Source organism: Arvicanthis niloticus, chromosome 10 (assembly GCF_011762505.2).
Source record: "Arvicanthis niloticus isolate mArvNil1 chromosome 10, mArvNil1.pat.X, whole genome shotgun sequence".
In the NCBI taxonomy this organism is placed as follows: Eukaryota; Metazoa; Chordata; class Mammalia; order Rodentia; family Muridae; genus Arvicanthis; species Arvicanthis niloticus.
The window spans coordinates 43,313,648-43,428,648 of NC_047667.1; the positions used below are offsets into that span (position 1 = coordinate 43,313,648).

The 115,001-nt window shown below is 42.5% G+C and overlaps 2 protein-coding genes across 4 annotated transcripts; one reads left to right on the top strand and one right to left on the bottom strand.

Moving 5' to 3' along the window:
* The first annotated feature begins 7,372 nt into the window (after nt 1-7,372).
* Nucleotides 7,373-22,961, top strand: Nphs2 (NPHS2 stomatin family member, podocin). Its single transcript, XM_034513088.2, has 8 exons — nt 7,373-7,707; nt 10,129-10,232; nt 13,536-13,608; nt 15,771-15,853; nt 17,270-17,473; nt 19,716-19,771; nt 21,095-21,173; nt 22,048-22,961. Exons 1-8 carry the CDS (start codon nt 7,434-7,436, stop codon nt 22,324-22,326), a joined length of 1,152 nt encoding a protein of 383 aa, XP_034368979.1. The 5' UTR covers nt 7,373-7,433; the 3' UTR covers nt 22,327-22,961.
* A 1,185-nt stretch (nt 22,962-24,146) lies between these two features.
* Axdnd1 (axonemal dynein light chain domain containing 1) lies at nt 24,147-108,576 on the bottom strand. 3 transcript variants are annotated; one of them, XM_076941393.1, is made up of 26 exons: nt 108,301-108,576; nt 107,757-107,949; nt 106,627-106,802; nt 105,868-105,974; nt 98,925-99,039; nt 94,533-94,615; nt 92,331-92,387; nt 91,433-91,535; nt 89,635-89,756; nt 87,680-87,820; nt 86,917-87,021; nt 82,859-82,979; nt 74,911-75,012; nt 73,482-73,645; nt 69,330-69,402; nt 66,897-67,131; nt 54,410-54,611; nt 49,154-49,247; nt 45,541-45,749; nt 43,484-43,580; nt 39,245-39,355; nt 34,024-34,401; nt 32,773-32,874; nt 29,339-29,421; nt 27,691-27,935; nt 24,147-26,860 (listed from the first exon to the last, which is right to left on the bottom strand). In XM_076941393.1, exons 2-26 carry the CDS (start codon nt 107,848-107,850, stop codon nt 26,793-26,795), a joined length of 3,387 nt encoding a protein of 1,128 aa, XP_076797508.1. In that variant the 5' UTR covers nt 107,851-107,949; nt 108,301-108,576; the 3' UTR covers nt 24,147-26,792. The 3 variants fall into 3 exon arrangements, with proteins under 3 accessions (XP_076797508.1, XP_076797510.1, XP_076797511.1); XM_076941395.1 differs by lacking the exon at nt 39,245-39,355 and having other exon boundaries at nt 26,568-26,860; nt 108,301-108,358; XM_076941396.1 differs by lacking the exons at nt 39,245-39,355; nt 43,484-43,580; nt 45,541-45,749 and having other exon boundaries at nt 26,568-26,860; nt 108,301-108,361.
* Nucleotides 108,577-115,001: the final 6,425 nt, after the last annotated feature.

Sequence of the window (115,001 nt, forward strand, 5' to 3'; positions counted from 1 at the left end):
TTCAAGTAACATCCACCCAGCTGAATCTGGTATCCTTTTACCTTGGCAGGCCAACATTAAGAGAGCGGAGTTAAAATGTTTTCAGAGAATATCTCACTGGATGACTCCCTCAAAAAAAGGATATCATCCCAGATTCTCATACCAAATGATCTGAAATTACAAAAGGTAACACAGCACCAAGAAGTTTGTATAGGTTAATTTTATATTTTATTCCTACTGAGAAAGTTAACTTTTTCTTTTTTTGAGTCTTTATTATGTAGCTCAGGCTGTCCTCAAACTTAATGCGATTCTCTTGCCACTGCTATGGACAGATGGTGTGGACCAACATGTCTGGCATCGGTGCAGGTTGTAATAGAATGATTGATGAATAATATTCTAGTTTTATTTCTGTTGCTCTGATAAAATAACCTGACAAAAGACCAACCAGGGTAAGAGGGGTTTATTTTAGCTCACAATTCCAAGTTACAATCGATCGCTGGGGAAGTCAAGGAAGGAACCTTATGCAGCTTGTAACATCTGCAGTCCAGAGCAGAGAGAAAATACATGCATGTTTAGTGATCAGCTCATTTTCTTTCTTCTTATATGAGCCAGGGGTCAAACCAGGGGTGGTTGTAGGGAAAAAATATGACTGGGGATCCCAGGGTTCCTCCCGCTATGCTGTGGGTAGTCGGCTGGGGAACGCTCTGGGTTCCTCCAGCTGGAAGTTGGGCCCAGCTGCTCATTAACTAAAAGCCTCTCCCTGGCTCCTCACGGTTCTTCAAGGCGTCGTGGCCCCAACACATGAGGAAGTCCTTGGGTTTCCAAAACCAGTTTATTGACATGGCGGATGGTGGATGGATCTGGATGCATACACCCTAAAAACCCAGGGTGGACCTGAGTTAAAAAGGGAGGGGAGGAGGGGGAAGGGGCTGGGGAGGAATGTTTAATCGGCTCCACCTCTGGCCTTCAGGTAGCTTATTAGTATGTAAATCTCTCTAGGGCCTGTTCACGCCCTCCACCTGTGTATGTGACTGAAGGGTGAAAGTGGAATGGAGATTAGACCTCGAGTTAGGCCCGACAGGTGGTGACATTCACATTCAGAATGGGTCACCCCAGCTAAGTTAACTAAATGAGTAAAATATTCCACAGGTTAACCGGATGTAGACAGTCTTCACTGAGATTCTCTTCCTACACAATTCTAGGTTGTGTGGAGTTGACAAACTAACCCTAACAGGTAGTAAAAAAACAAAATTCAAATTTTAAGAAGGTTATTGGAGAGGGGTAGGGAAGAGAGAGTGTGCAGTATGACACTGCCTCATTAAGGAGTAGCATCCTGTGTTTGGAGAGAGTTTAGCTGGGAACAGCATGAGAACCATCTTGTTGGTCCCTTTCCGTTGTGGTGATACCTCTGCACATCTGCAGGGATACTTTATCCACTTAAAGTTTCCTATCACAAAAATTACCTTACTCCATCCACAATTGAATGTGGCGATACAGGAATTCCATCCACTGCTAAACTTACTTATTCCAACAATTCACTCGGTAGCAAGACTCCTCAGTCCCACTAGCCCTATGCAAAGGCAAACCTGGGCCAAAGTGTCACTTTATCTCCCTAAGTCATAGAAGCTTAAAACAGTGAATGCAGTTGTTAATTTTGGACTTGACAAAAGGTGGTCACTGCAAAGTTTGAGTATTTCCTCTAACTTTGCTATCCATAAGAGGCCTCCAGGTCTGAGGAAAGCCCGAGATGAAGCTTTGCCATCATTGTGTGACAAAAGTTTTTCTCGGGAGATGCCACATACGCTGACTCCCTCACACAGGGAGCTCATCACAGACACGGTGTAGTTACCTCCCAAGTCCAGCTTGGTGAACCAATGAGTGTTATCGGGGTTACTTACAGGAGTAGAAAAGACTCAGATACAGCTACCTCATCACCCAAGCCCACCCCAACATGGGTGATACCTCACAAAAGCTGGGAACCTGGAACATAATACACAGCCTACAGGCAGCTCAACAGGTTGGAACCCATTCTTTTAAAGTGACTCAGTTGGTCTAAACCTCTTCCAGGCAGCTCTGCTGATTTCTGCTTCCTCCAGGCGGTAGGTCTGGTCTCAGAGTCTTAGCAGCTTGACTTAGTTAAGAGAGACACTCTCTCTCTCTCTCTCTCTCTCTCTCTCTCTCTCTCTCTCTCTCTTAATTAGTGTGAAATGAACAAAATATAGTCTCGGCTCTAACATTTACTTTCTGGAGCATGATAACTGGGGATCATGTTAGAGTTCAGCATGGCAAACAGGAACTCAGTAGTACTCTTTTACAGTAAGCATGAAAAAGAGGAAGCTATAGGTTGAAATGGCCTAGTTAGCTCCTACACTCAAAACTAACATGGAATTATAACTCAAAGAATAAAAATAGATCCATGTGCTGGATAGCTTTATGTCAACTTGATACTAGTTAGTCATCTGACAGGAGGAAACGTCAATTACATGTCTCTAAAGGATGAAGTGTAGCCAAGTCTGTAGAGTATCTTATTGTTAGTGATTGATGGACAGGGGCCACTTCATTGCAGGGGGTTCAACTCCTGGCTGGTGACCCTGAATTCTAAAAGGAAGCAGACTGACAATTAAGGAGGGCAGCAAGGACCACCCTTCCATGGCTTCTGCATTGGCTCCTGCATCCCTCCAACTTCCCGAACTGTTTGAATTTCTGTACTGATTTTTTCCAATAATGGACTAAAATATGGAAGTGTAAAGCAAATAAACCCCTTCCCCCTCCCTCCCCCCCAAAAAAGAGAGGCTTTCAGCCTTTATTGCTTACTCTGGCAGGGAGGGGCCTAGTGAATCTGGTCAGTTTCAGGTCTAGGAGCTGAGTTGTTTACCTTCGTGTTTAAAGAGCTTTGCCACAGGATGGAATGTTTCAATCTTGGAATTCACTTAAGGGCTGTGGCTCTGGACTCTGGATTTAGTACTTAGAACTATTCTAAGTCTTTGTAGGACTTAGGACAGGACAGGAGAGGTTTCTAGTCTCAAAACATAAAGCCTGTGTTTTGCTGGTTTGTTTTTGTTGCTACACACACACACACACACACACACACACACACACACACACACACACACACACGTCTAAGTGGGTTGTTTGTGGAGATCATTCCTTGGGTCCTACATTTATCACCAGAGAACTCTGTAGGTCAGGTCACCACTTGTTTTCCCTGTCTGTCATGATGGCCAATGATCTATCTGTTGTCTGGTAATTAACAGCCTCCACCTGGTCTCCTCACAGCAACAACCAGCTTGCAATCTGGGAGTGAATTTCAATTGCAGCTGCTCCTACACGAATTCTTGCCTTAGGAAGTCAGTCAAAGTTTCTGGAACTTTTTGACGTGTTGGGGATTGAGCTCAGGTCCTTTGTGCATGCTAGGCAAGCACAGGACTTGGAGCTGTTGTGGGTCCACTTAAAGCCAACATAATTCAAACATTGGGCTGATGCCGATGACAAAAATCTATTGTAATCAAGCTGATATGGATTGATCAGAGCTGAAGAACAGACTCAGGAGTTGAACCAGGACCCTGAAGAAACGCTGCATAGCATATTTAAAGGATAAAGCCAGGAAGTAAGGGGGATCAGGGTGGGCTGTAGCTTCTTCCAATCATATTTTGACATAAGAGGTTGAGCAGGGGAGTTTTCATCAATCAGAATAGGACCAGGTTTCTGGATCTGGGAACATGAATTTATTTTGACCCTACCAGCAAGATGGGGGGAAGTTGTCTTTGATATGTCTGGATTCAGACAACTGTTTCCTTACAAGTTACCCCTGAGATGTCTGAACTCTTATAATAGAAGCTGTTCAACTACTGGGAAGTCCCCAACTCCCCTTGGGCCTGAGACCTTGAATCTAGTTTCTCCTTATTACATGTAATGGTAGTACTTAGACTAAGTTTCTTTTGTTTGTTCCCAACAGAGCTACAGTCTCAGCCTTAGAGAACATTTTAAAGAGGAGAGTAAAGGTTATTAGAAGCCCATGATAGAATCAATATACATTATTCCTACTTTCCTAGGCTTTGAACATTAATGCCCAGTTTTGGCCATTTGGTATCAAGATTCAGGTCTGTTGACAGTTACTCCAAGGCTTCAACATACATCTTAGATACCTTAACCCACTATTACCCCACCACTGGAAGACAACTTTGCTCCAACCCTCATTAAAAATGCAAATTTTTAGCCAGGCAGTGGTGGTGTACGCCTTTAATCCCAACACTTGGGAGGCAGAAGCAGGCAGATTTCTGAGTTTCAGGCCAGCCTGGTCTACAGAGTGAGTTCCAGGACAGCCAGGGCTACACAGAGAAACCCTGTCTCAAAAAACAAAACAAAAAAATGTAAATTTTATATGTAAACTTCAGCTCCAGCCCAGGTCTCTGCCCTTGTTTCCCCACATCTTTTCTTTAAGGTCTCTCTGTATGTGTGTTGGAGTGAAGAGGGGCTCTCTGTGTGTATGTGTGTTGGAGTGAGGGGGTCTCTGTGTATGTATGTGTTGGAATGAGGGGGTCTGTATGTTGGAGTGAGGAGTCTCTGTGTATGTATGTGTTGGAGTGAGGGGTCTCTGTGTATGTATGTGTTGGAGTGAGGGGGTCTCTGTGTGTGTGTGTTGGAGTGAGGGATCTTTGTGTGTGTATGTGTTGGAATGAGGGGGTGTCTGTGTGTATGTGTGTTGGAGTGAGGGGTATCTGTGTGTATGTGTGTTGGAGTGAGGGGGTATCTGTGTGTATGTGTGTTGGAGTGAGGGGGTGTCTGTGTGTATGTGTGTTGGAGTGAGGGGTCTCTGTGTGTGTTGGAGTGAAGGGTCTGCTTTCCAGCCCCACAGCACCTGTAGGACCATGAGTGTATTGATCTTCTGTTATCATTTCTGTGTTTCCATCTCTTTATAGATTCCTATAACATAAGAGTATGTTCTGATTCATTTTATCTTGCATAGAAAGGGATAGCAAGCCAGGAAGGGGAGAAAACAACCAAAACAAAACAAACCCTCTTCCCTTGACCTGCATCCCTTTCTTGTGTCTCCTTTACAGCCCAGTCCTTGAATCAACAGCCACTTCAGATGTTTCTCTACCATTCCCTCCACCATCACCACCACCATCATCTAACACATACACAGAGACCCCCTCACGCCAACACACATATAAGGCATTCTGCCTTTTGCTCATCCAAGAACAAAACCAGACAGTGGTAGTACACAACTTTAATCCCAGCAGCTGGGAGGCAAAGGCAGGTAGATCTCTGAGTTCAAGGCCACCCTGGTCTACAGAGTGAGTTCCAGGATAGCCAGGGCTACAGAGAGAAACCCTGTCTCAAAAAAGAAAACACAGAATCTCAGACTCTACCCAACTGCACTGAATCAAAATCCACTCCAGTGGTGATTTAACAAACCCTCTTCTAAAAGGCTGGTCTTCCAGAGAAGCTGTAATTAAGGCCACCTGCTCAGCTCACTAAGTCTCTGGAAACCTTTACCAAGCTCCATGATATCAAGAGATTGCCAGGATGCCCTTGCCATCCATAATGGAACCAAATTGTTGTAAATAGGTGCTTCATGTAAATCCAGAAAACTGTCTCTCTTTCCTCAGAAATATTTTCTAAACCCACACCATCCCATTCTAAAGTCTTAGATCGGTTTTCCTCAGCCTCACATCCCAGGACCCCGCTGCTCTCCAATCGTTGATCAACCTGACATCTGAAAATTGAGAAAGTCGGACTTAACTTTGTAGCTGCCAGGTCCCAAATGGTAACATTTGAGCTTCTATCTAATGCTGATAAATTATGTTCTATGAATGGAATAATGTGTATAGTTGTATGTCCACTCCTCCTTTTACACAGATAGGATACCATATTTGAAGGCACCAAGTGGGAATGAGTGCCTGGCTCTTTCATCTTGCACACACGTCAACAGTGAGTTGTTCCTCCTCGTTGCCCTATTAACAGACATCAGTCTCAACAAATCCAAACAAGGAGTAAAGTATTAAAAGCTTATGAGTGTATAGAATCGTTTCAACAAAGGAATGAGTAACATTTTCAATTTAAAAGGAATCTGAAGGAAAACATCCTCACTGCTGTCAGAAAGGGGGCAGGCCAGGCCCTGCTGACGCTGTGCTGCCCTCCCCAGCTCCTCCGCCTTCCAGAACGCTGAATTAGCCATTCTATCATGGACCTTCATACTTTTCCTTCAGATGGGTTTCATCATCCGTAACCCCAACCAACTTGTAAGCAGGCACTTATGTTACTTTAGATATAGAGAAGAAAATCATAGTTCTTTTCTCTCTGTGAACCCAAGGCGGCTACAGAACTTTTCTCAGTATGCTGTTCTAGATGGGAAATACTAATTGAACCAGACTTCTTAACAGGTCGCCCTCTCATGTAGCATATGACAGTGTCAAGAGCTGAATAGATGTGACAGCAGTTGAGAGCATAGTTGCTGTTCCAGAAGGTCCATGTTTGACTCCCAGAATCCACATGGCGGTCTGTAACTTCTTTCCCAGGGAATCTAATGTCCCCTGGCCTCTATAGGCACCAGGTATGTACAAGGTACACAAACATATATGCAGGCAAAACACACCCATACATAAAATAATTTTTAAAAACTCAAAACTCAGGGTCAGAATTATATTTACTTTCAAGTTATTTGGTTACTAAGTTTTTATTGTATTCCCTTGGCTATCTAGAACACGTGAGAGAAAACAATAGTTTTCAAGTCAATTTATTTCAGGGTCTCATCACTAAAGTTTTCTAAATACGGTTTTTGAGAGGAAAGGTATGTGTGAAATCAATATCAAAAATAAAGAGTAAATGAACCTATTACCCTGGACTCTGACTATTGGAGTAAAATTGTGAACTCGGCTTTAAAAGTTATCTAGACACGCTTCTGTTTCAAACAGAAACAGTGGAGTACAAGAGAAAGCCATGGACTGTCAAGTTCTCCTAGAAAATGGGGAGGAAGCCCCTGGGTTTGCCACTGGAAGCAGCTCAGCTGGTGAGCTATGAAACCCCTGAGCTACAGCTTTCAAGAAAGCATGGGGACAGGATCTGGGAAAGAAAAGCGAACCTTTCTAACACAAATTAAAGCAGACCCCGTAGTACCTCGAGTCCTATTTCACACAGTTAGCTACCTAAGCAGAGCCTGCTGTGGTCCTTCTCAAAGCAACCAGGTGCACCAGGAATCCCCTACTCAGGTCCTCTGAGAGCATCACACCCTGTCTGTCTTAGGGGTCCGCTGGCTCCATCCAGACCCTCAAAGAAACAACAGTTGGGTTAGGTGTGGGTATGGCCACTTCAGGCCCCGCCCTCTGCGCCTCCCTCCCGGCAGCAAGGTCCTTAGAGTCCTGAGGTCTCTCCCAAACCCTCAGAAAGCTAGGACTCTGCCAGCAGCTGGCTCCGGGGTTGCGCTCTCTGTGGTCGCGCTCTCCGAGTTGAGAATGGAGAGCAGGGCGCGGAGCTCTTCCAAAGAGGCTCACGGGAAAGGTGGCAGGTCCTCTTCAAGGGATGACAAGAAGGCAAAGGCCAGGAGGGGCAGCAGAAGTCGCGCGCGCCCGGATGCTGGGGCAGAGCGGCAGAGCGCCGGGCGGACTGGGACGCGAGGGGAGCCCCGAGCTCCCGCCGCCACAGTAGTGGACGTGGACGAGGTTCGGGACCCGGGTGAGGAGGGCACGGAAGTGGTGGCGCTGCTGGAGAGCGAGCGACCCGAAGAAGGTATGGAAAGTAGACCCGTATGGAAAGTAGACCCGAAGCGAAGAAGGTAGAATAGGCGAGAGATGGCAGACAAATGCAATGAGTTGCCCCACTGTGACAAAGCCAGACAGATGAGCGCATGGGTCAGGGTGGGGATTGGGGAGGAGAAGGCGAGAGTTAGGCAGTTACTTAGTTATGGAGACCAAAGTGCATCAATAGCAACATCAGCTAATACTTTGTCCTTAGCCACCAATGAAGTTGGGAGAGACAGGTGTTCAGGACTGGATCCAGTCAACGTGCAATTGTGGTCATAGACCTGTGGTCATAGCATTTTATATGATGGCTCTGAGCAGCAACTGTGACCCTCCTCTTCCTGCATCCTCACCTATCAGTCTTAAGTCTAAGAGCATTTTAATATTTCTTTGGAATGACTTCCTCCAACATGGCCCGCAAACCTCAAAGGCAGCAGAGCCAAGTCAAAGAGCCAGACCTGAGTTTAAATTTGAGCTTAGCCACTTGCCAGCAGTGTGACCGCAGCAAGAGCCATCACTATCGACCACAGTGTATGTTTCACAGGGTAGATGTGGGACTAAAATAAGCCTTCCAATGCACTTTGCACAATCTCAGCTAAATCCTTGGAGCTAAAAAAGAGCACTCTTGTACACAGTGGAGGATGGGAAGGAAGGTGTCCCTTTCCCTCTGTGGGTGCCACTACACTTAGGGGGAAAGGTATCTACGTCCAGTCCTTTTCATAACAAATATAAGAAAAAAGTCATTATGCCCAAATTAAAGACTAGCAGATGTTTGGGAAAAGTAAAAAACAGCATATTATATTGCTGCCTGCTGGCTACGTGGAGAGTTAACATTTCCTAGTTACCAGCAATGCAATATATGCTGGATCATAGACAGCTACTATTTATGGACACCTGCAGTTGGGCTATTGTGTAAGTGTGCCCTGCTGCTCATACTTTTTTGCTGGATACCCCTCTGGTCCTTAGGAGAGGTCGTTGGGTCCAGTGCTATAGAAATGCAGGTTAGTATGTGCCAGATCACAACAGGCAAGTAGGCAAGGGAGGGCCCCCATTTGTGGAGCCCTTTCTATGTAGCAGGAACACACTTTGGTGCTTTGGTTTTGAGTTATTTAGTTACGTTATCACAGACCAGAGAAGACGCTTTGAAAGATGAAATAGCTTGCTTGTATTAGGCAGAACTAAAGGAACAGGATTGGCAAGGCTGGGGTACAACTTACATGATGGTCTGGGTAACGCTAGAAAGATAGAAAAGCAGGTTCCCAATCCAGACAGTGGGTCACCTTAACTGTCTCAACCCAGCCCTGAAAGCCTAGATGTTCTCTGAAGAGTCTGGTATTAAATTGAAGCATCAGGGATGTGAAGTGCCCCAGTTTCATGTCACCTTTTCACAGATACAACCTAATGTTATGCTAAACAGGTGATTCCCAAAGACTGTAGAACACCTTAACCCATTGAAGGGACTCTAAAGGAAGAAAGTCAGACATGGCAGGCAGTACCAGGAGCTTGCAGACACTGCACACAGTAAGAACTCAGACATGTCAAGCACGAGCTGGCATCTTTCCATGTATATGCCACTTTACCTTTGAACTGATGCATCAGATATAGCTCATGAGCTAGCTATTATGAGAGTGTAATCAGTCAAAATCCCATTGTATAGGTGAGGAAATTGTTTTAAAAAGGTCCTGAGCCCTGCCTAAAAGTCATCCATGGACTTTTGAAATGAGTGGAACTAGAACTGGAACCAACTGGTTTCCTTGGCCTTCCGGTCTCCCAGTTTCCCTTGCCTGTCCAGTTTATTCTGCCTCCCATTGGCCCTCACAACCCTTCACATGGACAATACCCCAGACCTGGGAACTATGATCATTTGAAAACCTGGCTCATTCTAGTTTTTCCAGACAGGTCTCCAAACAACTCTGACTCTAATACTGAGCACTGGACTCTGTTGGGAGCCGACTCCTAAGCAGAAAGCGGCTACCATCTTTGCAGCCATCTCAAGCCATATACCCTGACAAGAGACTTGTTTTCAACAGCCTACAACAGCTGAGCACACTCTGATAAACATCTTGTTTTTAAGCCCACATATCTTGTTTTGCTGTCTAGTGCCCCCAGCTACAAGGCGCATGTGGTATCCATGCCTGCAAGGCATGTGGCAAAGTATATAAATACCCCGGACTTCCCTTTAATGAACGAGACAATAAAGGAGGCTTGAGACTTGATCAGAACCTCTGTCTTGTCTCCATTCTTCACATCTCTTTCTCTTCATCCCCACTCTCTCTCTCTTGCTAGACCCTGACCCGCAGATGGAAGCAGCAGCTCGGCCCGGGCCATTTAGGCCCCCAAGCGTGGGGCAGAGTGGTCCAGGACAATGCTCAGTACATCTGGTGATGTTTTAATACAATTGCTTCCCTAGGGATCAAGCCCTCTGGATTAGGGGCCTGTGAGTGGCTTCTTGTCCTCACCTCCCTGGTCTTCATCATCATAACGTTCCCCTTTTCCGTCTGGTTCTGCATAAAGGTGAGTTCTTACATGAACCCATGAGGTTTTCTGTTGTCTCCATAGACCAAACCAGGCCATTCTCAGTCTGTGTCTGATACTTACCTACCTCCCAAGAGAGCTCTTTTCCCCTCAAGACCTGGCTCAATGTAACCATGAAGCCTTTTTCATTCTCCCAACCTGCCATTCCCTGCCATGCTCCTAGGCACTCTCTGCTTTCACTTTTACATTTCCCACAGGCAGAATGTTGGTGTAGGTCTTCTGTCATGGCTAGGACAATATGTTAGCAAATTGTGTGTGTGTGTGTGTGTGTGTGTGTGTGTGTGTGTACATGTGCGTGTTTCTTTTTCTCTGTCTCTGTGTGCACAGGGACACACACAACATCCCTGTTAGACTGAGAGAGCCTTCAGAAGCTTCTTAATTTATCCATGCTCAATGACACAAGAGCATCTTGGATTGGATCCTCTATTTTGACACTACAGGGAACCATCTCAGGCAGCTTCTACAAACCAGGAGAGACAAATATATTTGGTCTGCAAGTGTTTTACATATACTAATCCCAGTAGTGAATGAAGATCCGGGTCTGCTCAGGAAGCACATGTTGAGATGAAATTAGGAGCCCAAGGGATTTAGAGGATAGAGAACAAGAATTAAAGACAGGGGACATCTTTAATGACATAGTTTGACACTTGGGATAGAAGTGGAAGCATAGGAAAGAACCACTAGACTGTGTGGTACAGCTCTCAAATAGCCACGCCCTGATTAAAAAGGAACCCTAAAGCCAAGTTTGCTTCATAGGACCGCCATGGTGGGCAGCGATGGTCAGACCACAGCACTCCTGCCCTTCTTTCTACATGGCTAACGCTGCCAGGGAAGAGTGAAGGTATGGCCAGACACTACAGATGCAGTTAGGGCTGCTGCTGCTCAGATTCCTCACAGCATCCCGTGGCCTTGACAACCCTCTTCCCCTCCTTTCACCACTAGACTGCATTGGCTTGTATCACATGACTCCCACCCCCACCCCCACCCCCCACCCCCCGTCGATTGAATTTTTCATATGGTATCTGGCATTTATTCTATACTGATAGGATGTACTATGTTCATTTTAGGATGTTAAAAATCCAACTGGGGTGGGGGTGGGGCTTCTGTGAGAGGTCAGTTGCTCAAGTGCTTACTGCCCAAGTTTGCAGACCTGAGACTGATCCACAGAACCCACACTAAAAAAACAAACAGGCACCATAGTGCACACTTGTACTCCTCCCCGGCTCTAGGAAGTGTCTTAGTTGGGTTTTCTGTTGCTATGATGAGACATCATGACCAAAAGAAGGTGGGAGGAGAGAACTTAATCTTGCTTATCACAGTGCATCTTTGAAGGCAGTCAGGATAGTAACTCAAACCTGAAGGCAGGAGCTAATGCAGAGGACCATGGAGTCTGCTTTTTTTATAGCTCCCAAGACCACCAGTCCAGGGGTGGCCCTGCCCACAGTGATCTGGACCCTCCCACATCATCAAGAAAGGCTCATGTACAAGCCAGTCTACTAAGGGCATTTTCTCAGTTGAAATTTCCTTTTCCCAAATGACCCTAGCTTATGTCGAGTAGATATAAAACTAGCCAGCACAGACATGAAGACAGGTGGGTCCCTGGCACTCTCCAGCTGACTAGCCTAGCTTGGTGAGCTCAATGAGAAAGTATTAAAAACAAAATAGATAATGACTGAATAACAATAGCCAAGGTTGTCCTTCATCCTATGGCCTCTACATCCACACTTATTTCTCTCTCTCTCTCTCTCTCTCTCTCTCTCTCTCTCTCTCTCTCTCTCTCTCCCTCCCTCCCTCCCTCCCTCCCTCCCTTCCTCCCTCCCTTCCTCCCTCCCTCCTTCCCTCTCTATCTCTCTCAAACACACACACACCCCACTTGGTTGCAATGTAAACTTTTTATATGTTTTTGCATGTAGGCTACTGGCTTTGTTTAGGATTGTTTTGCACGTATACTCATAAGAGAGATGGTTGTACAGTTTTCTTACGGTATCTGCATCTTCACTTGGCTTATCTTGACTGTTGTTATAATACTGCAATGAACATGCAGCAGTGTATCTCATCAAGACAGTGACTTCCATCCCAGCTCTTGTTGGCAGAGATGGGAAGAGCTCTGTGAGTTCAAGGCCACTCTGGTCTATATAGCAAGTTCTGGACCAGCCAGGACTACATAGTGAGACTCTTATGTCTCAAAAAATAAAAATACTGACTTAATTTTCTTTATATATATTTTCTGATAGATTACTGGTGACAGGATTTTATTTTACTTTTTGAAGAGTACTCATACTGTTTTCTATAAGAAGGGGCCAATTTACATCCCTGGTAGCAGGAAGTTTAAATTAATGTAGGATTTGTATGTCTTCAGTTCTCCATCTCCTTGAGTAGTCTGGGTAGTTTGTGTCCCTCTAAGCTAATTTGTTGGCATACAATTGTTTCATATCACAGTTTCATTAACACAGCCAATGTCCTGTCTCACTGGTATCTATACTTAATGTGTGTAGATTTTAGATTGTTAAATAATAGAAATCTATTATTTGTGTCTATGTGTGTGTGAGTGGATGAGATGGGGGACCACTCACCTCAGTGAACAGGTGGAGGTCAGAGGAGAACCTCAGGTGTCCTTACTTTTCTCCTTGTTTGAGACCGGTCTCTTGCTGTTTGGCTGTGTACATCAGGTTAGCTGGCCCACAGGCTTCCTGGGCTTCATCGGTCTCTGCCTTCTGGCTCATTGTAGGAGCACTTGGGTTGTGAACATGCACTATCATGTCCAGCTTTACATGGGTTCTACATGTTGAAATTTGGGTTCTTACTACACTGTGCATTGGGCAGTCTCTACAACTCCCACCCCCTTTTTGAGACAAGGTCTGTGTAACACTGACTGTCCTAGAATCTGTGATGTAGACAATACCACACAGGTGTTCCTCCTGCTTCTGCCTCTGCCTCCACCAAGTGCTGAGATATTTGATATGAACCACCATGCTAGCCTTGGTCTTAGTTCTTAAAGGATGTTTTGTTTTTTGTTTTGTTTTGTTTTGTTTTGTTTTGTTTTGAGATAGGGTCTCTCTGTAGCCCTGGCTGTCCTGGAATTCACTATGAAGACTAGGCTAGCCTTGAACTCACAATGATCCGCCTGCCTCTGCCTCTGTCTCCCAAGTGCTGGCATTAAAAGCATGCACTACCATGCCTGGCTAACAAAAGATTTCTGTAACCTAGAATCACTCTCATGCAAAGGTCTTTTGAATCATTTCCCCCTTTGAAATCATTTGAAAGCATTGCATGTCCTTTTAGGTTGTGCAAGAGTATGAAAGAGTAATTATATTCCGACTGGGACATCTGCTTCCTGGAAGAGCCAAAGGTCCTGGTAAGAATTATCCTCTATGCTTTTTAAAATTTTATTCCATCCCATGAGTTGATGATTTTTTTAATCCATGCATAGTTATCATCTATATATTAGATTATATGAAATTATTCGATTCAACATATTTGTATTTTAATCTGTTAATTATAGGGCAGGTTGTCATGAAATGATAGAAAGCATTATTTATAGGTCACAGGTGGCTGAGAGAGATGACATATGGAGAGAATCCTATACCAGGGCTAGTCTACTTGGCACAGTAAGTCAGCTTCAGACCCATAGCTTGGGATTGGCCTGAGTGCAGTGTTGGTCTGAGTACAGTGCATGTAGAGTCAGAATCCTGTGACTTCTCAGGGAAAATTGGAGCTAGATTAAGTCATGGAGCCCAGAGCAAAATTCAGCATCTAGTAACAAATATATATGTAGTTGAGAGAAGAGGCACAGACTGAATCCTAGTGTCTCAGTGTGTTAACTACCAGGGACTAGAGAAATAAGGCATTCCTGATCTCTAGGATCTGAAAACCCACAGTAGGTTTGGCCGGACTTCAGGGCATATAGATAGAAGTATGGTTAGTCTGTGAAGTCTAGTAGTTTGCATTTGGAGATACAAGACAGCCAAGAGGGCATAAGAACGAGTGAAATCCCACCATACATATATTCAAAGGATATGAGTTCAGCCTGTGGTAACAAGTTGAAAATGGAGACCAGTCTAGGAAACACACACATTAGAGTTGCAAGATTCAGAACCCAATATACAAGCCCACACAAAATAAACCAGGCTCTAGAGTTCCAGAATGCATTCATCTTGCTATGGTCCTGGTTTTCAAGAACCTTCTCTTTTGGGGCTGAGAAAAGGTTCTAGCTGGCTGTTTCCCCATACATCCTTGGTACTGTGAGCTGGCACTAGTTTCCACAGAGCTGTGTCTCTTGAAGGGTCTCTGTCTTAGTCACTGTTTTGTTGCTGTGTTGTTGACCAAGGCAAGTCTCATAAAAGAAGACATTTAGTTGGGGCTTGCTTATAGTTTTGAGGCTGAGTCCATTATCACCATGATGGGGAGCACGGCAGGTGGGGAGCACGGCAGGCAGGCAGATTTTATTAAGCGTAGTAAAGAGTCAGGCATAGTGGTGCTTGCCTCTGGGAGAAGAGAAAGAGGGAGGAAAAGTAAGCATCCTTTAGAGGAAGCCATTTATATTCACCAAAAGAAAGACTAGGAGAGAACTTTAAACAAGGTAGGCAAGGTAACAAATAGTAACTGAGATACATCCTGATCTATAGTCAGAGAGAGAGAGAGAGAGAGAGAGAGAGAGAGAGAGAGAGAGAGAGAGAGAGAGAGAGAGAGAGAGAGAGAGAGACCTGGTTCTGCTATGGGCTTTTGAAACCTCAAAGTCCACCCCCAGTGACACGTTTCCTCCAAAGTACACACCTCTTAGTTCTTCTAATCAGTTCAAATAGCCACTCCCTACTGACAAAGAATTTAAATATATGCACCTATGAGGGGGCATTCTTATACAAACCACCACAGTCCTAAATCATCCAGTGGGCTTTAGGAAGCTTTCAATGAACCAATCTACAGATGCTGCATATGAAGTGTGTATACCATCCGGGGTAAGTCAGGACTAGCTCGCCAACACAAGCTGCTGCCATGATACTGCTACTCTGGTGATCCTGGGGCGTTCTCAGAAATAGCACATAGAGGTTGTCAGCTCTAAATTGATGCACCAGTACATTCACAGAGTACAACAATTTTATACAGTACCCAAAAGGCTCTAAGACACACTAAGATTAACACTCATGCATATGAATTTATAGACATTGAAACTATTGGAGAGACAGATATGTAAGAGATCTGGAAGGATCAAAATGATCCTAAAGTAACCAAGCAGTCTAATTTTCTGGAATAATCTCTGTTTATACCTGGTATGCTGCACTTACTTTTAACAATGTAACCCCCACCCCCTACCCGTACCCCACCTGCTTTACCTTCAGAACCCTCCCCCCCCCAGTTGAATAATGAATTACAGGACAATACTTTAGTTACAGTAAAGCTACCCAGTGGTCTCTGGGTAACATAGGCTAAGCCAGCAATGCAGCCTGGCTCTGAAAAGGTCCCCTCCAGCAGACTTCACACTCGCTGCTCACATGTTCCTTCCCTCACACCCTTCTGTAGGCCTGTTCTTTTTTTTACCCTGCCTGGACACCTATCACAAGGTTGACCTCCGTCTCCAGACCTTGGAAATACCTTTCCATGAGGTAAGCTAACACAGTTTATTTCTTTTCTCTTGACATTTCCATGGTCTACCATCCAAGTCAATCCCGAGGCAAAGTGACTGTGCTCAAAAGTAGAGATGGGGCTGTATCAGAGTTAAAAGCATAATTATCAAAGTAGACAGCCAGCAGAGGGAAAGGCAGCCCATGCAATGGGAAACCATATTCTCAAATAATTTATAAGAGCTTAATATATAGGATACAGAGGGAGTCCATTCAGATCAACACAAACAGCAAAAGCCACAATCTAACTTTAAAAAATGAACAAAGGAATTAATAATAGTTCATCTTGTGTAGCAACTAGGCTAAGCTAGGCCTCAGCTATTTGGCCTATACTTAAACAAATCTGAATTTTGTTAACAAAATTTAACAAATCAGTTAAACAAATCTGAATGTTGTGCAGGTATTTTGGGGGTGTTAGATTAATATTTATATCAGCAAAGTTTTAATAAATCAGCTTACCCTTGATAATGTGGGTGTGCTTCATTCAGTCAGTTGAAGGTTTTAAAGAACTGACTTTGGCTTGAAGTGGAGGCAATATAAATGCTTCCCTGGGTCTCTAGGCTCAAAATTTTGGCCTTACCAGTTTCTGTAATCACATGAGCTAATCCTTTAAAACTCATATAGCTCTACGTATACACACACTATTGGTTCTGTTGTTCTAGAGAACACAGGCTACCACAGGCTAGATTAGACAGCTCTCTGAAGAACGTATATCAAGAACTTGAAGATGGTCAACACATGAAAATGTGCTAGTTTTAAGTTTTGGGGGAATTGCTCTGTTGGGTAGTGGCATCCTACGGTGTAGCACCATCCCACACGCATCCAACGGTGAAGGATCCCAGCTTCTCTACACTCTCCTCAGAACCTGCCACTTTCTTTCCCCGTTTCTTTTATATTCTCCTGCATTTTGGTTGTGAGCCTAAGCTGTAAAGGCTGGGCCATCTCTCCAGCCCCTGTTACATTTTTCTTAAAAGGCCACCTTCCTAACAGGTATAAAATGATCGGCATATCCCTAATGGTTACAGATGTTGAACAACATCCACTGTCCTGTGTCAGAGAAAAGGATTCATAAGCCTTTCCCAAATTGTCTCTTACCTTGTTTAAAGTTCTCTCCTAGTCTTTCTTTTGGTGAATATAAATGGCTTCCTCTAAAGGATGCTTACTTTTCCTCCCTCTTTCTCTTCTCCCAGAGGCAAGCACCACTATGCCTGACTCTTTACTACGATTAATAAAATCTGCCTGCATTAAAAAAATATCTATTTTGAATAGAGTCAGTCTTCCATTACTTCTTTTTTTTAAAAAATAATATCTTACTCCTAGAAAATACACTTTAAATGCACTTAGTTCCCCCCTCCCACATAGGAATCCAGCCTGCATTCAAACTTTTTTTCCACTTAGGTGGTAACCAAAGATATGTTTATAATGGAGATAGACGCCGTCTGCTACTACCGCATGGAAAACGCCTCTCTTCTTCTAAGCAGTCTAGCTCATGTGTCCAAAGCCATCCAGTTCCTAGTGCAAACCACCATGAAGCGCCTCTTAGCACATCGATCCCTCACTGAAATTCTCCTGGAAAGGAAGAGCATTGCCCAAGATGTAAAGGTACCAAGATGAGTTTAATGATGAATGGTCATTTGTTAAATTTGCCATGTGCCAATCATTCCACCATTTGAGATGCCATTCCTTGGGGATTAGACAGCAATGACATCATTGGCCTGGGATATAGATCACTCCTCAGTGACCTTCAGAACACTGTGAAACACCAGCTTAGTACCGAGTGTTGGAAGCAGTCATGGGTGGGAGGGACAGGGCTGGCGGGGATGAATAGGATGGTTGATGGCAATGCATAGACACAATAGAGAAAGGCACTCAGCTTAGACCTTGAGCTTTCATACACACACACACACACACACACACACACACACACACACACACAAAGAAAAAGGAAAACCTCCTCTCTGCATAGCCTTACTGAGTCCCCAGGCAGTCAGCTCTGCAGTCTTATCTACAGCCTGGGTAGATGCCTCAATTACCCAGGCAAGAGATATTAAGACAAAGAGCCAAGTAGGGCTGCAGGCAGCTGGCCAGTCAGGTGGTAGTTACCACGAGGAACCCAGCCCAGCACTGAAGTCATGGGGACACCAAACTTGGGTTGGAAGGCAGCTAGGAAGAAGGATGTGACGTGGAGGAGCCACCAGGACCAATGGCACCAGCAATGACTTTATAGAACCTGAGAAGTCACTAACCGGAGAAAACAAAATGCAGTGTCCAAAATGTGTGGCTTGTCCGAGTGTGCTGGGGACGGGTGAAGGAGCTGGGAAGTACATAGAGGCTGGAAAGACACAAAGGTGAGTGGCAGGCAGGAGCCCCGCATGGACACGGAGCCATTTGGCATGCTCCCTCCCCACTGTCCCCTCCAGCCTCTTCCTCATTCATCCCTGGCCTCTGAGGAATAAAGGCCAGGCCAGTGGTGGCCAAGCTCAATTTTGTTGCAGTGAGTTATGATTTAAGCACTTACACATCTATCTCCCCAGACTATGTATTCCATGGACTTGGCATAGTACAGAATACTCGATGAATTGAGAAATGGCCCAACTGTTGTAGCCTCGCACCATACCACCCTTTCTTTATTGATTCTTTAACTCCCACCTACTTAGCATTCACCCAGCATGCATCAGTGCATTCTTTCCCTCCGATTTCCTCTTGAGCTATCTCCTTAGCCTGGAGTTCTTTCCTTCTCGCTCCAGGACAAATCTTAGTTGTGCTTTACCATGCCACCTCGTGTAGGATGTCAGTATTTCTTACTCACACCTGCTCCCTCAAACTGGATGGTCCTTCTTAAGATTTGCAGTACACTGAGATTAGAATTTAGCCACTAAGATAGTATTAGATGCATAGTTTGAAAGGAGTTTGGGCCGTCATGGGGGGCTCTAAGCCCGGCCCAGCCCTGCCCCGCCCCGCCCCGCCCCGCCCCGCCCCGCCCCGCCCCGCCCTGCCCTTCACCCATTTCAAGAACCTGCATAGTTTTTCTCTAGTTCCGTTTCCAACTTTAACTGTGTAGGGCATAGAAGGCTAAGAAGCACGAGGAACTTGATCCATCAGCATTAAGGAAGTGAGAGTACCCTAGAAATGATAGCCATGTGGCAGGGTCTGAGCCTGGGGTGCAGGTTATTTAGGGGGTGCATTTTAAAACAAACAGAAAAAATATACCATCTGTACTAATTCCCTATCACTCACGTAACAAACTCCCCCAAGCCTCATAACAGCACGGGCTTACTGTGCTCCCGTGTAGCCCTGAAGATCAGAGTGCAGAATCGTCTTTGCTGGGTTACGTCTAGGCATGAGCTTGGCAGATTCCTTGGAGGCTGAGATAGAATTTACAACCTTCTGGGCCTCTGGACACCTGCATCCCTCCTCTGCCTTCTTCGCCCCAGCCTTCACAGAGCAGCAGATCCATGCTCCCTCTGGCACATGGCCTTGTCTTCTGGAGTCTTACGATTATGTCCCTCAAGAGCCCTGGATCTAATCTCATCTGAAACCACATCCTAAAAGCTCTCCCAGAAGCAGTCACGGGTCCTAGGGACATAAGCGTCCTTGGGAGCTGTCATTCAGGTTCCTACTTCAGCTTTAGATCCTCGGTGGCTACTTAACAGCACTGCAAGTTAAGCGTCTCTGTCCCAGGCATTGTGACATTGAAAAGCAATGTCCTATGGAAGAGCATGTCCTGAGGACAGAACAACAGCCCTGAGGACAGAACAACGGCCCGTGGTGCACAGGGGTGGGAGGACCTCATATTCCCCCCTGGGGGAGACAGGTCTCACTGGCATCTCAACTCTTTCCACAGGTTGCCTTGGACTCAGTGACTTGTATTTGGGGCATCAAAGTGGAGAGAACTGAAATGTAGGTAGGAAAATAACCAGCAAAAATGATATTGAAAAATCATTTCAAATACTGTGGACACATTAATATGAGAGAAAAATGACCTATCATCTCATAGCTAAGATTCATCCGCTACAAGATCTAAGCAAACTATCCCGTGGTTTCTAATTATTCAGTAATGGGTCTCTTTACTGTAAAACTTAGCATTTTAACCATGTTTTTGTATTAGCTTAGTGATTTTATCCTGAGTGTCTAAGTTCACATTACACCATTCCAACTGGGTATTAGAGATAGTCCCCGCTCAGTCTGAGCTAAGTGACATTTCTTTTGTTTGTTTGTTTGTTTGTTTGTTTGTTTGTTTTCTTGAGACAGGGTTTCTCTGAGTAGCCCTGGCTGTCCTGGAACTCACTCTGTAGACCAGGCTGGCTTTGAACTCAGAAATCTACGTGCCTCTGCCTCCCAAGTGCTGGGATTAAAGGCGTGCACCACCACTGTCTGGCAAGCTTAAATTATCAAGGTTTGCCTGTGGTGTGGCATGCACCAGTATTTCATTCCATTTTATAGTCAAATATTATTCCAATGCATTATCATACAAAACTGTGTTTTTACATTCCTCAGTGTAAAAATACTTTTAGGGTTGTTATAGAAAGTACTGTAATGAAATTTTACTTCTATGTTTTTTATGCAGAATATTAGAATTGTTCTCATTTGTTCAATTCTTCTCTTGAAACCAATATTCTTTTATAAGCTTAGATGAATTCTTCTGATCTTTGTTTTTAATTGTATGGCTCATCAAAGCTTTTTCTCATTATCCAAATTTAATAGCTTGGATTTATGCAAGATCTTAAGTGAGAAAGATGATCACAAGTTTTGAACATAAAATATGGGCTGTGTAATTAGAATAGTGTAGCCCCATGCAGTCTCCGTAGTGGCCACAGCTGCACTTGGGCACCAACCCCAGATGTGCTCTTCCCTGATGACCTCCCATGTCAGAACAACAGGGACAGCTTTACCTGTTCATTCGGAATTTGCTATTCGGGACTGGAGAGGTCACTCAATGATTTAGAAAACTTGTCTGCTCTTCCAGAGGAACCTGGGTTCAATTTTTAGCCCCCATCAGTCAGCTCACAACCATCAATAACTCCAGTTGCCGTCTTCTGGCCTCTGAGGTGTTAGGCATGTATGTGGTGCACAGATATACATGCAGGCAAAGTACCCATGCACATAGATCTTTATATTAACAATTGCTATTTGTGAAACAGCTGTAGACAGGGGCAAGTCTGTGAGAATGCCCTGGCTGCTAAGGTCAGGGTGCATACCTAGATTATCTGTTTTCTTTTTCAGTAAGGATGTGAGGCTGCCAGCTGGGCTTCAGCACTCTCTGGCTGTGGAGGCTGAGGCACAAAGACAGGCCAAAGTGCGGGTGAGGCATTCCTGAGCACTCCATCCTCTGCCTAAGCCTTTGAAGAGCATCTGAGAACCCAGTGGTCCAGGAACTGGGTGGAATCTGGCTGTGTTCCCACCGCTGTTGATAATGTGTTCACAGGACTGACTGCAGTACCCCAACCTCTCCCCAGATTTTCTGCCAACATGCCCCTCCTCTTCTGCTTTTACCCTTTCTCCTTAAAAATCTCCCCTTGCTATCCTTCATCTCTGGTGCTGGGATTGTCCCTGGATAACCAAGACCCCTATCATCTCTAATAAAGGGATGGAGAGAGGCAGATTCCTCTCAAATAACTGAGTCGATGAAGAAAAAGACTGTAATCACATAGAAGAATCAATAACAAAAAACCTTTAAGAGGAAAGAAGAAAGGTGGTTTTCAAGGCACACTTACATCTAGATCTCTGATCCAGCTCTCTGCCCAGTGTTGAGTGACATCTGTGAGGGTGCCGAGATCCTTCTGCTCTGAAATGCTTCACCCATTCTTTTTGACCAAGTTATAATTCCATGTCTGTCCCTGGGACTCTGACACTTACCCTTCACTTGACAAGCAGGATCCCCTAAGTTTTCAAGCACACTACACATTAACAGTACCCCTAAACTCCATCTCTGCTCCTCAGGACCCATAACTAAACCCACCTTACATTTTGATTGCTAGTATAATCTGCTCCCCACTGCCTCACAATCCATCAGGGAGAGACTGAGTCTACCGCCCCAAATTTAACAAGGCCTGACGCCGAGTAGGTGTGTGGTACTTGCTTGCGGGGGCAGGGGGTGTCACTCTGAAAGTCCAGCACTTAAGCTGTGTAATGAAGCAGCATACTCAACGTTGCATTTCTTCATGTGCATTCTGTAGGTGATTGCTGCAGAAGGGGAGAAGGCTGCTTCTGAGTCCCTGAGGATGGCAGCTGAGATCCTGTCAGGCACCCCAGCTGCTGTCCAGCTTCGATACCTGCACACGCTTCAGTCATTGTCCACAGAGAAGCCGTCCACCGTGGTTTTGCCTTTGCCATTTGACATGCTAAACCTTTTGTCTTCTCCCAGCAGCAGAGCACAAGGAAGCATCAACTACCCGAATTCTTCCAAACCTGTTGAACCACTAAATCCCAAAAGGAAGGACTCTCCTATGTTGTAGGTGAATGGGAAAAAAGCAATGTGAATCTGCCATCTAAAGCCACATCTATGACTGAGGCATTTGGTCCCCACCCCTGCCCTGCACTTGTTTGGTTGCCAGATAGAATGCCCTTTGAATATATGATGTCACAAGATGGCCACATGCATGAGAACACAGTGACAGTGAAGACATCCAACCACACAAGTGGGTTGTCATATTAATTACAGGACAAAGATTTAGAATATTGAATTGACGGGTGGTCTAATTTTGATTTCTGAAGACTTAGTTCAGATACCCTCCACTGCATGTTTCCTGGCTCCTTCGGCAAGGCCTTTGCGGGTCCTACAGCCTTTTCTGTGAGTACCTATCAGTGTGCTTGTCACACTGACAGGAAAGCCCAGGCTTAAGATACAGGCCTCTCCCTATTGTGTATTCTTCCAAACTCCCACTGAAACAGCCCATCAAGCGCTACTGTTGGCTTAAACAACTTTTCCAGCCTAAAATTCCAGACTCTCTCAAAAAGTAGTCCAAAGGCGTAAGAGCCTCGTGGTCAGACATGCTGTGGCAACAACCCCACTTCCTCAGTAGCAATTCTGTTCCAGTTTCATTTCTGTTTTTATGATTAAAATATTCCAGCAACAAGAAGCTTAAAGGAGAAAGAGTTTATTTTAGGGAATGATTGCAGGTTACAGTTCATCACTGTAGAGCAGTTAAGGCAGGAACCTGAAGAAGTCGTGTCACAGTCAAGTGCAGAGAGCAATGAATAATGCTTCTTAGTTGTTTGAGTTCAGCTCAGTTTATCCACTCATCCAGCTCAGGGATTCCCTGCCTAGGGAGTGCTGCCACCTACCATAGGCTGGATCTTCCCACACTGATTAACTTAAAAATAGTCTCTTTACAGACATGCCCATGGGACAACCTAATGTAGATAATCCCTCATTAGTCTCTTCTGGGGTTATTCTAGGTTGTATCAAGTTGGCAAACAAAACTAACATCTACATAGCAATGCCCTGTCTCAAAGCCAACAACAAAAACTGAGTCACTTGTGTCGGTGTTCCAAAAAGTAAGTAAAGCCTAGTTCAGTGGTTCTCACACGTCCTGATGCTGCCACCCTTTGATACAGCTCCTCATGTGGCGACCCCAACCATAAACCTATTTTCATTGTGACTTCATAAATGTAATTTTGCAGAATTTTTCATACCAAGTCCTAAGTGCTTTCTGTCATGAACTACAATGTATACAACTAGGTGCCAGAGAATTCTCATACTGATAAGAAGTTATACTGATAATCAATCAGGGATATGTGTCTACATCATGTCCTGTATGTGATACAGATCTTGTGGATATAAGAGTTACTACTGACAGTAGGGAACGAGAGGCCACAGAAAGGAAAGATCTGTTATACTCTGTAATACAAAGACACATTTGTACTCAGTCTTGTCGAAAGGACTCGCCATATGCATATAGCGCTGATAACTTAGCATACACTGCTAATGGCTTGTTCCAAGTTAGCCACTTTCCACAGCCTAGGTGCTCCTGGGTGAGAACACTGCTGATACCAACAGAAACTAACTTGACCTAGAGTTTCAATAAGTATATGGGCCCAAACATCTACACAAAGAGGGGAAGATACAAGGAATGATAGGAAGAGAAGTCAAGTATCACCACATGCCTCAAAAACCGTGGCTGACCTCTTGACCAGAGGGACAAGAGTGAGTCTGGCATGACTGGCTGGCTGCCTCTCCCTGTATCATCTGTTGGAGATCGTGATGATGGTGGTCTGAGATGATAATCTGCTGTCATCTCGGGTTGCTTGCTCACTGAATAAAGTACATTTTTATGATTCATCGTGCTGCTGCATTTGGCTTCTGTGACAGGCAACACAAACCACCTTCCATTTCTACGGGGAAGTGGTGAACTAGGGAAGGTTAAGCCTAGCTTGAGGAAGTAGGTTGATGAGGTCATGCTTTTGAAGGGTTTATTTTGTCCCCGGCTCCTTCCAGTTACTCTCTGCTCCTTATTCACCACAGATGAAAAGTGTCTAGCATATGACCCCACCACCATGATAGTCTGCCTCACATTGAGCCCAGATAGATCGGCCAGCCTTCGATTGAAACTATGAGGCAATAAATAAATAAATAAATAAAATCTTCCTGATAAGTTGTTTTTCTCAATTATTGTCATAGCCACAAAGTAGCCAATCCGTTTCTTCTCTCCTAGAGATGAGGTCACATGGCTGTGTCTGCCCATCTGTCTTCCTTTACACAAGTGGCCTCAATAGCCTAATGCCAGAGATGGAAAACAAAGAGTTCTCTCAACGTTGTTTAAGAGATTCAAGAAAGTACAGTAATGTCTGAAAGACTAAAACATCCCACAAAAAATCTGTCATGTTAACTTTAGCTGTCAACTTTACACATCCTAGAGTTAGCTGAGAAGGCAGTCTGAACTGAGGGATTGCCCAGATCAGATTGGCCGGTGTGTGTGTCTGTGGGGGATTGACCTGATTGCCCTGTCTGCTGTGGGCCGCACTGTTCCCTGGGCAGGTGGCCCTTCACTATTTAGGAAAGCCAGCTGAGCACAATAAGCAATGAGTGAGCCACAAGCCACACTCCTCCATGTTCTCTGCTTCAAGCTCTTGCTTGGCTTACTGCCCTAATGTCTCTCAACGAAGGAGTGTAAGTTGAAATTAGCCTTACTCCACCAACCCCCACATAAGCTGCTTTTGGTCAGTGTTTTATCACAACAGAAAGGAAAACAGAACAGCATCCTTAGTATACCCATGTGTGACCTATGACCATGAGACAGACTTTCTGTCTCTTGGGACCCTGGGACCGTGGCAGAATAAGACAATGATGAAAGAAATGCTTGGATTTTGTTTCATAGTAGCACTGCAGTGATGTGGTAAAGCAATCATTACACTAAAGACCTTCCAAAGGTGCTTGGTCACTATCTAGTCCCAGCTTGGCTTTTAAAGATTTCTGTTCTTGGAGCACCCCCAAATTCTTCCAATAAATTATCCTGTAAAAGTGGGTTTCTGTGACTTACAACCAACTAATAAAATTCTGGATTCCAAACGTCATTATAGTCAGGGTAGCAGTAGACATGGAAGTTATAGACACTGCCTTCTACCTGATGTAGTTGATAATTATTTGACACATTCTGCAGGACAAGGCTCTTGGGCTCTCTGATGGGATATGCTAATTTGTATGAGAATGTCCACTCATTCCTATGGAGTAGAAAAATCTATTAAAAGTATTCTATAATTGTATGAAAATAAAAAGTGCCTAGGTTTGCCAGTGCCATTGAGGAATGTCTTTTGGAAGCAGGAAAGCAGGGCTATGACCCAGCAGGCAGGTGGAAGCTGTAAGCAAGAGCTTTAGCTGTGGCTGTGAGTTGGGCCATGAGCATAACCTAACTGCCTGAAGAATTTCCTGTTTTCTTTCCTATAAGCATAAAGTGTGATTGACTCTGTCCAGTTAGCATAGGTAACTCATAAGCAATGTTGAACCCATCCCTCAAGACTGCCCAGGGATTCAGCGTAAACAAAGCTGGGAACTCTGGAGTTAGTGGTTTACTGATCTGAAAGATCAGGCAAAGGTCTAAAGTCTAGGAGAGAAAGCCAAAGGAACACCAATCATATGGAAACAAAACAAATGTAGCCATGTTTCCAGTGACCACGGGAGCCAGAGAGATACACAAACCCAAGCAGGTCAGAAGCACTGAGTAGGGAGGAGCCCTGTAGAGTGACAGCCACAACATCCATTTGTCATTCTCAGCTTATTCTTATAGGACAGACCATCTTCCATGCCTGGACAGAGTCGGGGACATGAAAAAGACAGATGAATGAGGTCATCAAAGAAAGATTCTGGCAAGTCTCCAGCAACACACTGTTGTGCTGAGGAAGCCATGGGTACCATGGCTGGGAACACAGTATACACAAAATTCAGCCAGCTGGGGATTCTGACACCCATAGGGCCTATGGGCTCAGGAGGACTGATACCCCTTCTGGGCCTCAGTCTTATTTTCTAAGAAATGGGATTAATAGTGTTTCCCCTACCTAGTTAGAGGATTATCATGAAGGATTACCACAATCAGAAAACTCAGATCTGTGGCTGAAATGTAAGTAAAGGAACAGGATTCTCTGCCGAGTCGGGACCTAACGCTTCTTATTTCCTTCCTTCCTGAGCTGAGTCTACGGCATTGTTTTCTTCATAGAACGCTTTTAACAGAACTCTGAGGAAGGCAACTGAAGAGGCCAGCATACTTTCTCATAAGCTGTTTTTAATCTGGCAAGTAAACTCATATACTGACTTCCTATGGCCTCTGCCATGCTTCTAAAGAGAAAGGTTCTTGGCTTGATGGCATGGCCTTTCTATTGGCTGTTGCTAAGGGAGTCCACCCACGTACGCTGCGTGGCTAGTGCTACAGCTCAGCGATGCTTACGCATGTTCAGGGACACAGCCGCTGTGAACCTGTCTCTAGGGAGGCTATTTGGGTTTGGTCTTAGGTTTAATCCGACTTCCAGATGCTTCAGAACCATCCTTGGACTGTGCTTCTAAAAAGACAAAAACGATTAGAATATGTTAGTGACTGGTATCCTATACATACTGAAGGTTTTTAACTTAAAAAAAAAAAAAGTTTTTAAATGCCATTTGGCCTGAGTAAGTCCAGTCCACCTAATGACTAAATTGGTTATTCAGAATTATGTATGGTCAGTTAATTACTTGATTTCATGGTTCTGGGATAAAGGATTATGCAGCAAGTAACAAAGAAGAGACTATTCAAGCAGAGTTAGTCTTCAGTGTCCTAACTCATGTCTGTGCCCCTCTGCTGTCTCCTACCCCTTCTCTCTAGCCTCCCAAACACACAGGTTCTATGAGATGCACCCCTGGGATCAGGAAAGGAGACCTCTTGCCATCAAGCCTGCTCTCAAAGCAGGGACATTAAAAGGTAACTAAACATGAGGGGGAAGTGACAGAGGCTGTCTGAAGGATTCAGCTGTAGGAGCTGGGTATCATCTCTACATTGTCACCTTTGTTTGCCTGCTGTATTGCTTGTGTGTGTGTGTGTGTGTGTGTATGTGTAGTGTATGTGTATGTGCAATATATGTATGTGTGTGGTGCATGCCTTCTGGGAATGGTCACCTGTGCATGTGTAAAGGCCAGACGCTGATGTCAGGAGTCATCCTCTATCAATCTCCTTTTATCTTTTAAAACTTTGTGTGTGTGTGTGTATGTGTGTGCGTGGGGGGGGATGCACATACATGTATTTGTGCATGTGGAGCTTCTGTACAATATATAAGTAAATGTAAAATACTCATGCTCTTTTAAAAATATTTGTGGTGCAGTCAAGTTTTCTTCATAAAAATGCAAAAAAGAGTCTCACCTTTCTTGGCAGATTTTGGGGACTTTTTTATTTGTTGGTGTTCCCCTCCTTCATCCTCCTCGCCTCTATCCTCCTCATTGTCCTCCTTGGTGCCTTCTTTCTTTTTCTCTGACCTCTTTGTGGTTTTCTTCACCAATTCTTCTAGTTCCTTCTCCAGATCTCTGTTCTTTATGATGGTGTGATGGAGCTGCTCATTTACCTCGTCAAACCTCTCCTCAGCCTCTCTGGCCCTGGCATCCATCTCTCTGGTGTGGATGAAGTCCAGGGAAACAACAACAGAGAGTGGTGAGGAGGGATCCTTCCTTCCTACAGAAACCCATGTGAGAGCTTCATGAGAGAAGATGCACCTATCTGAAGTGCACAGACATGGGAAGCAGAGCATCAGCAACAAATGGAGCCCTGAGGCCTAGGAGCTACTCCACACCACATCGGAGTATACCACAGTTCTTATGTCTAAGTGAGACTGGACTTTGGTATATTTGAAATTCCCAGAGAATTCAATAGCCAGACATCCCTCATCAGTAGTTGATTTTAGCTTCAGATAACTAATAGAATTCAACAAACTAAACTCATTAATGTCGCTTCTTTTCTAACACCTCTAAAGCTGGAATTTATAATCAAGAAAACCAGTTGGAGATATACTTTCTACTTATGAGAGTACAAGGTAGGACTGGTGAGAGGGTTTAGTAACCTAAGGACTTGCTGCCAAGCATGACAACCTTGAGTTAATCCCACATGGCAGAAGAGAGAACTGACTTCTGGAAGCTATCCTTTGATCTCCACATGCAACACACACACACAGAGACACACATACAGATACATAGGCACAGACATACATATACACACAAACATATACATATAGATATACACATATACACATACACACATATACACACATGTACACATACATACACACATATATACATTACACACAGATACACACACCTACACAAACATACATACATATATATACATACACATGCAAATACATGCACATAAATACATATATACACACATGCACACATACATAGACACACAGATACACACACACAGACACACAGATACCAATACAGACACATAGACATACATATACACACACAAACATATATACACACATAGACATACATACACACAAACACACACACATACATAGACACACAGACACACATACATAAACATATACATACACATACATGCATACAAAGTAAATGTAACAAACATTAAGTGTAGGGAACATCATATTTGTAGGAAAGAGTCTTCTCAAACTTGCCAGCCATCTTGACTGTATTGTACTCCCAACTCTAGGTTATACAACATTCTTTCTCAAGCACATTACTCTCTCCCAGTTCCATTCTTTTCCTTAAGTCATCTCCCACAGATACACTGACTTGATGGCTCCACATGCCCTTCCTGACATATGTACACATTACAAATATCTGCACCAGCTACTATCTCCACTGTGGGCTAAGGAAAACTTTTCTTACCACAGCAGTACAGTTCACTACCTCTAGCCAGTTATTTTCAGATATTCATCCCACTACTGAGACCAAAACAAGCAGGACAGAGGTAAGCTAAGAAGTGTGGACGGCTTGGCCAAGCTTCTGGCCGGCAGTCTTTACCCTCTTACCATCGTGGTATCTATACTTACATTAGCTTCTCCTGCATATGTTCAATTACACTCATTATTTCAAGATACTTTGGCTCCAATACACCTTGACTAGCTGGTTCTCTCTGACAAAGAAAATGTGTGAGGTGATAGAACAGTTAATGGTCTATGTCTTCAAGAATTGTCTAAAATATTCTTTTCTGTTGCTCGTATGTATCTAGTAGACAATTGCTCACAACCCAAGACACCAGGAACTCTACAGGCATTGCCTGTGATCAGATAGCACAGAAGATTCCAAATTAATCATATACAGGGAGATGGGAAAGAAAAGGTAGGAGGAAAGGTAACAAAGAAATGTGGAAGTGCTTGAAAAGTAAGAAGGGTAAACATGTCTCTAATGAATTTTTAAAAAGGAAGCAATTCACAGTTAATTATTAATAATTCACTGTTAATAATTTTACTTCCTGTAAAACTGTAAAATCCAGAAAGATTTTTACATTCCTTAGGAAATTCCATAATTGCTTAAAGGTGTAAATCTTGCCAAGCAGAGAAAATACTGGGGGTAGGTCTGTATACTGATGTGTATGCAGCAGAGTTCACAACTACCGCCTGGCACACCTTGTTTGTATTCATGACCTCCTTCTGGAATTTACACTCTTCTGCCTGAGTGACGGAGATGAACGTGGAGGCAGCTCATAAAAGTGCACGTGGCCTTTTCTTACCTACGCCCATGTGCTGTAGCTTTAAGCTAGTCTCTTGCTGGGATCTTCTACCTTTGGCATGTGGGGCTCACTCTTCTCAGCTTTCCTAGGGGCTTTAGACTGGACTAACCTCTCTGGTCCACAAGTGCCTCTGAAAAGGTCTGGATCCAGGCCCACTGTCTATAGATACTGTTCTTAGCACCACCTCCCTGCCAGACTTTATGCCCTATCTGCTTTTGACACATTTTTTTTTGAAGCCATCTTTTAAAGACTCTTTCCTATTGTTGTTATAAAATGGATAAATTAGTCACTGCTCTTAACATCTATACCTAGGGTATATATAGTATTATGGTATATATAATATATATAGATATAACATATATATAATTATATATATACATCATATATATGTTTAAATTTATATTTGTTTATATGTATATATGTATATATATACATATATATGTTTGTATGTATATATGTATATATATGGTGTATGTATGTGTGTGTATATATATATATATATATATATATATATATATATATATATATATAATGAAAATTCAAACCAGTCCTTCAGCTCAAATGACAGGTAAGAGAAGAATATCAAATCTTGGGTCAAAAACATGGCAGAACCAAAGTCTGTATCCTGCTGCCTTTCCAAGGGCATTCACATATGGTCAGGTAAACCCTCTGATGTGCCTATGATTCCTTGTGGACAGTCAGGACCCAAGAATTTAAGATGACCCTTTGTAGCCTGTTTCTAATGTGTTTCTTGCTGGCTAGAATAGTTGAGCCACAGGAAGCCCTGTTCATTCAGCTGAGCCCTCTCATTAAGACCCAGCATAGCCCTCTGGTGGTCCCTGCTGAATTTAAACATTCTGTATCTCCACCAGTTGGTCTGAAATCTTAGAGTCTGGGCTATTTGCTCTGTAGTGAGATATTGTAATAATTGTATCCTAGACAGAGACCCAAAATGCTGCTATGCTAAACATTTTCAGAGTTAATAAAATGAAGCCTTTTCCAGGGAGGCGAGGCAAGTCAGTACTGCTTATTGGATCTGAAATGTCCCCCACGGCCATATGCTAAGCACCTGGTTCCCAGCTTGTGGCAGTATGGGACATAATGGAGATTTTGGGAGTTGGGTCACTTGTGACTTGCCTTGAAGGGTGTATTTTGCCCCTTTTCCCTTTTTTCTCCCTCACCCTTCCCTCCCTCTCGCCTCCTCTTCTTTCCTCTCTCTCCTACTTTTCCTCTCTTTCTTTTCTCCCTCTTCCTATGTCCTTCATACCCTCCTCTCTCCCTCTCGCATTTCCCACCACTGAGGAGGTAGCCCTGCTCCAGCACATGCTCTCTGCCAGACTGGTTTGCTCACTGCAGCACTGGTACATTGGAGCCAAGGGATGGAGGTCTGTCTGCTGAAGCCTGGAGCACAAGGAATCTTTCTTCCTTCTGGCTGGCTGTCTCAGACACTGTGTCATGGGGATAGGACACTGACTAACACAGGTAGCATCCCAGAGCAGTGAGCCCCAGATCAGTGGTCCTCAATTTTGCCCTCATTAGCTACACTACAGGCTTCTAGCTCCCCTCTGCTTCCTGCCTGCCTCCAAAGCCCAATCCCAGTGCCTCCTCTGGATGCTACAGCAGGGTTTTACTTCAGGGAAACAAGTTCAAGAAAGAACTGTGTTGGCTGGGCCTGGCAGCTCCGCATTTTCTTTTCAAAGAACTTGCCTTAAGAGGCTGCGTTCCATGTGTACCATCATTCTTAAATCTGCCTCAGAGTTGTAGTGACAGATACAGAGCACTACTTTCAGAAACTTCTCACAGGGCTCCAATTCGAGGATAATGTGCTTATAATACCCATGCACTCCCCCCATGCCAACTGGCCCAACATGACTTATGCAAGTTCTTTCTACCTTTGGTGGATTTTACCGCCTACAATGACCTTGGATGAACTCATTGCAAACACCTTTCACCCTAGGCCTGATTACCACCTAAGGGCTCTACTTGCCTTCCACCATTCTGCTGACACGGCCCCTCACTTCCACGTGCAACCATCCAGGCAAACAATTGAGAGTTTCCTGGTTTTTGGTTTGGTTTGGGGTTTTTTGTTTGTTTGTTTGTTTGTTTGTTTGTTTTTGTTTTTCAAGACAGGGTTTCTCTGTATAGCCTTGGTTGTCTTGGAACTCACTCTGTAGACCAGCAGGCTGGCCTCGAATGAACTCGGAAATCTGCCTGCCTCTGCCTCCCAAGTGCTGGGATTAAAGGTGTGTGCCACCACTGCCCGGCTTTTTTTTTTTTTTTTTTTTTTTTTGGATTGAGCAATTTGGTGATGTATATTGGTTCCCTCTTCAAAGCCAGAAGAAAAATATACATTATGAATGCACACAGAAAGTGTAGCACCAGATTTCAGGAGATTGGTGGAATGAAGCCCACCAAGACTCCTAAAGTAATGGTGTTCTGCAGAGAGCTAGAAGCTGCTATGAGTTAGAGCTGCTTAAGTCTGCCATGGCCTTAGAGTGAGCTGTCTACGGAGACACAGAAGAAAGAGAATGAGAAGGTTTTGTTTTGCTTTGTTTTTTTTGGATTTTTTTCCCTTAAGTCAAAATGGAAAAACTAGAATCCTCTAAAGACAGTGCTGGAAGAAGAAAAAAATCTGCAAGATACACTAACTCGGAGTCACCTGAGAGGCATGCCTAAAAGCTGTGTTAGACCCAGATTATTTTTTTAAGACTATTAAGGAGTTTTAGATTTCCTAGTTGGGTTTAAGTTACATACCCAGGATAAAAATATGTCTTCTTCAAACAGAGGTTTGCAATGAATATTTTCATCTTTCTTAATGTATCGAATGGTTTTCTCATTTGCAGACGAAGAAGGCTCCTAGAGCACAGGAAAGCCAAGGACCTGTTAGCCAGCCAGTATGACACAACACAGCAAGTCACCCACAGCTTGTTGGAAACCTTAGCTTCCCATTTGTCTTCATCCAGCAGTGTTTGAAGGTATGCTCCAAACACTGACAAAGATGGGGATAAAGGACTGGGGACAGGAGGGGACAATTATGAGTAAACCGAGGAGATTCATCTCAGACCTCTAAAGCTGACAGAGCTACTGTTGCTTGTCAGCTTGACTGCATCTGGGCACTAGGGACTAACTAATACTCAAAAGCAGCTGGGTATACCTGGGATGGATTTTGTTAATTAAATGGGAAAACCCAGTTTTAATTCAGATCTTCTGAGGTGGAAAGATCCACCTCTAATCTGGGCCACACCTATGTAAGTCCTTTTTATAGGCAGGCATGTCCTTTATACAGTAAGTTATATAAAGAATCTAAACTTCCTTTTGGAAAATCTAAAAACAGAAAAAAGCAACAGCAGGGTGTGGGGTAGACTGTGTGGCTCTTAGTAAGAGGTGAATGAATGACGCTAATGGGGTACATTTGGATTTAGGAAAAAACATCACAAGGATGAGTGTGTGGCTACAGCTGGAAGGATGAGTGCACCTGCAGGTGTGGCTACAGCTGGAAGGATGAGTGCACCTGCAGGTGTGGCTACACCTGGAAGGATGAGTGCACCTGCAGGTGTGGCTACTCCTGGAAGGATGAGTACACCTGCAGGTGTGGCTACACCTGGAAGGATGAATGCACCTGCAGGTGTGGCTACAGCTGGAAGGATGAGTGCACCTGCAGGTGTGGCTACACCTGGAAGGATGAGTGCACCTGCAGGTGTAGCTACACCTGGATAGCTACACCTGGATGGGGAAAAGAGGTTGAAGCGTTCACTCCAACAGACCTACTTCCATTTTCTATTTCTGTTATCACTTAGTCTTTCAAAAGAAGGGAGAAACTAATGCTAAATAATCATGCATCATTTTTATTTGTCTTCTTGGGTTTTTTTTTTTTTATTGTTTTATTTGTTTTGTTCTCACTGTGTTGCCAAGTCGTGAACTTCTAGGCTTAAAAGAGTCCTGTGTCAGCCTCCCAGGTAGCTGAGATTATAGACATCCGTCACTATGTCCAGCAAATAATCTTACCTGTTCTTTTGTGACTTCTGCTTCCACTGTTTCTGCTCCTTCTGTTGCTTCTGCTGCTTCTGTTGTTTTTGCTGCTTCTGTTGCTTCTGCTGCTTTTGTTGCTTCTGCTGCTTCTGTTGCTTCTGCTGCTTCTGCTGCTTCTGCTGCTTCTGCTGCTTCTGCTGCTTCTGCTGCTTCTGCTGCTTCTGCTGCTTCTACTGCTGTTGCTGCTTCTGTTGCTTCTGCTGTTGCTTCTATTGCTTCTGCTGCTGCTGGTGGTGGTGATGGTGGTGGTGGTCCTTCCTTTTCTTGAGCCGCAGGCTTCTTAAAGTCAATTTCATCATCAGTATCATCACCAATAGAAGGTTTTTCTGGGTCAAAATAAATTTTTGTAGCTTCCTGTGCAATGTGACAACAGAATTATAAAATGTGTTTATATAATGTATGTGTATGTGTTTATAATATGTATGCAAATATTAACAGCTTCACAGGAAATGAGCACCAACCCTACAAATGAGTATTCTGCTATGAATAAGAACACACACGGGGGTGGGGTAAACGGTGGCTCAATGGTTACCAGCACAAACCACTCCCAGCACCTTATGAGGAAACTCAGAACCACCGGGAACCACAGCTCCGGGTAGATCTGGCAGCCTCTTCAGGCACCTGCACTCATGTGCACAAATCTACCCACGTATGGATAATTTAAATAACAATAAAGTCTTTTTTTAAAAACACAAATGGGGGCGAGGGTGGTTCCTGTCATCATAAGGCTCCCCATTTACAGATGACACCGTCTTATAATAGAGCAGGAAGCAGGAACTTCCAAGCCCCAGTATGTAGTAGGCCAGGGCGGCACAAGGCTAGTCAATGAGGAGGCAATAATGGCAGAGTACTTTTTCTTGTGGTGTAAGAAGGGGAAGGAAGAAGGCACAGAGGAGTTCTGAGAAGAACAGTGGTTCCATAAGACAGAACCTCTGAGGCACAACCCTAACGCAAGACTGAACTGGCATGTCAAGAGACTGGATTGTATCCTAAAGGTGACAAAACATCCAAAAAGCAGCAGAATATTTTTTTAAATTAATCCGATTTAAATTTTAAAGCAATCCTTCTCACAATAGGAAATCAGATCAGAAAAAAAGAAAGAAAGAAATCCAAGGAGAGAGTGAATACAGTGTTTGTAGCAGTAAAGAGAAGGGTGGTCCAGTGATACTGAAGAAGTGCTTCTTACTGACCAATGAATGGACACAAAACGGTTAGGGAAAAGGTGCATCTTGAGTGACACATGATTGATGGCTTATGACACTAAAGGACGGTGGTGATGCTGTTCACAGAGATAATGGGCAAAGTTGAGGAAGCAGGTTTGGAGTGACATGACTTCCTGTAGGCATAATGTTTTGTGCATTGCATAAAGACTATTCTTGTATATTCAGATGCTGAATTCTCTGTTAACATATCTGATTGCAACCTTATTCTGAGAATCTCCTGTCCCTCAGTGCTGTGTAAACATTGCTCCCCAAGCATTTCCTGATTGGTCAATAAAGAAGTTGATCAGCCAATGACTGAGCAGGAGAGAGAAAAGGGCTCCTCTTCCTTCCAGCCAGAAAAGGGAAGGGGGTGGGGGTGGAGTGCAGAATCAGCCGCAGGGAAAGTCCTAGAGAGACACCAGGGAAAAATACCTGGAGCAGAGAAAGCCATCAAATGCAAGTATCTAGAGGATTTTGGCCAGGAGATTAGTTAGAGGATTAATATAGATTAACACTGCTCAGTTGTACCCTTAAAGCTTGTTATATAAATCTAGTTCTGTCACAATTATTTGGGAACTAGCTGAGTTAAGAGATAGACTGAAACATTTTTTTTTTTTTTCAAAAATGCCACTAACACGTTTCAGTTAGCTAGCAGTGCATCTCAGTTCAAGGCACTGCTGAGATGGCTAAGTGTAAATATGCATCTGGAGTCCAGAAACTTCAATTTGGCTAAATATTTTACAGTCATATTCATTTAGTTAAAACTAAGAAAATAAATCACATTTCCACATAAACTTGTGGTGCAATGACTTAAGACAGAAACTAGTTACATAAAACAGTAAAGAAGAAAAAGGATCCCAAGAGTAGCCCCAGAAGTCCGAGGGTTACCAGGAGAGCCTAGAGAGAGAAGGAGTTAACAGTATCCAATGCGTGAAAGGCACCTATTCAAATACTGACAAAAAATGCCCATATACATCAGAGTGAGGGGGCAGAATGCTAAAGGCAAAGCGGGGTCCTAAAAGTCACCAGAGGAAAAGGATGGATTATATTCAAAGGAACTGACAGCTGAATTATCCATCATTAATTTTTTAACAGTAATATCCAGAAATCAATAAAAATGATATTGTCAACATATTGAGGGAATTGTAGAGCTAATTGCATACACAGAAGAGGAGGAGAGGGAGGGAGGGGAGAACAAACAAGATTTTTAAAGGATAAGGCAGAAGAAAAAAAAGTCTCCATATACAAGAGCTGAAATTTCTGAAAGAACAATAAAGACGTTAACTGGTAGGTCAAGCTATTGTTTTACATTTTTTACTAATGTTGTTTCCTTTTTTCCCTACTATCTCTCTTTCCTTCTTTCTTGTTCGTTTGGTTAGTTTGTTTGTTGTTGTTTTGTTTCGAGACACGGTCTCAGTATACAGTTCTGACTGGCCTAGAACTAACTCACTATGCAGAATTTAAGAGAGATCAGCCTGCTTCCTGAGAGCTAGGGTTAAAAGCATGCACCGCCAGACCCAGCCTCCAACATCTTAAAGACAAATCATTTAAAAGCATTCCTGCTAAAGTCAGAAACAAGAAAGGAGCCAGAGAAAGAGAGCTGGGGTTAGAACACGTGTTGTTCTACAGGACCCAAAGTCAGTTCTTAGCACCCAGGTCAGGCAGCTCACAACTGCCCGTAACTCCAACTCCAAAGGTTCCATTGCCCTTTTTTGGACTTCAAAAGTCACCTGCATGAGTGTACACACACACACACACACACACACACACACAATTTTAGAAATAGAAATAAATCGTAAAAAGAAAATATGTTGTAATGGTTTATAAATAACCAGATCAAAGAAAAATAGAAAAATCCAGAAATAGACTTTGATTGAATATTGCCAAGTATTGGAAATTTTATAATGTCAAAGATATTAACTCAAACATTTAATTAAGATGTTTAAAAAAATGAATTATCAGCAGTTGCTAGGAAAAGATTCAGGGAGACAAAGCACATTCATCTCAATAGAGAGACTAATGTTCGGCAATCAACTGCTTATCAAAACCACATGGATTGCTTTTGAAAGCATCTCTGCCGTCAGATATTCAAACCTGAGCACAGTGATCAAGTGTGCTACATGCTCCCTTAAGAGTCACGAATCAAATTCCTGTCAGGTGGAGTTAAATCACCTGTAAGGTTCTCTCTGCCCTCATGTCTCTAGAGTTATATATACTTTCTAAAAAACTTTATGTGTTGATTGCTTATTTGATGTAAGGTATTTTGTAATATAGGCTGGCCTAGAACTTGCTGTGTAACCAAAGATGACCTTGAACTCCTATCATCCTGCCTCTTCCTCCCAAAGGCTGGGAAAACAGATGGTCATCACCATACCCAGCTGATTCTGTATACTTAAATGGTTCCCCTAGATTAGTTTGTAAACCACAATCATGACTATGCTACTTTAGCAAGTTTCTAGTATTATTCTGCAGTTTTAAGATTTATGATGTCAATGAAATCTTTCAGTGGTTAATTCAGAAATAATTCTGGCCACAATCTGGTCAACCTAGAAAAGGTTTTGTTGAAGATGCATAATTTTTAAAAAAAAGTCTATGTATAAAGTCTTTAAAAATATCTGCATAGAGACATCTTCCTCTCAGACCCAGGAGCATTAACATGCATGCCATCAGATCATCCTGTGGATATGGCTGTCATAACAGGAGCTTCTTCAGATTTTACCAGAGGTAAATGCCAGTCAGTCAAAGACTGGGGGACTATCACTAAATAATCAGTGAGTACTTATCTGGAATCACTGGTAAGCAGGTGGTAGTTGAAAACCCAGGGTAGGCCAGGAATGATGGCTCACACCTGTAATGCCAGCACTTAAGAAGCGGATGAAGAAAGATTGTCACAAGTTCAAGGCCAAGAGGAGCCTATCCTGAACAGTTCAAGCCAGTCTAGGCTATAAGAGACTCTATCTCAACATATAAGAAACTGGATGAATAAAATACCATGTAGGGATGTAGAAAAGGTATTGAGTGCACCCTAAGGACAGAGTCTCAACATGTCACACAGGGGCAGAAGTAGATGATGAAAACAAGGGGAAATAGACCAAAGAGGATAAAATCCAGGAACTTTGTCTTGTAAGGATTGTTTACCAAAGCAATGAAGAGTTAAAAAAAAAAAAAACCAAATGCTAAAGAGAAGCCAGGTTTAATGTGGAACTGAACATTCTAGAGCAGGCAATAAAGTTACTAGTGACTCACAGAAGCTTTAGAATTTTAACAGAACCCATGTGGGATGGGGGCTACGACCCAGAGGTCGCTCAGCATTCACTGGGACCTGGGTAAGATCAGCGCCATTAAAAAATGATTATGCTGGAAGAAGAGAGAAAATGAGGTAAAAATGATCAGAGGACATAGTTTTTAGAATGGGAGAAATTACCATGTTTATAAAGTTTTTTCATATAGGTTAGATGGAACCACTGGGAAGATGTTAGAGATACAAAAGAGGATATTCCACAGACGATATCCTCAAAAGGGGACATAACCCTGGTGACCACAGGAACCTCAAGGAACTCCCATCTGAAAGCCATTTTCCCTTAAGAAGTAGATTCAAACCAGGAGTGATGGCACACACCTTTGATCCCAGCATTCAGGAGGCAGAGGCTGGTGGGAGTTCCAGGCTAGCCAGAGCTACAGCGTGAGACCATGTTTCATCAGTTCATTAGAGAGAGAGGGAGAGAGAGAGAGAGAGAGAGAGAGAGAGAGAGAGAGAGAGAGGAGGAAGCAGCTCTTCTTCCTTCCTTGGCGGGAGGAAGAAGAGCTGCTGCTGCCACTCTAGACCAGAGACGGTTCTCGTCCGGCAGTCTATAGTGAGGATGTAGAACTGCAATTTCAGAAAGATGCCACAACTTACGTACCCTGAGGTGCAGGAAGAACCTGAGTGTGACCTTACTAACGACTATTCCATTCATTTCCTTACAAACCAAATAAAACCAGCATGTAGTAAATACCTCTTCCCCGATCAGCTTCTCTGCTTCTTCATATGACAGTAATCGTATTTTCCTGCCTTTGATATCAGAAATGAGGTATGAACATGTGCTGATCCAATCATAACATTCTCTCTGGGAAGAGATATAGCATAATTACTATACGGGGGAAACCTCAAACTATGCTGACTCATTGGCTCCCACCGGGCTGCTCAGCACAATTCCTCTATAATTCCTTTGTGTTCAGTTCAAAGACCTGCACAGAAATGTCTTACTACAAACACAGGCCGAATCACACCATGCCTCACTGACAGGGTTTGTGATTTGTGTTATGTCTCCTCAGGAAACAAACAGAAGTAGCAAATTCATTTATGGTTTTTAGTTCTATATTAAACTGTTTCCTAAGCACTGTGTATATATCTGTACCAACCAAATATTCATTTAATTCTCAGTATGAAATACTGAATATTTATAGTGACACCAAAATGAAATAGGGATAAGTTTGGTGAGAATAAGAACTATTTGCTGAAAGCCACAGTTTCAATGAAACAAAACAAATGAAGATACATATTGTGTTAACAAATCCAAAGACAAAAGGTAACCGGTTAGGGGGTCAACTCTCCACCCACTGATCAATAGTTAAAATGTAATTCAAATTTTAAAAACTCAACACCTTTTGAAGAGATTGGTAAGCTAAAGTTACATATGGTAAAACAAAAGATCTGGTATAACCTTTAAAAACAAATTTTGAGGATTTCCACTATGAGATTACAAAACTTATGATAAAAATCATGAAGATTGGTAATGGTGACCATGCTGACCGATAGACTACAATACAATACATACATGTTCAACAGATGCTGCAGCAGAGGTGGCAAGGCCTCTGGATAAATGGCAGTCTTTTTAACAGAGGGCACCACAATAACCAGATACATAGATGCCAAAAAAAAAAAAAAAAAAAAAAAAAAAAAAAAAAAAAAGCCATATCTAGCAACATAGATTTTTTTTTTTAATTTTTTTAACTCAAAGTAGATAATAAACCTGGGAATAGAGCCTAAAACTATTTAACATCTAGAAGACAATATGAGAGAAAAATCTTTATTCTGCTGTTAGGCAAAACTTTTCCTTTAAAGTAACACAAAAAGCAAGATTCATAAAACAAAAGCTAGATCACCATCAAAGTTAAAAACCTCCGATCTCTCAAGGTACCCTTGGGGGGGGGGCATTTTTGTATGTATATGTATGTATGCCATGCATGTCTATACATGTGTTCTCATGTGTGCATACATGTGTTTGTGAGGGTTATGTGTGAATGTGAGTATGTGGAGTCCAGAGGTTGCTATCTGGTGTTGTCCTTGTTCACTCTCCCACTTTTACACACTGAGGCAGAGTCTGGACCTCACTGACTCTACTGATCTAACTAACCAGCTTGATCTGGGGATCCTCTGTTTCTGCCTTCTCAGCTCTGGGATTACTGGCAGGCTGCCATGCACACCTGATATTTACATGGGTTCTGGAGATCTAAATACCAGTTCTCAGGCATGGGCAAGCAAGTGCTTTACCTGCTGAGCCATTCCCCCAGCCCTCAAAGTCCTATTAAAACAAGAAACATCACAAACTGGAAGAAACATTTTTAAAAATAATACATAGGATATAAGATGTATTATCCAGCCCATATAAAGAGTTTCCAGTACTTAATAAGGAACAAGCCAACACTAATGGGCCAATGATTTAGACAGACTTTCACCAAAGACGACATGTGTATAAAGAATAATCATGGGCTGGAGAGATGGCTCAGTGGTTAAGAGCACCCTCTGCTCTTCCAGAGGTCCTGAGTTCAATTCCCAGCAACTACATGGTGGCTCACAACCATCTGTAATGGGATCCAATGCCCTTTTCTGGTGTGTCTGAAGACAGTGACAGTGCATTCACATACATAAAATGAATAAATCTTTAAAAAAAAAAAAAGAATAAGCACAAGAAAAGAAATTCAACATCATCAGTCATTAAGGAAATGCAAATAACTATGATAAACTATTACTACCTACCTATTGGAATGTCCATAACTTAAAATATGGGCTATATCAACTATGTGAAACAAAGGATTGTTATTTACTGCTGATAGAGGACTGAGTTAGCCAGAGCTAGGCTGACTCCATGACAGGCTGCACACTGACAGTTTGGGAGACTTAGTTAGGCCTAAGTTTCTATTTCCCAGAAATGAGAACCTGGATCCAGGAACCTATGATCAGCCAACCATAGCCACGGGCAGCCAATCCAAGAACACCTTGTCATCTAGCCTAAAGTAAGAATAGGTAGGTAGAATGAATAAGCAACTCCCTGGAAAGTTTCCAGAACCTAACCAGTTATAGAACCAGTCAGAATCCTAGAGATAGAGGTATCAATCAAGGTAAAAGGGCATGTACCCCTCCCTGGAATTTCCCTAATTGACAATAAAAGTTGGGCCTGTGAGTCCACCAGAGGTCTCCATTCCTGAAGGGGGAGAACCTTGCATGCAGAAAATTCAGCTGAATAAATACTCTCCTTTTGCATACTAATGGAGTCTGGGATCTTTCTTCAGACAGAGAGAGAAAGAGAGAGAGAGAGAGAGAGAGAGAGAGAGAGAGAGAGAGAGAGAGAGAATCACATAGTAAAATACTTGTGTTGCTCTTTGCCTAGTGGTGCTATTGAGAGGTCTGTCATGAGGGTACCAACTTCATGGATGGGTTAACCCATTGAGAAGTTTGTGAGGAATAGGCTAATAGAAGGTGGGACATGGTTGGAGAATGTGGAGAATGTCTTTGAAGAGTAAGCCCAGTCCCTAGCCCCTTCTTCTGCCTCTTTCTGCTTCCCAGTTGCCATTAGGTGAACATCTCTTATCTACTACATACATCCTCTCTGCCATGAAGCCCTGCCTCAGTGCAGGTCCAAAGCAATGATGCCAGCTGATCACTGACTGAAATTATGAGCTAAAATATTTCCTCATCTCAAATCACACTCATGACAAATGATATGACAGCTCCTCATCACTAAAAAGCACAGGCTTTGATACAATAAACAGTATGAGTGAAGTCTCAGATTAACTACTTATTCAAAAAAGTCAGGCCTGGGGCTAGGCCAGAAGCTCATTGGTTAAGGGCAGCTGATGCTCCTGTAGAGGACCTGAGCTCCATCCCCGCCCCCAGCCATGTCACTTAGCTCACAACTGTCTGCAACTCCAGATCCAAGGGACGTGACACCTTCTTCTGGCCTTGGAGTATACTCACATGTATATGCACACAGAGACAGGGATATAGAAATACTAAAAATAAATATTTTTAACCCAAAATATCCCTGATTCTATAAAATTCCATCTTTATAGGTTCAAGAAAACTAAAAGTAATTTTCGATATCAGAAAGTGGTTCAAACATTCCCTGGGGATAAAAACGAGGCCAAGAGGAGAGATCACCAAGGAGTGTAAACTTTGAGAGTGTTGAATATATTCACCACTGAAGTGGAAACTTCTGGTTTCTTTAGAAAGTTAGTTATATCAAATGATATTTTTCTGGGACACACAAGTGAAAGAATGCTTTGATATAGCAACACGTGAAAGGAGGCTTGATGAATGGGTATAAATGTGACCCCACAGACAGTGGGGGATGGGCACTGAACATTGGTTTGGTTTGCTCCATCTCACTATTCTTCCTTAACGACATACATGTATTGGTTCACCTTACATAGCATTGTTGATTTCAACTTGTGGTAATGCTGCCATTGAGAGAAACTTGCCAAAGCATTGCTCCTCAAGTTCCTGAGGCAGCTTGCTACTTCTGCGTCCTTGCCTCAGGTGGTTTTTTCAGGGTTGAACTGTAGCTGCTGGTTCCTGCCTTGTGTCTGCCGGCCTAGCGCACTGGTCTGCAGCTAAGTCGCATTTGGTGTTTGCTACGGGACTGAACTGCTGCTAAAGATCAAGCTCGCTGCCAAAGAACTGTTTGTTGCTGAACTGCTCCACATCCCCCACAGCCTAATAACTTTTCTCTCCCACTACCTCTGCTGGGTGGTGGGCTAGAGGAGAGGTTGAACCCTTATTAAAAGTAGGTTGCAAAAAAGTTATGCCTACACACCGCTTTTGTTATAATGGATGTTTTAATGACTGCATGAATATTTTAGAACCATAAAATTATTTAATTCAAATATTTACAATGTGTTTTGACTTAATTAGACCTAGAAAATCTGCTAACAACAAAACAAGACCAAGCTAAGACAAAAAAAAAAATCCTTACATTCATCCTATCCAGTTCCTGACGGTCCTTAGCGGGATTCTTCTGTAAGTGAGCAGCTCTACTCAGGGCCATTGCTCTTACCATGCCTATGCAGCAACTGGAGACAGACAGACAGACACACAGACAGACACACAGACACACAGAGACAGATGAGACAGTGGCAGTGAGCTCACATAAGCTCTGTACTGTGACTTGGAAAGTTGTAATTCCCAAAGGGTCACATGCTACAGACTTGGTCCTCTCCTCCCAAGATGACTCTATTGGGAGACATTGAACGCTGCAGTGGGGCGGCTAGTGGAGGCCTTTAGGTCTCTGCCCGTGGAGGTGTGCCCACAGAACCGACTGTGTTATCCCAGCCTCTTCCCATTTGCTTCTTTGCTATAAAATGAAGAAGTTGTTCTCTCACAGGCTCCTGAAGTGATGTTGTGCCTCCTGGCTTCAGGCTCATAGACTGGGATACTTCAACCTGGAAGCTAAAGCGAAACTTTTCCCTTTATAAATTAATTCTCTCAGGTATTTCATTATAGCAATGAGAAGGTGACTAATATTCCTAGCATGCTCCACTCATTACTGATCCTTTAAGTACTTAAAATCCAGACACCATTAACCATAATAATTTACCATAATAATCATAGCACTGCTTCCTTAGGACAGTGAGTTCTGCTTGCTAAATTTCTCACCCTCTGGCCTTCCTGACACATTCCTTTCACCTCTGAACATTGAGGTGAACTAAAGGGCAAATTCAGCTTGATTTTATGTGCTACTCCCCAAACTAAAAGTAAGACATGCAACTCTCAATTTAAAGCACAGGTTACAGTTTTCATGTCTGACCTTTGTTTGACGGGAATCTTCTAATTTTCCAAATCATCTAACTTTTCAGACTCTTGTTTTTGAAATAGTATTTCATGCAAGCCAAACTAATCTCGGCCCTGAGCTCCTGATTCTCCTGCATCACCATATCCAGATTTTTATTGTTGTCTTTGTGCTTCGGTTTGGCGTGGGCTTTGTTGTTGTTGTTGTTGTTGCTGCTGCTGCTGCTGCTGCTGCTGCTGCTGCTGCTACTGCTGGTGGTTTTTGTTGTTGTTATTGTTTGTTGGTTGGTTTGACCAGGTCCCTCTCCATATAGATCTAGCTGTCCTAGAACTCACTATTAGACCAGAGATCTGCCTCACCCTGCCTCCTGAGTACTGGAATTAAAGGTGTAAGCTACCCACCCAGCTCAGGTTTTTGCTTTTTTGTTTTTTCAAATAAAAGATAATATAAAAGATAATGGTTAGTATTTAGTGAAACACACACAGTTTATAAATTCAATTTTACATGGAACTAGAAGCATCTTGTTTTATTCTGCTCTCTCTCTTCATCCCTCCCCAACCCCGTGGGGGGGGGGGGTTAAGCCAGGGGTTGTCATCAGGAGCCTTCCACTATTGTGTTCTACTTTATCTTTTGAGGCAGTCTCTTACTCAGTGTGGAGCTTACTGTTTTGGCTATCCTGACTGGCCAGCAAGCTCCAGGGATCTGCTTATCTCTGCTTCTCCCAGCCTCCAGCTCTAGGGACAGACATAATGCTTGCCTCTTATGTAGGTGCTGGAGATAGCACTCCGGTGTTCACACTCACATGGCAAGCGCATTACCCACTGGGCCATCTTCTAGGCTCTAAGACTACAAACATCTTAATTGCTTTTCAGTACATATAAAAGTGCAAGACATATCTTATTTATGTAAGCAAACCAGTCTTTTTTTAAAAACCAACACTCAGCTCTGCAGCTGATAGCACACTTCCTATCCTTCCTCTGCCAAAACTGATTCCAAGAGAATCCTGTATTACCACTGGGCACAGTGTTGACACAAGTTGAAAAACCTAAACTAGGATTTTATTCTTTTTCTGAGACAGGAATTTTGTTACATAGCCAGCCTGGCCTTGAACTCACAACCCTCCTGCTTCAGTCTGGTTTGTTTTCTCACGGTCTTAACCCCTATTGTTGTTACTTTGATATCTGTCCTACCTTACATGTATTAACCATCAAATGGACAGCGATGCAGGAACCAGAAGGTGTCACCTGTGCAAGTAGCTGGAGTATTGTGCTAACCGCTTGGCCAGTGAAATTGCGTTTATCTCTAATTCTGCGACTCCTATTTCACACTCCTCAGCGATCTCTAAGTTGGGCTCCTTCATCTTTGGGAGAGTGTCTTGGTCAGTAAAATCAGGAAGCATTACGGTCAGCAAATTTACCATCCACCGGATCATAGCTATATGTAATTCATCCATCTGTGAAAATGATTACAATCCAAGCAGCCATTTTAAAACATTATATCACATTTAAATAATAAAAGCAGGAAGGGGGTTGGGAAAGATGTCTCAGCCTTTACAGCACTTATAAGCCAGAGATTTCAAACACATGTTAGGTGGGCATGCCTGCATGCCTGTAATTCCAGTCCTGGAAGGCAGAGGCAGGGGACCCCCAAAGCAAGTTGGCTAGCAAGACTAGCCATACAGGTCAGCCCTGAGTTTGGTTAGGAGACCTTGTCTCAATGAATAAGGTAGAAGAGCCACTGAGGAAGCTCTCTGACATGTCTCAGGCCTTCACAAGCATGCTCGCACGCACCTGCATACGTATACACACAACACGCACATACACATGAAAAGACAATTTTAAAAAAAATAGGAATGATTATACCCATGTCCAACTTTCAGCAACCCATAATTCTTAAAGAAATCTGATAGTTTCTTAGTTACTGTAATCCTATTTTTCTTTTCTCAACTATTGTGTGTTAAACTGTGTTTTGCTTCTGTATCTTGACCAAAGATTAGAGTTCAAGTTGCCAAATTGTGCCCCAAGGCATTTGAGTGCTTTACAAATAACTCAAAAGCACCCCGAGCCCCCAATCTTTAGTTGAAGGAAATAGTGATTGGACATCTGTTATGTGCAGTGTGAACTTGGCAGCCCACACTGTGTTGTCAAGGACAGCCCACCACCTTCATTCCACCTGCTCCCCAACTTCTCAGAGGTAAACGAGCTAGTAGCAGCTCTGTCACATCCAATGGCCTGGACTATACTGTCACTGAAATAACGTTTTTTGCTGACCTAAAGTGTCAGTCTGTCTCTCTGCCTCCCTATGAAGGCAACATAAACAGATGCTATTCTTTTCAGTTCAAAGTGATATGACCGAGGGGAAGTGGAGGATTCAAGGTTGTGCAATTATCATAGGTAGAGTTAAAGTTAGAACAAAAAGCAAAAGATTATCACTTATTCCCAGAATTTTTAACAAATAGACAATGAGTATCATCATCTTTGCACTAAAACCGATTGGCTGCCATTCTAACTCAGGATCTCAGGACAGAAGTTATCCTGAAGAGTTTTTGTTTTATGAACCAACTGCTCCAGCTTTACTGGTCTCTTTAAGGACAAGTGACTACCCAGTGACTCCCTGGTCCATACAAACACACACACACACACACACACACACACACACACAAACAAACAAACAAAGCAGGATGGATGGGAAGGCCTGAAACCACAGTATTCTGAAGATTATAAGAGGATCAGGAGTTAGAGGTCAACCTGGGCTACACAGTGAATTCAAGGCCAGCCTGAGCTACGTAACAAGACCCTGTCTCAAAATAATAGCAGTTAATTAACTCATTTTAAACAGGATACTTAACTTTCCTTTTCAGGATATGAGTGGCAGTTTGGTGTGTAGCTCATTGGCAGAGTGCGCCCTGGAGCATATAAGGTCCTGGTTTAGTTCCCAGCATGGAAAAACAAATCAGGAGGGAGTGAGGGGGGAGGGAAGGGGAGAGAAAGAAGAGAGAAAGAAGAGAGAGAGGAGATGTAATAACAGGTAAATGAAATACACCGAAGGGAGGCCATTTTATAAATCCACAGCTATTTGCAGCTCCATCTTGGTGTGAATCAATTGCTGAAAGTGATCATAGACCAACAGACCAGTGTTACTCATTGTGTGTGTGCGTGTGCGTGTGCGTGTGCGCGTGCGCGTGCGCGTGCGTGTGCGTGCGTGTGCGTGCATGTGTGTGTGTGTGTATGTGTGTGTGCGTGTGCATGTGCGTGTGCGTGTGCGTGTGTGTGTTGAGACAAGGTCTTACTTTGTAGACCAGGCTTTCCTGGAACTAAACCCTGTATGTAGGACAGGCTGGCTGCAAACTGACGGAGATCATCTTCCTTCCTTCCTTCCTGTCTTAAGTGCTGGTAGTCCAGGTGCACACCACCACACCCCCACTGGATTGCTTCTTTACATGTAAGCCTGAAAGTAAATTTCCAACCTGCTCCAGAATGAACTGGGAAGCTGTCTTAAAATATAGAAATACTACTCTGGCCACTGTTTTCAAGAACAACTAATGTGCAGTGAAGCTGGTGCAAAGTTTTAGTGGTCAATTAAAAAGAACCCACTGCATAATTTACAGACTCAAAAATGTGTGCCACCATGTAACGAATAAGCTAGTGATGAGTCTCACTTCAGATCTGTGTCTCTCTGTGAGCTACAGTTTCACATCATAAAAGTAAACTGAGCTTTGAAGAGACCTATAAGAGCTTTATGGGTGGACACCAGCCTGCATTTAAGAAGCAGGGCTGGAGGAACTGTTTGGTTACTTCCATATTTTGAACCATTTCAGTTATTTTAAAATACTTGCTTGTTTTTTTTTTAAATCTGTTGACTTTTGCATGCATTTTATAACATAGAAAACATCATAATTCTGACATGCATATTAGAAATAAGTTAGAAATAATTTCTTCCTCAATTTTTTTTTCTTATAGTTCTGACTGCACAAGCCTGAGGATGAGGTTAGCAACCCCAGGTAAAGCCTGGGGAAGCATATGGCCTGCCTGTGCCCCAGTGCTCAGAAGGTAGAAAGGGATCCTCAGGGCACACTGGCTAGCTAGCTAGACTGAATCTGTGCCTAAATCTGTGAGCCCTGGTTCTGTGAAAGAACCCTCTTCAGCAAATTAAGAGTAAGGAAAACACATAACATCAACTTGTAGCCTCCACACATAAGCTCACTCATACACCTGCAGACATGCATACACACAGGCATGCACACCACACGTACGGGCAAAAAATAAAAGTTTACCAACCAGTGTTTCAGACAGACAGATAGCACAGAGCTAATGGAACAAAGAGCAAAGGGAAACCAGCAGGAACTATTGGTGGGAAATGGGTTAGGAAGTGAAAGGCCTGGCTGTTGGTCAGAAAGACAGGCTTTCCAGAAGCATCTCCTTTCTCACACTCCCTCCGCTGTAGCTACACTACAGTGACACTGTGTTGATAAAGAAGAGTGTAAGGGCATTTCCAAGTGCTCCCACGTCGAAGAATGAATTCTAGACACAAAAGAAAACAAGTGTGGGGGGCCATGGATCTCAACAACGGCAAACCGAGCACTCTGTGGAGAGGCTTGCTGTAGCAACACCTTGAGATACTAACAGTTCTAGAATGTTCTTCCTCATGTCATAAGACAAATATTGAGTCCTATGATGGGATACCCACTCTGCTAAGCTTTTTTTTATTTTTCATTGAAAATCATTTGAATTATGACTACGATATAAGTTTCCATTTTGCTCTTCCCACCGCCTTGCTTCACTTGGACCTTGTTCTTCCTTGAAGAAAATCCCCAACCAAAGCAAAAATAGAATCCCTGAAAGCCATACAAATACATACGTGGCGAAGAAGTTCAACATGGCCATTGGTGATTTCATTGCCTAACTTCAAAATCCATTGTTGAATCATTTCATATATATGTACTTGGAGTGCCCTGCAGAAAGGAAGCAGGCAAAATAAACATAGGAGACTTGATCAGAGTATACAAGACACCAGCGGTGAGGTGAGAGGGGTTTGTTTAGTAGGACTCGGTAAGCACAGATACTGAGACGTTTTTAAGAACAGAGGCAAAAGTGACTCAAGGCCGTGAACTGCTTGATAGGCTGGTTAGTTTGAGGCAGCCTTCCTAACTCCTAGACAGCTGTCAGCTGGCACAATCCACTGGAAACAGCGGACATTCTACCTGCAATATTTCTCTCCACTATAAATGGGCATGCCCCTGCCACCACTCCTAGGCTAGGGGGACCGTTTTATATAATGCTATTTAATTTTAAAACCCTTTCAATGATTGGTTTCCAGCATGCAGTCAGCATGGTCTACTCCTCAATGAAAATGATGGGAATTAATTTTAAAACTATTGAAGGCTTCCAGAAATGATGTAGAAAGAAAAAAATGAAGAAAAAGTCAAAGAAACCATGGCTGTAAACAACCCAAGCTTATGGAAAACAATTAACACAGAAGGTTCAGCAGAGTCTCCAAGCAAAATAAAGACAGAGAGAGAGAGAGAGAGAGAGAGAGAGAGAGAGAGAGAGAGAGAGAGAGAGAAAGGAGAGAAAGAGAGAGAGAGAGAGAGAGAGAGAGAGAGACTGCATCACAAAGCAAGTCTCAATTCATTTAAAGGCAAAAATAACACAACTGAATGAAACTACAGTCAACAACTGGAAAGAAAGAGGAAACTCAAATCTGAAATGTAAATGACAAGTGGGTCAACAAATTAGTTCAAGACTAATCATCAAATGCTTTGAGTTAATGCAAATGAAGAGACACCATTCTGTAACTCATAAGTCGTTAGAGGGAAGTTCATGACTTCAAATATTAAGAAACAGCAAGGGTTTCAAATTTATGACTTATCAGTTCACCTTAAGACTATGTCCCTGAGTGGCAGACAGGATACTTGCCCAATATGTACAAGGCTGTGGCAGGGAGGGGAATGCAGCACTAAAAACTAATACAATAAAAAGCAAAATGAAGGAAATAATGATAAATGTAATAGAAATCAATGCCACAGAGCACAAAAGGTCTCGAGAAATCAATTAAACCAGAAGGTGGTTCTTGGGAAAGGATGTCTTAGTTAGAGTCTCTCCTGCTGTAATGGAACAGCATGACCAACAGTGGGTGGGGCTGAGAGATTCTTTCAGTTTACAGTTGTAATCCATCCTTTAGGGAAGTCAGGGCAGGAATTCAAGGCAGGAGTCTGGAGACAGGAACTGCAGCAACAGCTATGAAGGAAGGCCGCCCACGGGCTTGCACCCTGGGTCACCCATATCAATCATTAATGGAGAAAATGCCCTGTGGACTTGCTAGAGGTCAATCTTACAAAGGTATTTTCTCAGTTGAGAGGCCTTCTTCCCAAACGGCTCTAGTTTGTGTTGAGTGGAGCTACAACTGTAAGCTGAAGGAACCCTCTGCCTCAAGTTGTTGTTGGTCATGATATTTTACTATAGCAAGAGAAACCCTAACTAACACATCCTTTTCAAAGAAACACCTTCTGATGTAAAACTAACCAACACAAGAAACACTTAGCTACAGTTACCAAGAAAAGCAGAGGCAAGGTCCAAGGACAATATTCTGAAAGGACAAAGGGGATATTGGTGCTGGCTTGGGGGGATACGGCTGTAACTTGGATGTGGTTTGAATGTGTCCCCAAGTGGTCACTGTGTTAGAAGCTTGTTCTCTGTGCAGTAATATTAAAGGGCAACAGAACCTGGGGCTGAAGAGATGACTCTATTGTTGCTTCCTGCTCTCCCTGGGGACCCAGGTTCAATTCCCAGCACCCACATCATGGTTCACAACCATCTGTAAGTCCAGTCCGATGACATCTGATGCATTCTTCTGAACTCCATAAGCACCAGGCACCCAGATATACATGTGGGCAAAACAGTCATACACATAAAATTAAAATAAAATATTTTTAAAAAGTAGTAGAACCTTTGAGATTTAGATATGCAGGCAGGGTCTGTTAGAGCCTTCAAGGAATGTACTGAAAAAAAATGTTTAATAGTCATTAGAAGAGATGGCTGGTGTCTGGCATTTCTAGATTTGATAGCAAAGTAAAATTGAGAACTTTACAAATCAGGCAAGAAATACCAAAAAATGTTGAGGAGTGCTAGCCTGGATGTGGAAACACAACTCAATATAAACTCAGAGAATCTGCACAGTGCTTCCAGCAACAGTCACTTTAGAGAAAAGCAGAGAGAGAATCCAGCAGGGGATACTTAAGGGGTACATGCAGAAAGAGATGTCAGAATTCTGTAGGGCCGCTACAGCTATGGAATGCCATTTCAAAAAGCCTTCTGCTGAGCTGGCATCCTGCAGCCTGGGGCCCACTGTGAACCGCCCTCTCTGGAAATTCAGAGCAAATAATTTGGGAGTATGTGATGGATCCAGGACAGCAAGAGACTGCAAGGTGGAGAAGAATCTTTCTTTGAATTGGTAATTGGCAAAGGGGAAACAGAGCCAGAGCGCCAGAGCCTGAGAGCCTGAGAGCCTGAGAGCCTGAGAGCCTGAGAGCCTGAGAGCCTGAGAGCCTGAGAGCCTGAGCCTGCAGAACTTCAGCACAGATTAGAACCAAGATGGCTGACACAAGGGCAAGTCACTTACAACAGGTCTCCTGAAAGACATCCCAGAGGTGTCTTCTGGGACACCTGAGACTAGATCTGTAAAGTGCCACACACTGACCAGACATGTCTGTAATCTTATCTCCCAAAAGAAAGTGCCCAGGTGAGAAGAGGGTCATTCAGAGGCACAACAGGCTTCTGGTGACCTGGGAAGGATAATCAAGAGGCTCAGACAGGAAACTGAACCCAGCAGACCTCAAGCAGGCCAAAATGCTTTCTGTTGAAGCCTACTCCCCCAGCATAGCTGTAGCCATTTTATTCTGTGCCTGCCAGTCATTTCATATTGTTACTGACATGGAAAAATAGCTTGGCTCAGAGCAGGGTCAAGCTGACCACATACCCTGTTATGTTCTGAGGTTTGTTAATGGTAAGAAACTCCACTACCATAGGCTCCACTTAGGACCAATCAGAATAAAGGTCAGTTAGAACTGTTTTGTCTACCTAGCCAAAATAGCTTGAGTCACAGCCAACTACTGGGTAGTGCTTCCTGAACCTGCACTGGAGCTCACTGTAGTATTTGCCTATATAAACTGGCCCTGAGAAATATTCAGGGTCACAGGTTAGCTGCCAAGTCTAGACTACATCCATGATCAATTAGTCTTGGGGTGCATATCCAATAAATCAGCTCTGTTTAACTGAAATCGGTGTCTGAGTGGTTTGTATGGAGATTCCCAGACCTCAACACTTTCCCAGTGTGTACACTCACCTAGCTTTCTCCCCTCCACTTATCCCCTCACTCTCAGCTGAGCAAGACAACTCCTTGCACCCCCTATTGTGGTTTGAATAAGAATGGCCCCTGCAGGCTCCTATATTTTAATGCTAAATCAGCAGGGAGTAAAAAGATTGGGAGGTGTGGCCTTGTTGGAGGAAGTGTGTCTCTGGGGCTGGGCTTTGAGGTTTCAAAAGCCTATGCCAACCCTGGGGTTTCCCTCTCTGCCTGCGGGTCAGGATGCAGCTCTCAACTACGACAGTGCCATGTCTGCCTGCACACTGCCATGCTTCCCACCATGATGACAATGAACTAAACCTCAGAAACTGTAACCCAGCCACAATCAAATGCTTCCTTTGTAAGAGCTGTCTTGGTCATGGTGTCTCTTCACAGCAGTAGAACAGTGATTCAGACCCTTACCATTCTTTTTCATCTTCCTCTCCCAGAGAACAGAGGCTGTCTGGTCTGCAGCACCTGTGTCTCATCCATCTCCAATCTGGGAATATCTGATTACCTCTGTACATCTCTTTTGTCAACCAACCCTCAGACAAAATGGCCTCATGCTCCTCCTTTGCCCTACTGTTCTCTATGTCTCCTTCTCTACCTTTCTGTCTCTCCAAAAATAACTACTAGTGTTAACCTGAGGGTTTTTCCCTTTCCTTTTTCCTTCCCATTCCCAAATACAGTAACTAATATTAGTCAATGCACACAATACTATCACAATACCTCCTCCTAAAGGAGTGTCTTAGTTAGGGTTTGCATTGCTGTGAACAGACGCCATGACCAAGGCAAGTCTTATAAGGACAACATTTACTTGGGACTGGCTTACAGGTTCAGCGGTTCAGTCCATTATCACAAGGTGGGAGCATGGCAGCGTCCAGGCAGGCACAGGGCAGGAGTAGCTGAGAGTTCTACATCTTCATCTGAAGGCTGCTAGAAAACTGGTTTCCAGGCAGCTTGGTGGAGGATCTTAAAGCCCACACCCACAGTGACACACCTACTCCAACAAGGCCACACCCATCCCAACAGGGCCACACCTCCAAAGAGTGCCACTCCCTGGGCATATTCAAACCACCATATTGAGGCACTTACAAGATATTTTTTTAATACTATTGTATTTGGATAGTGGGTATTTGTATTTGACTGATCATTTTTGCAGACAGTATTTTTTTCATGTGAAGTGTTTATAAGGGAGAAATGCAAAGAGATGGAAAGCTATTAGTGGTTGGTTAAGGATACAGGTGGGGGAAGGGATATCGCCTAAATAGGTTGTATTGTTTGTCTATGTTTGTTTGGCTTTTTTTCCCCCTCAAAGTTTTGAAAGCTTAGCTTTTTGCATGGTCATGAAACCTTTAAGGGATAGGGCCTACTAGAAAGTGATTGAGTTACTGGGGTGCTCTCAGGAGACTGTGGGCAATTCCTATAAGAGGGAGTTGCTGGAAAAGAACCAGCTGGATCCCTCTGGCTTTCCAGGTGATAACCCTCCTTCGAACATGCCACGATGTCATTTGTTATAGAGTCAGCGCCATGCTGTTAAAGACTTTCAGCTTCCAGACTGTAAACAAAACCTCTTCTGAATAAGCAGTCCAGCTGCTGCTAACTCATGAGACTTACAGGAAGCTTTCCACTATACCATTCAAAGCTTCTTTTTGAGAAGAATGAAAGGAATGTTTTAAAGTTGACTACAGTTGCCCTCGTTCATAAGTACACTGAAACATTATATTAGGGCTTCAGCAACATCCACCCAAGGAGAAAAGCCTGGGAACTTACGAGCCAGAATCCATCTCCATGCCCTGTGGAACCGAACCAATAATGTTTAACAGTGCTTCCAGCTGAAACTTCATTTCATTAATCTTTTCATCAATTTCAAGCCACTCGTCAAGGGGTATTTTAGAATATTCTAGGAAGTTTTCTAACTTGAAAACACACATGTCTAAAGAAATGACCAAGTTTGGAAGAACTTTGGAGATACCTAGGAAAGTGGAGAGAAAAAAATATTAGCAAACTCTTTGTGATACCATTGTTTCATTATAATGAAACAATGAGAGTATATAATCTAGGTGAGGAGAGACCTTCTCTTGTCTATCATCTACCAGAGAACCTCGAGAGACACACAAAACACCCAAGGACCAAGTTTTCAGCACAAAGATGTATTTGCCCCAGAGGGACAAAGGGTAGGGAATTAGAGACAAAAAACAGGAGACAGAGGGTGAGGGCAAGGGAGAAAAGGAACAAGGAGGGGGAGGGATTTTGGAGGGGAGCACAACAAAGTATTGCCTCTAGATAGAGAGGAGACAGATGTGGTACATAAGAAAATGGCAGTTTATAAAGGTTAAAAGGGAAACCCAGTGTTAGAATGGGGTGTTCATTTTAAGTGGGCGTGTTAATCAGATGAGCGAAAGGGAGCTTTTGATTGCTGGACTTCAATACTTTGATAGCTGGACCTTGGTAGTCAGCCTCAAGAGGAGGAAGTGGACAAATAAGGGAATAGACTTTGAGGGCTAGCTTTAGGAATGCAATCTAAAGGGTTAGCAAGGCAGAGGGAATGGAGGAAGGGTAAGGCCTGTCACAGCCACATTTGCCTAGTTTAAGATACTAGAGCCCTTCAATTTCTAAATAAATAGCAAATAAACTCTGTACAGTAAAACGATGAAGACTTCTCAAGTCAGTTTGAACATTCCTGGCTTCTTACTGATTCACTGGGGAATGTATCCAGTGGGATGAAGGTTTGGTGAGTTCATATTCTAGCTTTCTTGTTTTCTCCATGGAGAATCCCAGCCAAAAATGACTGGCTAGAGTCTTCTCTCTGAAGAGAACAGCAATGATAGGCAACTTCGCTCTGGGATAGTTAATGACAGGTGAGAGCAGACAGGGTCTGAATCCACTTCTGGGTCAGCAAACTAGTTTTTGTAAAGTCCACAGTTTCTAGCCATGGCAACCAACTACACCGCAAAGTCCCCTGAAGACCAGAACCTGGATCCTACTGTTAACCTAGTAGATTACTTCACTGTGAGATCACAGAAAAATACCTTCTCTGTGTCTGATATTGGTTTTAAGTGAAAGCACTGCCTTCTTAGAGCTACACAGAGAAGTAACCACAAGCCAGCTTTTTATTGCATTCTTGATGGAAACATTTGCACCCCATTCATCAGTGAATCTACTAAGAAGCAGATAGTCGGGCTAGAGAGATGGCTCAGAGGTTAAGAGCACTGTCTGCTCTTCCAGAAGGTCATGAGTTCAATTCCCAACAACCACATGGTGGCTCACAACCATCTGTAATGGGGTCCAGTGCCCTCTTCTGCTGTGTCTAAAAAAAAATGACAGTGAATTCACATGCGTAAAATAAATAATAAAATAATCTTTTAAAAGGAGGAGGAAGTGGAGGAGGAGGTGATCTGGTAAACACACGGCTTCCACTGAACCCCTAAAACACCACATAGAATATGGTGGATTCGGATTACAGATAGGTTCATCTTTGCAGTGACTAGAGACAGGCTTTATTTCAACTCAGTCTCTGTTTAAATTAAAGTAGTCTTTAGCCCCAAATGGCCTGCTATGGGGAAGGGGTGCTATAACACTCAAGAACAACTTAAAATTGGTACCAGAGTCTCAGATCATCTCTAGAACTTCCCAGATACATAGTGTCAGTATTTAGTCAGAATACAGCTCACAAAAAGAACTGGCTCAAAACTATGACAAAAACAGAAGTGATTTTGAGAGACCTAAAGAAATAGAGAAATAGATGTGGCCCAATTATCACAGTTTTAAATCTTAATAGTTATTAAACATTTGAAGTTCTTAGGGGTTAAGGATGAGGATTGTTGGCAGAGCAGCTGCCTAGCACGTACAAGGTTCTGTTTGACCCTTAGCACTGGGAATAAAAAGACCGGTATTATTAAATGATAAAATGGAAAATTTTAGTAAAGAACTAGAAACTCTTAAAAGTTTATAAACCCAAGGACTGAAAATAAAAGCAATAAATTGAAATGAAGACAAAGGACCTTTAAACAGAAGAAAAAGCAGAGTGGCATACACTTCCAGTGCTCACAGTGGGGAGAGAGAAGCTCTCAGTTAGAGGCCACCTGGCAAACCCCCCTCCCCCCCCCATCAACAAATCCAGGGCTACAGAGTAAAACTCAGTCTCAAAAAACAAAAAAACAAACAAAACAAAACAAAAACAAAAACAAACAAACAAACAAACAAAAAAAAAAACGTCAACTAGGAGAAATCTGCAGCAATCACTACCGTAAGAAATATTAAAGAGGGGAAACAGAAAAGGAGGACACATAAATACAGGAAGTAGCTACATGACAAGGAAGGTCTTTTTCCAAATACACAAAGGGAAAAGCTAGTTACTATTCAATCACAGACTAAAGTCATAAAGAAATAACCAGCACTGGGTGTGGTGATACATATTTTATCCCAATAGGAGGATCTCTAAGTTTAAAGCCAGCCTGGTCTACATATTGGTTTTTAGGACAGCCAAGCCTACTTAATTAAAAAAGAAAAAAAAAAAAAAAAAGGAAAAAAAGAAGATGAGGAGGAGGATGAGGAGGAGGAGGAGGAAAGAGACCTGCACACACAGACATGCCAATGGGGCAGTCTGATGGAGGCAATTCCTCAGCTGAGGCTCCGTCTTCCCAGATGACTACAGCTTGTGTCAAGTTAATAAAAAGCCAACCAGTGCAGGATAGCTACTTTTAAAAAGACAGGAAATGGCGGGTGTTAGCAACGATGTTGCTTGGTGGGGGCCTTGCCCTAGCAATGTGGCAGGCAATCTCTTGAAGTGAAAAATGGAACTGCCATGTGATCCAAGCAAGCAATCACATATCTAGGTATACATTGAAAACAAAACCAAAAGCATTTGGGTATTCATCTCCATGTAGCATTGTTCATGACAGCCAGGTGACCTTGATGTCTTCCTCTGAGAGAAATGAATTTATACCCTGTTATTCAGTCTTAGAAAGAAAACCCCAGTGCATTCTGCAGCATGGATGAACTTTAAGGACCATGAACTAAGTAAAATACACACACACACACACACACACACACACACACACACACACTGAGCTATCTTCCCCTATACCTTAAGACATCGGTTCTCAATCTGTAAGTCATGACCCCTTGGGGGCTGGATGACCCTTTCACAGGGGTCTCCTAAGACCATCAGAAAACATTGATATTTATATTACAATTCATAGCTAACAAAATTACAGTTACGAAGTAGCACTGAAATAATATTTTTAAAGATTTATTTATTTACTTTATGCATGTGAGTACACTGTCAATGTCTTCAGACACACAAGAAGAGGGCATCAGATCTCACCATAGATGGTTATGAGCCACCATGTGGTTGCTGGGAATTGAACTCAAGACGTCTGGAAGAGCAGCCAGTGCTCTTAACCACTGAGCCATCACTCCAGCCCCCACAACTGAAATAATTTTATGGTTGGGGGTCACCACAACGTGAGCAACTGGATTAAAGGATTATAGCATTAGGAAGGTTGAGAAACACTACCTTAAGGTATCAAGGACAGTCAGATTCCTAGCAACAGAGTGGAGCTGTGGCTGCCAGAAACTAGGGAGGAGAGGGAGATGAAGAGTTGTCTAATGGATAGAGTCTCACTTTCAAGAGAAAAAAGTCCTGGAGATCTGCTTCTGTCCTTTACCACTCTGATTCCTGGGCTGAGGTCTTACAGTGTTTATGCATCCTAATTTAAATGACAATAATTTTGTAAGATATTTTGAAGTCAGGTAATATAATGACTCCTGCTTTAAAGGTTTTGCTTGGGACTACCTTGTTTATTTAGAGTTTTATTTTATTATTGTTGTTCCATATACATTTTAGGCTTTTTAAAAATACTTTTTTAGATAATGTTATTAATATTTCCACACACTGACCTTGTGAATCACTTTGAGTAACATGGATTTAAAAAAAAAAAAATTGATTCTTCTTGTCCATGAACATGGGATGCATTTCCATTTCTTTATATTCACTTATTCACTTTAATTTTTATCTATGAACATGGGATGTGTCTCCATTTATTTTTTTTTGTTGTTTTTGTTTGTTTGTTTGTTTGTTTGTTTTTGTTTTTCAAGACAGGGTTTCTCTGTGTAGTCTTGGCTGTCCTGGAACTCACTGTGTAGACCAGGCTGGCCTCGAACTCAGAAATCCACCTGCCTCTGCCTCCCAAGTGCTGGGATTAAAGGCGTGCGCCACCACTGCCCGGCATATCTCCATTTCTTTATGTCTTCTTTAATTTCCTTCATCAAAATCTAGTGGTTTTCAATTTTGATCTTTTATTTCTGGTTAAATGTACTCACGAGTATTTTTTTTCTTACTTTTTATAGTACCTAGAAATTGAGTTACTGTTTGATTCAGTACTGAGCTGCAGCAGTGTTACTAATTTTATGCTGCTTTTGTGTCCTGAAGCTGTTATCTCTATTAGTTTTGTGGTAGAGTCCTTGGGGGTGCTCTCTTTATAAGCTCATGTGGTGTTTGCATATGATTGGCCCACGAAGTAACACTGTTAGTATGAGAACAAAATTTGAAAGCAGCATCGTAACAATAACAAAAATTCATGGTCAGCAAAGACCACCAACAATTTGTTAAATATAGTCATAATAAAAATATTAAGCCCCTGCAGGGACAGGGTGACCCAAATGAAAAGGCATGCTAAGACGTGCCCAGACAAGCCCAAGTGAGTAATGGGCCATCTGGTGTTTACTTTTCTCTCCCCCTTTCTGAGAAGTCCAAGGTTTCATGGTCAAAATAACTAGTCATCTGCCAGCTCGCACGTAGCCACTTCTGCAAGTTGCTGATGTTTGAAATATCCAATCATATGTAAGCGCACCAAATTTTCCCACTCCCCCCAACCCCTACCCATAAATATCCCAAATTTCCTGGGTTCTGGGTCAGAACCTCTATCTCCTGCGTGAGATATGTTCCGGCCCGAGGGCCCTCGCTATTAAACCTCCTCTGCAATTGCATCAAGAAGGTCTCTCGTGTGTCCTTGGGGGGTGCAGGTCCGGACTTGAGTGAGGGTCCCCTTGCAGGGGTCTTTCATTAGGAAGTGTTGCCTTGTTGGAATAGGTGTGGCCTTGTTGGAGAAAGTATGTCATTGTGGAGGTAAGCTTTGAGACCCTCTCCCCAGCTGCCTGGAAGAGAACCAGAAGACAGCCCTCTCCTAACTGCCTTTGGATGAATATGTAGAACCCTCAGCTCTCCTAGCATCATGGCTGCCTAGACACTGCCATGCTTCCTGCCTTGAGGATATTGGACTGAACCTCTGAACTCTGTAAGCCAGTGCCAATTAAGTGCTGTCCTTTATGAGAGTTACCTTGGTCATGGTGTCTGTTCACAGCAATGAAAACCCTAAGACAGATCATGTTACCAGCAACCAGTGACAATTGAGTTCCTCTCTTTCTAGTCTAAATGCATCGATCTCCTTCTTTAACTTACTTCTCTAGCTAGGCTTCCAGCACTGTGTTGGGTTGAAGTGAGCATCACTGTGTGCTACAGGTCTTAAGAAAACCTCAGCTGTCCGTCTCAATACAATATCAATGGTTTGTTGCAGGGTATTTGATCACACCAGACCAGAGACTGTGTTGTTTACTGGGAAAACCTGTTTCTAGTTGTCATGTGACTAAACCCTAGCACACGCTTTTAATCCAAGAGCTCTCTGTCTGAAAACTGTTAACAGGATTAAATAAAGTCAACCATAGGTTAAGAGGTGGCATAAGCAACCAGTTGACAGAGAATGAACATAGGAAAAAAATCACAGAGGGTGAGAGGAAGCCAGGAGGACAGACAGGCACACAGGAAGTAGATGGGAAGGACATTCAGTTTGAAATATTTTTGAGATGATGTGGAGAAGAAGAACTTGCTTTGGGGACATTGGCAGAGGAGCAAGGTCAGCTGGGTGCTTTCTCTGCCTCTCTGAGCTAGCAGTTTCTCACCCCAGCATCTGGCTCCTAAGTCTTTATTGGTAAAATCAAACATTTGAGATTTTGTTTAAAACAGTAATTGTTGGCTTTATAACATAGCCTGTATTATTTAAACATATGCCTTCTGTTTTTATGAGGAATTATCAAGTGCCTTTTCTGCATATGCTGAGATGGTCGCAGGCTTTTGCCCTCCATTCTGTTGATGTGGTAGGTTTATTTGTGCATGTTGAGCCACCTTTGCTCAGGATGAATTGCACTTGATCATGTTGAGTCATTCTTGTATATAGCCCAGGCTAGCCCTAAACCTCTGGGCTCAAACAATATTTCTATATCCCCTTCCCAAGGGACTACAGGCATGTATCAGTGAGTCTGAAAGTGGAGAATAGCCTTGGATGCACTGGCACACAACAACTTCCTGAACAGAGCGCCAGTCATGCAGGCACTAAGATCAACAATTGATAAATGGAACCTCATGAAACCAAAAAGCTTCTGTAAGGCAAAGGGCATCATCAAAAAGACAAAATGGCAACATACAGAATGGGAAAAGATGTTCACCAACTCCACATCTGACATAGGGCTGATATGCAAAATATATAAAGAACTCAAGAAATTAGACATCAACAAATCAAATAATCCAGTTGAAAATGGAGTACAGATCTAAGCAGAGAATCCTTGACAGAGGAGTCTCTAACAGCTGAGAAACACTTAAAAGAAAATGTTCAACATCCTTAGCCATCATGGAAACGCAAATCAAAATGACTCTGAGATTTCATCTTACGTCTGTCAGAATGGCTAAGATCAAAAACTCCAGTGACAGCTCATGCTGGTGAGGATGTGGAGCAGGGGGACACTCTTCCATTGCTGGTGGGAGTGCAAACTTATACAGGCACTTTAGAAATCACTATGGAAATTTCTCAGAAATTTTGGATTAATCTACCTCAGGACCCAGCTCTACCACTTCTGGGCATATATCCAAAGGATGCTCTACCATACAACAAGGACACTTGCTCAACTATGTTCATAGCAACTTTATTTGTAATATTCAGAAACTGGAAACAACCTAGATGTCCCTCAACTGAAGAATGGATAAAGAAAATGTGGTACATCTACACAATGGAATACTATTTGGCTGTTAAAAACAATGTTATCTTGAAATTTTCAGGCAAATGGATGGAACTAGAAAAGATCATCCTGAGTGAGGTAACCCAGACCTAGAAGGACAAGCATGGTATGTACTCACTTATAAGTGAGTATTATCAGTAAAGCTACAATGCACAGACACAGAGAAGCTAGGTAACAAGGAAAGAACAAGGGATGCATGACTCTCACTGTGAATAGAATAGAATAGAATAGAATAGAATAGAATAGAATAGAATAGAATAGAATAGAATAGAATAGAATAGAATAGAAATCCCAGGTGGATGAGAGAGAGGTGGGAACAGAAGGGATCAGGTGTGGGGAGGATGGAGGAAGAGAGTGCTGGGAGAGACAACTGGAATTGGGGAGCATCTCTGGGAAGAGCTAGAAATCTAGTGCAATGGAAACTCCTAGGAATCTATGAGGGTGTTCCTAGCTAAGACTCCTAGTTGTGGGGGAAACAGAGGAAGTCATCCTGTAACCAGGAAAGACTTCCAATAACACTAACCAAGCCATAAAACCTTAAACCTACAACTTATCCTGCCTACAAGGTGTGCTGGGGTAAAGGTGACACAGAAAGTAGGGGAGGGGCCAAGCAATGACTGGTCCAACTTGAGACCCATGCCCTGAGAGGGAGCCCACCCCTGACACACTGCCTGAAGGGCTAGAAACGAGAGGCTGGATAGCCAGGAGACTTAGTACAGAACCAAACACACCTGGGAAAGAAGTCAGTGAAATATTCCTAGTGATGTTCTGCTATACTCATAGGTTGGTGCTGTCTTAGTTAGGGTTTTACTGCTGCGAATAGACACCAGATCAAGGCAACTCTTATAAGGACAGCATTTAATTGGAACTGGCTTAGAGGTTCAGAGGTTCAGACCATTGTCATCAAGGCAGGAGCATGGCAGCATCCAGGCAGGAATGGCACAGGAGGAACTGAGAGTTCTTTATCGTCATCTGAAGGCTGCTAGGAGAAGAATGGCTCTCACATCGTTAGGAAGAGGGTCTCATTGCCCACCTCCACAGTGACACACTTCCTCCAACAAGGACACACCTCCTAATAGTGCCACTCCCTGGGCCAAGCATAGTCAAACCACCACAGGTGCCTACTGCAATTGTCATCAGAGAGGCTTCACCCAGCAATTGATGGAAACAGATGCAGAGACCCACAGCCAAACATTAGGTGGAGCTTGGAGAATCCTGCTGAAGAGGGGAGGAAGGATTGTAGGAACAAGAAGGGTCAAAAACAGCACACACAAAAAACAAAGAAATAAAAAACAAAACAGAAAAACCCACGGAATCAACAAACTTGGGCTCAAGAAAGTGAGCTAAAGAAACGGAACCTTCCATCAGGGAGAAACAGAGGAGGAGTGGATTGGGGGGGGCATTGGTTGGGAGGAGGAACTGAGAGGAGAGGAGGGAGAGGAAACTGCAGTCAGGATACTAAAAATAATACAAAAATAAAACTTTTTTTTAAAAAAAATATTTATTTATTTATTTATTTATTTATTTAATGTGAGTACACTGTTGTTGTCTCAGACACACCAGAAGAGGGCCCTGGATCCCATTACAGATGGCTGTGAGCCACTTGTGGTTACTGGGAATTGAACTCAGGGCCTCTGGAAGAGCAGTCAGTGCTCTTAGCCGTTGAGCTATCTCTCCAGCCCTAATAAAACTATTTTTAATGTGCTGTTTGTATTGACAGCATTCAGGTGAGGATTTTTACAAATATGTTTACTAAGAATATGACCTTTTTAAATTGTTTCCTGCTTTGCAACCCAGTAAGAGTGGCCTCACAGAATGGGTTTGAAAAAATTATATCCTCTTTAATATCCTGAAATAATTTCATAGAAAATTAATAGTAAACTTTTGGTAGAGGTCTGTGTTGGAGTAACCTTATGTACACTGTGTGAAGGTTGTCTCTGTATATTCAAGTGTTGTTTGCTGTGCTGGCAGAGGGCTGAGTACTGGCCAGATTTTGTTATTAATAAAACCATTGGTGGGTTCAGAAAAACCCACTTAAGTATGCAGTAAGCCATCCGGCACTAGGCTTTACCCGTTCTCCATGTGCAGATACACATGTGTGTGCATGTATGGAATGTGCATGTGTGGTGTGGTGTCTGCCTGTGTTTATGTGTGTATGTAAAGGCCAGAGATTGACACTAGTTACCTTCCTCAATTGTTCTCCACGTGCATATTTTAGATGGGGTCTTTTACCAAGTCTGGAGCTCACCATTGGTTAGACAGACTGGCTGCCAAGCCCTGGGATCCTGGAGGAGCCCAGCATTGGGATTAAAAGCACACATCACCATCCTTAGCTTGTTAACCTGGGTGCTGGGGATGTGAACTCAGATGCTCATGCGATGCAGAAAGCGCTGAGCTGGCTCCCCTGCATCCACGCTTTCTTAGTGGAAAAAGATGTATCACCATCTTCCAAAAAATACCTAATGTGATGGATGTGGATATATCCCACTTTTAGGGCCCCTTTCATCTCCTGCTATTAGCTTACCTAAGGGCTAAAAGTTAAACATTCTTGAGAGCATGTCATCTCACAAGCACAAGTTGAAGAAGGAAAATGTATAACGTGAGCAGTAATTAAAGGATCTGAACAGCTAACTGTCCGAGAGATGACAAAAACTCCTCAGAGGTCATATTTTAAAAGGTGAGTACTAGTCACGTAGGTACCGTACAGAGAGGAATAGATCTCTGATAAAAATAGTACTGCTGTATTGACAATAGTGCCGCTTCCTGCTTGGAACATTTTCAGAAGGCTCTTGGTTCTATTAGAAAAGTAGTTTTCAGAGTTCTGACTTAGCCGCTCCCTGTAGGAGATTACTATATGCATTTGGGGGACAAAATCTAGGCCAGAGTGGGAAAGCTGGCTTACATAGCATATAGTCAATAAGCTGAAAATTTAATTAGACTTTTAAAATAATTACTGGTTTCTGACTAGGGTTAACAAGTCATCAAATAACTCTCCCTGAAAAATCCGAAAGAGCCAGATACATGAAGTATTACTGCGTGTGGGAGCAGGACTGGACTGAGGGAGCGCACTGGAAATCCAGATAAAGTATTACTGCGTGTGGGAACAGGACTGGACTGAGGGAGCGCACTGGAAATCCAGATGAAGTATTACTACGTGTGGGAACAGGACTGGACTGAGGGAACGCACTGGAAATCCAGATGAAGTATTACTGCGTGTGGGAGCAGGACTGGACTGAGGGAATGCACTGGAAATCCAGATGAAGTATTACTGCGTGTGGGAGCAGGACTGGACTGAGGGAGCGCACTGGAAATCCACATGAAGTATTACTGCGTGTGGGAGCAGGACTGGACTGAGGGAGCGCACTGGAAATCCAGATGAAGTATTACTGCGTGTGGGAACAGGACTGGACTGAGGGAACGCACTGGAAATCCACATGAAGTATTACTGCATGTGGGAACAGGATGGACTGAGGGAGCGCACTGGAAATCCAGATGCATTTGGACACCATCTGCTCCCCACATTCTGTACACACGGACAGCCACACTTCATGTGCGCAAAATTATAGACTCCTGTCTAGAAGGAGGACAACAAGATCTTATACTAATAAAAGGTCAACCCACGAGGAAGCTACATGATAAACACAGAGACGCAATGACAGAGCACCGCACTGTCCAAAGCCAGAGTAGAAGACCAAACAAAGCAATAACCGCTTACTCCAGTTTCCTGTGTTACAAAATGACTCAACAAAGAAATAGGAGGCTTGGGCTGGTGAGAGAGCTAAATGGTTCCAGAGGATCCAGGTTCAACTCCCATATGGCAACTGACAGCCCTCAGTATCACCTGTTCCAGGGGACCTGATGCTGTCTTCTCACCTCTGCAGACCCTACATATATGCGGTGCACAGACATGCATCTAAGCAGAACCAACCAAAACTGAAAAGGCGACAGAATGGGAGAAAATGTTTGCAATTCACATGCCCGAAAAGTGATTTGTGCCTAGAATAAAGGAACTCTTGCGACTTAATCGTAAACAGACAACACACTCACACACACATGTGCATGTACACACACACACACATACAGGCAAGCAAGAAATCTGAAAAGGTACTTTCCCAAAGAAGGTAGACAGATGGCTAAGAAGACTCATAAAAAAGTTTGGTATCCTTCATTATCAGGAGCATACCAATCAAGACCACGATGAAACAGTATTTCATACTCACTGTCATGGTGTGATGGCCACAGTGGTACCAAGGAAGCAGAAAGGTCAGAACTTCATAATTGCTCCTGAGAACATACAACTGTGTCTACCTCAGAAACAGTGTGGCAGTCTTCAGAAAGCCAAACACAGAGTCAAATAGCCAAGCGTTCCCTCCAAGAGAAATGAAGACAGAAAAGAGGGACAGACCCAAATGTCTATCTGCAGTTGAGAATATATACAAAATCAGGTGTATTCATACAATCTATCTGGTCATAGAAATGATGAAGGCCAGCCATGGTGGCAAATGACTGCAATCCCAGCACGTGGGGAGCTGAGGCATGAAGACCACAAGTTTGAGGCTAAGTCGTATCTTTAAAAAGGAAGGAGGAGGAGAAGGGGAAGAAGAAGATGACGACAGGGGTTCAAGGTTAGTCTGGTCTATACAGTCATCTCAGGACAGCCAGGGCCACATAGAGATACCCTGCCTCAAAATAAGGGGAGGGCAGGATAGAAGATTGGTATATGCTGTAAATACAGATAGAAACTTCATGATGCCATGTAAAGAAGCATGAAAGGGTACAAGACACCTTTCTCATTCCTATGAAAGCCCACATGGAACTGTATGGGGCAGGAAGTAGGTCTAGAAGTAGGGTAGGGATGAGGAGGAAGGGTAGGAAGTGAGAGGTACAGGATGAGGGACTCCTAGTAAAGTGTAATACATTCTGTAAACTCAACTGGTGATAGGTGCACAAGCCTGTGTATTTTGAATTCACACTTTAAACATGTGGATCATGTTATATATTAAACTATATCTCAGAAAAATGGTAAAAATGGTACTTGATTTTGCTTAATAAAACTGTGACAGCTCAAACTTAAATTTTAGACTTTCATTTCTAATGAACTCTTTGAATTTTAATGGTATTCGACATTGTGATTGCTATTAAGATTCTTTACATTGCCAAGAAATTTCATTTTCCTTGTTTTGCTTACCGTGGTCACCATTTATTCTTATCTCGTACTCTCTGTAGAATTTGCTTATGGTTTTTATCATTTCCTCCATGTACTCGTGCTCTGGGGGCAACAGCCCATCCATACTTTTATGGCGACTAAGTATCCCGAACCCAATGTCTGTCCAGTTTTCCTGTAGGCGTTTAATCACTTTGAGAGTGTCATATCTGGACAACAGAAAATCTCCTGTAAACTTCTCTTTCTCCTCATCCATCATCTAGAAAGTGAAGCAGAGAGAATAGTATTATTATTGTATCTATTATTATATTATATTTAATATGAATTCATATCATTAGATTTATTATATCACATTATTATTATTAACCAAAGTCTGCCTCAAGCATCTATCCTCCATGACTCTCCGGCATTCTGGAGGCTCCTGGGTTGTGGTCATTGTAAGAGTTTGGGGTTAGAGACACTGAACTGCTCACTCTGACGACTGTTGTCAACTGCCTTCCTAAGCTCCAGCTTCGGACTGTGTGAGGTGGAGATCATTAAACCTCCATCCTGAGCTGTCAGAGAGAATAAGATCATGTGTGGATTGTATGTTCAGCCTGACAGAGTATTTAATAAACTAAATAAGAATTATTATTATTCCTAATAAAGTACTTTTCGGTTTTATCTATACATGTCAAAACTGCCAAATAAATCCCTAAAATTTCCTGCATATAGAAAGTTAGACACCGTCACTCCTAAGATGATTACTTGACCTAAGTCAAGTCACTCCAAACGAGGAGGAGGTGGTGTGCATCTGTAATCCCAGCACCAGAAGGCAAGAGTGCTGTGAGTGACTCCAGTGTGCTCTTGGCCACATCCTGAGTTCAAGATCAGATAGGGACATTCAAGTCCTAATCTCAAAAGCACACACACATACAAATCATTTCTTAAGATCTGCATGAGATTTCACTAGGTTATGAATTTGCTATTCCTTCTTACATGAATTTGTCAGGCCATGGAAGGGTATCCTGGTTCTTGGGTTGTGAGTGTTTGGCCACACCCCCAGAACACAGGCTCCTGACAGGAGGTCTAATCTCCATTTAACCTGCCACCTTCAGTCATGTAGGGCACAGGCAGAGGGCGTGATTAACAGGTCTCCACCTCCAGAGATTAAAATATTAATGAGTTATCTAAAGGCCGGGGGGCATAGCTAATTAAGTTATTTCCTCCCCCTTTCCCCCTCCCATTCACCAAGCCATGAACAATAAAGGCTTTGGGAAACTCCTGGACTCCACGTGTCTCCTGGGCCTGCCGCCAGGTTCCCAGCCTTTGGAACCCTGAACCTTCCCGATGCAGCTGCCAGCCTGCCTGCAGAGGCTGTGTGAATGTGGGACCCTCTGCCGGCAGTGTGGGAAGCCTGCCCAGGACCCTGCCGCCGGCCCTTGTGACTTTGTCCCCGCCGCCAGACTCCCCCCCCCCCACGAGTTTTTTCCCACATGAATTCAATGTCATTATATATTTGTGTGTGTGTGTGTGTGTGTGTGTGTGTGTGTGTGTGTGTGTGTGTGTGTTACTAAGGCTTGAACAAGGGCCTTGCATGTGTCAGTCTCAGTAGTATTATAACATATCCCTGGCTATCATAATGGTGACTTAATTAATATAATTTATTTTCAAAGCTTGAAACTTTAAAAAAATCATCCTAATAATGTGTGGAACTATAATATGCACATAAACTGTAATATACACATATTTTATTGTGTATATTACACTATATATATATATATATATATATATATATATATATATATATATATATATATATACACATTGTGTATGTTACACATACACAATAAAATACAGCTTGGCCTTAAAAAGGGAGTCAATCCTGAAACATGAATGAACCTTGAAGGCAATATACTGCGGGAAATTAGCCATTCATAATGGACAAATACTAGAATCATCAAATTCACAGAGAGTAGAATTATGCTTGCTGGGTGCTGAGGGAAAGCAAACACCAGCAGTTACTGTCTTATGAGTAGCACTTCCGTTGGAAAGCTGGCACATGTAGTGGTGTGGTTATGGGCCATGCTACTGGCCTATACACTTTAGTGGTTAAAATGCAAAGCTTTATGTTATGTGTATTTTCCCATGCTTTATAAGAATTAATTAGTTTTAAAAGTCTCATTTGTCATTTCTACAAAAGCTATATTCAAGGGGAGCAGAAATGATGTGTAAATGGGGTCTGACTAAGGGTCAGAGGTCCTCTCACCACACAGCCTAAGCTCATTCAGCCCGCAAATCAGAAACAGAACTGAAAAATGTTTAACTGTGTTTTACAGGCTGTTTCCTTATTCTGTGTCACTCATCACCCTTGACACAGCCTTTTAAAGGCTGGCGCGTGGCTCGGCTGTGGGTGAGAGCTGGCACTGGCATTCTCTGCCGGCAATGAACTACCAGACTGTTTTGAGAAAGTCTTACCTTTTGAAACTCCTTGAAGTCATTAAGGGCTACAGCGTACGGGCTTTTCTTATTAGGGATTATATCTTTTCCACTGGAAGAAGAACAAGAAAGGTCTCGGAAGGAGGCATACGCAGAGAAAACCCCAAGATCGCACGTGAACAGCAGCGTGAGCTTTTCACCTCTGCAGTCTTTCAGCATGGCCTCCGGGCTCAGCCTCTCTCCTCATGGGCCTTCCTCTTCAAGTTCACAATTAGAAATAACAAGTTTCTGGTTCTAACTACGAAGTTACGGTAGGGCTTGAAACCTTCAGAGTATCTCTTTAAAGAGTAAGCTCTCATTTTGATAAACCAAGACTGAGGTGTTCATAAGAATTCCTGCTTAGGAATACACAGCCTTGGTGTATCTACTCATCAAATATACTGAGCAGACCTGCCCAAACCTCTGATGTCCTGGAATTCCATCTGGATTCAGTGAAGACACAGCATCAGAGGCTTATCAACTTACTCTTCCCCCCACCCCTCTTCTAAAATCTCAACACCCTTAATCAGCTTGAAGAAGTTAAAGAAGAGTCAGCGCCCCTATTCCCTGAGCTTGGGGGACTAATGTGGTTAATAATGGTCTGTCTTTCTAGGGACAAGTAGTGGTTTTGTTGGAACAGGGGGGATTAGCTAGGACTTATTGCATAGCCATAACCTATTGGTAGAAATCTGTATAATTATTATCAAGATGAAGTTATAATTTCTTAAATGGTACAAAATTTACTTTGATCTCAAATTTAAGGTTTTCATTGGTATGAGCCTCTTATTAATATAAAAATGAGATGAATATTGATACTCTCATGGGCATTGTGCCTGTATAACACATTTAGGAATACAAGGCCTAGACCCAGCCCTTTTTTAACTTTTTTAACTGATTGGGACGATTAACCTATGAGTTAAGGGACTATAGCAAATTCATGGTTATGAGTTTATTGTTAGGGTGTTTTCCATATTTTATTTAGAAATAGCTGAGAGGAATGAACAGACAACAGTCCAGGTTACCTTACATGGATAGTTGGTTTTCAAAACATCAGAAGTCCATAGAACTGACACTACAAATATTTATATTGTTTATTTTGATTAGAGACCTGTCTGCTCCTGACAGCTTCCTGTCGTGGATTTTAAGAAGAAATTGAGCATCCTTGGAGTTACTCCAGTTGTGTGGTAACAGCCACTAGGCAAGAATTGCCTCTCTCCATCTACAGACAAATTACTGTTCAGAAAAGGACACACATGCAGAATAGTCGACTGATTATATCTACCTAGACAGAGTAATCAGCCCTTAATAATCCTGCATCACTAAGGTCTGTCAGATGATTCTGGGCCAGAAGGCTGAAGATTTGATGCTCCAATGTTCGGTAGTATAGGGGCTTTTCAGGTGTTCAGCGGCCTCTATAAATTGGCTAAGTTTTAGAAGTTATGTTTAGTGCTTCCCATAACTTCAGTTAACTCAGTCATTCTGGATTTCTGATGGGGTTGAAAACCTATAGTCTCATAGCTAATCCTGGCTATTTACTTTGAGAGAAAAGATCTGAGTAGATGGTTTTCAGCTGACATTCATTCTAAAGCCAAAACAGCCAGGATCAAAAGTAAGTGTTTTAGTTAGAAGAGATGACAGAGGTTCTGGTTAGTCAACAGAATGATGGACTGGGTATTAGGACTATCTTGTACCTCACTGGTACAATTAGGAATAAGTATGCTCTAATTGTATTTTGAGAGAAAAGTTCTACTTTAACAGGAAGAGTGATATGTAGGAGGAGCTAAGTGGGAAGGAGTACTGAGAGGAAGAGATGGAGCAAGGAGAGAAGATGAAGAAGAGGAGAAGCTAGGTGATGAGAGAGAGAAAGAGAGAGGGGGCATGGAGGCAGATGTTCACATGTCTCCACCAGTCAAAGATAGTTTTTATATCTAGGTTGGGTATTGGGTTACGCTTCTGATTGAGCAATACCAAACTTATAAATCCTTTGATTAACATTTTTAAAAAATCGTATAAAAGCAAAAAGGAAAGGGGGGGGGCATGGGACGGGGTGTTCTAGGGAGGGGAAATGTGGAAAGGGGATGGCATCTTAAATGTAAATAAAATATAAAATTATATATATATATATATATATATATATATATATATATATATATATATTTCCTGCTTAGTACAACTGCCAAACATTATAGGAACAGACAGGAAGCCTAGCGGATAATTAAGGCAGCAGTCCATGAGGTGTCTCAGCTTCTTCCAGTTCTCTGACAAGTACAAGGAGAAAGCTGGAGGGGGTTATTTTGGTTTGTTTTTTTTCTGTTTTGTTTTTTCTGGTTTTATTTTTATTCTTTTATATTTTTATTTATTATTTGTTTAATAGTTTATTTTTCGAGACAGGGTTTCTTTGTGTAAACCTGGCTGCCCTGGAACTTCCTCTGTAGACTAGGCTGGCCTCAAACTCAGAGATCCATAAGCCTCTGCCTCTGGAATTAAAGGCATGCATCACCACTGCCTGCCTATTTGTTTAATATTTTTAAACAACAAAATAATGTCCTTTCTGAAGCTTGATGAGCATTTATTACAGCTTGAAAGAAAACTGAGCAAGTGACCTGAAACGCCCAATAGCTGCTGACAGGAGAAAGACAGAGAAGAGAGAGAGCTGGAGCATGGAGATCAGCAAGCAGCTCTAGAAATGGGGGAGGGGGAGGAAGGAGGAGCAGGAAGAAGAAGGAAGAAGAGGAGGAAGAAGAAGGAATACAAACAGGAAAGAGGATGAGGAAAGAGGGAAGGAGGGAGGGAAGGAGGGAGGGAGGGAGGGAGGGTGGGGAAGTGGTAATAAGGCACCCTGGCTGGGTCCTCTCCTTCTCTGACCTGTCTGGGTATTCTAAGCTCCCGTGATCACCTCTACTAATTTATAGGATCAGTTTCCTTTCTCCTGACAAAACCTGGTCAGCCAGCACCTGAGATTCCTGAAATGCTTCCCCATGCTAATGAGGCATTCCTGGTACCCTAAGCCCCCAGCCAATGCCCATACTGGATGTCCCCCAAAACTTTGTAAGCCTTGAATTACCCTAAGTAAAGTTGATCTGCTTCCTGATGGTGGTCCCAGTGTGGTTTATTCACAGTACCTAAACATAGGGCTTCCCAACCCCCAGCTCCCACTGCCCTATGACTGTATAGGCCAATAGTCTGTGAGGGCAGGCAGGAAGACCCATAGGAAGGGAGGGAGGGAAGGAAGGAGGGAGGGAGGGAGGGAGGGAGGGAAGGAAGGAAGGAAGGAAGGAAGGAAGGAAAGAGGGAGGGAGGGAAAGAGGGAGGGAGGGAAGGAGGGAGGGAGGGAAGGAGGGAAAGAGGGAGGGAAGGAGGGAGAAAGGGAGGGAGGGAAGGAGGGAGGGAGGCAGATCAAAGAGTGGAGTTAAAAGAAAGCAGCAGCAGCCTGGCAGGGAGGTCAGGAGGACCCCCCAGATGCTTAACCCTGGAAAGGACCTGTGTTCAAGGTCTGTATGAAAACCATCATTCTGGTTTTACAAGAAAACCACCTAAATATGAAAGGTTCATTAGGCCAATGGGTCTACGTTTCAAACAAGCCCACGTCACACACCCTGAGCTGAAAGCGACTTTTGCCTGCCTATACTCGGTGTGAAAAAGAATCCATCATCCCCATTATATACAACCCTGGGTGTGATCACCAAAGGTACAGTTACTGAAGTGAATGTGAGCGAGTTGGGCCTTGTGATACAAGGAGGCAAGGTTATCTGGGGAAAGTATGCCCAAGTTACCAACAATCCTGAAAACGATGGGTGTATAAATGCAGTCTTGCTGGTTTGACAGTGACATTATACAAGTCATTCCACTCACTATGGAAGACTACATGCTATCAGGAAAACACCATCACTGTGACCTTTCTGAACGACCATGCAGCCTTACCCCATGTGCAGTCATTAAGAAGTATTTATTAAGGTGTAAAGGAAAATAAAACACTGCCCTATTTTACAGTTGAAAAAAAAAAAAGAAAGAAAGAAAGAAAACCATCACTCTGGCCTAGTAATGAATATTCTTACCTCCCCCAAACTCTGTGTTAGTAATTAATGATGGGGTTGGCTGAGTTACCAAACATAATGTAATAAAATCAGAAAAGCAAGACTCTTGCAGACCCACATGTTATTATTGAAAAACTGCTGCCATTTGAGGATCCCAGCCTTCACAGTTTGTAATTTTTCTTTTGTAGATTCCTCTGTGTGTTCCACATCCTGCTTAAATTTGCTCACTAACTTTTTCCATTTTTCTGTCAACTTCTCCACCATTCCAAGATCTCCAGTGTCCTAAAATGCACAGAATCAAGGTATTCACTTATTGGTGTAACAAACATTGATTGACATGTACCAGGACTTTATTAATAGTGAATTACTTAAAGAATTCACAGGAAGTGGGTCAAAGGTTGAGAAGATGTTTTTTCTTAAACACCATTCTGGTAATGGTTTTCTGTGCTGCATGTTATTGGGAACAAGAATTTTTCCTTTGCAACATGAACCTAGTTTCCCCACAGGACTTTTGCACAGGCAAGGACAGGAACTGGAAAGCCAGGCAGAACCAAATGTGAATTCTAGACAGTGACATTATTTAATCTAAAGTTTATATTTATTATCCATAAAATAACGACCCTACTAGATAGAGGATTATTTTAGCAGTTAGGTGACAGGAGCTGGAGAAGTGACTCAGTAGTTAAGAATATCTACAGAGGGTTGATCTGGAGTTCTGTTCCTAGCACCCACGTGGTGCTAGGAACCACAATTGCCTGTAACTGCAGTTCCAGGGGATCTAATGCCCTCTAGTGGCCTGAGGGCACCTGCACACACGGTACACAAACTTACACATTATGCACACATTTATTCACACACACATACATAAATTTAAAAATAAATATTAAACAAAAATAGTCAAATGAATGGAAGGTGTTCTTTCCTCAGAGCCTCTCCTATTTTCCAGAGTTCTTTCTCAAATTTCCTAAATAAATCTGTGTGTGCTATGTTCAAAAAGGAGGGGAGTCTAATGGCTCATGGGTTGGGAGTGGTTTGACTTGGTGAAAAATGCACTAAGTGCCAATTTATTTTCTCCATTGGAGATCAATACATTCTCTCATAAAATTATTTAAGAATGTATCAGTAATGTCTCCTTCTTCTTCCTCTTTCTCTTCTTCCTTTTCTTCCTCCTCCTCATCTTTCTCTTCTCTCTCACTGTAGCCCAGGCTAACCTCAAACTTGTGATCCTCCTGCTTCAGCCTCCTAAGTTCTGAGGTCACAGTCATGATCACAACCCAGCCACCACCTCTTACTTCTATTTTATCTTTAACACTAATGAATTAATAACTCTGGAGTGTTGATAGACTTAGGTATATTTTTTATTGCAGTGGACGGCAATGTAATTAAAACCCCCTTTTCCTTCCCTTATATTTCTCATTCTACCCAAAATAAAGCATTAAGTATAGAACTGTACTTAAGAATCTATAGATTTGGCAAAGCCAATCCCATGGCTTCAACACATAACATGTACATCGCTTTACTCATGCCTTAGGTAAACTTGGACTTACCTTAGTTGACAGCATTATAATGAAGTGCTTAGCGTATTTATTCCAGCCTTTTTCACTAAGGTAGAGCTTTTTAGCTAGTATGACTCTATTTCTTTCAATTACCTATAAAAAAAGTGCTATAATCAGAAACCTAAAACATTTTTAAACACTAAAATTTACTTTTAACAGTTTTAGTATCAATTTTCATCAGTATTACTTCAATCAAAATTTCCTAGTTAACTAATTAAGTAATTTGCATCATAAATTTATATATTTCTAAAACTATTGAATCAGAAGTACATGACAGCTCAAGACTCATGGGCAAGATGGAAGACCACCAGCTGTTATCCAGATAAAGAAAATTCAGACTAATCCTAACAGAGAGAAAAGCTTCTGAATTTCACAAAGATAATGATAGAATACTTGAAAATTGTCAAGAAAAATAAAAATACAGCCCAGTAGATAAATGTGAGGGCCTGACTTCAGATACCAAGAACCCGGGGAAAGCTGGCGTAATAGTACACTGCTGAACCCACAGTGCTCCTGCAGCAAGCAGAGAGCTGGGTTCCAGAAAGCCCTGGATGGTGGGCAGACTATGCCCAAGACAACCTCCCCCAACCCCTGCACAATCCACTGTTAGTACCTCCTTTTCACACACACACACACACACACACACACACACACACACACACACACACACATATACACATCCCCTCAATTTTAACATAAACTAATTCAGGAATCAGGCAAAAGTGCTTACTGTCACCACCCTTATTCAATATAGTGAATAAAGTCTTTGCTAGAACAGTAATGGAAGGGAAGAAATAAAAGAAAGATGTCAAAGTGTCCCTACTGCAGATGACATGGTCCTCTGTGTGACAGATGTGCTGGTTTGAGTGAGAATGGTTCCCACAAGCTTAAAGGTCTGAACATTTGGTCCCCAGTTGTTGAAACTGTTTGGGAAGGATTAGGAGGTGTGGCCTTGATGGAGGAGGTGTATCATTGAGGTCAGGCTTGAAGTCTCAAAAGACTAGCACAAGTCCCTGTGTACCTTCTCTCTGCCTCCTGCTTTTGGATCAGGATGAAGAGTGCTCAGCTATTCCTACCACCATGCCTTTGCTCCACCATCACGGACTCTAAGCCTCTAAAATGATAAGCCCAATTCAATACTTTCTTTCCTAAGTTGCCACGGTCATGGTATCTTATAGCCATAGAAAAGCAGCCGGGCAGTGGTGGCTCATGCCTTTAATCCCAGCACTTGGGAGGCAGAGGCAGGCAGATTTCTGAGTTCGTAGGCCAGCCTGGTCTACAGAGTGAGTTCCAGGACAGCCAGGACTATACAGAGAAACCCTGTCTCAGAAAAAAAAAAAAAAAAAAAAAGGAAAGCAACTAAGACAGAAGCTGGTGCCAGGAGGTTTGTTGTTGCTGTGACTGACATGACTATGGGTTTTGTTGTTGTTTTGTTTTGAGGAATGTGGGAGAATTTAGGAATTTTTACTAGAAGAGAGGTTGACTGCTAAGGACAAAACTTAGTGGGCCATTGTAGCAGGAGGTTGGCTGACGAGTGCTGAGAGCAATGTGGACTGTAGAGGTATTGCTTAAGAAGTTTTAGAGGGAAATAGTAGTAAAGCCAGACTAGAGAATATTCTTGGGATGTTTTGGCAAAGTCTATGGCTTCTTTTTGCTCTTGTCCTAAGAATTTGCCTGAGACTACATTTAAAAGTAATTGACTAAATGCTTTGATAGAGAAGATTTCAAGACAGCCTAATATTGACTCTGTCATGTAATTGTTAATAATCACACCTAAGCCTATATAGGTCTATAATGAAAATGAGCAAGTAAAGGAAAAAAAAAGAACACCAAATGTTTCCTGAAGAGAAAAAAAAGCACTGGAAAATTTATGTTGGAACCAAGGCTTTGGGATTTTTCCTTCCCTTCATTCCCCTCCCCATCTGTAGCCTCTAACTCCATTCCTCCCCATCTACAGTCTCTTTTCTTCTCTCTCTCTCTCTCTCTCTCTCTCTCTCTCTCTCTCTCTCTCTTTCTCTCTCTTTCTCTCTCTCTCTCATTGTTGTTGCTGTTGCTGTTAATTGTTCTTGTTTGGTTTTGTTTTTCAAGGCAGAGTCTCTCTATAGCCCTGGCTGTCCTGGAACTCATTCTGTAGACCAGGCTAGCCTTGAGCTTAGAGATCCACCTTCCTCTGCCTTCTGGGTGCTGGGATTAAAGGTGTGCATCACACCTGGTTCTTCCTCCTTGTGTCCCATGTGTCCTTTTACCCCCTCACCCTTCCCCACACGAACTTTTACCCTCTTTTCTCCTCCTCTCTAGTTGTTCACCTTTACCCACACTTATGTCCCTCACACTCATGCAAACTTTACAAAGCCCAGGTTGGTTTGTTTGTTTTTGTTTTTTGAGACAGGATCTCACTGTGTAGCCCTGGCTGTCCTGTAACTCACTATGTAGACCAGGCTGGCCTCAAACTCACTGGGATTTGCCTTCCTCTGCCTCCCAAGTGCTGGGGTTAAAGGTGTGCACTGCCATGTCCAACAAAGCCTAGTATTTTGACTGACAAGACACTTGACTCTTTTAAGTTTTTAAGAGCAGTAACTTTGGGAGCCAATGAGATGATTCAGCAGGTAAACGAGTTCTACACACAAGCCTGGCAGCCTGAGTTCCATCCCAAGATCCCACAGTAGAAAGAGAACTCCCCAGAGTTACCTTCTGGCTCCATATATATGCAGTAAATAATATAAAAACAAATAAACAAAAGTAGCAAATGTGTCTTATTTTTGTTTCACCACCAAGGACATGGCAGAAGTCTGTTGCATAACAGGTGCTCAAAGTTTACTATAAAATGAAAAATAACCTTCTTTAGTTTAAAAAAAATCCTGATACATAATTGTTAAGAATCAACTCAAACAATATATAAGTTTTAAAGTAAAATTACAAAATTCTCAACAATAAATTTCAACTCATAAGAAAAATCAGTGTGATTAGTCTGGTATTTTATCAGTAGATATATTGATTACATGTACATAATTTTTATGTACATAAGATAGCCTTAATTGAAAATATATTTTATACTTGTAATAATATGTATAAATGTATATTTGCAATATATTATTCTAAAACTTACTTTTTTACTTGTAACCGTCTTTCTATATCCATAACAATTTTTATTGATGTTGTTTTATTTAATTTTTACTTATTGATTGTACATGTGCTTGTGCAACCATAGAAGAATCCTAAGGGGTTTGTTCTCTCCATCCACTCTGTAGGACCTGGGTATCAAACTCAAGTCATTAGGCTCACTGGCAGGTTTCTTTCCCTGTTGGGCCATCTATCTCAGGTAGCCCAGGCTGGCCTTGAACTTGCTATGTAACTAAGGATGATTTTGAACTTCTGATCTTCTACCTCTCAAACAATGGGACTGAAAGGATATACCATCACATTTATCTTTACTATTATTCTTTTGTTTGGATAACTACAATTTATTCCCTTGCTTGTGGCTTATTTATGTTATTTCAATATTTTTGTAACCATAAGCAATATCAAAATTAATATCCATATCTTTATTCACTTGTACTAGTATTTCTCAGGAATGTATTTTTATCAATGGAATTTCTTGGTTAAAGAGCCACAGATATAAAATACAAATTCTCCTCACCTTACTATGGGGTTACAACCAAATAAACTCATCATAAATTGAAAATACATAGATGCAGTTAATTGTAGGCCGCCGACCTGACTCGGCCGGTCAAGATGGCACCGGCCTCGGCCTCTGGTATTGGCTACTGGTGAATAGTGCACTGCGCATGCATCAACTCAGTTTGGTGCCAGCCCCTCCTGAACGGGGTATGCTAATGAGGAACCACAATCCTGACCAATCACCCCTCCCGGGCGGGGTATGCTAATGCAGTATGCTAATGAGGCACTGCAATTCTGACCAATCACGCACCTCCACGCGCTTCCACCACCACCACCACCACCACCACCCCTGCCCAGGGCTGAGGGTATATAAGCAGCTCACCCTGGACATTCGAGGTCTCCTTCTGAAAGCTAAAAGGATCCAGTTGAGAAGGATCCAGTTGTTCGCGTCTTCCTTGCTGGTCAGTCGAGTGGGGGCGACAGTTAATCTACCAAATACATTGTAGCCTAGCAACTTAGTGCACTGCAAAGTATGGGCTACATGCTCTCAGCATCTTATAGCTCTTAGGAACTGCTGCTACTTGCTGCTCACTGCAGCTGCACAGACTAAGGAAAAAGTACTGCACAATACATTGTATTGACTATTGTAGTAACCAAGTATTGTATACAACTAAGTATACAGTACAACCAAGAGCTGTACTGAAAGAGGATCCTATTGTATGTACATTGTGTTGTATATTGTAAGACTAGAACAAAAGTCAAATTTTGAAGCACAGTTTTGATTCTGTCCATATTTCACAGCATCATTAAACTGGCAATCAAATCCCAAGTCAAACTGTCTTAACAGGTCTATGCATATTGTTGTCCAATAAATCTCCACAAAGGTTGTGTCACTGTGTACTGCCCTCAGAGGTAAATGAAAGCACTCACGCTTATCATCTGTTCAATGGCTATAACTATGATACGCCATGTGATCTAATTTCTCTTCATTTTACAGATTAGCAATGCTGGGAAGTTTTTATTTATTTATTAGCCACTTGAACTTTTTACTCTGAAGGATCTGTTCATATTGCTTTACTTTTTCATTTTAAAGTGTGTCCACTAGATTACTTTAGTCTTATTAACTGCATATATATGTATATATAATTAAAGGCCTAAAACCTAATAACCTGCAAGTCACTAAATTTTTTAATCAAATATAAGTATTTCAAGATTAAACTATATACATTCCATTATATATGTGTATATATACATATAAACATGTATACACACACACATATATATATACACACACACATATATATATATCAACATTTTCATCTAGTCTGTTATATATTTTTGTTTCTGGTGACTGTTATAGAACATTTTAATTTCAAGGTTTCCTTTCATGTCATGGTTACAAAAGGACTTCCTCATCTCAGTATTATAAAAGTATTAATTTATATCTATGACTGACTTTAATAAATTTATGATGTCAGCATACTGAGCAGACCTGCCCAAACCTCTGATGTCCTGGAATTCCATCTGGATTCAGTGAAGACACAGCATCAGAGGCTTATCAACTTACTCTTCCCCCCACCCCTCTTCTAAAATCTCAACGCCCTTAATCAGCTTGAAGAAGTTAAAGAAGAGTCAGCGCCCCTATTCCCTGAGCTTGGGGGACTAATGTGGTTAATAATGGTCTGTCTTTCTAGGGACAAGTAGTGGTTTTGTTGGAACAGGGGGGATTAGCTAGGACTTATTGCATAGCCATAACCTATTGGTAGAAATCTGTATAATTATTATCAAGATGAAGTTATAATTTCTTAAATGGTACAAAATTTACTTTGATCTCAAATTTAAGGTTTTCATTGGTATGAGCCTCTTATTAATATAAAAATGAGATGAATATTGATACTCTCATGGGCATTGTGCCTGTATAACACATTTAGGAATACAAGGCCTAGACCCAGCCCTTTTTTAACCTTTTTAACTGATTGGGATGATTAACCTATGAGTTGAGGGACTATAGCAAATTCATGGTTTTGAGTTTATTGTTAGGGTGTTTTCCATATTTTATTTAGAAATAGCTGAGAGGAGTGAACAGACAACAGTCTAGGTTACCTTACATGGATAGTTGGTTTTCAAAACATCAGAAGTCCATAGAACTGACACTACAAATATTTATATATTAATGTTCATATTGATTAGAGACCTGTCTGCTCCTGACAGCTTCCTGTCGTGGATTCTAAGAAGAAATTGAGCATCCTTGGAGTTACTCCAGTTGTGTGGTAACAGCCACTAGGCAAGAATTGCCTCTCTCCATCTACAGACAAATTACTGTTCAGAAAAGGACACACATGCAGAATAGTCGACTGATTATATCTGCCTAGACAGAGTAATCAGTCCTTAATAATCCTGCATCACCAAGGTCTGCCAGATGATTCTGGGCCAGAAGGCTGAAGATTTGATGCTCCAATGTTCGGTAGTATAGGGGCTTTTCAGGTGTTCAGAGGTCTCTATAAATTGGCTAAGTTTTAGAAGCTATGCTTTGTGCTTCCCACAATTATAGTTAACTCAGTCATTCTGGATTTCTGACGGGGTTGAAAACTTATAGCTATTTACCGTAAGAGAAAAGATTTGAGTGGATGGTCGTCAGCTGACATTCATCCTAAAGCCAGGTTCAGAACTAAATGTTTTAGTTAGGATAGATGACAGAGGTGCTGGTTAGTCATCAAAAGGATGGACAGGGTATTAGGACTATCTTGTACCTCACTGGTAAAAATTGGCATAATTATGCTCTAATTGTATTTTGAGAGAAAAGTTTCATTTTAACAGGAAGGGTGATGTGTAGGAGGAGCTAAGTGGGAAGGAGTACTGAGAGGAAGAGAAGGAGTAAGAAGAGGAGGAGAAGAAGGAGAGGAGAAGCTAGGTGATGAAAGAGAGAAAGAGGGGGGAGACAGGGAGGCAGATATTCATGTATCTCCACCAGTCAAAGATAGTTGTTATATTTAGGTTGGTCAGTGGTTACACCTCTGATTGAACAATTCCAAACTTATAACGCTTATGATTAACATTATTTTAAAAAAATGTATAAATGCAAAAAGGAAAAGGGGGCATGGGATAGGGGTTTTCTAAGGGGGGGGGAATGGGGAAAGGGGATGGCATCTGAAGTGTAAATAAAATATCTAAAAAAAATAAAATAAAATAAATTTATGATGTCATGGCTTTTATTTTAAGTTTTAATTTTTTCTTGGACTTAAACCCAAATAAGAAAATCTTGATTCCACTGCCCAGTACATAAGCTCGCTCTCTCTCTGTCTCTCTCTCTGTGTCTCTCTCTCTCTGTGTCTCTTTCTCTCTCTCAGTTTAGGACATCTGTCCATTTCGATAGTAATTTCTTCTGCATTTTCATCCAAGCCCAGACAAACTCCACACAGTGCAGTACTAAAGAGTACTGTCATTCAGATCCACCATGCAGCTGTCTGCACAGAGAGCCCGGTGACCTGCCATCAGTAGAATTTTGAACCAATCCAGTTGGATCCAGGTGTGTGTGTGTGTGTGTGTGTGTGTGTGTGTGTGTGTGTGTGTGTTTAATTTCCTATTGGTTCTTAGTGTCAGAATACAGAGCCAATACATTCACATTTTGAAATATAGAATATTGTGGAAGTTGCTACCACCACAAAGCATCGCTGCCATGTCTATGGGTTTCCCTTATTCAATTTACTGGCCAAGGTACTATAGCCAGTGTGACATGACACCCAAGGACCCTAATATGGTTACATGAGATGAAAAAGTAAGAGTTCCCCTTTATAGACATTAGAATTGGTATTCATTAGCCATACTACCTTTTCTGGGCAATTAGTGCACATTTTATCTATAAATTGGCATGCATTGCATTTATAAGTTTTAATATAAGCCAAAAACAAACAAAAAAGAATTTATAGTCATGGTTTATAAGTTCTGGTTAAAGAAAAAAAAAACAGCCTGAATTATACAATAGCTAGTTACAAACAGAGGGAGGAAACTTTCCATCTTCAGTGCCCACAAAACCTATGATATTCATCAATAAATATGCACCTCTTTCTTGTATCTTTTGTATGTTTCTCTTGAAAAACTATCAAATAGGCTGGGCAGTGGTGATGTACACCTTTATTCCCAAAGCTCAGGAGGCAGAAGCAGAGGCAGGCGGATCTCTGTGAGTTTGAGGCCAGTCTAGTACATGAATGAGTTCTTGGACAGCCAGGGATACACAGAGAAACTATGTTTCAAACAAAACAAAATTGTCAAATGAAATTTCAGTCAATACAGAAGTCTGAGTTACAAATCCAGATGAACAAACCTTTAGGGCCAGTTCATATGTGGCTGAACTCCAAATGTCTCTTTCAGTCATTAACAGTTTAATATCACTCTCCATCCTTCCTCTCTGCAATGTATATAAGTCATGGTAGTCTTCTACTATTCTGAAAGAAAAGTAAGAAATATCTATGTAGATACCATAAATATTTTGTTATGAAAATAAGCATCCTTTTCCTTCAAGCTTCTTCTTAAGTTAACCATGGCATAATTGCTGTATATATTGGTAACAATTTTTAGAGTGAAAATTTAAAAGTTCACATTTTATTTACAAATATGATAGTTGTGATAAAGAATAGTCAGTCTACTGTAGCCTTCTAAACACCATTGTACCCAGTGAACACTTCAAAATAATCCCCAAGAGATGGCTGGATGGGTAAAAGCACTTGCCTTGCAAGCTTAGTGGTTTACCAGAGTTCAGGTCTCCAGGAACAACATTAAAAAGCCAGATTGTAGTAGCATGCATCTAATCTTAACATGCCGAAAGTGAGGCCAGAAGCAGAACTACCTGGAAGTCTGCTCAATAAATACCATAGAGTAATTAGCACAGTGACAGAAATAAGAGAGATCCTAGCTCAACCAGAGTAGAGGGCAAAAATTAACCCTGTAAGTTGTCTTCTCACTTCCACACATGTACCTGTGTATGCATTCATGCACGCACACGTGCACACACACAGAGAGAGAGAGTCACTCACATTTATCACACACAGGTTTTGAAGTTTTTAAAAATTTAGAATGCAAATAATAGAAGTTCAGTCGTTTTATTGTTAATTTTCTTTGATCATTGGTTAGGATTCTTTATTAAAGGCCTGAAGCCTAATAAACTGTAAGGTACTAAAATTTTTAATCATATAATTAACTCAAGATTATGTGTAACTAAGTATCTTGTCCTGGCTAGTTTTTATGTCAACTTGACACAAGCTAGTCATCTGAGAGGAGGAAACTTCAATTGAGAAAATGCCTCCATATGATAGGGCTGTAGGCAGACCTGCAGGGCATTTTCCTAATTAGGGATTGATATGGGATGGCCCAGTGCATTATGGGCGGAACCATCCCTGGGTGCTGTAAGAAAGCAGGCTGAATGAGCCAAGAGTAGTACACCAGTAAGCAGCAAACCCTCCATAGCCTGTGCATCAGTTCCTGCCTCCAGGGTCCTGTCATGTTTGAGTTCCTGCTTTGGCTTCCCTCAATAGGCTATATTTAGAATCTGTGGGATAAATTAACCCTTTCCCCACCACATTGCTTTTGGCCACAGTACTTTATCAATCCCTCTTTCTTACTATTGTTTTCGTGTCTGGCAGAACATACCTTTCTCTTCTAGTTTACACCATTGACTCTCTCAGGATTAAAAGCACTCTGAGTTTAGCCAAACAGAAGTTGTTGAGGCTGGCAGGATGGCTCAGAAGGTAAGCCTGCAGCCTAACCTGACAATCAAGGTTCAACCTCCAGAATACAAATACACACACACACACACACACACACACACACACACACCAATCAATCAATCAATACATGTGTTGAAAGAACAACCACAGAAGTTACAAAGTGACTGTGGTGCTTTGAATGGCCCCCATAGCCTCATAAGTTTGGATGCTTGGACATGGTAGTGGCTCTATTAAGAGTAGCAGCCTTGTCAGAGTGAGTGTGACCTTGTTGGAGGAAGTGTGTCACTAGGGGTGGGGCTTTGAAGTTTCAGATGCTCAAGCTAGGTTCTCTCTCTCTCTCTCTCTCTCTCTCTCTCTCTCTCTCTCTCTCTCTCTCGCTCTCTGCTACCTGCAGGTGTGATGATAATGGACTAAACCTCTGAACTGTGAGCCAGGCCCAGTTAAATGCTGTCCTTTATAAGGGTTGCTGTGGTTATGGTTTCAGTTCACAGCAATAAGACATTAACTAAGACAGTGACAAATTTTTCTCATTGATGTTAACTTTGCTATAAGAATTAAAGTGCATAGATGTAGAACTGTATTCTTGGCGTAAGTCAGGAACCACCACTTCAGGTCTTCTTCCATGTGCTCAAATAATTGAGAGGAAAGTCATAGTCCGTCAGACACAGAAAGATTCCTGGGACTGTCCCTTCATGATATGCTTACCTTTCCACCGGACAAGTAACAAATTTGTAAAGAGAATAAGTAGTCTATAAAAAAGCAAACCCAGGGACTGAAGAGATGGCTCAGCTGTTAAGAGCACTTGCTGCTCTTGCAGAGGACCTGTGTTTAGTTCCCTCCACTCAAATAGTGGCTCAGCACCATCTGTAACTCCAGTTCCAGGGTATCTGATACCCCCTTCTAGGCTCCACTGGCCCTGCACACACATGGTACATAGACATACCTGCAGACATAATACCAACACAGATAAATAAGATAAAATAAAACAAAGTGAAATGGTTTTAAAGTTGCAGAGCAATAGAGAAAGAAGCTGCACTGAACTCTGGCTCCCATACTTATAAACACAAGTAATCACAGACATACACCACACACACACACACAGGTATCACAGACACACACATACACATGCACCACACGCACACACAGGTATCACACACATACACATGCACCACACGCACACACAGGTATCACACACATACACATGCACCACACGCACGCACAGGTATCACACACACACACATGCACCACACGCACGCACAGGTATCACACACACACACATGCACCACACGCACACACAGGTATCACACACATACACATGCACCACATGCACGCACAGGTATCACACACACACACATGCACCACACGCACACACAGGTATCACACACATACACATACATATTCACCACATTTTTTTAATTTAAGGAATTGAAACTTTTTGTAAAACGCAAATGAGAAAAGCATTTCACACTGTTATATTTAGATTTAATAAATTTATTAGTTTTAATTATATTTATTATATGCATTTGTGATTAACTCTGAGTCACCAATATTTCATTGGTGTCATATTAAGGAAAAAAGTAAAAATTCTTCCTTTTGGAGTCAGTTAGCCAAGACCAAGTCCCGACTTAAATTCTCTACTTCATGCTAGTTGTGTCTTCCATTCTGTCTGTGTGTGGTGTAAGTCTGGAGCTAGATCTGCCTAACGGCTGTCTTGTGAATCTGTCCCTTTGTCTATATGTTTCTGTCTGTGACTTTGCAGCTGTGTGTTCTGTGTGTGTATATATACTTTGTCTGTCTGTCTGTCTACCTGACTATCTGTCCCTAATAAAAAGGTTTGCCTTATAGTTACTGAACAGCACAGACAGCACTCATGGAGAAGGAACAGGACACTTTACAGAAATCTTTAACAGAGTTTTACAAAGGATTAAGTCACTGGCTCCGACTAACACCAAGTGACCCAGACAACAAACAGTACTACAAACATCGTTGTTTATCAGCCAGTATCTATAATGGATATTCTTCTTAGAAGATTGTTTCAATCTCTGTATTTGCTATTTCCAGCAAATGATATCATAACACATATGCATTGTTCTGGATCACAGGCATGGAAGAGAACATAATTTAAGATTACAGCTGTACACTGGCTTAAGTTGTAAGTGTTCACTACACAGGAAATCCAAGGCAGATGAGGTTGATTGTTGTATGTTCTCTTAAAGGCAGGTTAAACTAGCAGGCTGAGTAGGCAGAGCGATACCAGCCTTAAGTGGCCTCAAGTGTGTTACTAACTCTGGCTATGAGGTCCAGCAAAAGTCCCTGTCTCTTAGAATACAAGCAATACTTTCATCATATAGCTCTGCCACATTAATGCTGTCATTGTGTTTCAAGAACAGACACAGATATGGTTCCTGTCACACCTGTCTGCCTTTGTGACCTGTGCTGTTAGAGTGCCAGAACAGTCAAGGGCAGGATACAGACGTTGCATGCCCCCATGCGGCTTCGTCAGCTGGCACTGACCTGGAGCTGAAGGGCTCCATTGCACTGTCAGGTGAACCTTTCTAACAGCCCTAAGAAGCAGATGGCATGGCGGCAGCATGAACTTTACAGACCAGCCAACTAAGGCCCAGTCCATTATCAAGCAGTATAAAGGTTACCAACTCACTTGGCATTCTTTTCTGCTTCCAAAAGAGCTTCTGCCAGGTTCTTCTGGACTTTCTCTGCTTCTAGTGTTAATTTCCTGTCATGGGCCCGAACCAGACAAAGTTCCCTGAAAAAAAAGAAAAAGAACAACAACAAAAGAATTTTCAAACTCAAAGTTGGAAACTTCCAAAAATTTTCTCCCCTACAAATCAGATTCACACATAATTACAATTACTGTTGTCTCTCCCTTCATTTTCTACCCTGTAAACCAAACCAAAAACCTCCAGTGTACATCCTGGATGGAATCCCGTCAGGTTTGGCAAGAGACTTGGGATGACAGAAAAGGGTGGCAGGCACATCTTTTAGAACACAGCAGGGGCAGATGCTGTACCCTGCTTTGTCCTTTCTAGCCTGGGCTCTTCATTCTTGCCACTGGTCGTCTTGACTCAAGGTTAGCCCAGTAACCTTACTTGCTATATTACATTTATTTTCTTTGGAATTTAAACACTAGCATCTACAGCCATGGAAGCGTTCTGGGAATATACGATATGTATTTATAATGTGGATCAGGTTGTTCTCTAACTAATACAGGCAAAATGTTGGCTTTCCATTCAGATGAGTAACCCATTCTCTGTCTCTCCACCAGCAGGGCCCAGGTCTCCTGGTTTTCTTGCTAAGCACTGAAGGCAAAGGCGCCTTCGCGGTTTCCCACTCCTCTCCGTGATTATCATTTACTACAGGTAAAGACAGGCTTCTGCTCTGTCGAGGAGCCTCGAAGCTTTCACCTGGTCAATTCCTCAATCACGTTCTTGAAGTTATACAGTTCTTGTAAGATGCGCTGGTCCATCAGCCTCTGGGTCACCAGGTCTTTGTAAAATTCAATCATCTGCCGGGCAATATGGTCGAGCATTTGCACGTACTTCTCTCTGCAGGAGACACAAGGGAGCTAATAGGCAGGCCGGAACCCAGGACACAGAAAACGAACCTAAAACAGGGCATGGTATTACAAATATAGATAATATCTGAGACAGAAAACAAAAATAAGGAAGTCTTTTATTTAGTTCTAAATGATAAACTCTCTTGAGAGAGGAACCGTGTCACAAATCTCTTTACATTAATAGAGTGCCTTGAGTAGAGTGAGATTTTTTATATAGTTGAATGCATAGATGACATTTTCCTCAAACCGACTAAATATAAAAAGACACCAACTATTTAAGAGCGGTTAACAGCCTCTCATTCAAAGCGGCTGTTACTTTTGCTCTTGGTCCTGTACTTCTGTCCCACCAGTCACAGTTTTGCTTGGGGCTTTGCCTGAGTGGGCTGCTATCCTGCTGTTATTCCAACCTGGTGCATCTCACAGTATTCTATCAAAACTCCTCTCCTTCTAACCCTAACCAGTCTCTAATGGCCTTGCTTCTAGTTTCTCAGGCCAGTCGGCCAGCGGGAGGAGGAAATTCACACTGATAACTCACCCTAGAGGAAAAGCTTGTTGGGCCCGAGATGTGGATCAGGAGGTAAGGGCTCTTGTCACACCAGCCCTACTGACTCTGCAAAGTTGACCTCTGACCTCCTTGTGCCCTCATACACACATGATACACACATATACAATAATAATAGTTTTTAAAAAGAAATTCATAGGCTGAATATGGTGGTGCATGCCTTCAATCCCAGTACCTCCCACACACCAGAAGGCAGAGCTTTGTGAGTTCAAGGACAGCCTGGTCTACATAGTGAGATCCTGACTAAAAAAAAGAACTCAGTGCATATTTAAGGTTGGAGGCCAGCCTGGTCTACATAACAACTGCCCAGCCAGCCAGGACTATAAGTGAGATCCTGTATTTTAAAAAGAAAGGAAGAAAAAAAAAAAACTGTTCAGAAAGCAGTCCCCCAGTTCTACAGAAAATGAAATACAGACATACTATTTGGTCACTGCATTCTTTCAGCTTTTGGGACAGAACCAAAGTTATAAGAAGGATTTTTATAGTAATAATAGTATTTATCATCTTCACCATTAATAACTACATATAATGAGCACCTATCTCTCCTTTCCTTTTTAAATGTAACCTAGTCATAGAGATAAGGCTGTGTGTGCTCACGGGTATGAAGTCGACACAGCACATGTGGAGGTCAGAGGACAGAGGGCAACTGTCTGGAGTTGGTTCTCCTTCCGTTGTCGATGCCAGGTCACCAGGCTTTCGTTAGCAAGCACTTTACCCTGGGGCCTGGGTGTACTCAGCTCTGTGTTCTCATTTAAGTTCCACCACATCCATCCCACGAGTTCCTTGGCTACATAACAAGTTTGAGGCCAGCCTGCCCTACATGGAACTCTGTTTCAATAGCTAACCAGTTAGACCTTTCCACTGTCCTGTCAAACATCTCAGTATCTGACACAGAGTAGGCACTCAGCGAAACCACTGGTTTATGAATGGCTAGGTGCATGGGAGCCTTCCCAGTGGTGACTTTCTTCACTCAGGTAAAAGAACAAAGGCTCGGACTTTTACCCAGAGCTTATGCCAAAATGAGCATTTTACTATAGAAATTAAAACTAAACAGAAGTTGGTCCCATAGAGATATGTTTGTAGCTTTCTCAAAAGTATGCACAAGCACAACTCAAGCACATTTTAAAAGATGCATGTATAGCAATAGTATAGAATCCTATTAACTTGTATAATTAATATGTACTAATAATTATACAATGTTTGAAGAGGGCAACCTAGAAAATTCCATTACTACTTCTAACCTGATTCTTGACAGCAGCTCTCCTCTGTCTGCGCAGTCCACAGTGACCTGTCGAATCAGTTCATGAAACACTGTGTTGTAAATGCTCTGTTCCCTCTTCAACACGTCGAGCAGCTGGTGCATCTAGCAGAGGCAAGCCACACAGCCAGTGTTTATCACAGGCTACCAGCAAACACACTGAAAGTGAGCATGGCCTATAGAATCTTGGTTGATTTACTGCACTTTCATTCACATATTTACATATCCAGAAACGACATTTAAAATCTAGCTAATTTTGGATGCTTTTATGAGATGCACTGAAAATACTGATACCACTCCTGAATTGTGCCTACCAGAACGGAGCCTGATTCTGGTCATGAGTCTACATCAGAGAAACCAAACTGAGACAGATTTTGTAAACAAACTAGCCTATGGACAGTAGGGTGTCATGGGGAAGAAAAGCAAACAAATGCTGGTAACTGTTTGAGACCGAAGCAATCTAAAGCAATGACAACTAAAAGCACCCTGGGAACCTGGGATCCTAGGCTGAACGAGGATAGCTTACAAAACCCATTAGAGGAACAGCTGGTGAGTTATATAATCTTAATACAAGCTGATACCATCTTATCCATCATGTACTGATCAAATCCATGGTCATCAGACTTCCTGGCAAGTGCCTTTACCCACTGGGCTATCTTACCAGCCCTCTTTTTGTTTGTTGTTTGTTTTCAGATAAGTACTTGCTATACAGCCCACACTGGGTTGAAACTTGAAATTCTTCTGCCTAGATCCTCAAGTGCTAAGAAAGCTACAGACCTATGCCATCGCCACCAGCTACGTATTGCAAAATAAGCAAGAGAGCAGTTAGGGATGTGACTCGGCTGGTGAAGCCCCGGGTTCAATCCCAAACACCACATAAACCAGGCATATTGGTGTCAATCTGTAACCCTTGAAACATGGAGACAGGAAGATCAAAAATTCATCCACAAAAAGTTCAAAATCACCTCCTGTAACATAGAGAGTTCAAGACAAGCCTGGCTTATATAGATCCTATTTCAAAACAAAACATCTACTAAAGAATATTTTAAAGATATTAGTATAAGGAAATACTAAATATTGGAGGATATGCAAATTACCTCATCTGGTCACTACACGTTGTATAAGGAAATTTTATTCCACTCCATAAATATGTCTTGTATGTCAGTTCAAAATAAAACTAAGTAATCAGATCAACCAATGGAGCCTTGAGAAACAGTAGCAATGTAGTCACATGCTAAATAACAATGTTTCAGTCAACAACAAACCAGGCCTTAACCATGGCTCTGTAAGGTTAAATAGGACTAAAAATCCCTGTCCCCTGCTACTTTTACTGTCCTTCTCCATTTGGATATAGAACCTTACCATTGTGCTACAACTGCCTGTGGAGCTGTGGCAGTCTGTCCTGCCTAGGCGTGTGTGTCTAGGTTTATGTAAATCCATACTATCATGTTTGCACAGTAATGACATCATCTAATGATACCTCTCTTGGAACACATGACCAAACAATATACAACCGTCCAGACACCTGCATAGTTTGCCACTCAGGTGCTTCCTAAGTGCTTTCTAAGCACATTAATGTGCCACTCAGTCTCACTCACAACACCACGTGCAGACACTGGTGTCACTTATAACCAACAGGTTAGGAAATTGAGGTGCAAATGCCTGAGGTGATTTTCCCATGCTGCTCATAGCAAATGGCAGAGTCAGATTCCAAACCACAGTGTGCCTCCCAGGCACACACTCCTCTTACCCACAGGGTCCTCTGACTGGCGTGAGGTTACCTTGGTTGGCCCCACATAATTCTCATTTTCTACTCCAGCCCTCTCCAGCATGGTGTCCATCACGTCATTCAGCTGGACCACTTCTATTCTCTTATTCGGTTTCCTGAAGATCAAAGGGACAGGCTAGGTAATAACATCTCATCAGGCCATCTTCAGATTCCAATGAGAATAATAATAACAATAATAAATAATAATAACTATAATAACATATTATAATTATCATTAGTATTGATATATTAATTATATAAATCACATAATATATATTAATTGATTATTAATGAATATATTTTATATATTTGTTACATTATATATTATAAACTACATACTGCATATACACTATATATTACATGTATATTAATATATTATATTACAACATGTTTATTATATATTATATCTGATATACATATTAACATATAATTTATATATAATTAATTACTATATTAATAATATAAAATATATTATTATTATTATTAGGTTTTTTTGAGACAGGATTTCTCTGTAGTCCTGGCTGTCCTGTAAAAAAAGCCAAAGATGCTATATAACAATATATAGGAATGGCAAGAACATACAGAAAAGGAGGGAGCCATAAATACCAAGCTTCAACACTGGGTCATTCGGAGTATAAGAAAAGACAAAAGACAGCAATGCAGAAAGATTCTAACAATGTACACAATATAAAATCACATTATATTGCTCAGGTACCATGCTATGTATACTATTTGAATATGCAACTGGTCACAGAAACACAACCTATTAAATGATGTCTTATAGGCAACTGTTACCTGCTTGGGTCCCTGCTATGACTTGAATGTTTTTGTATAGTAAAGTACCAAGAAAAGGGACATGTGTGTGTAGTTACTCTTTCCAAGAAACACTTTTAAAAATCATCTGTACTTACATGGATGGAAAGAGCAACAGCCTGTTCTCACTGTCTGTGAGGAGGGTGGTGTATTTGCTGCAACAAATAAGATAAGAAAAATATTAAATCAAAAAAACATTCTAGGGCTGAAGCATTTAAGACGGTGGTGGAAAACTAGGCCTTAGGGTGGAGAGGGGGAAGGGAGACAAAAGAGGAAGGACACAATCTGACCTGTCCATCAGTTAGCACACCAGAGACCCAGCATCTTGGTAACTAAGAGCCATTCTCCACTAAAAGAAACATGTGTTCAAGGAGTGGAGATGGAAGAAATTACAGCTAACCAAAGCTAACCAAAGCTAAAGCTTCAATGGAAGTTAAAAGCTTAGACATAGTTGTTCAAGGTCCTTTATGTGCATCCAGGACCCTCCATAGACCTCCACACAGAAAGATTATGACACAGATCAAAGGTGAGACACCTTAGTAAAGGATATTTAACTTCATTCCTTGATATATCAAAATACAAAGATTTCCTTGGTTCATTAAAACAAACAAACAAAAAAAGACATAGGTATGCAATTCCAACACACAGGAGGCAAAGGCAGGAAGGTCGGTTTAAGCTCACCTCCGCTACAGAGAATTTGAGACCTATCTGAACCACGTGAGGCTCTTGAGACCCCTTTGAGATGCTCAGCAGGTAGAAGTACTGGACACCAAGCCCAGCATCCTGAGTCTGATGCCTAAGACCCACATGGTGAAAGGAGAGATCTGACTCCCCAAAGCTATTCTCTGATGTGCACCCCTCTACACACACAACTAAATAAATGTAATTAAGAACAACAAAGGTGCTTTTTAGCATTTTCAGTGGTGACCGGATGGGCTTGGAACATAGCTCAGAAGACCACTTGCTGGCATGTACAAATGCCCTAGAACTGGAGTACAGGAAGTTGTAAATTTTCATCTGATGCTGAGACTCAAACCTGGGTTTTCTGCCAGGGCAGCAAGTGATCTTAAGTGTTGAGTCATCTCTTTAGCTCTAAAGTTTCACTCTTTAAAATATTAAAAAATTAAATGGCAGGAAAAGCTATAGAACTATTTAATCATGAAAACCCCGAATTCTTGTGGTCCTCCCTTGGAGTCCCTCTGACTATCAAGAGTTCTTTCTTGCTTTACCTTAACAAATCTATATACTCTGCTCTAAAAATAAACAGGAGGAGGAAGAAAATGAGGAGGCAATAAAAAAGAAAGGAAGAAAATAAGAAAGACAGAAAGGAGAGAGAGAGAGAGAGAGAGAGAGAGAGAGAGAGAGAGAGAGAGAGAGAGGAGAGAGAGAGAGAGCACCCAAGAGGTTTTTTTTTGCCTTTGCTTTATGGTAATCTTTCCTAAACTGTGCTAGGGCAGCTTGCCCACATATCACCTTACCACATTAGGAAGTGAGTGTGTTCTTCTCGGGTTCTTTAAGTGTGAAAGGATATGGGGAGCCTACAGAAGGCAGCTATCATCCTTGCAGCCATCTTGAGCCATATACCCTGACAAGAGACTTGATTACAATAGCCTACAACAGCTGAGCACACTCTGATAGCATCTTGTTTTAGATATCCAGGATTTTCCCTTGGGTGTGTGAGACTTAAAGATGTGTGACTTAAGGGCGTGACTTAGAGATCAGATTTAGAGACAAGGCCTAAGGGCATGACTTAAAGGCATGGCTTAGAAGTGAGACATATAAAAGGCGAGAGGCAGACAGAAGAAATTATTATTAGTTATTAGGCACTTGGCACTTGGAGGAAGAACTTGGAATTAGACATTAGGCACTAGGAACTTGAGACCTGAGACAGAGAACATAGAATAGGAACTCAACTTGAGACTTGGGACTTGGACTAGGAACTAGGGACTAGGAACTCAAGGCTAGGGACTTGGAGAGAGGAAGAGAGACTGAAGAATAAACGGGATTGAATCACACTCTGTCTGGTCTCCATTCTTTGAGTTCGTCCTCACTCTCTCTCTTGCTGAACCCCGATCCGCAGACAGGAGCAACCTGGGGTGCGGGCTCTAACAATTTAGCCCCCAAGGTTTCAGGCAGTGAGGGTTCCAACATTGATAGAGTGGTCCAGGGCATTTCTGGCCCCCAAACATGGGGCAGAGCGGTCCCTGACATTTTAGCCCCCAAACGTGGGGCAGTTCGGGCCGCAACAAAAGGAGAACAGAGCTCACGTCAGATATTCAACAGAACATTCTGATACTCACTCGTCATAACACTCCAACCCTGAAACTCCTGTATTTGACACAATATGAAATTCTTCAGGAACCAAAGTGTCTGCTAATGTCTTCTGCATATAAAGAAAAGGATGAGTATATTAATATATGAAAAACACTTAAGTTACACAAATTTTAGTCCCTATCCCAAAAGGATACGATTATTGAGCAAGGCAGTGGTGAGCTTTCTTGAAACCCAGTCTCACTCACTACAGTAGCCCTGCCTGGCTGCACCTCCTGGCTGATACTGCTTCTGCTTCCAAGAGCCAGTTTGCACATTTGCACCACCATGCCCAAATGTAAGTTGAGAAACTTTTGGCTTGTTTTTAAACAAGGTCTCTCTATGTAGTCCCAACTGTCCTAAACATCACTCTGTAGACAAGGCTGGCCACAAACCCACAGAGATCCTCCTGCCTCTGCCTCCCAAGTGCTGTGATTGAAGGCATGCACTGCCACACATCATCTTAAGTTGAACATTTGATAAGATAAATAATATTAGTAATATGAGTCATAGCATAGGCCAAAAAAAATGTTTTAAGCTGGACATACACTGTAAAAATAAGCATGAATGTGAGGACAGATCCTCTTCTGTTATAACCATTATTTGGTATTTGAGACGGATTAATTTTAAGATCCTTCAAAGATACCAAAATCTAGAACAGTGGTTCTCCACCTTCCTAATGCTGGAACTTTTTAATACAGTTCTCCATGTTGTGGTGACACCCAACCAGAAAATTATTTTTGTTGCTACTTCATAACTGATTCTACTACTATTATGAAACATAATATATGCTGGGCAGCAGATGCACATGCTTTTAATCCTAGCACTTGGGGACAGACACAGGCAGATCTCTATGAGTTCAAGGCCAGATTGGTCTACAAAGCAAGTTCCAGGACAGTCAGGGATACACAAACCCTGTCCCAAAACACACACACAGCAAAGAAAGTAAGAGAGAGCAAGAGAGAGAGAGATAGAGAGAGAGAGAGAGAGAGAGAGAGAGAGAGAGAGAGAGAGAGAGATATGAAAATGAACTGCAGTTTTTGAAGACAGAGGGTTGCTAAGGGGGTTGTGACCCAGAGGTTGAGAACCACTAATTTAATGCTCAACTCCATTACATAAAACAGTTTAGTGTTTAGGTGGGCCTATATGCATCTCTTATTTATGTTGTATTGACTCTGGGTTACTATAATACCTTATAGAAGTATATTGCTGTCATGTTGAATTATTTAGTGCCAAGGACCAACCTCAGCTTAGAGAGGGGTTCTGGGGAAGAAGTCCAGAGAAAAGAAGGCTCAAAGTCAAACTGTGGGTTACAAGCTGTGTTCTGATCAAGGCAGCTTTCCAGATAGCCCTCTATAGATAGCTCTTGGCTCTATAGTCTACTCAAGATAGCTTTCTTCTTGAGACAGCTCTCTGTTTGAGACAGCTCTCTCTTGCTAGGAAAAAAAAATCTTAAACAAAAGAACTGTTATTGTTCTCTATTAGCTCATCTCATTCAGACCAAAAGTCCAGTCTTTTATTTACACATCAACTGAATCATTTACTCCAGGTTCCCTCTTGAATCAACATCCCATGACCTTAACCCCCTGATTCTTAGAAAAATACAGCAAGCACATTTTTTAACATCGCAAATGAATTCAGAGATCTGCCTGCTTTTGTAAGCACAGATAATAAGCTAGCTCAGTGGGATCTCACTCTGAGATTGCCATTCCTATCATGCCTGGGCATAACCTAGTTCTGTCCCACACTGATCTTGAATATGCCTTGAATATAAACTCAGAAATATGCCTGCCTTTGTATTTTTCTGACAAGCTGGCTCATAGTGCAGCTGCCTCTGTTCTTTTAGGTCTACAAAGCTCCTTATATGATTCATATTGCATCCTTATATTTTGCATAGTTGAGAAATATATATTCTTGAACTCATGGTTTCAGAGTTCTTTCCCACAGCCTTAAGGGCTGTCTGGAAGGTCTCAGCATTTACCATTTTGCTGAGATATTAGCCACACTCTTGCCTCCATGACTCATGTTGCCTCTGATTATTGACCTTGGGAGAGGACATTTCTCAAAGAAAGAACATGAAAATATGTACATTATTACACAAACAAGGCTTGTGCCCACAGCAACCATCAACACTCATGGAGGACCACACCCTACTGGCTCTGTTCCAAGGGCAGGAACCATGCCATGCCATCCCTTACATGGCCAAGCCAGACTCAGCAATTTAGAAAATGACAAGAAAATATCTGTACTTGTGTAGTACAGATACATTCTTTTTTTTTTTTTTTTTTTTTTTTTTTTGCAAAAAAATTTCACTTGTGGTTGATGGTATAGGTGAATGGAGAACCCTCAAGTATGGAGGGCCAACTATATGCATAAACCCTTTAGCTCCTTTTTTTTTTCTTGTGGCAGTTTGAATGAGATGTCCCTTGTAGACATAATGTTTTTAATACACTGTGTACTGTTTACCCTTGTGTTATTCAAATACTGATTTCTCTGCCCTCATATCTTGTTTCAATCCAGACACATCATTATAATAGTTATGCCAAGAATCTCCTATCTCAAGTTTGTGTAAACAATTCTTACCATTTATTCTCTGGCTCGTCAATAAATGCTGCCAGGCAGAATAGAGAATAGGGCAGGACATCTGCCAGCCAGAAGGAGGAGAGATGAAGAGAGGAACAAGGAGGATGGAGGATTTGGTGGCATGAGGAAGGGGACTGGAGAGAGATAATGAAAACACAGTTGAAGCCTAAAGTGCTAGATCAATAATGATATGCAAATGTCACAGGATGGGGCTGGGAGGAAGCCAGATTGGCATAGACGGTTAAGGTAGATCATTTAACTGCTCAGCAACTGAGGTACAGTTTTAAGTAAATCTTGGTTTCTCCGTGTAGTTATTGTAAACTAGCATAAGGTAAAGAAATACAGCCATTGTTTTAATTCACTGCTAATATTTATATTAAAGATTATTTATTTACAATCCCCTATAAGTCTCAGGCATTTGAACTCTTGGTCCCCAGTTGGTGGAGCTGTTTGGGAAGGATTAGGAGGTGTGGCCTTATTGGAGAAGGTGTGTCACTGGGTGTCAGCCTTGAGTTTCAAAAAGCTTGCACCATTCCCAGTGTGCCCTCACTCTGCCCCATGCTTTTGAATCAAGATGTACTCAGCTGTTCCTGCCACCATGCCTTTGCTCCAGCCACCATGGACTCAACCCTCTGAAACAATAAGTCCCAATTAACACTTTCACAATAGGTTCTTTTGGTCATGGTATTTTGTCACAGCAATAAAAAATTAACTAAGACATGTTAGAACCAGAGAATGAGCTATTCCTGTGAATCCTGACCATGTCGGTTTTTGGAGAAATGTAGAAGACTTGGACTAGAAGAACCTTTGAACACTGTAAATGGAGGTTAGTGGGTCATCCCAGTAGAGTCTGGAAGACAGTAATATGAGAGCTATGAGGACTGTGGAGGACCAGATCAAGAGGGCTTCAGAGAGGAACAATATTAACAACTTGGCTAAAGACCATGCCTGTGATATTTTGGCAAAGACTGTGACTGATCTCTGCCCTTGTCTTAATAGGATAAGTTAAGGAGTAATGGACTAATTTCTTTGGTGGATATTTCAAGACAACCTAATTGACTATGTCGTGTAGTTATTAGTAATCATTCTTATGCTGGTATATGATGAAAAAGAGCAAGTGCCCTGTCTTGGAAAAAGAAAAAAAAAAGAAAAAAGAAAAAAGAAAAAAGAGCAAGTCGGGCAGAAAGAGATACAAAATGTACAGTTTGAAAAGAAAAAGAACACCAGGAAATTTAATGTTACTGCCAAGGCTTGTGACAAAAGGGATAAGGTAATTAAATAGTGGTCTGACCCACACTATGAATAATAAGAGAGATGCCTTGGGAGACAGAAGTATATCTTGGGTGCTAGCCTGATTAACATAGCAAGTTCCTGAATATATGGGGCTACATAGAGAGACCCCTATCTCAAATGAGAGGCAGGGGAGGGGGAGGAAGGGAGGGAGGGGGAGAGAGGGAGGGAGGAGGAGGAAGAGAAAGAAAGAGGGGGGAGGGCAGAAAAGTCATTGTCTACAACTCTGTGAATTTTCCCTGGGTAGGGAAAAAATCTAGTGTTCCCTGATTTTGTACTTGTAAAATCAGTAAATACTTACTCATCAAAATAGTTCAGTATAGTCTGGAGAATGGCTTAGAAGATCTTTGATCTTTGCCCAGTAAATGGTAAATGCTATCGTAAAGAAATAGCTAGAATGTATCTGAAGGCAGTGGAGCTCTGCAGACTGTTGTTACAGTCTGATGCTGCTTTAGAGTTTAGAGAAACACTTTGAAAAGCCAAGAGTGGGAGAAGTCTTCTCAACTTACCTTATGAGGCACCATGGCACTGTTCTGTGACTGTGTTGACTTGTTTGGGGGGCAAAGTTTGTTCTCCCTGGTCTCTCCTTTTACGTATTTAACATCATACAGGAAAGAAATATCCCTTTAAAATTAAGAAAAAATATGTTTTAAAAGTGGATTTTCCAGCTGGGCAGTGGTGGCGCACGCCTTTAATCCCAGCACTTGGGAGGCAGAGGCAGGCAGATTTCTAAGTTCGAGGCCAGCCTGGTCTACAGAGTGAGTTCCAGGACAGCCAGGGCTACACAGAAAAACCCTTTCTCGGAAAAACAAAAAAAAGTAAAACGGAAAAAAAAAAAAAAAAGTGGATTTTCCTAAGAGTGCACACAGCCACACGCCCCCTGCTGGTAGGTCAGGGCAGCAGCTCTGCTCTCATTGCCTCGTTTTTTCTCCCTGCTCACTGATATTTTTCAATTATTTTAAGACATGGGAAAATGGAAGAATGACTCACAATGAATACAAGTCTGTTGATCCTCACCCCCTTCTGTGTCACTAGGTGAGTCCTTTATGTTAGAATGATGATTTATGTTAGAGCTGTCTCGTTCCAGCGGGTTGGCTCTTCACTTTCAGCATGGCTGCCATTTAAGGACACTTAAAGGTCACAGCTGTCCAAACTCACAGCCAGGCCCAGTTTCCTCTGGAAATGCATAAGCTTCCAGTAAAGGTTGCCTAATTAAGGTGGAACAGTCCTTGATCCAAACTTTCTGAGCAGAAAAGCTTAAATTACAATTGGCATCACTTCACACGCAGAGGGGAGGAAACACGTTAGCAGCAGAAGGGCCCTGGGTGGGACTCACTCCTGCAAGGTCCACGACGTTTGGAATCTGCAGCTGCTCACCTGGTCGGTGACCTTGGATTTAACATCCAGCGGCAGCTTATTGGATGGAGGCCCCTCCACGACCAGAATCCAAGTTTGTGGGGTGAACCTGCAGACACCTGGACCAGCACTTCCCACCTCATGGAAGACTGGGCATTAGCCAGGAGTCTGCCCACAGTCTTCCTCTTCTCCATCACAAGCTTCTCACTCACAAACTCTTTCCTCCCCTTCAACCTTGAATGAATCAGCTTTTTCTCACAGTCACTCCTGACCATGGTGTGTTGGAGTCCATCTTGGTTCACAGCCCTGGAATCTCATTCCACCATTGAAATCTTCTGTAGAAAACACCCACTACCCTACTAAGATACTCCTTGTCCTGGTTTTCTTTTTTCCACTGTGATAAAATACTGACCAAAACCAACCCAGTGAAGGAAAAGGCTTATTTGGCTTACAGATTCCAGTCCACTATCACAAGAAGCTGAGGCAGGGACTAGAGAGGAACTGTGCTTACTGGCTTGTTCTTCATGGATTGTTCAACCTGCCTTCTTCTACAACACCTGCTCAGACATGGCACTGCTAGTGCAAGGATTGCTAATCAAGACAATACCCACAGACAAGCCCACACGCCAATCTGATGGAGGCAATTCCTCAACTGGGGTCCATCTTCCCAGGCAGCTCTAGTTTGTGCCTAGCTGACAGACTACCCAGATCATTCATAGCAAAACTGTTCCCTTCTGAAAATCTCTCCTTCACCATGTATTGCTGTTATAGCATTATGATGTAGCTAGCTAGAATCTATCATCTATGTCTTTCTGTTAAATATCAAACTTCCTGACATTACCTCACAGAAGGGCTCTTCGTCTCCCTTCTGAAATCATGCCGCAGAGACCTAGTGAGGACTTCCCTTTACTAGGGTAGTCTCATCCATTTTTTGCCACTACCTGGAATACTTTTCTGATTTTACTACTCCCTTGTCTGAAACCAGTCTCCTGGATTCCCCCTTTGTGTGAAATCCTCCTGAATCGTCTGTCCATCCCAGGGGCTATTCCTTGGAATGTCTGTGTCTTCATCCTGTAGAGATGTTCCACAAAGCTGTGTCCGCTGTGCTAGTGGTTCTCAACCTGTGGGTCCTGACTCCTCTCAGGGTTGAATGACCTTTCATGGGGTTTGCATATCAAATATTCTCCACATTAGATATTTACATTATGATTTATAACAGTAGCAAAATTATAGCTATGTAGTAGCAATTGATTTTATGGTTGGGGATCCACCACAACCTGAGGGACTGTATTAAAGCAGCATTAGGAAGGTTGAGAACCACTGCTCTACACTTTCTTTCTTGGCCAAGCCATCAAATCTGCAGTCTGTTTCACCCTCTTTATTTGCTAGGCTGTCATCAAAGTCTCAGTCCCTCCCTATCCTTTGCCCTCAATCCCCAACCTACTGCTAGTGCCAATTAACCCTGCAGATCAGGACAGTGGCCAGTTCTCCCATTTCATGCCAATAGCAAATCTCTAGTCCACTTTTGATGTGGGTTCTCAGGTCTCTAGGGTATATCCTATATACTTCGGATGTTTTCATGTCACCATCCTGCCATCTCACTTTAAAGTAGACTCTGGCCTGACTTGTGCTTACTGTCTGTTCTCTCTCCTCTGCATCGCTGATGCTACAGAGGACACTGGCACACTTGGCTGGCCAGGTTCCTTTCCCTTTTCATCCATGTTCTAGTTCTCCCGTTTTCCTTTGAATAATTACCTTGCTCTTCTATTTGGTCTCTCAAAAAAACAATTCTGGGTGCCAGCAAGACATTTCTGTGGGTAAAGACACTTGCCAAATAAGCCTGAAGACATGCATTTGATCAGTGGGACCCAAATAAAGGTACAAGAGGTGAATGAACTGCACAACACTGTCCAATTGATCTGACATTGCATCTAACCATCACAAGAAGGCTGTGGTCACACACACACACACACACACACACACACACACACACACACCACTCAAAACACAATACTAGTAAAATATAAACAATATTTTTAAAAGATCATTTAGGGCAGGCTAGATGCCTCAGTGGTAAAAACAATTACTGAACAAGCTGAGTTTGACTGCCAGAATCCACAGTGCAGAGAGAAAACAGACTCAGCAAAGTCCTCCTCTGCTCCCGGTGTGCATACCATGGTAGGCGCGCACACACATGCAATAAAAGAATGCACGCAATAATACAAAACTTAAGTAAATGTAGTCACAGTAGTGACCTGGGTCATTTGCATTAAAATATGTCACGTGCAGAGGTCATAACAGAAAAATAGCAAGTAGTACTGCACACATATTAAATTTTTATTTGACAGAAACACCCAAAGCATGGAAGAGGGCATTGCAGGAGGGGAGCTAACTAAAACAAAGTCTAACGTGTATGAAACATCCTAATGAGCTCGGGATGGTAGCACATGCCTTCGGTCTCAGCACCCAAGAGACACAGACCGGTGGATCTTTGCTTGAGGCCAGCCTGGGATACATAGTTAGTTCTAGGCCAGCCAAAGCTACAAAGTGAGTGAGACTCTGTATTAAAAAAAAAAAAAAAAAAAAAAGCCAGAAAAGAAAAAAATGAAGAAAAGAAAATGTAATATTGAAATTTAATTTAAAAAAAAAAAAGGTTTTCCTTTGCTAACAGAAAGTATTGTGAAGTCTTTGTGAAGCTGGTCATGTGATTGTCATATCAGTGTCAAGGAGAAGCAGGCATTATGTCCGTATTAACAGTAGGTTTTATATCTTCCCTCCCTTTCATGTAAATATACAGTTATGCACAATTCTACATTTGCTACAGCCTTTTTGTTGTTGTTGTTTCGAGACAGGGTTTCTCTGTGGAGCCCTGGCTATCCTGGAACTCACTCTGTAGACCAGGCTAGCCTCGAACTCAGAAATCCGCCTGCCTCTGCCTCCCAAGTGCTGGGATTAAAGGTGTGCGCCACCACTGCCTGCTACTACATTCTTACTTCAGCATGGTAGGTATGCCTTTAATTTCAGCACTTGGTAGGCAGAAGCAGGCAGACCTCTACGAGTTCAAGACCAGCTTGGTCTACATAGTAAGCACCAGGTTAGCTAGGGCTATGCAATAAGACCATATCTCAAAAAAATATTTCATTACTTTATTGTTGGTGGGGATGTGTGTGTCTATGTGTGTGTGGGGGGTGTAAGTATAGGCCCAGATATAGGTGTAAGTATAGGCAGTTGGAGGACAATTTGGGGGAGCCAGTTCTTTCCCTTAACCCATGGGAATGGGTTCAGGTTACCAGGCTTTATCTGCTGAGCCATCCTGCTGGTCTCAATAACTTTGGTAGCAGTCAATTTTCTGCAGTCAATCGCTTCCTGATGAAAATCCTGAGATTTATTTTTTTGCATTGAATGCTGACAGGTGGAGCCATCAGAAAAGATTCTCAGAGGCTAAATGCTTTTTTTGGCTGTATTTTATTGCTGTGCTCTGAATATTTGACATGCCTAGACAAATTACCCCTTGTCCCTACCAGCTGTGTCATTTTCTATGTGCGCAGGTCCAATGCTGGTGTCACAGAACTAAAATCAAGATGTGGCTGGTGACTGGGGTGTGGATGCTGGGAGGAGCCATGCAAAAGACTAGTCTTTTGTTTTGTTAACTTGACACAAGCTACAGTTTTCTAGGAAGAGAAACCTCAATTGAGGAAATGCTTCCATCACATTGCCCGTAGGGCATTTTCTTAAATACTGACTGAGGTAGGCATGCCATCCCTGGGCAAGTGGTCCTGGGCTGACTAAGAAAGCAAACTGGACAAGCCAAAGGGAGCAAAACAACAGTCGCTATTCATCCTTGGATCTATGGCTTTTACTTCAGTTCCTGCCCTGACTTCCCTCAGCAAGGGGGTGTGGCCTGAGAGTTGCGAGACAAACCCTCTCCCCAAGTTGCCTTTCATCAAGGTGTTTTTATCACAGCAAGAGAAACCCTAAGATGCCTTCCTCTGGTTGCTGACAGGATTCATTCCTGGAGGCCATGGGACTGAGACTGTTTCCTTGATGAATATCAGCTGAGCTGTCCTTAGATGGTCCAGCTTCTAGTATTCAGTTCCTCTTTCCATTTGTGTCCTTCCGTTCTGCAATCCTTGCTTGGTCTCGTCTCCTGACCCACTCAGCCATCTTCCTTTTCTACTCCCAGAGCCTGGTGCTTATGCTAGGCTCACTAAGGAAAGCCACAATCTCTCTAGCTTCAACCGTCATACCCTCTGCAGAGTCCTCTGCTGGTGAGCTCTGTGTTCACAGGCCCTGGGGTTACAGTGAGGATGGGGGTGCTACTCCTTGCTGTCCACATTTTAAGAATTTCTGCTCAGAAAGCATTTGACATTAAAACTTTTAGTAAGTTTACTGTAACATTCAGATAAAACTAGTTAACTTTTCAAAACACTTGAAATGTCTTGTAAGTGCTGATTATTACACTAGTAATTACACCTGTGATCTGAAGCGATAAGATACAGATTCTTTAAACCACAAAAGCTCCACAATGAGGAAAGCCACATAGCCAGGTTTCTGCTGCTCTTTGTGGCCTACAGCACAGCTGAGTGGTGACACCCACACTTGGATAACATGTTATGGCTGGAGACACTCTGGCTTCCACCCTCTCGTGTCTGCTTCCTGAGATCCCTTTGGGCATATAAAACTGAGCAACTCTATTCATCCCTTTTCAAAGATGATAAAAGTAACTTCAATAAGAATAAATATCCTACTTACGCTTGGTAACCTTTCAGTTGAACACAGCGTGTAAGTAAGGCATGCAAAGAGATTTTGATAAGTGAAAAATACTTTCAAATGAATAGGCCACAATCTTCAAGGAACAAAATTTGACAGAGTATTTTTGGGAATGGTACAAAATAATAAATAGTATTTGGTGATTTAATCTGACACAGTATAAAATGGTTAAGGGTTCCTGTAGTAGTGACAATTCTGGAATTTGGGGTTCTTTCCTTTAAAAAAAAACAGAAATATTATAAGACTATGTTTTTGCTTTAATCCCAGGTGTGGGATATGGAGCTGCTTCACAGCAGCTAACTATGGTTTACCTCATGTCTAGCAGAGGCATGGTTTTACCAGCTACAGATAGTTTTTGAGATTGTGTGCCATTTGGAATTCTGGGAATTTTTCAGAGAGTATATAAATGTGAGAGCCCCAGTAGGCAGGGTTGGAAGTTGTTGGTTGTTTAGGGGGTTTTGTTGCAGTTTATTAGTAGTTATGCTCAAAAAAGAAACAAGAAAAAAGAAATTAGATTCAGATCTCTCTCTCTCTCTCTCTCTCTCTCTCTCTCTCTCTCTCTCTCTCTTTCTTTCTCTCCTATCTACTGATGGGGGGAGTGAAACTGGGGGGCATAAAGGGTGGGGAAAAGGAGAACCCACAAAGTAGCAAAGACCAGCTACAGGTTCCTTTGGAAAAGACCAGGGAAATTAACCTAGTCATCGAGGTTTTCCACATCATGTTTTCTCTAAGCTGTACAAAAACTATGGACACCTACAGATGGGAGACTGACTAAGGGCTTCGGTTTGGTGATATTGTCCTTTTTAATACAGGACAAAAAAACAACCCACAGGAAACTACAGGAAGAAGTATACAAATGCATGCAAAGCAAAATAAAACAAAACAAAGACAAACAAACCCCAACAAACCAAGCCTGGGAGAAGGTTCAGAGGATAAAGGTGCTAACAACCGAGCAACAGCCTGAGTTCAAACTGCAGGAACCATATGGTCGAAGGAGAGATCCCACTCCCATAAGTTCCCTTCTGATCTCACACATGGGACATGGCATACACAGATTAGATAGATAGATAGATAGATAGATAGATGTATATATGTTTAGAAATTCAACAACCAAAAGGATGCACAGCCAACATGGATAGTAACCAACATGCTACTACTAATTATACATATATCCTTTCAGAAGTCTCACTTATCAATGATACTACAAGTTTCAAAATCTGTAATTCTTCAGTGTTGCCATTCTGCCTCCTCCCAAATCTGCCACACAAAATGAGAAAATAATTCTACCTATCTGTATATCTGCACCCCACTCTCTTCATCCTTTACCTTCCAGCTCCTGTTAGGGAGACAGGATGATCAATCAGATATTTGAATTTATCTCTTCGAATAGGGTGCTGCCAGACATGATCTACAAGACGTGGAAGGGTACCACCCTGTGGGAAAAAAAGCAAAAAACATAAATGTCCAGCAGAGGGCACTCTGGTTGAAGAAAATGTTACTTATTTGACTTTACATCAAGGGCATTTGGATGCTTTATAGAGGAGCAGAATGCATAAAGAAGGGCAAGCTAGAACATTAAGAGAGCATGGATAATGTGTCTGGTAAATTTACATAAAAACAGTTAACAGAAATATTCAAGCAATGGAAACATTGCTTTAAGAGACCTGAGGATTTTTCGATTTAGTTTTTTGAGACAGGATCTCATTATGTAGCCGGGTCTGGCCTGGAACTCGTGGCAATCCTCCTGCCTCTGAAGTGATGGAACTATCAGTGCCAGCCACCACCAAGCTCAGCAAGATCTGAATTTTCTAGTTGGCAAGATGGCTCAGCAACTGAAAGAGCTTGCAACCCCATGACTTGTGCTTCTCCCCAGAGCCCAGGCTGGAAAGAGAGAACCAGCTCCTGAAAGCCGTCTTCTGACCCTGTGCCCAAACTCACGCATGAAATAATAATAATTGGTTTTTTAATTTAAATCTGCATTTTAAAAGATCATCTGAATACACAACTTCTGCTCACCAAACACTTAACAAAGTGAATACAAAAAAGGATAGTGACCCCAAACATGTTAGGTATGTGTGTACAAACCTTTGGGGCTTTATGTTTCTTCGCAGGCAATAGGTTTTCAGGACAGGGACCAGCATTAGCTGCATAGTTCAGAGAGAGAAGAACTTCCTCAGGGATTCTGAATTCATTCTGAAGGGACGTAGGAAGGGGTTTGAGGTGGTTGACCATGTTTTTTTTCTCCTTTAGCTCAGGAAGCACTAAGAAAGTAATAGGAAAGACAAACTTTTAGAGGAGTGTTCTGGGGATTAAACTTTCTCAGACTGCCTCAGCAGTCTCCTGTGTTTCTAACAAGAAGGGTGCTTCTAGTGGGGAAGCCCAGCTACAAATAATCCTTAAAGCACTGAGTAGCATACAGTCCAGAGAATGGTGGAGGGAAGGGAGGAAAGGGAATATGAGAACATGAAGAGCGATACAAAGTAAAAGGCCTGGGTTACAAAGTGAGTGTACAGCCAGCCCGGGCCCCACCCCCTCCACTGCCCTTCAGCATAGATAGTGAATAGGAAGCTAGCTCAGGGTAGAGTGCTTGCTTAGTGTAAGTCCTTGAGTTGAAACTGTACCTCCTAGATGATGGAACTGTAGAAAACTATAAATAAGAAACAAATCAAAAAGCCCTGTGACCTTAAGACTGGAGATAGTTTCAGTTTGATGAGCAAGGATTAAAGGGTAACTGACCTGACTCTTATTCTGGTACAGGTCCACATTTATTCTTAAGTCTTTTTACATTTTTCTTGAAACAGAGCCTCACTATGTAGCTCTGACTGGCCTGGAATTTACTACGTAGACCAGGCTGACCTCAAATTCACAGAGACTGCCTGCTTCTGCCTTCCAAGTGCTGGTATTAAAGTCATGAGCCACAAAGACACAGCCCCAAGGATGGAAATCTTAAGGAATCTCAAAAAATTCTTGAATCTTATACTAATAGGCATATTGAACTAAGTTCTGCTTTTCTTATCCACATGATTACGTTTTTAAAGTTCCCTTAAAGTCAGAGAACAAGAAGCCAAACTTCATATAGCTATTAGTATTTAAATGAAGATGAAACAACATTCTGATCTGGCGACTGTCCAGGCTGGCTGGGGAGAAGGAGAGAACGGATTTTAGATTCTGTCAGTGGCCATGATGGTTCTATCTATAGTATCCTTGAAGTTTACCTTTTGCCTCCTTGACTACAGACAGTTTTGACTGTTTGGCCTCAGATGTTGTTGTGGAGGTCATCGAAGTGTCCGACACTTTGTGGAGAGACATAATAAACAATGCCTGCTATCACTCGCAGAAATATTCCTCCAAAAAGTTAATTCAAAAACAAATCAAAATCTGGCTGGGACTTTCAAACTGTCCATAATTCTGTAGGCAAAACAAAGCAAATGAATAGAGAGACCTCGTGAGTGTTTGTGTTCAGACTGAAATTCAGAATTCATCTGGCATAGGTTTTTTTTTTTTTCTTTCTTTCTTTCTTTCTTTCTTTTTTTAGGGAGCCCTCTAGGATAACCTGACAGGACAGAGAGGGGTATGGGTGGGTCAGAGTCAGGGCCCAGCCCAGGAGAGTCAGGCTCCGCCTCCCTACAGACTGCGGGCGGGTCAGCGCGGCCCTGTTCCGCGGGTGCGAGTGGAGCGGGGCTCCCACGGTCCTTTCAGCAAAGGCCTGCACCCTAGGAGTGCCCTGAAGAAGTGCATGACACCCGCCGCTGTACCCACTAGTTGTGTTTGCCGCCTGGCGTCGGTCCGCCATCCCTTTTCTGGAACGCCCTGTGTCGTCATAGCAACGCAGGACCCCCTCCACCCCACTCGTCCTAGCAATTTGCGGGGCCCAGCTGCCTCCGGCGGAGCCATCAAAAGAGAGATGAAAAGGTGTCTCTACTCTCTCTAGATGTTTCTGTGCGGTTTTAGTCATGGGTAGTAGCAATAAGGAAGAATATTTAATCAGGCTGTTGTCTCGGAATGGGACAGCCTCTCGAGGCCGCGCTTCCGGGTGCAGACTGCGCAAGTGCAGACCCGAGCTCCGGTAGAGAGTCCCGGGGCCACGCCCACACGAAAGGGTGCTATAGGAATGAGTCCTTTCTATCCTTGACTCTGTTCAAGGCTAGCAGAGTCTACTATGAGTTCTGAATCTGCCAGGGCAACTTAGTGAGAATCTTGTCTCAAAGGGAGAGGAGGAGGAGTAAACTAGCAAACACACATCCTAGTTTTGTTGTTCAAGTAACTTCTATGCCCTCAGTTCATGTTCGAAAGTGCAGTTCATCTTAGAGTCAGGTAGCTTTATATGCCAACAGTAGCTGAAGAAGACAAATAACTGAGCAGGACTTTCTCACCTAGGCTAATGGAAGAATTACGTTACAGGTTACAAAGAAATAAACGGGCCCCGATTTGCATTTGCAGTGGCACTGGCTCTCTGTTCTCTCTACTGTGGTCACTCCTCTTGGGGGGAGGTGGAGCTCAGGTAGGGGTTGAGACAGGGTTTCTGTGGCCCTGGTTTCCACCTCCCAAGTGCTGGGATTGTTGCCATGAGCCACCAAACTGGAGCTGCCAGCCCTTAGCTCTTCTTAGTCTCAACTGTGAAAGAAACGTCTTTTCTTCACAGACTGCCCATCTTCTATTGTAGCAGCACCAATGTACTAACAACACTTTCTCTCCAAAGAATCTACCGATTGTAGGAGCACATCATGATCAGTAGTTGGCATTACAACAATCGTCCCACTGAAGCACCTATGGAAACAAGAACAAAGTAACTCTCTACTTACTCTCTGTGACCTAACTATTCCCACCCATTTCTGCAGTGTAAGGGAGATGGGAGAAATCTCTTCAGAAATTAAGTGTGCCTGTTTATTGAATCAAATGGCTCTTCGTTGTCATGCAGGGGCAAATGACAGCATGGTGGGGTTGGGGACCGATTTATGAAGGTTTAGGGTCCACTTGGACTCAAGTTAATCAAGATTGTGTATCTGATTTGTGACGTTGATATAGCCGTTTGTAAATTTAACAAGAGAAAGCTCTTGTGGGGTGCCATACTCAAGGTTGGCATGGCTGCTTACTTTGATTTCATATTTTCATTTCTTTTAGGTTATGTGTATGTGCTTATATGCATGTGAGGGAAGATACCCAGCGAAGAGGGACTCAGATCCTCTGGAGTTACAGGTGGCTCTGAGCCACCTGACATGGGTTCTCAGGACCAAATCCAGGTCATCTGCAAGAGCAGTCTGCCCTCTTAGCTACAAAACCATCTCTCCAGCTCAAAAATATTGATTTTAAATAATGCTGTGAGAACTGCAGACTCGAGTTTCATTTTTAATTACAAAATCATTAAATGGTGGAATGGGCACACTTGTAGCCCCAGCACTGGAGAGATGGAGCAGGAGGATCGGGAGTTCAAGGCCATCTTTGGCTACATATTGAATTCTAGACCAGCCTTGGCTATATAAGAGATCTTGTCTCCAAAAGAAAAAGAAAACCTTAAGTGAATTTTAACTTGGGATCAGCATATTTGTGCAAAGCTGTGTTTTCAGCATCAGTGTTTATAACAATCAATTCTAAATAAAAAAACAAACAAAAAACTCAAACCTCTACATCTCGCACTGTTAAACATTCAGTCATGATATCTAAAAATCCTATGTAAAAATAATCAGTTAAGCATGGTAGTACACTTCTTAAGTCCCAGCCCTGGGAGGTAGGGGTGGATCTTTGTGAGTTCCAAGCCACACAAAGAGACCAACTTAAAACAAAATGAAACAAAAACAAATAATAATGAAAAATAAAACAATAACTTCAAAGAAAAGGAGCTGTGAGCAGAAAACATTTAGGCACTATGCTACAGAGCCCATCAGCTATGGAAACTCTCCATAGAAGAGCAGAGCTTTGAAATGTCTGAGGAGCCACTGTGCAAGCAGGGAGCACGCACGCACTCATTCACTCACTGACTCACTGACTCACTGGATACGTGGGAGAGAACAGGGACCCACGGCAACCACTCCAAGGCCTTTAGAAAGGTCACTTTCAACACTGTGGATCAAACTGATGCAGCTGTGAACATAAGGCCACACAGGAAGAGTCGTGGGACCAAATAAAACTGTCCAGAGAAATTTCTCAAAGTCCAGGTGCACACGGCCTGAAGTAAAGATCTCTGTGGGTGGCATTAAGGGTTACAAAGAACAGTTTCATATTGGTTTGCACAGCATGATTGATTCTGAAGCAATTGACACCGTGGTTGGCCAGGACAGTGGGAAGGGGCTTTGCTTTCATAACCTCCGATGAGCATGATGTCCTGGTTAAGATCATCATTCAGAAACAGACTCTGAATGTCTAGGAAATGAAGACAGCTCTGTCAGAGCAAGGGATATCCAGCGCTTCCTCTGGATGGAGGCCTTTATGGAAACTTTGGTGGTTTCATTGAGGTGGTTTGGTGCTAATGACAATTGTGCCTGTGGGCAGTTTTGGTAGCAGCACTGGTGGTAGTGATAGAAATGGCTCTCCTAGACTTGCTAATGATAGTGGTTGTGGAGATGTGGGTTTGGTTATCCTGGAGGAATATGCACAGAGTGATAAGCAGGATTGGAATAAGCAGAGGTGATTGACAGGATTGTGAAAAGATGGACAGCAGCTATGAGAGAACGGCACCTGTACTAGCGGTACAATGGAGGTGGCAGCACCTGGCAGCAGTGCTGGGAGTTGCAGTGACCTTTACGGTGGCAATATCATCAGTCATCAGCCTTGTGCAGTGACAGAAATCTCACAGGCAGCAGCAGCTCCGGCCCCTGTGATTGCAAAGGTCAATACTTTGCCAAAGCATATAACTAAGGTGGCCATGATGGTGTGGTGGTGGTGGACTGTTCTAACTACTTCCAGGAAACAGAGTTTAACAGGAAGAGCCAGGGAAACTCCAGGTTACAACTCAGAGCAGCACAGAGGTGGCAGGGCCTGTCAGAGATGTTTGAGAGAATACTCATGAGTGGGGGCAGGAGGAGGAGCCCCTCAAGGACTGTATTTGTGCCTAAGTATGTACCAGGGCTTTTTTCTGTACTTTGGGGGTTTTATTTTAGACTTTTTTTATACCCATGCTGTTAGCTGATCAAGACGCTGAATGAATTTGTCTGTCTGTTAAAAGGGAATAGTGGCTGTAAACACACTCACTGTGCAAGCCGATTCCAACACCCATGGATGTGAGCTGTGCCTATTAGTGGACCCCTTTAATCCCAGCACTGGGGGAGACAGATACAAATCTCTAGGCCAGCCTGGTCTATATAGGGAGTTCCAGGCCACCCAAGTCTTCAGTATGAGACTGTCTCAATGACAACAAAAGTGTGGCTAGACAGGTGTGCCTATAACCATGGTGCTGAGGAGACAGGATCACTGGGGGCTTTGCTGACCAGCTTTCTAATCAAGTGTGTCCAGGTTAAGGAGACTCAAGGGACCAAGGCAGACAATGATAGAACAAGACACCCAATGTCCTCTGACCTCCACATGCACCCACAGTGCTACACACATGCAGACACTACACACACTGAAGTTTTTTTCAAAATATATTTATTTACCGCATTCTTCACATATGCAATAGTTTGCCATTTTGTATATGAACACAAAATTTAAGAAGTTTCCAGTGGACTGGGAACAATATGTATTAAACAAATTCATCACACTGGTGATTAAAGATCTATAGGAAGAGGTAACTGAAATTCTGGAGTAAAAAGTAAGACAACCAGAAGCTATGTTTAAACACACACACACACACACACACACACACACACACACTTTAAAAAAAACAGCTTTTTTCTTTTGTGACCCATGACATACAGACCCAAGACATGAAGGCAACTGTTGCACAATCCGAATGGCAGGGCCTCAACCAGGGCTTCAGCTCGTTCTCTTCACACCCAAGAGTCGTCCATGCTCGGACTCAGACTGTTATCTCTAATGACTGGGTGTAATGCCTGTTTCAACAATATTCAAAACCAGTACAGCTACCTTTCAATAAGACACACACTGCCACCAGGCCCTGGGTGCCTTCTATCACCCGAAGGGAAGTGCTCCAGCAGCAGGGCATGCTGACGTAGAAATGGGCAAGCGGGTATCAAGATGAGAATACACATACAGAAAAGAGGGACACGTGCATCTTTTCAATGTGAACACAAAACTAAGGCAGTTCTGAAAATAATACACCTTTTCTCAAGAGTAAATTAATTTAAAGGCATTTACAGAAGATAAAAGATTCACTAAGGATCAGAAGACTCTGGGATGTTCCTACCAACTTTCAGCTAATTGTTTTTATCTGTTCATATCTCAGCTTCCTATTGAGATGAACATGGAGGAGGGCTCCTATCTCTCAACAGCTAGCTGTCTTTATTTTCTTATAAACTGGGCTTTTATGTAATGTCATGTTCCCACAAACGGCCTAGCACTCCGCTGCCCGATTGAAGCTTGAAACTAACAAACAAGGGTCACTCACTGCCATACTCCTCAAAACCCTGCAGCCTTCCCGTGTCAGAGCCATCAAAGCCTAGACACTGAGAACTCTTTAGCAATGTGGGAAGCTGTCATAGCATTGGGGGAAAATTACATGAAATTACCACGTACGATTTGTCAGCATGACACTTAACCTTTATTAATCAAAGGAGTGAGCTATCTTCAACTAAGAAATTTATTCTAAGGCTGGACCTCTAGCTCAGTGCTTCCCCAGCATGAGCAAGGCCATGCATGGGCTTAGTTCCTGCTACAGCACAAAACAGAAATCAATCCTGCTTCCAAAGGCTATAAAGCATTCCTTACACTGTCAGAAGTTCCTTCCACTCAATAATGCTAGGGCCTGGCTATCAAATATGGACACTGGTTCTAAACTCTTGGTGTAAATACCTAAGTAACAGCATCGGCAATGCTCGCCAGAAGCTTGTTCCCTCCCCCTAATGTTAAGGCAGATAAACCTGAAGTTATTTTGGAAAGACAAAACATGAGTGAATGCCCATGACCATGTAGTTTAAAATAACAAGGTAGCAAACCAGCAGTGGCACAGCAGCTTAGGCACCGGCCTCCAGAGGGGGGCTCTCTCTCTCTCTCTCTCTCTCTCTCTCTCTCTCTCTCTCTCTCTCTCTCTCTCTCTCTCTCTTCCCACCCCCCCCCCCCCGTTTGAATCCCAACTCTGCCCGAGTCTCATGGAGGAAAAAAAGAAAGAAAAGAAAAAAAAAAAAAAAAAAAAAAAAAAAAACAAGGTAAGGGCTGCACAGTGGCTCAGCGGTTAACAGCACTGACTACTTTTCCAGAGGTCCTTAGTTCAATTCCCAGCAACCACATGGTGGCTCACAACCATCTGTAATGGGATCTGGTGCCTTCTTCTGGTATGTCTGAAGATAGCTACAGTGTGTTCATATACATAAAATAAATAAATCTTAAAAAGAAAAGAAATGAAAAATGATAGCAAGGTAAGACAGATCCGTGTGGTGTTTCCCATCTGATACTCTCAGGAGGCAAGGCAGGGGCATTGCATTTTGCACAGGCCTATCAAGGAGCAGGTGGACTCAACAATCCTGGAGGGCAGAGGTCTATTTTAAGAGTAGCAGTAGGTACTTCTTAGGACCTTGCAGTTTTTATGAGGTAACAACCCAGACTTAGGTTTTAATTATAGGGCGACTAAGAAAATAGTAAGGCTGTTTTTGCCAGGGCTGGCGCTCTGCAGCAGTCCTGTGAGGTAGTTACCATCCCCATTTTACAGATGAGGAAAACTCTGGCTCTGTAATGCAGGCAGCCTGCCTGTGCTCACTCTTCTGTAAGTCCCCCAGCTGTCTGAATCTACAGCCCATATGCATCAGTCACCTCCCTACTGGTTCTCAATCTGGGTATTCTCGGGGAAGGAGAGAATCTCTGTAATAACGGAGAGGAACAGTCCTCTGTAGATACATTGTGTCTGTTTTATGTGAAGGAGCTTGAGAGACAGGGTCACTTGTAGCCAAGGCTGGTCTTCAACTTCAACTGTGTAGCCAGGAATAATCTAGAACTTGTGATCCTCCTTCTCCCACCTCTCTAGAGCTGGGATTACAGGTGCATATCACCCCATCCAGTTTATGCCGTTGTTACGTTTTCGCTAAGCCTATCAACGGTTTGTGTGTGGTAGGCAAGGACATCACCAAACCCCAAGCAATCCCTCCCCCTTTTTTGAGCAAAGTAAACAAACATTTATTAAGGAAGGGTGACAAAGAACTCAAAAATCTCTCCAAGGTGGAATAACCACAACTTAATTTTTAAAATAATGTCATAAAAGTTTAAACTATTTACACTTTATGAGGAGTCCTGTTACTATAGTCACATGACTTTAGGTCAGTGGTTCTCAACCTTCCTAATGCTATGACCCTTTAGTACAGTTCCTTGTGTTGTGGTGACCCCTCCAACCATAACATTATTTTGTTGCTACTTTGTAACTG

Coding starts and splice junctions, on each gene's coding strand:
- Nphs2 (XM_034513088.2), top strand. CDS start 7,434: ATGGAGAGCAGGGCGCGGAGCTCTTCCAAAGAGGCTCACGGGAAAGGT. Junction 19,772..21,094: donor AAAGTGGAGAGAACTGAAAT/GTAGGTAGGAAA, acceptor TTTCTTTTTCAG/TAAGGATGTGAGGCTGCCAG. Junction 21,174..22,047: donor AAAGACAGGCCAAAGTGCGG/GTGAGGCATTCC, acceptor TGCATTCTGTAG/GTGATTGCTGCAGAAGGGGA.
- Axdnd1 (XM_076941393.1), bottom strand. CDS start 107,850: ATGTCTCTCCACAAAGTGTCGGACACTTCGATGACCTCCACAACAACA. Junction 34,402..39,244: donor AGAAGCTGATCGGGGAAGAG/GTATTTACTACA, acceptor CACATTGCACAG/GAAGCTACAAAAATTTATTT. Junction 26,861..27,690: donor CCCAAAATCTGCCAAGAAAG/GTGAGACTCTTT, acceptor TTGTCTTTTTAG/AAGCACAGTCCAAGGATGGT.